Source organism: Rhinolophus hipposideros (genome assembly GCF_964194185.1).
Source record: "Rhinolophus hipposideros genome assembly, chromosome: 5".
In the NCBI taxonomy this organism is placed as follows: Eukaryota; Metazoa; Chordata; class Mammalia; order Chiroptera; family Rhinolophidae; genus Rhinolophus; species Rhinolophus hipposideros.
In genome coordinates, this window is record NC_138051.1 from 28,424,240 (window position 1) to 28,533,976 (window position 109,737).

Here is a 109,737-nt window from a genome sequence, read left to right on the forward strand (position 1 = left end):
GGCGCATTAGAGTTGATTGTCCCGCTAGGTCTCATTTTCGGGGGAACACGGTACCAGTTTGGGGACAGGAAAGGGAGTACGTTTTACAAATTAAGGAAGGGGGTTCTGTTTTACCTGACTTGCCCCTGTCACACAGTCCACTGCAGAACTTGATTTAAACCCAGTCTATGAATATTTCATTATGCCATACCTCAAATTTTCTGAATACTCTCAAATATGTCAGCTCACTCCTGCTTCTCACCCGTAGAATAAATTCGATGGTATAATTGTTCCCATCATCTGCCTTAGGAAATAAGCACTGCAAGGGCAAAATGATGGTCTTGAGTTTGTCCTGCAACTGCAGAGCGGACCTAGGACTAGAAATCAGATCTGACTTGAAGCTGCCTTTTGGAATTAAGGAATAATCCCCGTATTTCAGTAGCCAGGGAGGGGGAAATTCTGGTTTCTAAATCTTGCTAGACTCAGAAAGAGGGCAGGGGGGTATCCAGTGTCCATGCCTCTGCTTCTAATATTTATTAGCTGTTTCAGGCCCAGCATGGAAGCTCAGTGTGCTTTAACAGACTACTCAGTCATTTAACAAAAACTTTTTGTACTGTTTATCAGGATTTGTATTATGAAATGTTTCCATTTCAACATAAATTCTCATACTTGTCTAGTGAGGTTACAGATAAGTTTTTCCTTTCCTTGGAACTTGAAATTTAGTCTGTTCATATGCATTATATCAACGACAAAACAAATTGCACTGCCTTATTTATTTATTTTTCCCCTGGCCTTTGTGAGTTTTTTGACCAACAGAATGTAGCAGAAGGGATTGCTAAGATTGGGTCATAAAAATCCTTGATGCTTCCAGTAGATTTATTTTAAAACTCTTAGGGGGCTCTGAGTCTCCATGTAAGTAGTTTGAGTACCCTGAGTCTGCCAGCTATAATGGTCACGTGTAGGACCTCTAGCCAAGTGTCCGAGCTGAGTCCAGCCTTCTAGTCATCCTTGCCATTATGTCGGCCATGTGAGTGAAGCCACCTTGGACTCCTCAGATCAGCTTATTTGTCAGTTGAAAACCACAGCTTGACCTCAGTTGATGTTACATGGAATAGAAGAATTGCCCAGCTGAGTCCTGCTTGAATTTATGACCCAGGAATTCATGAGCTCCTTGGTCATCTTGCCGCCTCCTCTTCGGTGTGTGTCAAATCTCCTATTTCATTTATGATTATGAAGTATTTGTCACCCATTTTGTTACAAGAAAATCTTGCCATTAACAGTATAGCAAATCTTTGCAAAACTCTTCCAGGACTCAACCAACAATTATTGGCAAAGAACACAAGTTTATTAACTTTACTGTTTTCTATTTCTTTCAACAGTTCCATAACATCATTCATAGCATTTGCACATATATACTGAGTAAATTTTTTAACAGTTTTTTTTAGATTTATGTACTATATGCACTATACCATACCATATAAATCATACCATATAATTAATCCATTTAAAGCATACAATTCAGAGATTTTTAACATAGTCACTGAGTTGTGCAAATATCACCACAATCAACTTTAGAACAGTTTTATCACCTCCTAAAAGGATGTACCCATTAGCAGTTACTCCTTTTTTCCCCGACACCCACCCCCACATCCAGTTTTAGGCAACCATTAATCTTTGTGGTCCTATAGATTTGCCTATTCTGGGCATTTCATTAAAATGTAATCATATAACATGCGGTCTTTTGTGACTGGCACTTTCACTTACTATTGCTGAATAATATCTCATTATATGGATATACCACATTTTATTTGTCTATTCATCAGTTGATGGACATTTGGGTTGTTTCCACTTTTTGGCTATTGTGAATAGTGGTATAAACATTTGTATACAAGTTTTTGTGGAGACTAATATTTTCATTTGTCTTGGGTATATACCTAGGAGTGGAGTTGCTTGGCCATATGGTAACTCTGTTAAATCATTTGAGAAACTGCTAGACTATTTTCCAAATAGGACCCAGCATTCTACAATCCTATCAGCAATGAATGAGGGTTTTGATTTTTTCCATAGCTTTGCCAACACTTGTTATAATCTGTCTTCTTAATTATAAGCACCCTAGTGAGTATGAAGTTAGTATCTCATTGTGATATTGATTTGCATTTCCCTAACGGCTAATGATGTTGAGCTTCTTTTCATGGGCTCATGAGCAATTTGTATATCTTCTTTGAAGAAATGTCTATTTAGATCATTTGTTCATTTTTAGTTGGATTATTTGTCTTTTTATTATTGGTTGTAAAAATTATTTGTGTATTCTAGATCCAAGTCCCTTATCAGGTATAAGATTTGCAAGTATTTTTTCCCATTCTGTGGGTTGTCTCAACTTGCTTGATGTGTATCGTTTATATCATTTAAAGCACAAAAGTTTCTAATTTTGATGAAGTCCAGTTTATCTAATTTTTCTTTGGTTGTTTGTGGTTTTGGTATCATAGCTAAGAAACCATTGCTTTATACAAGATTATGAAGGGCAGGCCCGGTGGCTCAGGCAGTTGGAGCTCTGTGCTCCTAACTCCAAAGGCTGGCGGTTTGATTCCCACATGGGCCACTGGGCTCTCAACCACAAGGTCGCCAGGTTTGACTCTGGCAAGGGATGGTGGGCTGTGCCCCCTGCAACTGACAACAGCAACTGGACCTGGAGCTGAGCTGGGCCCTCCACAACCAAGACTGAAAGGACAACAATTTGACTTGGGAAAAGTCCTGGAAGTACAGACTGTTCCCCAATAAAGTCCTGTTTCCCTTCCCCAATAAAATTTTTTTAAAAAAAGATTATGAAGATTTATGCTTATGTTTTATACTAAGAATTTAGCTATGTCTTTGATCCATGTTGAGTTAATTTTTGTGGATGATGTGATATAGGGGTCCACCTTTATTCTTTTGCATTTTCATATCCAGTTGCCCCTGCACCATTCGTTGAAAAAACTTTTCTTTACCCATTGGATTGTCTTGCACCCTTTTGGAAAACCAATTGACCATAAATGTATGGGTTTATTTCTGGATGGTCAATTCTATTTCATTGATCTATATGTTTGTCCTTATACCAGTACCATACTATCTTAGTTACTGTACCTTTATAATAAATTTTGAAATCAGGAAGTGTGAGTCCTCCAAGATTGGCTATTCTGGATCCCTTGCATTTCCATATACATTGTAGGATCAGTTTGTCAGTTTCTGCAAAAAAACCTGGAATTTTCATAGGGATTGTGTTGAATCTGTAGGTCAATTTGAAGAATGCTGCCATGTTAACCATATTAAGGTTTTTAATCCATGAGCATGAGGTGTCTATTTGTTTAGGTCTTTTACATTTTTTTCAACAGTTTTTTCTAGTTTTCAGACCATAATTTTTGCACTTATTTTGTTAAATTCATTCTTAAGATTTATATTCTTTTTGATGCTGTATTAGTTTCCAATGGCTGCTTTTACAAATTACCACAAACTTGGTGGCTTAAAACAACATAAATGTATTCTCTCACTGTTCGGAAGACCAGAAGTTCAAAATCACTTTCACTGGTCTGAAATCATGGTGTTGGCAAGGCTATGCTCCCTTGGAGGTTCAAGGTGATAATCCATTCCTTGCTTTTTCAAGCTGGTAGTTTCAATCTCTGCCACCTTGGCCACACTGCTTCCTCTTCTCTGTGTGTTCAATCTTCCTCTGCCTCTGTACTATGAGAACACTTGTGATTGGGGCCTTGCATTGTGATTTTAAAGAAAGAATGGAAAAGAAGGGAGGAGGCAGAACATGTTGAAGGTGTAATCTACAGAATAATGGAAATGATATTGGGTGTCTTTCTCTTGAGCCCTTTTCCCTTTCTCATCTATAATTCCCAGCACCTCTAGGAAGTTCTCTTTACCTACTTGTCACCACAAATCTAGAATCCCCTATACAAATGAATCAGAAAACTTCGTGTCACTTTTCCCAAGAATAACTTGTTACACTACCTATTCTTAAAATCAGATAGCATCACTTCTCTCTCTTAAAACACATTAATGGCTGCCCAATGCCTATAGGTTAAAGTCTCATACTTTAACCTACAAACTCCCTTAACTTGGTTCAAAAGGTCCTTCATGACCAGCACTCACTTGCCTTCCAGGCTTTTCTCTTGTCATACTTCCCCTGATAACTTCCATTCTTTAGTCACACTGAATTCATTTCATTTTCTCTCAGACCTTAGGACATGCTGATCTCTCTACTCAGCTCCTTCTTTTTTTGACCTATTCCAGCTCACCCTTCAAGTCTCACCTTAAAAGTCATTTCCTCCAGGGAGCCTCCCTTTACCTCCAGATTAGATAGCTTTGCTTTGTGCTCCAGGACTTCTTCCATCATAGCACTTGGTATTTCTTCCATCATAGCACCTATCACACTGTACTGTCACTGCCTGTCTGCTTTGCCCCTCACAGTAATCTGGGAGTTCCTGAAGTCAGGGCTGTGCCTGCCACATAGTTGGTGTTTGATCAGTACTAGTGGAATGAGTACTCATCCCTGGGCTTTGGTGAGGCATGCTCCCATTAATATGGTTGTGCCCATGAACAGTAGCTGAACAGTCAAACTGGAAGGAGCTGGGATCTGCAATGATTAGACAGGGCCCACTGACATGGGGCAGATTCTAGAGGACGTTGTCATTGCAGCTGCTGGAAGGAAATTCAGACCAGCCTGGCAGCAGAAAAAAGGAGTTAGTCTATTAAAGCAGTCAGAATCAGGAAGATATTCTAACAAGAGGACATGGGAACAGGTTTGAAAAGCCAAGCAGGCAAGTGGCAGTAATAGTTACCACTTATTGTGCATTCACTGTGTTGGGAACTGGGTCTATAATTTCTTTGTTTTTCATCTCTATGGAGGTATATTTGATAAATAAAAATTGCATTTATTTAAGATGTACAACGTCATTTTGATATATGTGTGCATTGTGAAATAATGCTACCTATGATCAAAGTGATCAGGTAGTTACCCTTGATCTTAGCCAAAAGGCTGAGAAGCGATATAATCAAGCTAGTTAACATATCTATCACCTCATATAGTTACCCTTTCCTTTCTTCCTTCCTTCTTTCCTTTCTTCTTTCCTTCCTTCCTTCCTTCCTTCCTTCCTTCCTTCCTTCCTTCCTTCCTTCCTTCCTTCCTTCCTTTCTATCTTTTTTGGTGAGAACAATTAAGATATGCTCTCTTAGCAAATGTCTAATACCCAACATAGCCCTGCTAACCAGTCCCCATGCTGTACATTAGATCACCAGAACCTATTCATGCTTCATATCTGAAACTTTGTACCCCTTGAACAACATTTCCCTCATCTCCCAGTCACTGGGAACCACCATTCTACTCTCTGCTTCTAAGGGTTCATCTTTTTTAGATTCCACCTACAAGTGATATTATGCAGTATTTGTCTTTCTGTGACTGGCTTATTTCACTCAGCATAATGTCCTCCAGGTTCATTCATGTTGTCACAAGTGACAAGATTCCCTTCTTTTTAAAGGCTGAATAATATTTCGTTATATATGTGTGTGCGTATATATATATATTTTTTTCTTTATCCGTTTATCTGTCAGTGGACATTTAGGTTGTTTCCATGTCTTGACTATTGTAAACAATGCTGCAGTGAACATGGGGTGTGGATATCTCTTCAAAATAGTGATTTCATTTCCATTGGACGCGTACCCAGCAGTGGGATTGCTAGATCACGTGTTATTTCTATTTTTAATTTTTTGAGGAGCTTTCATACTGTTTTTCATAGCGGCTGGTGCCACTTTTTAAAATAAATAATGTCATATACACAGTCTTAAAGCCAAATATATGGGGTAGGCACTACCATCCACATTTGACAGGTAAGACTCAGGTTTAATGCTGGGATTCAAAGCAAGATCTTCCAGGTTCCAGAGCCTGTGCTCTTTCCTTTACTTTAGTGCTTCTTAAATTTTAAACCACCTGGATGGCCTTATTAAAATGCAGATTGTTTTCAATAGATCTGGGTTGGGGCCTGAGATTCTGCAGTTCTAAGGAGTTTCCACTGACGTGGATAGATCACACTTTGCGTCACAAGACTCTGCGTGATACTTCACTTTTTCTCAGAGAGGTTAAGTAACTCACCCAGGTCATACAGCTGGTCCATTCTCGAACCAGTGTTTTTGAACACAGGTCTATTTGATGTCAGAAACTACTCTCTTGGTCATTAAGATATGCTGTCTCCCTCTATCGGCAGAAAACAGGGCCCCGGGTTCCATTTGGGGATTAAAGGAAAAATCTAATCCCTGGTCAATAGACAGGAGCCAGAAAAACTAAGAGGGTTACAAAGACAGGGCGTCTGGCAGAGGGAAAAAGACCAAGTCTCAGTTACCAGACTGGGGCACAGGGTGGGGCCCAAGTCTTAGGAACAAGATAGAAGCTAAGTTTCTAGAACAAGCAAGGGCACAGCAGCAAGGATAACTTGATGCTGAGACCCCAACTGTAGACAAGAGCTCAATCTATCCTTCCTGCCTGGGGCCTGAAATGGGGCCATATTTGGGAGCAGGAATGACCCTACAGGTATGACGAGGCATGGGAGAGGAGAAAAAAGTGCAGGGTGGGAGCCAGGCCACCGTTCATACCCTCCTCCCCCTTCCTAAGGCTACCACTATCCTTTGATAGGCCCCATCCTCTGCATTCTCTTTTACTACTGTCTGTTCTCTTGATTTCAAGCCTTCCTCCCACCCCAGTCCCCCACATGCACATTCCCTGTTTGCAAGGAAAGAACGGTTCCATTTTTCAGGCCCGTATCCTACTGACTTTGCTCTGTCAGGATCTATAACAATTGCCTTAGAATTTTCTTTCCTTTTTTCCATCCTGACTTGTTGCCTTCGATTGGCCAGGGCATAGGTCTCTGGGAAGTGGCAGAAACCAGAAATGCTAGTATTGACTCAATCCGGGGGTCTGCAGTGGGGAGCGGGGGACCCATGGGAGCAGCACAGAGTAGGATAACAGTAGGGGGCAGAGTATTTCAGCTACTTCTGGGCTCATGCTCGCATCAGGAATCCAGCCCTCCACCTATGCCAGCTGCCAGCTCAAGGGATACTTCAGCGTCATCAGCTATATTAGGAGCTTGCTCAGAACTTTTGATTGACTTTTAGCTAAGGGCCACTTCAGGACTTCCACAACAAAGGACAGGTACAAATGTGACCTAAAGGATAAGTTACAGAGCCCCAAACCAAAAAAATGACCAATAATTTTCCGAGCATGAAAAATGTGACAATTCAGAACTGGCTTTGCAAAACAAATGATCAGGTATCACTATGTCAGTGTTACCGTTGTAAGAGAAAACAAACAAACAAACAAAAACCTATTTTTCACAACAGAGACAGATAATAGCCTCTGCTATCTTAGGTTAATTTCCCATGATCTGAGAGCCCACCATGTACCTACAATCACTTGTGTCCCCAGGCAGAGTGTCTCTGTCCAAGTGACCCCTACTCCTGAAAGGAGAATGTCAAGGGGCAAAGAGAAGCTGAGACAGAAAGGGAGTGTTTGCCGGCATCCTCTTACAGATTCTTCCTCAACCTCTCTGATTCATTTTTCAATTCATTTTGGTTCATTTTTGAAAGCTGATTACTATTTAGCCTCTGAAGACGCTGGTAAAGGAGGCGCCCTTGGCATCATTCATGACTTGAGAAGCCTCCCAAAACTACAAACATTTCATTTTTGTATATCCCAGTAAAAAAAAAATCCCAATATGTATTTTATACATTACATAAAAGGGTCGAGATGGTATATTCCAGCTACTGACCATGGTTACCTTTGTGGATTGGGACTACGAATAGTAAGAGGGGCTTCACTTCTTTTGCCTTTAAAACATTCATTGTTTGAATTTTTAAAGTAATGAACATTACGTTTTTAAAACTTGTTTTTAATTACAGTTAACATACTTATATTAGTTTCAGATGCGCCACATAGTGATTCAACATTTATATACCTTACAAAGTGGTCACCACAATAAGTGTAGTAACCACCTAGCAAGGTATATAATCGTTATATTATTGACTCTCTTCCCTATGCTATACATTACATCCCGTGAGCATTGCTTTATAACTTGGGGGGAAGAAAGGAGGAGGAGTAAGGGAGAGAGGAAGGAAGGAGAAAGAGATTTGAGAAAGAGAAAAAAAGACAGAAAGACAAAGCACAGAGAGGAAGGGAGGGAGGAAAGGAGGGAAAGGAGGGAAAGAGAGAGAGAGGGAGAGAGAGAGAGAGAGAGAGGGAGAGAGAGAGAGAGAGAGAGGAGCTACCTCCACCCTCTCCCTGAATGAAGTCCAGGGAATCTCATCTATGTCCCACATCCTGCAGGAACAATTGGAGCCCTCATAGGAACAGAGAACAGCAGCTGTTCACGCTCTTTGGTACATTATTCATCATGTATTTTATTTAGATTTGTCAGAGTTGAAAGAGCTCAAGATAAAAATATACGTAATAAATTTTGGCCATTTAAAATTTCAAAACAATGAACAACATTTAAGGAGACTAGAGGGAGGGCCGGGGACAGACATAAAAAGAACGTATTGGGCCAGAAAGAAACAGTAGTTTCATACCAGGCTTCTTAAAAACCCTGGGGGCTGCTACTCCTAGGTTGAGCTAGTGTGACAACCTTGCTTCCTTAGAGGCTGGGCCAGAAAGGTAGGCACAGAGCCTTTGTCTCCCTTATTTCCACCTCTTGCTTACCTTCCACAGAAATCGCCCTAATTGCCCTCTCCCCATGCTGCCCTGCCGTCAGTGCCCTGCCTCTGCATTCCTACATTTATATTTGTATTTATATCAGAAATTCATTTATTTTGTACATATTAACTGTTTCCACTCTGGACCTGTGATCCTGTTGGCCATGTGTTCATTGATCTGAAACCTCTTTAAGGACAAAGAATCCTCAGACCTGCGTCTTTACCCCTCGCAGTGTCTAGGGGCTGCCTGGTCCACAGAGGGTGCGCAGTGACCTTCTCATCCCCTCCAGTCACCTCTCTACACTCTTCTCCAGTGACATTGCCAGAAGCCAGAAAGACCATTGTTAGCAGATGACCACGCAGGCACGTCTGTCTAATTCTAGCCAAGGTCATGGGGGAAAGGACAGAGCCTGGGGAACTGTGGCCTCTTCTCTGAAAGGACGCAGGGCTAATAATAGGAGGGAAGATTAGGGAGGGATTTGAACTGCATTGTTATCTCACAGGAATGGCTTTTGAGAGCCATTTTTTCCAAGCTCTTCCAAGAGCTGCACCCCTCCCTCCTCTGCCCTATGTCTGTAGGAGTGCTCACCATCTTTCACCACTTCTCTCTCTTCTCTTTCCACCTGCTCTTCTCTGTTAAAGCCCATCCATTCCCTCTTCCTCCTCCTGTCCCCCTCCCCACCTTCCTCTCCAGTCTTGCTAATTCCTCATCCCTTTTTTCTTCCTATGCTCCTGTCTCCTGCACTTATTCTTCCTACTTCTCTGCCTTGCCCTGCTTCCTCCTACCACTTTCTACAGGTCCTTCCCACTTATCCTTCTTCCCACTTATTACATCTCCCTCCTGCCACTTTGCCCCACTCCCTCTCTTCCCAGGCTCCTCACTGTCTTCGGCTTTAGGAGCCAGATTTCGTTTTCAGGCTGGTGGCTTTTGTCTCCCTTTCCTAAGACACTTAGCCTCGTTTCTTGTCTGCTCCTCCCTCTGCCCTGTTGCTATGCCATCCCTCAAAGCTGAGCTGGACAAGCGCAAGTAGCAGAGGCTAAGGTGGGCTGACAGCCTCCTCCCCTAATAACTAGCAATCATCACCACCAGACGCCAGGCATAGGGACACCTCTGAAAACAAGACCCAGGATGTGCAGCCCATGGGAGACACCTCCCCAAGCCCAACCAGAGCTATTCTTAGGAACCTAGTACCACAAAAGGGCCTTTTGCTTTGTTTCACACCACCCCCATGTTGCTGCTCTTGACAGCCAAGGTTGTAATCTCAGAGACAAGGGGCCCAGGCACGGAGAGGCTGGGCTGGAACTTGTACCCCCTGCCCTGACTTCTCAGAGCCATGAGACTCTACCCTTGGGGCAAGGTCACCTCCCCTCACAATACACATAGACACACCGTACACAGCTCTGTCACTTTCTGCAGTCTTGGCCTATTCATTCCTCAGCTGAACCGTCACTCTGCCAGCCCCACTTTCTGCTCCTCTGCTGTACATCCTGGCGTGCCCCTCTCTCCAGTTCCCCACGGACTCTTTCCTGGCTCTCCCCCACCCCAACAAGCCAACTACCTCATCATCTTGCTTTCTTCCCACTCTTCCTGCTCAGAATGAGTTGGGCTCTTTTTATCTAGTAAATCCATAGCCCTTTGATAAAGGCCTTTCTTTCCTTGCTGCAGGTGGGGAAACTAAGACCCCAGCTCTGGTTCCTTCAGACACCAAGGAGCCTGACCAGCTCTCGGTCCCTAGTCCAGTCCATGGTTCTGAGGCCATCTGGCAGTCAGCCTGCCTGCTGCCCCTGAGAAGCTCCCATGAGAGAAAACAGCAGCCAGTTCCCCATGATCCCCCATTCCAAATCAGACCCTAGGAGGTCACTTTGCACCACCATGGCTGGAAGGCCCTGCGTAATGTATACGTCTCTGTGCATTCTTTAGTTTCTAATATTTGTGTAGAACTTTGGGGCACGTGTGGCAAACGACTAGATTTAAAGAGCTGCACGAACCCGGGTTTGCACACCCAGCATCAGGAACATCAGAGAACGGTCAGCCTTCCTGCCACCTTCTCTCCTCTTTGAACACCGGCAAGATCCCCACTCCCAGAGACAGCCGTTACCCCACAGCTGGGCCGTGGGTTGGGGCAGGTAGAGGCACCTGTACTGTCAAACCAGTAAACTTCAAAATACTGAGGCATAACAAGCAAGCAGAAGGAGCCAAGTCACTGGTGCTAACTGTGTTTCCAGATCACTCGCCAGGGCTACGCCCTGCCCTGCAGCACTGCGTTAGTTAGTCTTCAGAATGCAGGAGGCCAAGACCTTTCTCAGGCCAGCTGAGGGCCAAAGGATGAGGGTCGGGGCTGCCCTGACCTCTGCTCCGAGCTCCCTACCTGTGTGTTGCGCTCGTGTTTGTGCATTTGTATCTGGAGATGAGGAGAGAACCAGCTGAGCCTCCCATTTATAAGTGCACTTTATAGTACTGAACTCAACTCTCCAGCTTTCCCAAACCACCCCTCAGGCTTCCAGAAAGAGAGATGGGGATAAGAAAACAGCACCAGAAAATGGAAAAGAGAATGGGGAAAAAAACAAGGGCATCTTTCCTCACTCCCTCTTCATGTGTTCGGGATTGCCTGCTCTCAAAAACAAAACAAACCATGTTACTTGGCTCTCTTCCCATTCTAGTTGCCATCTAATGTTTTTTGTTCCACTGCCAAGCTCCTCACATGCACAGTGCACACCCACTGCCTCCACTTCCTGTTCACTCATCCTTGTCTTACTACCTCCCTGCAGCCCGGCTCTGCCTTCCGACTCTACAGAAGGCACTTGCTCAAAGATCATTCAAGCTCCTCGTCTCTGTCTCCCTGACACGCTGTCTTTCTTTGGCCTCTGACACTCCAGCCACCTGTCGTTCCTCTTGAAACACTTCTGGCTTCTAGGAAACTGCCCTAGTCTCATGCTCCTTGGCTGTCTTGAGTCATCTTCTCGTTCTCAGCGGGCTTCTCTTCCTACTCCCGTCTTGGTACCATGCGTATCTCCTCAAGCTTTTCCTCTTCTCTCCAATTTTATGGCATCTTCCACTGTCCCTGAGGCAGTTGATCTCGTTTGCCAGCCCTATCTGCCAGTTTCATAATTCCAACTTCCTACAGAAATGCAAAACATCTTTTGTCAGCATGCGCAAGAAGAAGCATGTCCATCCCACTGCAAGGTCTTCTGCAAAAAGGAGGCCAGCAGCCCAGGGGGAGAGGGGGGCCTAGCAGAGGAGGACATCAGGGACAGCAAGGTGGGGAAGTGCTGCCCAAGCTTCTGAGTATGTTCAAAAGCAAGCAGTGAAGCTCCTGGCCCGCCAGCCCAGGCCGGGGAGCTGCATCAGTGCCACCCGCCAGGTAGAGCACCTGGCCCTCATGCCACAGCAGTTTGGAACCTGGCTGAGCACAGCCAGAGCTCAGCTCTACTTGGGACTCAACCAGTGGACACCCTGCCTCTCGCCAACGGCCCCTAGTCCCTTGTGGCTGCAGCCGGTCAGGGCCGCATGCCTTACTCCCCCAACTCCCATCTCCATTTCTGGGCCCCCGTGTCCCCTTGTTGTGCCTCTACCTCCGCCATCTTTTTCGCTTCAGTCACCCTTCAAGACTTCAGTGAGCTCAGGGACCCATCTCTTTTTGCCTCAGTCCCCATTGTTTCGGGGCCTGTTTCTCAGGCCTTCTGTGTCTCAGGGCTCCCCTCTGCTCACAGCCTCCTGGCTACACCGCCTCTTTGCCGTCTCCTGGCAGCCCCATCCTTTCTCTCTGGGCTTCCCACCACCTCAGGGCCTGCTGTCTCCATCTTATCTCAGGTCACTGGGGGCTCGCGACCTACCCTGCCCATCTCCTGCCTCCTGACACTTTTCTGGGTGACCCATCCTTTCACTGTGGGGAGGGGCAGAGGACCCCAGAGGGACTTACTTGACCCAGAGAACTGAAGCTGACCTGGCCGCCTCTCCAGCAGGACCCCTTGTGAGGAGTAAAGGCACCAGGCTTCAGGGGTGGGAGATGTGTGGCCCCAGCCTCATGAAGGGTCCCCGCACACCCTGCCAGAAACCTTTCCAGCTGAAATGGGGCTGGATGTGGAGTGCTTGGACTTGGAATAGGTGAGGGCAGAGGACTCAGCCGCCTGGTCCGAGCGGTCCTGGTGCCCCAGGAGCGCGCATGGGCCTTACCCTGCAGGTGCCCAGCTCCATCCTGTCCTGCATTCTTTCCTCTGTCACCAATCCACAAGCTTATCTTTCTTGTATCTTTCTTACCCTCAGAGGGCAACTTTGATCTGGAATAACACATTTTGGCACCAAATACTTGGAAAGCCCCCCACCCCAGGTGCTAGAGTTGTGAAATTAGCATTTCTGCTATTTGTTCAGTTTTGTTTTGTTTTTTAAGGATAAGAAATCCCAATCACTCGGAGTGAGAAAGTGTTTAAGAAACAAGGCCACTGAGCAAAGGCAGCAGTTCCAATTCGGGGGTCACTGTCCGGTTACCAAAGCACGAGCCCAGGTAGGGGTGACCCCTGGGACTTTCGATCAGGTGAAAAAGGTCATGGGAGCCCAGGTGAACTGGAGCATTTCTTGGCCTTGATCTGCTTGCTGTGAAGTGCATTTCTGCATGGCCTGGGGCTGCTGGGAGCAGGCCAGTGCAGGCCTGGGGCTTAAGGGGAGCCCTTGCGTGAAGTGGAGAGTTCCGACCACCAGAGGCCAGTGGCTGGGGCTTCTGGAGCCCCCTGTCTGCATCCCCCATGTGCTGAACAAGACAGCTCCTCACATGTGATTCTGCGCATTTTGGTATGAACAATGCAACACAGGCATAAGATAAGAATTACAAACAAGAAAACAAGAAAATCATCTTCCGTCAGATGCCCCATTGTTATCTCCAACTGCCCCCGACCACTTAGTCCTTCCTCCTGCCTGCCTAACAGTTGGCTTCTTTTTGGCTCTGTCCCCATCCTTGCCAAACATCATGTAGTCATGAGTGTTCCTTCCTCATTTCCCATGTCCATCTGTCAGCAGGCATTTTATTCCTTCCCTAGAAATCCTTCCAGCTTTGCCCTTTTCTCCTCATGTCTGTTGGCCGTGCCTCCTTCCCACCTTGCCGGCTACTCTGTCCTCCTCTCTAGTCTCCTTGCCTCCAGCCGCTTCTCCCTCAAAGCCCCAATAATAACCTCCCGATGTCACCTTGTCTGCTGTCACAGTGTCACAGTGATTGTCCCTGGTTCAGAGCTTTAGTCATTCTTCATTGCCTCCAGAATGCTGTCCATTTTGCTGGGTGAAACATGGCAGTGTCGTACAAAGTACCGTGTGGCGAGACAGACCTGGGCGTAAATCCCAGCACCACACTTGGTGCTTGATCTTGAATAAACAGCCTCTCTGAACCCCATTGCTCAACCTTAAAATGCAACTTGTAACAGGCACATGTGGGCATGAAGGAAGATGATGCCCATCAAACACCATGCGTGGTGCCCGGTAGGCACGTCATGCATGAACAGCCCTTTCCCCTCTTCTACAATATGGCCCCACCTGAAATCTCCAGACCCCTCACGGATCCTATGGGTCCTTACTACCTCACCATACCACCCCCTGCCATGGCTTGGGGCACGCTGTGATTCTCACCACCTAGACCACACCCCCATGCCCTCCCTCCAGGCCCCAGTTTCAGGCCCCCACCTTGAAACTTTTGACTGTTCCAGCCCACAATGATCAAGAGTTTCTCTGCCTCTGGGTTGTTCTGAATGTGAATCACACTGTTTAGGCCTGAACCATCCTTCCTTGGTTTCCAGTGTGTTCCTTGTGGTTTCCGGACCTGATTGGAATGCCTGTGAGTCAGAGGCCATGTAATCCTCCTGTGGCCCCCGCAGAGCTGGGTGTATAACAGGGTCAGCAAGGCGTCTGAGTCAGTGACTGACAACCCAGCTGGGAGATGGAAGGAAGAATGAGATAGGCTGGAAGCTGGGAGGGAGACACTCCTGGCAAGTTCATCAAACACCAGTGCTCCTTACCATTGCTCCAGCAGGTAGTTCAGACCCTGGGCCATAGGCATTGGTGTAGACATGTATGCACATGCACATGCACATGTGTGTCCTCATCTGCATTTATGGTGGGGAGACAGGCGATGGTCCCAGGAGGCCTGCTTAAGGAAGTGGGACTTCGGACAAAAGGAATGAAGTACAGAATCCCCTCTCTCCCCGGAAAGGGAGCTGCTGATTACCCAGCCTCGGGCTCCTCACTGAGCAATTACCATGCTCTCGAGTAAATCCCATGGTTTCTCCATATCCTGGGCTGATCCAGGCCTAGCGTATCCAGGGTGCTTGTGAGCAGAGCAGAGGTCCTCAGGTAGAGGAGCAGGGACTTGTGCTGGGTCCCTAGCTGGGGCCCCAACATAGAGAAAGCAGTGTTTAGGGCTCCAGGTCTACACACCAGACTGCCCATCCAGGACGCCGTTTTCAGTTTCTCCAATTATTTCACATCACAAGACCCTGGCCATTCTCCTTCCTAAGCCCCACTGCATCCTAAGTCTGGCTCCAGCCCAGGGGGGCTGGGACGGCTGAAGGAACCTGGGTCACCCCCATCTCTGGGGGCCTCAGTTCCCTCTGCCTTCCCTCCACACCCCAACTTCCATCCCCTAGGGCTAGTGCAGCTCCACAGGCAGCACCACCCAGGATCCCTAAGATCTTAGGGAGGATACCCCCCACAAATCCAGTTGATGGTCGCCTCTAATGGCCACACAGCCTCTACCTCAGAGCCTCTGATCCTCGCAGGTGTCCTTGGCCAATGTCACCCCTTGGCCTGGGCCACTCTGGGTGGGCTCAGCACATTGGCCTGTCATGAGAACCAGACCATGCAGTCAGGCCTCTGGTGCCTCTTCCAGCCTCAGGGCTGGGCTCTGATCCTGGACTGAGCCTGTGTCCTGGTCATGATATGTCCAAGGGCAGCCACAACCTGGGTGGAAGAGACCACAGGATCGCTGGGTCTCTGATCCCGCCAGGCCCAGACCATTCCTGGAACCCAAATGGCTTAGTGGGGCATAAGGGAGGTGTGGAGCAGAGAAGTTATGGCGGGGTAACGGCCCTACCCACCTACAGTCGAGTCTGTGTTCCTACCGGTAAAAGCTGCCACTTAGTGAGAACCCACTGTATGTGGGGGGCTGTGCTGGACGCTTATCTGTGCATGCCAGTGGTCTTAACAGCCCTGGAAGGGAAATGTGACTATCCCCATGTTACAGACGACAAAACTGACTCAAAGAGTTTCTGTGACTGACTTCAACCACACAGCGGGAAAACGCAGTGAATCTTTGTGACTCACCCCAAAGCTCACCAGGCTGCCCCTTGCATGCCCTCTGAGGCCTTGAGCCCTGGATTCAGACTGGCCGCACTCACAAAGCCACCCTTTGGGTGACTTGTAACCCTCCAAACAATCCCTGATGGCAAGATCCACCTTCCCAAACACCTCAAATGGAACTGGGCCAGTCCCAGTCCCTGCCCCCCTCCCTTTTCCAGTTGTCCACTATTGTAAAGCAGAGATTCTGGACTAGGAAGGCGGGCGGGGTACAGAAGGGGACAAAAGCTTTTGGAGCCAGGAGGAAGACAAAAGAATGACAAGGAGGAGCAGCTGTTTGTAAAGGGAAATCTGAGACAGGCACAAAGCTCAGGCCGTAATCTCAGGCTCATGTGGAGCCCGGGTAGGGGTGCCCCAAGGTCAGGGTACCTAGGGGCTGGCGGATAGGAGCATACATCCCCACTCCAGGGTGGGTCCCTTTTCTCATGTGCGCAAACTGGGGCCTCATTCCTCTTCTTGGGCCAACCTCCCTGCCTCTTTCTGCTCTTCTCCTGTTCCCATCCCTTTGGGTTTGGGGGCTTCTTTCTGATTTCCATCTTTCTACATTGGGGTCTCCTGTAATTCACCCTAGAGCACCCCTCCTTTCCCCATTCCTCGTAGCAATTTTAGCAATTTTTTCCTCTGAACTCCCACTGGCATGTTCATAGCAAGTGGCCTCTGTTTGGGCCTGATACTTGATCAGGGTGGTGACAGAGCCCAGACAAAGCAGGCACAAGGCCGGGGAGGGGAGGGGAAAGAAGGGCCGGGGAGACAGATCACCTTCCTTCCACTCCAGGCCTTATTTGGTCTACCTTGGTGAAGCAGCCCTCCCTCCAACCCCTCTTTATTTATAGCATTTTGCTCTGCTCTCCTTTGTCTTGTCTGCTATCACTCCGTAGGGCACGCTGTGCGATCCCCACCCACCCCCACCCAGTGGGGCCCTGGGCCCCTCACTCCTCCCCACCAGGAATGTGCATGTGAGCAAAGACACTGACTATAAGCCCAGGCTTGGATTTCAATTGTGCAAACAGTTGGATAGAGCTGCCCAAAGGAGGGGTCTTTATTTTGGTCACCATTAGATCCTCATTGATTAGAGCAATGCCTGGTACTCATAGGAGCCACTCAGTAAATACTTGTTGAGTGAAGGAATCGGCACAGCTGCTCCGTTTTCAGACAATAGGGTGCAGAAGGAAGAAAATCATGATGGAACCAAGAGCAGGTGCCAAAGGGCTGGGGAACGAGTAAGGGTCTTTAAGGACATCAGGCCTCCAATCTGTTTCCAGATTAGATCTCTGAGGCAGAGAGCCTAGAGGCAGGTAGGTGAGTTCTATTCTGCAATGGGGAGTAGAGAATAGTAGCACTGTACCAGTGCCCCGCCAACCCGCCAAGAGAGAAACAAATATGATTGATTAATTTGTCAAAGGTAGAAAAGGCTTCCCAACTCCGCAGCCACAGAGGCTGGCCCATGGTGAAGACACTGACTTTGAAATGGCCCAGTCGTGTCCTAAGCATCGTTGGTGCCTCTCAATTGCCTGCTTCTGTGCCTGAGCCCTGGGAAATCAGGGAGGGGCAGCAGCTTTGAGCTTGGAAAGCTGGATAGGGTGGATGAAAAGAGATTTTGCCCTTCATTGTGAGCCCTTGGGCCTAATTCCTCAGCACCTGGCAGGGCCCAGAAGGGACACCCAAAGTTTGTTTTGTGGGACACCTTAGCAGCTGGGCCCCAGCAGCTGTATACCACAGCACTGCAGAGCTGTGGCTGGACTGGGCCCGCCATCTGCATTTGTGGTCCACACCCCACTTACCTGCACCCCCTCCGCAGCGGCTCAATGCCCTCAGGCTGTGCCTTGGTTACCAAGCAGCCCCCATGGAGGCTCTCACCTGGACTTGGCCATCCCTGCTGTGCCCACCCCACTATCAAAGTGTACCTGCTCTACCCCCACCCCTGAGGCCTGTGGCTCTCCTTCCAAGCAGACAGGACTGCTAATCAGATGGGTTAACCCACATGCACTGAAGAGCTGCGTTTGGGAAGGAGGGGGGATTTCAAACCAAACCACGCAATGGTTGCCTGGACACGGAGCCAGTGAGGCTTTCACCCCGCCCCCCCGCCCCCATTGCTGGAAGAGCATGGCAATGGCTATGGCCTGTGCTCACAGACTGAGCCCCAGCTCCTTTTCCCCACCTCCTCTGTGGTGGCTCCTGAGGTCTGCAGGAAAGGGGGAGAGCTTCCCTGTCCTTCTGCTCCACCTGCCAGAATACCAGTCGCACCAGGTCTGGACAGAGACGGCCCCACAGAACACAAGAGGGTGGGTGGCCAGCTGATGACTGTCTTGGTGACAGGTCTCTATCTACAGGAGCGGTGTTATCTGTGGTTCTGAGAATGTATGGCTCTGGGCTCGGTGTTTAGTACCTGTGGGCAGAGCTAGGAAAAGGAGTCAAAGGTTCCAACAGGTAGGACCAGCTGGCAGCCGGGCCCGCTCTCCGTACAAAGTGGGTCCTTGCCTCCTCACACTCCCAGCTCTCCTCCACAGACTGGGTTCCACCCCCAGTCTGCTGAGTTTTCTCCCCATCCTTGAATTTTGCTGCCCTGACTGACTACATGGCCTTAAAGAACGCACTTCCCTTCTCCATAAAATGAAGGGCTTCGACCCATCACCAAGGCCTGTCTGGCTCTGACGCTCAGTGACATCAACATATCACCTGGCTGGTCCAAGGAAATCACCAGTACCTGAGTCAGAGACCCCATCTCCAAGCTCCCTGGTTGTTGTTCTTGTCGTGTGGGTGGGAAACCTCCTTCCAGTTGCCCCAGTCTAGCCTTGTTGCCAGGTCCCCAACTCTGCCCTACCCCTCTGCTGCTGACACTCAGCCCCCTCCCCTCTCACAGTTGGCTGCAGGACCCAAGCCAGGGAGCAGGGAGGACACTGTGCAAGTGGGGCCAGACCAGTGCTGGGGGCAAGGGGCTAAGGGGCAGCAGTGTCAGGGGCCCGAAGAGCCCTGGGAGAGGGCCAGGGCCCTGCCTGCCTGAGGTTACGGTGGTCTGGTCAGTTGTGGTCAGTTCCCTCTTCTGCTAGCTGTGGAATGTGAGGCCTGGCCTGGGAGATATTTTGGCTGCACTTTGAGCCATCTCCGCCCCCTGGAACTCAGACCCTGCACACTCCATGCCATAACAATGACGACCACTTCCAATTGTTTCCTAGCTAGAGGGGGGAGGGGAGCACTGTTTAGGAAAGGGGGGGAGCCTGGGGGAAATGCTTCTAGTGACAACAGCCCTTTCTAAATCCGGCTGGGGACTGGGTGCAAGTGGGGGTGGGGGTGCCCTGCTGCCCCATATATACAGCCCCTGACCAGGTCAGGCTCCACAACTCTCCAGCACTTTAGCTGTCCTGGCTGCTCTCAGGTAGGAATGCAGAGCTGGAGGCCTTCTCCTAAAATAAGGGGGCCCCAGGTTTAGGAAGGGGCTCCTCTAGGAACAGCAAGCTACCTGCAGAGCTTCATGCAGAGTAGTGGATCTGGGCACTGAGCACACATGTACCGGTCTAAACATGCATGTATGTGCCCCAGGAGAAGTGGTGGGGGCGCATGTGTTACAGGGGGATATCTGTATCTAGGTATATGGTATCAGAATGCATTAGAGGGTGTGTGTGTGTGTGTGTGTGTATGTGTGTGGTGTACACAAGCATGCATGGTCTGAATGCATGGTGAGAAAGGGTATATACCTCACTGACTAGGATATGGAAATATCAAGTGAGAGAGGTGTGTTTATAATCATGCTTAAGGACAAGCAGGTCCATTTGGGGGAGGAGGAGGGGATGAAGATGGCAGAGAAGAATTAGAAAGCGTGTGTGCTTAAAAGATAATTCTGTGAGGTCTGCAATGTGCCACTACCCATGTCCACGCACATGGAGGTATTTGTGTGGGCATCCAGAAGTCGAGACTGCTGCAGTGTGTGTACAGCCCGCAAAAGGAGCTCATGGGCACGCGGTGTGGCTGTGCCAGGTCTCTGTATACTCGACAGTGTGCAGTGACGTGAGCCTGTTTCTGCTGTACACAGGTTCGACATGTGTGTCTGTTGCTGAGGTGTAATGGCACACTGGGGTGGGGGTGTGTGCCAAGTTTTAGGAAGGAAGCAGGTCTGTGTGAGGCATGAGCAGTGTACAGCTGAGGACATGTGGAATGTGTTCGCTGTGTGATGAGTGGGTTTATGAAAGAATGCCCACAGGGTGTCCTATCTGAGAATGTCCACCAAGACTGACAATCAGGTGGGGACAGGATGGACGAGAACTGGCTTTAGAGTCATGAGACTTGGGTTCAAGTGCTGGCTCCACTGCTTACTGCTATGTGTTTTGGACAAGCAAGCCCCTTAACCTTGATTTCCTCATCTGTACAATGGGGTGAGGATGGAGTAAGAGAATGTGCATAAAAGTGCTTTGAAGGCTGTAAAGCTCTGAACAAATGTGACCTTAAAGAAGGCAAGTTTCATGAGATAAGTATAGGCAAGGGTGGGACCATCTCCTAGGAGGAAACGGGATTAGGGCTCAGAAAACTGTTAGGACTAGTGCTCAGGGGGGAAAAGGGAATAGCTTGGAAAGCAAGAGAGGACAGGACCAGAGAAGCTGACTACCACATCCCACCTGTTTTCAGGCCTGGGGGAGGGTTGGGTGGGTGCTGAAGGGCAGAGCCAGGGAGCAGCAGGGAGGGGGCCCTGACATAGCCTTCCCTCTCTCCAGATCTCTTGCAGGCTTGAGACACTTTCCTCTCATAGACATATTTGAGAAGCCAAGGTAAGGAAAGCCGAAGATGGGATGTGAGGGAATTTGGGAAGATGCGGGACTCGAGTTTCTGCCTTGCCTTGGGGGAGAATGTCTTGGCAACCTGGAGTCCTTATCTGTGACTAGTGAGGGGGCCAGGGCGGGACAGGGTTGGAGATGGATACAGTCAGCTCCCTGCTTTCACAAAAGTTTAGGGCACTCTTCCCTTTTCTAGTATAGCCCCAGGCTGAACAAAAGTTTGCCTCTCCTCTGCCCAATAGATTTGCTAGGCATCTCAGGTTCAGGGATAAGCTCAAGGAACAAGGGACTTGCAGGTGATCCCTCCTGACTCCTGAGCATAGGGCTAGGCTCTGGGGTCCCACTGAAGAGGAAAGCCCAGGAAGGAGAGCAGAGGGGAAGGAAGGTAGATGGGAGGGCAGCCAACTCCTTCTTCTGCGCATGGCAGGCGCAGTCATGGGGGATGGAGAGATGGCAGCATATGGGGCCGCTGCCCCCTTCCTACGCAAGTCAGAGAAGGAGCGGCTGGAAGCCCAGACCAGGCCTTTTGACCTCAAGAAGGATGTCTTCGTGCCTGATGACAAAGAAGAGTTCGTCAAGGCTAAGATCGTGTCTCGAGAGGGTGGCAAAGTCACTGCTGAGACCCAGAATGGCAAGGTGAGTGGCAGGGCTGCCATAAGAGGCCATCCTGACACCCCTCAGCCCTTGGGTGCAGAGTGGGATGCCAGCAGGATTCACTCACACAGACCTGAGGACAGTGCAATTTTCCCTTCCTTTGGGTAGGGAGCCACACCCTCCAAAGAGCCCTTCCTGCTCCCAATATCCAGTCTATATTCTCCGTGATCCTGGCTCCTTCTCTCCTGAACACCATTATCCTGTAACTTGCCCAACTCCTCTCCCTGCTGAGGGAGGGTTGACAGGAGGGCCTGCATGTGGGCTGTTGCAGACGGTGACCGTGAAGGAGGACCAGGTGTTGCAGCAGAACCCCCCCAAGTTCGACAAGATCGAGGACATGGCCATGCTGACCTTCCTGAACGAGCCCGCAGTGCTCTACAACCTCAAGGAGCGCTATGCGGCCTGGATGATCTACGTGAGTGTGTCACCTGGGATATGCCTCTGAATCTGGTCGCTTCCTGGTCCCTGCATATCCACCACCTGGAGACAGAGATTCTGTTCTTTGTGCCCAGGTAGTATTGTACTCTGCCCTGGTCCCTACATCATTTGGTTCAGTTTTAATACCCGGAGGCAGGCATCACTCAGATTTTGCGCACTCATAGATTTTCCGTTCTCTTCTTCCTCTGCCAGGGTCTTTTCTGACTCTGAAAACTGCCATCCCCCCTCTATCACTGGCAACTCACTGCTCCTTTTCTATCCCTAGACCTACTCAGGCCTCTTCTGTGTCACCATCAACCCCTACAAGTGGCTGCCGGTGTACAATGCTGAGGTGGTGGCCGCCTACCGGGGCAAGAAGAGGAGTGAGGCGCCGCCCCACATCTTCTCCATCTCCGACAACGCCTATCAGAACATGCTGACAGGTGAGCCGAGAGCAAGGCAGCGGATGAGGGATGGGGGGCACCAAACAAGAGCATTCTGTGTGGCTCCTGACTGTTCCTCCCCGTTTGCTCTCCACAGACAGAGAAAACCAGTCCATCCTGATCACGTGAGTATGGCTCCTACCCTACTTCCTTGCAGAATCTCCCTGATTCCAGCCCCCATCAAGGCCCCCAGTCTCTATGTACACCCCACCCATTACCCTCTCCAGCTTCACGCCAGCTCCTCTTTCTTCTCTGGTCTTTCCCCTTCCCTTCTCTTTGCTCTCCCCCTTCCCTCTCTTATTTTTATCTCTCCCATCTCCTTCACTCACTCTCCCCCAACTCATCATTTATCCTTAAGCCTGGTATCAGCGTGTCTTCTTCACCTTTTCATGTTCTTTCATCTTTCCCTTCAGAAACCTTCCCCAGTCTTCCAGCCCCACCCATTCTTATTCAAAACAGTCCAGGCCCACGTCTTCTGATTGCCTTTGACCAGCTAAGAGCAGGTTCCACCTGCCCAAATCCATCACCTTCTCGTGGCATCCTTTCTGGCTGCTATCCCTGACCCTGTGTGGGTCAGAGTACAGCTGTGTGTTTGGGATGCATTATACCTGCCAGCTCCCTGCGTCAGGGCTCCCACTGTCCATAGGACCAGGCACTCTCTCCTGATTTGAGGCTTGTTGGCTTCAAGCAGTGTTTGTGCACTGCTTAATGAGCCCCTGAATGTCCTGACAGCGGAGAATCCGGGGCTGGGAAGACGGTCAACACCAAGAGAGTCATTCAGTACTTTGCTGTTATCGCCGCCATTGGGGATCGCAGCAAGAAGGACCAGAACCCAGGCAAGGTAGGCTTGCTGTCCCTCAAGGGACCAAGCTGCAAAAAGCGAGCCCTCTAACGTGGCATCTTCCTGACCTTCACAGGGCACCCTGGAGGACCAGATCATCCAGGCCAACCCTGCCCTGGAGGCCTTCGGCAATGCCAAGACCTTACGGAATGACAACTCCTCCCGCTTCGTGAGTGGTCCCTGACCTTGGACTTGGGATTTGGGCTGGTCAAGGAATGGTATCAAATATGAGCCTTCCTTCAGCTCATCACTACATTGCTCCATCTCTCCAGGGAAAATTCATTCGAATCCATTTTGGGGCAACCGGAAAGTTGGCATCTGCTGACATAGAGACCTGTGAGTGCCATGAATCTGCTAGGGCTCAGCCTGAACTCACCCTCGTTCTAACTGTCTCGATCCCAACCTCTCTCTCCTCTCTCTCTGTCTCTTTTCTCTCTAGGTCTCTGGCTCTCAGTCTCTCTCCCTCTCTTTTTGTCTCTCTCTCTCTGTGTCTCTGTGTCTCTAGGTCTGTATACCATCTCTCTCTCAGACTTCCTATGGTCTTTCTTCATCTCTGTCTCTGCAGGTCTGTGTGTCTTTCTCTGAGACTATTTCTCTCCTCCTCGGCCTCAGTCTCCAGCTCCACCTCCGTGTTTATGTAGGAGTCTCTCGCTTTCTTTCTTCTTCTTCCTCTCCCTCTGCCTTCTGCTTGCTAGCTAATTTATGATTCATTGTCCTCTATTTCCTTGTACCTAACTTTTCTTTCTCTCTTTCTTCTCCCTTACTGTTCACAGACCTTCTGGAAAAATCCAGAGTTATTTTCCAGCTGAAATCAGAGAGAGATTATCACATTTTTTACCAAATCCTGTCTAACAAAAAGCCTGAACTGCTGGGTGAGTCAGAGCTACCAACTGAGACCAACTATCTCCATGGCAACCTGGTCCCGTCGGCTTGCGGCTGATTGTTGGCATGCTCTGGGTTTATGGCACTGCTGGATTCAGTTCTGGGGAATGTGGGGCCACGTTGAGCCCTGTCCTGTGTCATGCGCTGTGGCAGGCAGCCCCAGTGACAACCAGGGTTTATGCCACATCCTAACCACATCTTCTCCCCGCCAGACATGCTGCTGATCACCAACAACCCCTATGATTATGCATTCATCTCCCAAGGAGAGACCACTGTGGCCTCGATTGATGACTCCGAGGAGCTCATAGCCACTGATGTAAGTGTCTAAGGACTTAATCGAGAGGTGAGGGGAGTGGCAGTAAGGGGCAAATGGGGCCATTCCACTGGCCCAGGAGTGGAGCTGACATTGGCTGCCTGTTGTTCACAGTGGTATGGCCCCTCCCTTAGGGCCAGCATGTCCCTCTGACCAGGCTGTACTGAGGTATGGGTGTGATGAGACAAGGCTGGCCAATATTTGGTCAAACCAGAGAGGGCTGGAAGCCATAGGATAGAGAAGTAGACAAGCCAAGAAATAAGGCATCACCAAGGGAAGAAGGGAGGGGAGGACCTTCCGTATTTGTCCATGGAGACACCCTGGCCTGGGCAGGCTAGGTAAAGAACAGATATGGACAGGTATGGAAGGTCTAGGCAGCAAAGCAAGTGTAGGGCTTGGAAAAGGGGCAATAGTAGGAAACATGAGTGGGTAACCCAGAGGACCTCCAGAGAATAGCTGTGACCACTGACACCGGGGCTGAGGCAGCCTGCACTCAACTCTTCACTCATACGTTTGTTTTGGAGTCCCCGCTGGATATGGGAGTCTCAGAACCCACAGGAATTCAGGAGATGAGCTCTCTCTACACTGAAGAGGAAGCTCATTTGCCTGCCTTATTTCCTTTCCTATGGTCCACCAATATGGGGTCTGTCTACAGAATGCCTTTGACGTTCTGGGCTTCACTCCAGAAGAGAAGAACTCCATTTACAAGCTGACGGGAGCCATCATGCATTTTGGAAATATGAAGTTCAAACAGAAGCAGCGAGAGGAGCAGGCTGAGCCGGATGGCACTGAAGGTGGGAGTCTGGGATGATGGGGACACATGTAGTGTCACTGAGGGCCGCATCTGCAGAGGAGTCATCTCTTTAACAACTTTGTTACCTGCACTTTCCTTCCAGAGGCTGACAAGTCTGCCTACCTCATGGGGCTGAACTCAGCTGACCTACTGAAGGGGCTGTGCCACCCTCGGGTGAAAGTGGGCAATGAGTATGTCACCAAGGGGCAGAATGTCCAGCAGGTGGGTTATCTTCGGAAGATAAATGGTGGCGGGGAATGGCATGGTGCAGTGGGAGCTCTAGAATTCACCCTACCCAAACACTCTGCTTACTTGGGTCTCTCCTTCGAGGTTTCATATGCCATCGGGGCACTGGCCAAGTCAGTGTACGAGAAGATGTTCAACTGGATGGTGACGCGGATCAACGCCACCCTGGAGACCAAGCAGCCACGCCAGTACTTCATCGGAGTCCTGGACATCGCCGGCTTCGAGATCTTCGACGTGAGTGGGGAGAGCCCTGGGAGTGGGGAGAACAATCACTCACTCGTTGGCACAGGCAACAACCATTTGTTGAGTGCCAGCCATAGACTAGGCGTGGGGAATCGGTGGGGTTCAGCAGGGACAGAGGCAGTCATCATCCTGACTTCAGGGGCAGCGCTCCCTTCCTGCCCTGACCGTAGAGGGGACCAGCCACGTCCCTCGCTGGGCTGGACACAGCCCTGGGCTGACCCCCCGGCCACTCGGCCGCCGGCCTAGCTCACCGGCTCCTGCCCTCACTCCCCTGCAGTTCAACAGCTTCGAGCAGCTCTGCATCAACTTCACCAACGAGAAGCTGCAGCAGTTCTTCAACCACCACATGTTCGTGCTGGAGCAGGAGGAGTACAAGAAAGAGGGCATCGAGTGGGAGTTCATTGACTTCGGCATGGACCTGCAGGCCTGCATCGACCTCATCGAGAAGGTGCTGCTTGGCCCCACCTGAGCTTTCTACTTATACCCACATAAACTCCCCAGAAAAAATGGCAGCCCCATCCCTTCTGGGGGAAATATCTGGATAACAGAAGGATCTGAAGCCTAGTTTCCAGAGCCTTGTGTTGTCCTAGCTACTCAGGACATGGTGGCACCTGGGAGACTCAAGTTCCCAGGGACTTCAAGGTGAACACGCAAGGGAGCGCACATCCAGGATGGCCTCCCACACCAGTGTGTTTATCACCCCTGGTTTAGCCTTCCAAGGAACAGAAAGTCTGAGGGCAGGGTAGGGGATTGTAAGAGGGTGCCTATTTTTCAACCCCAACATCTCAGGGACTTGGGTGATAGAGTGGTGTGTAAAGCACCTATAGCATCCACATTCCCAGACTTTCAAAAAAGTCCCTCTGACATCAAACAAAGTCTTCCACCTGGGGAAGGCTTTAACAGGTGTCACTCAATAGATAACTGTAATCAGAACAGAGCCTGTTACCTTAATATCCAAAGGAGCATTTCCAAAAGCATCTATCTCCATTTGCATGAGGTGTGCTCAGTGATGCTCTCCCCTCTACCCTCAGCCCATGGGCATCATGTCTATCCTGGAGGAAGAGTGCATGTTCCCCAAGGCCACTGACATGACCTTCAAGGCCAAGCTGTACGACAACCACCTGGGCAAGTCCAACAACTTCCAGAAGCCACGCAATGTCAAGGGGAAGCAGGAAGCCCATTTCTCTCTGGTCCACTATGCCGGCACCGTGGACTACAACATCCTGGGATGGCTGCAGAAGAACAAAGACCCGCTGAATGAGACGGTGGTGGGCTTGTACCAGAAGTCTTCTCTCAAGCTGCTCAGCAACCTGTTTGCCAACTATGCTGGGGCTGATGCACGTAAGTGGAGACTGGGACCCAGGGGATTAAGGAGCACGGTCTGGATCTGAAGCAGGTCAATTGCTACACCCCACCGTTTCCATGTTATGCTGTGTCCAAGGGTTACAGGCTCAGTGAGATAGAATTGGGTGGAGAAGCTGAGGCCACCACAACGAAGACCCTTACCTGGAGGCCAAATGCCAGCAACGATATGAAGAGAGGCTGCGACTCTTTATCCCTCCCATAGCCTCCCCACACACCCACTTGTGCTCCTTTTTTTGACTCTTTCCCACAGCTGTTGAGAAGGGCAAAAGCAAGGGCAAGAAAGGCTCATCCTTTCAGACTGTGTCAGCTCTACACAGGGTGAGTGTGTGACACCAGTCCCAGCCCAGCATGGCTCCTGCCCTGCCTTGTTCATCCTGACTCCTCCCACTACCCCCCACCCCCACACCTCATTTCATTCATGATCCTTTCCACTCTTTGTCTTCTCATTTCTTCATCTCCATTCTCTTCTCCTTCATCTGCTGGCCTCTTTCTTTATTCAGTTCCCATCTCACCTTTCTTTTCTTTCCCTCCTGCCTTCCATTCTCTATCTCTTCCTCCACGTCTTCCCCGAGCATTCCTTCATTCTCTTTAGCTCCGTGCATTCTCTCTATCTCTTTCCCTTCCTCCTTTCTTCTCTCTTTTGTTACTTCTCTTTCATTTTCTTTACTTTTCCCTTTTGTTTCTTGACCCCCAGGAAAATCTGAACAAGCTGATGACCAACTTGCGCTGCACACACCCCCACTTCGTGCGCTGCATCATCCCCAATGAGACCAAGTCTCCTGGTGAGCCCCTGAACTCACGTTCAGACCACAGCTGGATACACACGACCCTGGAAACAGGACCTTCTAAGTCATCTCCTAACCTCTCAACGCAGTGCTTTCCAAATCACATTCTTCTCCTTCCAAGCCCCATGAGGACCCACAGCCCACCCCCACCCCAGTACCTTACATTTGGAATGTGTAACTCAGGGTAATGTGTAAGGCACTTAGAAAAACATTACCTCGCAAATGCTTAACAACCCCCAATGAGACATGTAAGGGTTGTTTATCCCTTTTTGACTGATAAGGACATCGAAGCTCAGGGGCCTGGGTTCAAGGCCTGGCTCTGTTCTGATCAGCTTAGTGACCTTGGCCAGGTCCCTTACCAATCTGGGCTTAGTTTATTCTCTAGGAAATGAGATGTATCTGCTCTGGCTACCACCAATGATAATAGGCATAAACCACATAAAATAAGAAATGTGAAATCCTTTTGGTTACTCTTAAAAGTGGGCTAGAAAAAAAATTAAGGATCATTGTTAACTGACTCACTAACTTTACCAGCTAATAAGTGGCAGAGCCAGGATCAGAACCCGGGATTTTTTGGCTCTCAGTCCAGGGCTCTCTCCACATGCTCCTCTCCCCTCCTCCCGCCACAGGGGTGATGAACAACCCCCTGGTCATGCACCAGCTGCGCTGCAACGGCGTGCTGGAGGGCATCCGCATCTGCAGGAAGGGCTTCCCAAACCGCATCCTCTATGGGGACTTCCGGCAGAGGTGGGTACAAGGCACCCCAGGGCTCAGGGAGCAGGGGAGAACCCCAGTGGCCTTTGTAGTCAGGGAAGACTGCAGGGGTCCCCGAGTTCTGAGGGCAGAGCAGATGGGTGAAGAATGTGGGTGACTCCGGGCAACTCCCTCCCAGGTATCGCATCCTGAACCCAGCAGCCATCCCCGAAGGACAGTTCATTGACAGCAGAAAAGGGACAGAGAAGCTGCTGGGCTCCCTGGACATTGACCACAACCAGTACAAGTTCGGCCACACCAAGGTGAGTCTATGGCCCCATCGGGTGGAATTGCAGGCTGTGTGGCTGTCATGCAGAGTGTCATGCGGGGTATCTCGTCCCTCTCCCCACACAAGATTGCAAGATATGGTGAGGCCAAAAAGGAACGGCAGTTATAGCAATGGCTAATGGCTAACCAGTAGCAGCTGATGGCCAACCAGTTACAGCTGATGGCCATCTACTACCCGAGCCAGGACCGTTCCATGTGAGGCCAAGAGCCTGGAAACCGCTCTCTGGGGCTCTGTCCCCACAGCAGCCATGTTGAGTGGAGCAGCTGGGAGTTTGGAAGGCAGACCCCTGATTCCTGGCTTCCTGTATCAACCCAAGTGCTGGAAGCCAGGCCTTCTTTCTGTCTTGTCTTTCACATTTCACTCCCAGGTGTAGGATGAGCAGGCGTTGGGTCCCCTGGGAGCTCAGCCAGAGTCTCCCACCCTCTTCCTGCACCCTGGATACCCTTCTCTGAGCTGTGGCCCCCTTGGCTCTTCCCCTTGCCCACAGGTGTTCTTCAAGGCGGGGCTGCTGGGGCTGCTGGAAGAGATGCGAGACGAGAAGCTGAGCCGCATTATCACCCGTATCCAGGCCCAGTCCAGGGGTGTGCTCTCCAGAATGGAGTTCAAGAAGCTGCTGGAACGCAGGTGAGAGATCTCAGGGAGGTTCCTAGTCATGAGGTACAGGCTGTTTCAAGGGCAGTGTCTGCAAAAAGCTCAATGGTTCTTCAAACAACAGGACTGGCAGGAGGGGTTCATACAGACACAGGGTGGGCCTCAGGCTCAGAGAGCAGAACAGATGAAGGAAAAGGCCATTACCTACTAGTCGGCCTCAGGACAGGAAGGAGGGAGAAGGGCACTTTCACCACCCCTCTCACTGGGCCCCTGCAGAGACTCCCTGCTGATAATCCAGTGGAACATTCGGGCCTTCATGGGAGTCAAGAACTGGCCCTGGATGAAGCTCTACTTCAAGATCAAGCCACTGCTAAAGAGTGCAGAGACAGAGAAGGAGATGGCCAACATGAAGGAGGAATTTGGGCGCCTCAAAGAGGCACTAGAGAAGTCTGAGGCTCGCCGCAAGGAGCTGGAGGAGAAGATGGTGTCCCTGCTGCAGGAGAAGAACGACCTACAGCTCCAAGTGCAGGCGGTGAGGCTCTGGACCTTTGGTGGCTCTTCCACCCTGTTTTGCCTGCATCTCCCACACACCCTGCACCTCTCCACCCAGGGGCTCACAATCTTTCCCCTCACAGGCAGAGGATTCTGGGGTTAACACTTCAAAGACCTCCAAAGAGATCCTTCAAGAGAAGGAAAGGGAAGGGGGAAAAGAACTAACTTTTAAAACACAGGCTTTCCACCTGGATTCATTCTGGATCCAAAGCTCAATAATTTCATGACCTTGGGCAAACCATGCATTGTCTTTGAATCTCAATGTCCTCATCTCTAGATAGGGAATAAAGCTGCCCCTCTCCCTAGATTATAAATATGTAAAGTTCTGGGGGCATTCGGCAAATGTAGTTCCCTCCCTTCAATGTGAGGGGGGCATTGGAGGGCCAGGAGCAGAGTGGAGGAGACCAGAGCAAGAGAGCCCGATAGAGACTTCTGGTTTCCTTCTCTCTGCTCCTGGCCCTTCAACACCCCCCTCACATTGCCCTAAAATTCTTCCCCTCCCCATCCTTCTGAGGTTCTTCTCAGCAGTAGATATCCTGGAGCTCCCCTCCTATAGTGAGGGCTGAGCCTCTCCCTCCCTCCACCTGCCACGCAAGGACTCTACCCACTGGACAGCCGGTCCTCTGTGCCTCACCCTCAGGAACAAGACAACTTAGCTGATGCAGAGGAGCGCTGCGACCAGCTGATCAAGAACAAGATCCAGCTGGAGGCCAAGGTGAAGGAGATGAACGAGAGGCTGGAGGATGAGGAGGAGATGAATGCTGAGCTCACCGCCAAGAAGCGCAAGCTGGAAGACGAGTGCTCTGAGCTCAAAAGGGACATTGATGACCTGGAGCTGACATTGGCCAAGGTGGAGAAAGAGAAGCACGCAACAGAGAACAAGGTGAGGGCAGCTACCTCTGGCTCCAGCCCAGGTCTCCTTGGGATTCCCAGACCACATTGACCTTACAAGACCAGGACTCTCAGGGGATCCTGAGAGCAGTGTGGTCCTTGGCATTAGAGATCTCCTTAGATGTCTCCAGGCTGGTGATCTTTGACCGTAATGGTGGTCGGGGTTCTTGGTTGGCAGGTGAAGAACCTGACAGAGGAGATGGCTGGGCTGGATGAGATCATCGTCAAGCTGACCAAGGAGAAGAAAGCTCTGCAAGAGGCCCACCAGCAGGCCCTGGATGACCTTCAGGCTGAGGAGGACAAGGTCAACACACTGACCAAGTCTAAGGTCAAGCTAGAGCAGCAGGTGGACGATGTAAGTAGATTGTCTTAGGGCCTAGATATACCATGTCCACCTGTGTTTTGTGTGCATGCGTGTGTGTGTGTGTGTGTGTGTGTGTTTGGAGAGTGGTGTTAGAGAGTGCTCCCTTCCCTGAAACTTTTCTGTAAGGGAGTTTGGGGATAGAAAAGGGAAAGCATGATCAAATATGTATCTCATCTCACTGATATGTTCAACAGTGGAGATGGGCTTCCTTATTTCAATTTAGGTTCTAGCTTATACATCTCTATCTTTAATCACAGGATTTAGAGGGTTATCTCATAAGAACATATGTTTCTTGGAATTTTGTGAGGCTCCTCAAAGAGGATCTTTAGACTTTTAATATTTTAGGCAGGATCTGGTCCTCAGTGATCATTGCTCCCACAGATAGTTCTTTGTGCCTCTCTGTTGAGTCACGTATCACTCTGAGTTATCATTATTGAAGTATCTGTCTCGGCCAAAGACTGAGTTTCCTTTAGGTGGAAACTTGGATTTACTCAATTTTGTGTCTACAGTGCTTAGCCTGAACCCCAGTAGGTACTTAAAGGATGCAGAATGAATGAATGCTGCTTTGGGGTTTCATCCTATAGTCATTCATTCAATCATGTATCAGCTACTGAGCATCCCTACATGCTAGGCACACTAACAGCCTCCTGGTAACACTGAGCCCACTCTGGGGAAGCTTTCCCAGGTCCTGGACATCTCCTGGGGTCCCCCAACCCTGGAGGGACTGAGCTTCCAAATCACCAAGTCAGCATGCTTAGCCTCACGGGTCATGCTGGTCCTTCTCTCCATCAGCTGGAAGGGTCCCTGGAGCAAGAAAAGAAGGTACGTATGGACCTGGAGCGAGCAAAGCGGAAGCTGGAGGGAGACCTAAAATTGACTCAGGAGAGCATCATGGACCTGGAGAACGACAAGCAGCAGCTGGATGAGCGACTGAAAAAGTAGTGTATTCCCCTCACTGTCACCTTTCCTTGTCCCTAGCCCAGCAGCCTATTCTGCCAATGGCAGTCCAAGTGACCCAAGACATCCATCCTCAGGCAACAGCCTCATGCAGCCTCAAAAAGTGGGTGCATAAAAATTTTTTAAAAAGTGGGTGCAAAACTGTGGACAAAGCCTCCAGGCTAAGGACTTTCCTCCCCCAGTCACGTACATCAGGGCCCAGCAAAGAGTCTAACTTGGACCCCTCAAGTCCTTTCTTCCTGTTGGGCACTCAAAAGGGATGGAAAATAACAACTCGCCCCCTTTATACACATGTCCCTTTAGAGACCAGTTGCCTAACATGGAGGAAGGCTCCATACAAAACCTTTCAAGAAAGTTCTTTTAGGGCGTTTACAGAGTGCAGAAGGCCACAGAGAAATGTGTCAGCTGTCACACAAGCAATGCAGGGTCTGGGCCATTTCTTTGTTCTTATAAACTTGTGGTTCTAATTCTTATTGCAAGTGCTTCCAAAATGTATAGCTCCATTTTCCAGCTTGGCAAACAGTGAACCTGCAGAACATATTTGGATAATCGAAGATATTATGGTACTTTAAGGTCAGCACTTTGAAAGGCTCTGAAGATCACCATGAGTCACACTGCCATCAGGCTGTCTGCCCAGGAGTCTTCACACTTCCCCAGGCACAATGTTTATTGAAGGAATGAATAAATATATGATCCCTTTGATCCTCAAACCATCTTTTAAAGAGGATATTTTTAGCCTCAATTTACCCAAGAGGAAACAAACCTCAAAAAGGTTAACCAAATTCAAAATAACAATGACAGAATTAAAGATCATTGGAGCTTAAAGGGGCCTTTGAAACAATCTAGTTGAACCCATTCATTTTACAGACCAAAGAAGTAGAGTCCCTTAGAGCCCAGGTCTTATCACTCCACCTACAGTGTTCTTCCCATTACACTTCCTGTTGGACTTCAATCTTTCAGCAGGTGGACCGCCCGCTGAAACCCCCCACCCCATTGGCCCTGGAAGCTTTCTTTTTCTGATGAAATCCTGCTTTCCATTTGTTTAATCATCATTTCCAACAACTGGTGGGCCCTCCTGGAACCGAAACCGCCTCCCTTGCCTCACCCTCCCTCCTTCCCCACAGGAAGGACTTTGAGCTGAATGCCCTGAATGCAAGGATTGAGGATGAGCAGGCCCTGGGAATCCAGCTGCAGAAGAAGCTAAAAGAGCTTCAGGTGAGATCTGGGATGCCCAAAGTGGGTGCTGGATTCTCTGGGGGTGGTTCTCAGCTTCTCCACCTCCCTCCTCCAGGCTGTCCTCTCCCAGCATTATAGGTGCTTGCTATGTGTCCATGAAGGGAGACACTGAGCTATCATAGTTCCCCTATGGAGCTCCTTCAGGAGGGGCTGGGTGATCTAAGGAAGGCATAGGAAGAGACCTTGAAAAGCTCACAGGTCTGGGAGGGGCACAGAAATCTTGGCTTTCTGTCTCAGCTCTCGTTTAGCCAGTGACATAGGGGTGCCCACCCCAGATCTCTGGGTCTCCCCTGTTACCCAGTAACTTTTAAGGTCCCTTCAGCCCTGACGATCTGTGACTTTGGTTCTTATTTCTAGAGCAGACACTGTTAGGTCTTTAGTTGTCTGGTCAGACAAACATGGCTCTCTCATTCTGACTTTTATTATTTTTTTGCCACTAAACTTAAAATATCCCTAGAACACTTTGTCCCTCTTCAAGAGCAACCTTCAAACTCTTTCCTTCCAGTAAAGACAATGTATAATGTTTTGGCCTAAAGGAAGGCTAACTTGGCTGTCTAAACCATCACCCACAAATCCTTTTATTTCCATACCTCCATTGGTAGAACTAAACTGACTTGCTGTTCCAGTCAAGCCAGGAGTCTTCTAGAGCCCAAGGAGGGGTCTCCCATGGAGGGTGCCAGGCCCTGGGTCTGAGCCCTTTGTGTCCGGGTTCAGGCTCGCATTGAGGAGCTAGAGGAGGAGCTGGAGGCCGAGCGCACCGCCCGCGCCAAGGTGGAGAAGCTGCGCTCAGACCTGTCCCGGGAGCTGGAGGAGATCAGTGAGCGGCTGGAAGAGGCCGGCGGGGCCACGTCTGTGCAGATTGAGATGAACAAGAAGCGGGAGGCCGAGTTCCAGAAGATGAGGCGGGACCTGGAGGAGGCCACCCTGCAGCACGAGGCCACGGCCGCGGCCCTGCGCAAGAAGCATGCTGACAGTGTGGCTGAGCTGGGCGAGCAGATCGACAACCTGCAGCGTGTGAAGCAGAAGCTGGAGAAGGAGAAGAGCGAGTTCAAGCTGGAGCTGGATGATGTCACCTCCAACATGGAGCAGATCATCAAGGCCAAGGTGGTCCTGTGCTCAGTCTCTCCCTTCCTCCCATTCCCTCTACCCACTTTCAACATCTGCCCATGTCGCCTCTCTTCTTTGATGGTTCAGTTTCCCACTTTCTTTCTTCTACCCAGTTCTCTGATCCTCTCCTTCCTTCCATGCCTTCCCTCTTCCTTCTCCTTTAATAGCACCCCTTAAAACCCTTTCAGTGACCCCTACAACCATTGTATGACTCTCCTTCCTCTCTCAGGCTAACCTGGAGAAGATGTGCCGGACCCTGGAAGACCAGATGAATGAGCATCGTTGCAAAGCTGAGGAGACCCAGCGTTCTGTCAATGACCTCACCAGCCAGCGGGCCAAGCTTCAAACTGAGAATGGTGAGCCCCGGCCCAGCCTCCCCTGACTTTCTGAATCAACCCAGCCTTGGGTAGAGACACACACACATACACACACACACATACAAACACACCTCCAGACAATGGGGCCCAAGGGTTAGGAGAGGGTTTCGGGGGAGAGAGGAGTGCCTGGCCTTCAAGAGTTGAGTGTGTCTTGCTCCTGTTCAGGTGAGCTGTCCCGACAGCTGGATGAGAAGGAGGCGCTGATCTCCCAGCTGACCCGAGGCAAGCTCACTTATACCCAGCAGCTGGAGGATCTCAAGAGGCAGCTGGAGGAGGAGGTTAAGGTGAGGCCTAGACTGAGGTCCCTTAGCCCACCCCAAGGAACATAGCAGCTGGCGTTTCATCCACATCATTTCCTTGAGGCTCACTAGCCATACATTATTCTCCCAGAATTCCAAAAGGAATAATAGCCTAGACCCCCCACATGTCTCTTAAGTCTATACCACCAGGCTGAGCCCTTTCTGTTGCCATCCCTGGAGGGGACAGGGGTGGCATGAGCTAAGGGTGCCTGTGGGCCCTGGGTTAGCAATCTGAAACTAGAGAAAGAAACTCACTGGAGCCTCTTTTTAGCATTTTGAGGGGCTCATGAAAAAGAAAAGACTATGACTTTTAAAAAAGGTCAGGGCTCAAATCCTAATCTGCCTCTTAGAGCTTGGTGATGTTGGGGAAATCACCTAACCTCTGTGAGCCTCTGTCTCCTCCCCTCAAAATGGGGGTGAGGATGGTAATACCTGCTGCAGTGAGGAGCATAGGAGCGATGGGCATAAAGTGTTTCATAAATAGTGCGGTGCTATATGGGCATTCTTTCTTACTGGTACTCAGCAGACCATTCCAGGTCTACTGGGGGTTTAGAGACAGGTGAGTCTTGGCAGGGAGGTGCTGTTGAAAATAGGGTGAAAACACAGGAAAGGGCTGGGGTTGCATTATGGAGAAAGCTGAGCCCACCTCCTGGTGCCCACATCCCCAGGCGAAGAACGCCCTGGCCCACGCACTACAGTCGGCCAGGCATGACTGTGACCTGCTGCGGGAGCAGTATGAGGAGGAGACAGAGGCCAAGGCTGAGCTGCAGCGGGTCCTGTCCAAGGCCAACTCAGAGGTGGCCCAGTGGAGGACCAAGTACGAGACGGACGCCATCCAGCGGACTGAGGAGCTCGAGGAGGCCAAGTGAGTCGCCAGTGCCCTCTGGCTGAGGGCCTTTTACAGGCAGGACGCAGCCCGGTCCCCAGTCCTCGGTCCCTTGTAGATTCATGACACGAAATAGAGCTCAGCTACGCTATGACAACACAGAAGACCCTGCCCTGGCCCCACCTCCTTCTCCTCTCAGGGAAGCTTTTTGCTCGCGTTATGTTTCTTATCCAAATATAAGACGAACAAAAGGTTTGTCTGAGGGCAGAATGCTCCCCTCTGGGGCAGGGTGCTGTGGCAGGAGGAACTGGGGTGGGCTGTAGAAGCCCATGCTCCCTCCATGTCTGCAGCCTAAAGGCTGGCCCAGGCTCAGAGGCTTGCCACCCAGAAGGCCCTCCTGGGTGCTGTGGGTCTGCACACCCTGCCATCCAGACCCTCCGCCTGCCAGTTCTCGGCCACTTAGGGCCCAGGCTTCTCCCACAAGGCTTCTGAGTTTTCAAGGATTGTTTTCCAGAAGACTCATGTTGTTTCCCCTTGTCCAAATCCACACCCTTCATCCTCCCCACTCCCACCTCCCCCCGGCAGGAAGAAGCTGGCCCAGCGGCTACAGGAGGCTGAGGAGGCCGTGGAGGCCGTCAATGCCAAGTGCTCATCGCTAGAGAAGACCAAGCACAGGCTGCAGAACGAGATTGAGGACCTCATGGTGGACGTGGAGCGCTCCAATGCAGCCGCTGCGGCTCTGGACAAGAAGCAGAGGAACTTCGACAAGGTGGCCCCTGGTGGGGGACACAGCCAGGGGGCAGAGCAGGGGGACTGGCATCAGTGTGGGGCCAGGGACACCGTCCTTGGAGGCGGGGAGGGGGCTGAGCCCAGGGGAAGGGCCTGGACAGCCCTGGAGGTGGGGGTGGGGCTGCGGCTGCGCAGTGAGCCCTAACCCTGTTCCCACAGATCCTGGCCGAGTGGAAGCAGAAGTATGAGGAGTCGCAGTCAGAGCTGGAGTCCTCGCAGAAGGAGGCGCGCTCCCTCAGCACCGAGCTCTTCAAGCTCAAGAACGCCTACGAGGAGTCCCTGGAGCATCTGGAGACCTTCAAGCGGGAGAACAAGAACCTTCAGGGTGCGCGGGGGGCCTGAAGCCGGGAGGGGTGGGGAGAGTGCCCACTCGTGGTGCCACACAGGGGTTCCAAGAAGCATGCCCTCCCCTAATGGACCATGGCAGCCCCCAACTGAGTCACCCGGCCCCTCCACAGAGGAGATCACTGACCTGACTGAGCAGTTGGGTTCCAGTGGAAAGAGTATACATGAGCTGGAGAAGATCCGCAAGCAGCTGGAGGCGGAGAAGCTGGAGCTGCAGTCAGCGCTGGAGGAGGCTGAGGTGTGTGTTTTGCGGGGAGGTGGAGGGGGAAGGTGAGCTCTGGGCTGTGGTCCCTATTCTCATCTCCCTTTTGTCTGGTTTGTTCACTGATCCACTCTCTTAGCCTAGAACAGTGCCTGGCACATAGTGGGCACTCAACAAATATTGTGGAATGAATGAACAATTCGCTCAATTCCCTCCACACAAATGTTTTCCCTATTACATTTTAGACAAGATTTCCTGTTTCCACACTCTTCCCCTTTCCACCTCAGCCTTCCTCTTTAGGTTTTTTGCATTCTGTGCCTGATTGCCTGTTTCCTTGGCAACACCTTTCTCTTCATTTTCCTCTTTGTCTTCATTGCTCGCTCTCCTCTTTGAGGGCCTGAATCACCTTCTATGAGGCCTATTTCTTTTTAATTCTCTTTTGTTCTTCCTCCTTCTGATTCTTTGAGTGAACCACTTACACCACTGTCAAACTCACTTGGTGTCCACAATTCATGGACAGACCCCCTACCCCTGCCTGGTGCCCCACTCTCTGCCTCAGACCCTCTCTCCCTGCCCTCTGCCCCCACTAGGCCTCCCTGGAGCACGAGGAGGGCAAGATCCTCCGGGCCCAGCTGGAGTTCAACCAGATCAAGGCAGAGATTGAGCGGAAGCTGGCTGAGAAGGACGAGGAGATGGAGCAGGCCAAGCGCAACCATCTGCGGGTGGTGGACTCGCTGCAGACCTCCCTGGACGCAGAGACGCGCAGCCGCAACGAGGCCCTGAGGGTGAAGAAGAAGATGGAGGGTGACCTCAACGAGATGGAGATCCAGCTCAGCCATGCCAACCGCGTGGCCGCCGAGGCCCAGAAGCAAGTCAAGAGCCTCCAGAGCTTGCTCAAGGTACATGGAGCCTCTTGGATACAGGAAGGCAGCTCCCCAGACAGGGCACGTCTTCCACGTGGCCAAGTTGGCCAATGGTGTCCCATCACAGCTCCAGATCCCTCCTGCCCCGGGGCCGTTGCAGCGACAGCCCGTGGGCGCCTCCTGAGCCACTGTGGTGGGCTTCCCGCCGGCATCCTCTTCCATCCCTCATGGCCGTCCTCCTGACGCACAGGACACCCAGATCCAGCTGGACGACGCGGTGCGGGCCAACGATGATCTGAAGGAGAACATCGCCATCGTGGAGCGGCGCAACAACCTGCTGCAGGCCGAGCTGGAGGAGCTGCGGGCCGTGGTGGAGCAGACGGAGCGGTCTCGGAAGCTGGCCGAGCAGGAGCTGATTGAGACCAGCGAGCGCGTGCAGCTGCTGCACTCCCAGGTGAGCGGCTCCCCTGGCTGTTCCTGGGGGGAAGCACCAGCTGGAAGGAGCCACTGGCTGAGATTTGGGAGCCACTCATGGATGCTCTGCCCTCCCCGGTCCTCAGAACACCAGCCTCATCAACCAGAAGAAAAAGATGGACGCAGACCTGTCCCAGCTGCAGTCAGAAGTGGAGGAGGCAGTGCAGGAGTGCAGGAACGCCGAGGAGAAGGCCAAGAAGGCCATCACGGATGTGAGTTCCCCTGCTCCACCTTCCTACTCCGGGGTCTCCTTGCCAGGCAGTGAGTGTGTGAGGACTGAGCCAGACCATACGTCACCTCTCTCCTCTCCGCAGGCCGCCATGATGGCGGAGGAGCTGAAGAAGGAGCAGGACACCAGCGCCCACCTGGAGCGCATGAAGAAGAACATGGAGCAGACCATTAAGGACCTGCAGCACCGGCTGGACGAGGCTGAGCAGATCGCCCTCAAGGGTGGCAAGAAGCAGCTGCAGAAGCTGGAGGCCCGGGTGCGGGAGCTGGAGAATGAGCTGGAGGCCGAGCAGAAGCGCAACGCTGAGTCAATCAAGGGCATGAGGAAGAGTGAGCGTCGCATCAAGGAGCTCACCTACCAGGTGTGGGCCCTGCGGCTGCTCTGGGGCTGGGCCTTCTGCACCAAGGCCTGAAGCCAGGGTGACAGCCACCCAAACGGAATGAAGTGTTCTCTGTGAGCCTCTTCCAGTATAAGGGGTGGGAGTGCAACCCCTGGATGCCCATTTCCACATCGCCAAGCCCTGTCCTATCCTGATTGTCCCCTGGCTCAGAGGTCAGTCTCTGAGCCTCCTGGCTGAGAGTGTCCTCTCAGCATTTAACCTCAGCCTGTCCCCTGGTGACACACAGAGAGCTCCAGACAGAACTCACCCTGCACAGGTTATCAGAAAGCAACTACGTAGCCAAGCTTTGACCTGGTGACATCTCCACCAAAATACACCAAAAGTATATCAAAGCCATTCAAACAAATCTCATAACTTTCCAGTTTCACCAGAAGGTGTAGACGTTAGCTCTACGGTGTTTTCTAGAATCATGTTGTCAATTAGATTTTGTATGTGTTCTAATCAATAAAGTCACCGTCCCTGTATGCACACTCGTTCTTAACCTCAGTCGAGTCTGTGTCATTTCCCTGCAGCCCAGCAGATCCCATTACAACATGGGATTTGTCCTTCATGGGGCTCCAGGATCCTGAAGGGCCTGCTTTCCAGGACAGTGCACACAGAATTTTGTGCACAATTTCAGGAGACCCATCAGCTCCCTAGACCCTTTTCTGATATAAAACATTAAAAACATTCATACTTTTTTTGGAGGGGGTAAAAAATTATCAGGAGAGCACAAGTGTTTGATGAAGATCAGAAAGTATAATAGAATTGGGTCCGGTTGTTACATTCAGAATAAAGACAAGTGAGGGGAGGGGCATGCTTCCTACAACTGTGTGGTCCTCACTCCTGACCACCCTTGACCTCAGACAGAGGAAGACAGGAAGAACCTGCTGCGGCTACAGGACCTGGTGGACAAGCTGCAGCTGAAGGTCAAGGCCTACAAGCGCCAGGCCGAGGAAGCCGTGAGTGACCCTGCTGGGCACTGAGCCTGGTGCTCTAGGCTGGGAGGCTGAGCGGCCCAGGCTCCCTCTCACCTCATTCTCTCACCCCTCTGACCCCCCGCAGGAGGAGCAGGCCAACACCAACCTGTCCAAGTTCCGCAAGGTGCAGCATGAGCTGGATGAGGCAGAGGAGCGGGCGGACATCGCTGAGTCACAGGTCAACAAGCTGCGAGCCAAGAGCCGCGACATTGGCACCAAGGTGGGTTCCTCACCTCTACTCCCAGGACTCTTTAGTTGCCCCATAGCAGTGATCCCCCCGACATCAGTGCCCTTTGGACAGAGCACCCTATACGAGGGACGCCTCTTCTCCATTCATCCTCTACAACTGAACCACAGGCCCTAGAGGGTGAGCTGATTCAGTCCTCTGTGATTTCTAAGGTTCTTCCAGCTTTCACGTACAATGATTTTGTGAACCCCAGCCCTAGGGTGGTCAGCAACACTAGAAGAACCCATTTTATATACACGTAGTATGTCCCAATTTCCCGCAATCTCTAGTCTCCAGTTCTCGCCACCTAGTTTTGGCCTACAACCTTGTAACACAAACCTAAAATGGACATCCCAGAGGACCACTTGTCCTCAACCGGATAGCTGCCCTCTGACTGACCCCAGAGCCCTACACTCCAGAACTTACCCTCTACACTGATCCCTAGGACACATCTCGCACCACCATGGGGGCCCCTGTCAGGCCACACAGCAGTCCCCCACCCCACCATGTGCCCCATCTCCCCTGTTTTCTGTGCCCATCCCTGACCAACACCCAACTATCCGGAGCTACATTAGACTTTGTTTCCTTTCAAAAGGGCTTGAATGAAGAGTAGCTTTGCCACGTCTTCTTGATCTGCCTATCCCTGAGGGAGCCGAGGGAGCTCCCAGTCCTGGAGCCTATCGAGCAGCCCTTTTGGAGCAAGCAGAATAAAGCAATTTTGCTCGATGTGAGAGCCTGCCCTGGACTCTTTTTCACTGCCTGCCAGCCACAGGAACACGGGGACATGGACACAGGGGAAGGGGCACAGGGGTGAGGGGAGGTGGGACTCCAAAGGAGGAAGGGCAGCGTGCTACACTGTCTGTGCTCCCCTTCACCTCCTCCTCAGCCGCAGACACCTCTTCTCCCAGCCCTCTCCCTGGCCCAGAGACGCTCAGTGCTAAAGGAGATTTAGGGAAACTTGAAGGATTACCTAGAGCACAGAGCACATCTGTTATAGACATATACCCCAGCTCTTATCAGTGCTACTCCCACCACCACCAAACAACACTGGGACTGGACCATGGGGAGGAGGGTTAGTGTGTAGGGGTGCTCTCTGAGGTGTGATGCACTTTGGCAGTGGGGAAATGACCCCAAGCCCTGGTCCAAGGCAGGTCTTTGAGAGGGTACAAGGATTTGCAGCTGCAGCCCACTGTCCTTCCAGCCACAGCCACCACTGTCTCCAACCACCCCCAGAGGCCAGTGCCCCTCTCTCCACCAAACCAAGAGACATGTACCCTCAGCCCACCTTCATCTCCTCTCCTTTCTTCTTCCTCGGTTCTTCCCACTGTTAACTTCTGTCTGGGCTTCCTGGAAAATGGGGGATCTTTGGCTCATTGATAGCAGGCCATCTAAAAAGGAGGCAGCAGACAGAGGAGGGACTGGGGAGAGTCACATGTGAGCATGACTCTGGGGAAGTGAAGGAGGGAAAGGGTCACTGGAGGGCTGGGAAGAAGGAGCAAGCCCCGACCAGCTAAATAAGCCTAGCCCCCCTTGAGTCATGGCCAAACCTGGGCTGCTTAGCAAAGGCCTGAGACTGTGTGCCATAGAGGGCAGGGGCCTGGGAGGCAATGGGACTCCTGAAGCCCTGGTTCAGCCCTGGACTGAATCTCCTCCACCCCACCACACACAGCCACTCCTAGCCAAGTTCCCGCTCCGTCCCCCACTCTGAGCTCTGAGCTCCAAATGTAGCAGCCACACTGAGGGTCTGTCCCAGCAAGAAGGGATACCAGCATTAGAAAACAGGAGCTTAAGGGAGAAGGAAGAGAAGGAAGAAGGAAGGAAGAAGGAAACACCTGAGGAGTGTGGCAGTGGAGAGAGAGGGAGGGAGCTCAAGAAACTAGGGGACGGGGCAGGGGGGGGCAGAGAAACCAACAAAGAGAAAAGATCCACAGGCCGTTCCACCTTTCCCCTCACACCCTTCTCCATTCTCCCACACAAGGACCACACCTCTTCTTAGGAAGGACTTGGAGAATAATAAGGAGAACAGTAGAGAAAAGAGAGGGACACACTTGAAAAGGGAGGTGCAAGGGACACCAGCGAATCTAAGCTCCCAGAGCAGAAGACAGAGCAGAAGATCTGGATGGTGAGAGAATGGCAGGAGCCAGTGGGTGTGAGAGAGTAAGGGCAGCTAAGTCACAAGAGAGGAGGGTGCTGAGAGGGGATGGAAGAGGAGAAAGGGAAGGCGAGTCTTGGATAGAGGAGCTGGAAGAGTTGAGGGGAGCAATCCTGGAAAGAATACTGGGTCAGCTTCAGAGGCAAGGAAATACAGGAAAACGAAGAACAATGAGATTAGAGAGGCCCCTAGACCAAGATATGGAGGCAGACATGAGACAGGCAGAGGGAAGCAGAGGTCAGGCTTAGAGAGCCAGAGACTCATGGAAATGTTGGCATGTCAGACCCTGAGATGGGCAGAACCATGGCGCCAGGGAGAATCAGAGGCTAGGTCCTACTTTGAGAAAGGGAATCAGGCAGAGGGAAAGGGAAGGCAAACACAGAGACAGACAGAGAAATACATGGAACCAGGCAAAGAGAGCCGACCTGGTGCCAAGGAAGCTGGCTCTGCCTCCTTGTCACCTCACCTGTAGCAGGAGTCCCCATCCCGTGCCCTTGCACTCCAGGACTCCCAGCAGAATGAGGAGCTGCTTTGGAAGGCAGCTGAGAGAGGATGGAGAGCAGGTTAGGATGTGAGAGCCAGGGGAATGGAGGGGCCTAGGAAAGGAAGAGGAGGGCAAACCAGATCAGAAAGGGGGCAGAGCCCTGGAACCAAGTTAGCCCTTTTCCTCCTCCTCTTTCCATAGGGGACAGCGGGAACTGCCTGCCACCCCCCCTCACCCCCACTCCACTTACACTGAGTCTGGCCTGCTCAGAACACAGGGTTCTCTGAGGACAAAGCCTAGTCTTTGTCACCTGGACCTGACCCAGCCTGACCTGGTGTTCTCGGCCCCTTATCGTGTCCCCAAGCAATAGGAACCAAGCAGTGACGCACTGGGCCATGGGCTAACCCCCAACTTGCACACTGGGGCCTCAAGTGACCTAGAGCTGGGGACAGGTGGCCTGTATCCCATGGGGGTAACCATTTGACATTTGCACCTGCGGGAGATGGGGTGGACTCAGGTCCCCCCAAGGACACTGGGTACAGGGTATGAGTCCTCTGGAGACAGATGTATATTCTTGAGTCCAATAATGGGGCAGCGGAAGGTCCTAGGGAGTTGGAGACCTTGGGGGAGAAGCCACATATTTGATGAAAAGCTCTCTTATTCTGAGAAGCTGACCCCTGTCTGTCCTACCCACCTCCATACTCTAGAGCTATATTGAGAAGTGACAGTAGATAGGATAGGAGGGGTAACTGGGGGAATGTTCCTGGGTGTGAGGGTGTTGGGGGAAAGCCAGAGCAGGGGAGTCTGGCTTTGTTTCCTGAACACAATGTCCACTTAGTCATAACAGGCACGGCTGCTGAAGACCTGACACCTACTGCCTCTGAGAGGTGGCATCAGTGGAGGTTGGGAAGGGGGCCCTTGAGGGCCTGGGGCACTTGGGGACACCCATGAAGAAAGGCATGTGAGCATGAGCCCCAGGAAGGTTGAGTGGGGACACCAGAGTTCTACCTGGGCAGGGGGGAGCAGACTGCAGAGCCCCACCCCCACCCCATGCAATGCCAGCTGAGCCTGGGGCCCAGCTGCTGTAAATCCCCAGGCCTGCCAGGACCCAAGCAGCCTCAACAGCACCTGCATCCTCTGGCAGCCCAGAGAGGCGGGAGGGAGCAGCCCCCCACTCCCAACCCTCTTCCTTCGGGCCCTGGGAATTAATGCCTCCTGCCTCTCCCCATCCCCACGCTGTCCCCCCACCAAGAGCAGAGGGTGGCATTGGGAGGGTAAAAGCTTACGTATGCAAATGTGGGTGTGCAAATGTGTGTATCAGTGTGCATAACAGCAAGTAGGACAATCCACCAGCGTAAGTGTGTAAGTAAAAACTCTGCATGTATATAGCTAAGAATGGGCACGGAGGTGTGGTGGTCAAGCCCGTACATGAGGGCACTGGACCATGGGTCTGAGTGCAGATCTGCTGGGGGAACAGGAGAGGCTGGCTACTGTAACAGGAGCAGCAGGGGAGGGGCTGAGGGCTCCAGATGTGTCCCCAAGACAGTGCAGTCTCAAGTCCTTAGGAGGACACCTTTTGGAGACTTGGGGAATAGAAGGAAACCAGACATGGCCTTTGTGTTGAGAGAGGGTAGCACAGAAATTATTTTCCTAAGAAAGGGAAACGTAGTCATGCAGTAGACCCCCTCCCTGGTCATCTAGCTCCAGTTTCCAGGCCCTAGCACTGTGAGACTCTGGGGAGATGCTCCCAGCCTGAGGCTGTGTGAGGACAGACTGGAGTGGAAAGGAGAGGGTGGGGACGTCCATGGTTGGGGGAGCAGAGGACAAGCATCTGACCTGTGGGAGAAGGTGACCCTCACCCAGTGTGCTCAACTCACCCTTCAGGTTAAAAATAACCAAGGTAAGGGCCTAGCGGGGCAGGGGAGGTGGTGTGAGAAGGCCCTGTCTTCCCACTATCTGCCCATCAGTCCTTTGGAGGGGAGGAATGTGCCCAAGGACTAAAAAAAGGCCCTGGAGCCAGAGGGGCTAGGGCAACAGACCTTTCATGGGCAAATCTGGAGGCCCTGTTGTCCTCCTGTCACCTCCAGAGCCAAGGGATCAAGGGAGGAGGAGCTGGCAGGGGAGAGAGGTGGGAGGGAGGGTCCCTCCGGAAGGACTCCAAATTTAGGCAGGGGGTGGGGGCAGCGGGATATAAAAGGAGCAGACTGCAAGGACAGACAGATTGTCCTCTGAACCAGGTAAGAGGGGGTTTGGCTGGGGACTTTGTGGCGAGCTCCAGAGCTCTCACCTTGAGGGACTCTGCCTGCACAGGGAATGGGGTGCAGGTCTGTCGGAAGCACAAGGGTACTGCCTGAAACGCCTTTCTCCAGCCCCGGAAAGGTCCCACTGCCAGAGGGGAGGTTTTTTTTCTTCCATCTGCATTTGTTTCCTGCATCCGTCATTGCCCACTTTCTGTGTCCTCGGGGGGCTGTCCCCATCTTTCTCTCTCCTCTCATGACTTCTCTCTCTTTGTCTGGTTTTATTTTGCCTCTTGGTTTTTGTCAACACTTGTCATCTTTCCTGTCTGTCTGTCCCCCTTGCCCTTCCTTCTTGGCTGTGTTCTAATCTTTTTGCCTCTATCTGTTTCCAATTCTGATCCCAATCCCGCCCCTCACTTCTCCCCACCGGCCCGCTTCCATGGTTCTTCGTCCTCCTTGTCTGTCCCTCTGTCTGCCTGGCTGCACCTCTGTGGCTCCACCCATGGTCCAGACTCTTCAGGATTCTCTGTGAAGTAAGTGATAACCAGGTGAAAACCACCCCAGTTTTCTCCTGGGAGCCAGGTTTCTTAAGGGTCCACTGTCTCTCCTCTGAGCAGCTCATCACCTCCCCTTAGCAAACTCCAGCCAATTCCACCACCACCACCACCACCACCAGCACCCCACCCCCCGCCCCACAGACCCCTCACAGAAATGCTCCTTCAGCCTCACATCAGAGAGCAAGGAACAGAGAACCTGAGCAGGGCGGGCTGGACCTAGGCCAGGTGCTTCTCAAGGGAGGTACGGGAAGAGAATGATAGGTCCCAGGTGGTGAGGAGGTGAGGCAGGGAGTGGGGGTGCAGAGGGCAGGGCCACCCACTGAAGTCTTGGCCTTCCTGTCTTAGCCCCAAAGGAGCGACAAGATGAGCGATGCGCAGATGGCTGATTTTGGGGCTGCCGCCCAGTACCTCCGCAAGTCAGAAAAGGAGCGTCTGGAGGCCCAGACCCGGCCCTTTGACATCCGTACTGAGTGCTTTGTTCCTGACGACAAGGAAGAGTTCGTCAAGGCCAAGATCGTATCCCGGGAGGGGGGCAAGGTCACTGCTGAGACCGAGAACGGCAAGGTGCGTGAGGCACGGGGTCAGAGGAAGGGAAGGAAAGGTCTTTTGTGGGGTGCAGGGGTGAGGCAACTTGCCGTGGGAGCTGATGGGACCTGGAGCAGAGCCAAAACCAGCGGGGTTGCAAGACACGCACCCTTGAGGAGTCCAGTATCTGAGTGAGAATTCTGACAGTGTTCAGATGGACCTGAGCAGGTACCACAGGACGCCATCCCAGTGTTGCACGCCCCTCAACAGAGAGGATGCTGGTGCAGAAACCTCAGCCGCTTTATTCTTCAGAAGGGTCTTATAGATAGAGGGCCCAGTCACAGCATCAAATGAAGCTCCCTTCTTAAACTTGTGCCTCTCTTCTCTGTGCCTCAGTTTCCTCCACAGACAAACTCTCCCAAATTCCCCTCACCCAAACCAAGAGCAAACTCTTAGACCTAGATAAATACAAACAGCAGGAATACTCGAGCTGAATGCTGAGTCCTGGGGCTGGTGACTGATACTCAGAAGCCCTCGGTCCCTGGTCCCTCGCGCCATCCATGAGAATTGCCATTGGTCACCAGCAGTGGCTCAGAACCGTGCACCTTGCAGACGCTCTGACTGAATGCTACGTCCCATCAAGGTGTGGAAGGCCCTCCACTGGAGGCTTTGATTCTGATGCCAGCTCTGCCACCAGCTAGCCACCATGCCAGAAAATTGTTTAATTATTCGAGCCACAGTTCCCCCCACTGTAAAAAATGCTGGAATACCTGCCTGTAGGATCTTAGGGTATGGCAAACTGACCAGTGCCCATTAAACCAGTGACAATGACCAATGGGGAGGTCGAGTAGATGGGTAAGATGTTCCCATAGAGGCAAAGGTTTGTCTTAAGCCCTGCCCCTAGGAGTCAGGGTAAGAGCACAGAGCTGCCAGTTCCTCTGAGTTTGCCCCTAGACACTTGAAGCAGGGACTGAACCATAATACGCATGAGCGGAGGGTTGGTGTACTGACAAGACACAGAGACTCTAGGATGGTCCCTAGGGTGGGAGAGACAGTGGGTGGGAAAATTATCTGGAGAATTCTGGGGAATGATCGGGATACTGGTCAGAGAAGAGCTGGGGTTGTGAGGCCAGGTCGTGGCCTGTGTTCTGCGAGGAGGTAAGTGGGCAAAGCCAATGACCACAGACTGGGAGTGTCCACCTCCTGTGCTACTGCCCATGCTTCCTCCTCAGACGGTGACCGTGAAGGAGGACCAGGTGTTGCAGCAGAACCCCCCCAAGTTCGACAAGATCGAGGACATGGCCATGCTGACCTTCCTGCACGAGCCCGCGGTGCTCTTCAACCTCAAGGAGCGCTATGCGGCCTGGATGATCTACGTGAGTACATCCTCCAGGGAGAAGGTCAAAATTCTCCTGCCCTCTTCCTGCCCCTGATCAGCTGCAGGAAGAGAGGAGCCAGCTGGGGTGACCAGGGACCCTCCTGTCTGCCACCACCACTTGTCTGGGCTCTCCCCTCCAGCCTGCCTTGTCTCCTGCTCCAGACCTACTCAGGCCTCTTCTGTGTCACCGTCAACCCCTACAAGTGGCTGCCGGTATATAACTCTGAGGTGGTGGCCGCCTACCGGGGCAAGAAGAGGAGTGAGGCGCCGCCCCACATCTTCTCCATCTCTGACAACGCCTATCAGTACATGCTGACAGGTGAGCCTAGTGTCCCCGACCTGTGCCCCCTCAGCCCCACAGCCATGGGCCTGGACCCTCAGCCCCGACCCCATTGCCTCTCCTCTTTTCTCTTCCAGATCGGGAGAACCAGTCCGTCCTCATCACGTGAGTCAGCATCAGTCCACCACTTGGGGGAGAGGCAGGTTGATTCCTGGGAGTACAGGGGGAAGGAAAGCTTTAAGACTATGATTGCAAGGAGTGTGGGGTGCTGGACTCTGAAAGGAGTGGCAAAGTGACCCATGGTGAGGCAAATTCTGCAGGGAGCTGGGCGCTGGGGAGGAGTGCAGATGGCCGGGACCTGAGAGAGGAGAGGGTAGCGTTGAGCTCTGAATAGAGAACAGGGGGAATCCTGGGTTCTGATGGGTCCCTCTTGCCTCCAGTGGAGAATCTGGGGCAGGAAAGACTGTGAACACGAAACGTGTCATCCAGTATTTTGCCAGCATCGCAGCCATAGGTGACCGTAGCAAGAAGGACAATGCCAATGCAAACAAGGTACGGGGTGGGGCACAGGCTCAGCAGAGGGGTCTGGGGAAGACTAACTCAGGTGACCACAGCCCTGCCCTGAATGGTGGTGGCAGCACCACTGAGCCCAGTGCCCAAGACCTTCCTGGCAAAAGACATACACTGAGGTCCAAATTGGCCCTTTGGAGCTACAGACCCCGCAGCAGTCCACCCAGCCCTAGCCCTATTCCCCAGGACCAGAGCAGTGCCCTGCACTTCCCAACGCCACCTAGAGGTGGACCCTCAAGGTTCTGCTCCCTCTGCAGGGCACCCTGGAGGACCAGATCATCCAGGCCAACCCCGCCCTGGAGGCCTTTGGCAACGCCAAAACCGTGCGGAACGACAACTCCTCCCGCTTTGTGAGTGCCCTTGACTGTTGATGACGGACCTCGTTGGCCTTGACCAAAAAAAGGGGGTACTGTTTTGCCAACAGTAACCAAACCCAGTTGATTGCCCCATGTTTGGCTTTGGGATATCAACAAGTGTGCATGTACACGCGCCTGTGTACACACACACACACACACACACACACACACACACACACACACACACACACTCCAAACCCTCCCGACTCAGCCTGGCTCCATGAGTTCTGGGAACTCAAGAAAAGAAACCCAGTCACCACAGCTGTTCCGTAGCCAAGCAATGGAACGGATTTGGTCACATTTTAGATTTTCCTTATAACTGTTCTCAAAGCTCTTCCACATGAGAGTAGGAAGAGAGTATAGGCACTAGAGCCAATTCCAGGACTTTCCACTTGCCCAGCAAGTCCCCACACCTCTCTGAGCCCCAATCCCTTCATCTGTGAAACAGAGGTAATAATAGTTACCCTGTAGGTAAGGGAGAGGATTACATGAGGTCATGTCAGAGGTAGAAACAGGACACAATCTTTCCGTGTTCATTCCTGCACCATTGTTTCTGTTCCAACATCCCTGGGTGGTGTGTGGGGGTGGACAACCTTTCTGTTTTACTGATACTAAACTGGGACCCCAAGTAGGTCATTTACAATTCTAGGGCATTGTAGGTTGCGTTGAGGTCCAAGATCTCCATTCTGTCACTTCTGGCCAGTCCCCTCACTCTTTGTCCCCTCTGTCCCCAGGGGAAATTTATCAGGATCCACTTTGGGGCCACTGGAAAGCTGGCTTCTGCAGACATAGAGACCTGTGAGTACACAGGCAGCTCACCCACCCCTCCCAGTCCTCCTCCCCTGCCTTCTTTCCCAGTGGGGCGCCCCTATCTCATCATTTCCCCTCCATCTTCAGTCTGTCTACATCTGCATCTTGGCTTTAGTATTCTTTTTCCCTCAATTTGTGGTTTTCCCCCTAGCTTTCTCCATCTTGCTGTAGGAGCCCTTCTCCTCTGATCTCCACCCTTTTGCTGCACCGACTCTCTCTCCTCCCTTACTTGCCTTCCTCTCCTCTCCTTACTTCAGATCTCCTGGAGAAGTCCCGGGTGATCTTCCAGCTCAAGGCTGAGAGGAACTACCACATCTTCTACCAGATCCTGTCCAACAAGAAGCCAGAGCTGCTGGGTGAGCCAGGCCCCATGTCCCTGCTGCCCAACTGCCCTCCTCCAGAAGGGCAGATGCCCTCCTTCCCCTCGCCCTGCCTCACCACCCAGCTCCCTCCATCTGCTCAGTGACTTTCTTTTCCTGCTCCACCTTGGGCCTGCCTGCATCTCCTCTTGCCTCTCTTTCCACACTTTTCTTGTCATATTTTTCTCCTTTTCCTTGTTGGTTTTCTCTTTCTCCTCTTTACTTGCCTCCCCTTGTCCAAGGTGTCATTCCCCCAAAGTCCTCCCTCTCTGGGTACCCCCACCTACTTTTTCATTTCTTTTGGAGTCTCTCCATGGTCCTTCCTTGCTGACTCTCCTCCTCTCTCCCTGCTCTTGGGCCTCTCCCATTCTCCCAACCTCTCTCTGCCCGTCCCCTGCCTCTCCCACCCCCTTGGCCCCTGCCCTGCCCCTTACCTGGACAGACATGCTGCTGATCACCAACAACCCCTACGACTACGCCTTCGTGTCTCAGGGAGAGGTGACAGTGGCCTCCATCGATGATTCCGAGGAGCTCATGGCCACAGATGTGAGTGAAGAGGCAGTGCGAGGGCTCCTGAGGGCTCCTGGGCCACACACTCAAACCACCTATTTGCCTCGCTTGCTCTATGCAGAGCGCCTTTGACGTGCTGGGTTTCACTCCTGAGGAGAAAGCTGGCGTTTACAAGCTGACAGGAGCCATCATGCACTATGGAAACATGAAGTTCAAGCAGAAGCAGCGAGAGGAGCAGGCCGAGCCCGACGGCACCGAAGGTGTGAGGGACAGGAGGGCAGGTGCTGGGAAGGCCTGAGATGCTGGGTATTCATCTGTCATGAGGAGACAGTCCTCTGGGAGCAGGATCACCCAGGCTGTGTCCAAAAGTGGTGACTTTAACAATTCTTAAGGAGGCAGCTTGACAACAGCGTTGTTAGGATCATGATGGAGAAGATGGGAGGAAACCAGAAGTATGGGAAGCAGGTGGTCAGAGGTAGCACTTTTCCCCAGGGGCAGGCTCTGTCTCCAACCCCTCCCCATCGGGCCCTGCTTCCAGGCTTTCTCTTCTGTTACAGCTTAGCCAGGGACCTGAGGCTTTGGGGTGGTTGGGTGTGGTAAGTGTTGGGGATGTGGGCAGGGACATGGGAGAGGTGGACAGACAGACATGGAGGCCCCCCACAATCCTGCGAACTTCTCAACCCCAACTGTCTGGACCAGAAGTGAGTTGGGGATTTTTCCTCCTGTGTAAGTCTCACTGAAAATCACAGAGCCCAGGAAATCACAGAGTCTGAGCTCTGCACAGCCCCATCACTGATGCAGTGTGTATGTGGGGAAGTCCTTGGATGAGCCCCTGGTGGGCTCTATGCCATGTTGTTTGGGAGGCAGCAGGCCAGGGGTCAGGACACAGCTCAGAGCACTGGCACGTCATCTACCTCGCTAGGCCTCAGTTTCTTCCCCAAGGAAGTTGAGTGACAATCCTTCCTAGCTCCCTCCAGGACTGTTGCAAGAATCCTTGAGAAGGTGACATGAAGGTGTGAATCGTGCTATATAAACATCTGAGAACATTCCTCTTGGCCGGCCTTTGAGGACCTCTTCTCTGTATCTGTTCAGATCAAAATGCCAAGCCTGGGTGTCATGATAACCATGTCACCAGTTATCACAAAATGCTTGAAATTAAACCAAATAAATGCCCTCTAAATGGAGATGGTATGTTGGATGGCACATTGGAGAGCTGGAAGTTCGGGGAGAGGCTGTCCAACATGCTACTAGGAACTTGAATTCCCAGCTAGTCAAGTTGGTCAATGCATGGACTGAGTAGAGTGTGCCCAATCCCGGGCCAGTCCTGGCATGGGCACAAATGAGGCAGGGAGCAGAGCACATCTCCTGCCATCAGCCACAGTCCTTGCCCTGGAGAGATGAGGGTGTGCAATGAGGCAGGAGACATGCTAATAGCAGTGCTGGTGAAGGGCCTAGCCCAGAGACACCCAGCAGAAATACTCATAGGCCATCGGGGTTGCTGTGTGAAGGGAGGCTGTAGGGTGAATGCAGGAGCCTAGACTCTAGCCTGACTCAGACACGGACTGGCTGTATGACCCAGGCAAGCTTTGTGCCCTTCCAGGCCTCCACTTGCAGCTCTTTAGTGAGAGGGGATTAGACCTGATGCTTCAGAAAGGCTCTGGTCCTGGGGCAGGGAAGGAAGGTCTATTCAAAGTGCTTGCTTACTCCTTTCCTTCTCAACCAGATGCCGACAAGTCTGCCTACCTCATGGGGCTAAACTCAGCTGACCTGCTCAAGGGGCTGTGCCACCCTCGGGTGAAAGTGGGCAACGAGTACGTCACCAAGGGGCAGAGCGTGCAGCAAGTATACTACTCCATCGGGGCACTGGCCAAGTCAGTGTACGAGAAGATGTTCAACTGGATGGTGACGCGGATCAACGCCACCCTGGAGACCAAGCAGCCACGCCAGTACTTCATCGGAGTCCTGGACATCGCCGGCTTCGAGATCTTCGACGTGAGTGGGGAGAGCCCTGGGAGTGGGGAGAACAATCACTCACTCGTTGGCACAGGCAACAACCATTTGTTGAGTGCCAGCCATAGACTAGGCGTGGGGAATCAGTGGGGTTCAGCAGGGACAGAGGCAGTCATCATCCTGACTTCAGGGGCAGCGCTCCCTTCCTGCCCTGACCGTAGAGGGGACCAGCCACGTCCCTCGCTGGGCTGGACACAGCCCTGGGCTGACCCCCCGGCCACTCGGCCGCCGGCCTAGCTGACCGGCTCCTGCCCTCACTCCCCTGCAGTTCAACAGCTTCGAGCAGCTCTGCATCAACTTCACCAACGAGAAGCTGCAGCAGTTCTTCAACCACCACATGTTCGTGCTGGAGCAGGAGGAGTACAAGAAGGAGGGCATCGAGTGGGAGTTCATTGACTTCGGCATGGACCTGCAGGCCTGCATCGACCTCATCGAGAAGGTGCTGCCCCACCACCTGCATGCCCTTTCCTGGCCGTCCCAGACAATGTAATAGCCCCATCCCTTCTACACGCAAGAAACTAGAGTCCCCAGAATCCCAAACCTCTCTCGGGCCCAGCTTCCGCCCACTATGAAGTCACAGGCAAACACAGGACAAGCCCCTTCTTTCTGTCCTCAGGGCCTAAGACATTGTACTGTACATTGGCCACCTCCCACTGTCTTAAGAGGGGGCTATAGTGAAGGAGAGGACTCCTGGCCCCTCTGACACTCCACGAGATGCGTCATTCATGGAAAGATCCTAGGCTGTAACTAGAGACGTTGGCTTCCCATGCCCTTCCTGTTCACTGAGAATAAGCCCATCTTCAGCCCCTCTTGTCTATAGACTCAGGAGACAAGGACAGAGCTGGTGGGACGCTCTCGGTGCTGACTTGCTCTCAGGTCACCTTTGGGTTTTGCTGATACAGGCCAGAGTCCAGAGAAAGTGACCCTCACCCAGCCCAGCCACTGCCTTTGAGGAAATGGGAGCTTCCCATAGGCTTTGGGTGGTTATCCGGGGTGCTGCTCTTCCAGAGGCCTTAGAATCCCCTGAAACTGTATGGAAAAGTGTGTGTGTGTGTGTGTGTGTGTGTGTGTGTGTGTGTGTGTGTACACATTTTTCTGGGATGGCAGTCTTGGCTTCATCAAATTTTAATAAGATTCCTACCCCAATAAAAGTCAAGAACCGCCATGCTTATGAAGAGCAGAATGTTGTGCAAAAACTGGATCCCTCTTGCCATCCCTTGATGAATTCTCACCTGTCCTATAGACAGGGGTCTGTCTGGCCAACCCTGCAGCCTGGCATCTCTGACATGCATCTGTCCCTGCCCTCATCCCGCTCTGGGGCAGGGAGCCATCCAGGAAGGAAGGGCTGTGCTGAACGGCCTTGGGAGACTTGGGCGATGATTGGAGGTACATGGCTCTTCACTGGGTCATCTGGGCCAAAAAGAAGTTATATGGTCCAGATCTGAATGTTAATATAATTGGATTTAGTTTAATTCAAAGAACATTGGCTTCTTATATGAGTACAAGACGTGCCAGCAGGCTCCCTGTGGCCTGCCAGCTATATTGGGGTTGATGATCTGTAGGGCGTAGGACTCTGGAAGCCTGATATGTACTCAGTGATATTCTGTCCACCTCCCCACCCTGTTACTAGCCCATGGGCATCATGTCCATCCTGGAGGAGGAGTGCATGTTCCCCAAGGCCACCGACATGACCTTCAAGTCCAAGCTATACGACAACCACCTGGGCAAGTCCAACAACTTCCAGAAGCCACGCAATGTCAAGGGGAAGCAGGAAGCCCACTTCTCTCTGGTCCACTATGCCGGCACCGTGGACTACAACATCCTGGGATGGCTGGAGAAGAACAAAGACCCGCTGAATGAGACGGTGGTGGGCTTGTACCAGAAGTCCTCCCTCAAGCTCATGGCCACACTCTTCTCCTCATATGCTGCTGCTGATGCTGGTAAGAGGGCAGCCCCTGAACTGGGCCAGAGCAGTTCTGGAGGTACAAGGCACGAGGGTCCTGATTCTTCAAAACACATGACTCTGCAGGCAGGAGGGAGCCCATGTGCCACAGGATGGGGGTCAGGAGATCCTGCAGCAAGCAGTCCATCTGCACCGCTTCTGTAAAAGTGCCATGTTCCACTTTGCGTTATGGATATCGGTGTACATGTCATGTGTCTCCTCAAGACTGTGAGCACCTGGAAGTCAGTGAGGGTGGCACATGCAGCATTGTACCAGGCCCAGCATAGGTCTCAGGAAACGTTCAGATCACTAAACACATGAACCTCTAGGTCAGAAAAGGAAGAGGAAGGGTGTGGACTGAAATGAGGAGGATGAAATACAAGAAGAAAAGTAGAAAGTGGAAAGATGCAAGCATGAAGGGTGGGGTTAGAAAAGGGTTTGAGGAGAGCACTGATGCTATTTCAGCACCTGCTGGTGACCTGCTTACATGCCGATCTTATCTAATCTTCTTCATACCTTTAGAGTAGTTACTACCCTCCACCTGGAAAAACTGAGACTAGGAGAACAAGGAGTCACTGCAGCGAGTGACAGGGAGCCCTGTCTCTGCCTAAGGGCTCCTCTGTTCAAACCTCTTGCTCATTATTCCCTCTCTTGTTATTAGGGGATAGCAGTAAAGGCAAAGGAGGCAAGAAAAAGGGCTCATCCTTTCAGACAGTGTCCGCCCTGCACCGGGTAAGAATGGTCAAAGTTGCCAGGAGACCTGTGGTGGGCAGGCCCAGCCCAGAGCCTTTGGGCGGTAGCTTAACCTGATGCTCTGAGTTTGGGGAGGAAAGAACCTAGAGCTACGTTTTCATTTTGGGTGTGTAAATTCTCCACAAGCCTGAGTTCATGTCATAAATTATGTGTCAGCTCCCTGTCCCTTTGAGGGTTTTGGTGACAGACTGTCTGGGGCCCAGGACTCAGTTACCAAAAGGATGGTCCCTGTGGTTTCCGACTCCCCCCTCTCATCCACCCATAGGAGAATCTGAACAAGCTGATGACTAACCTGAAGACCACCCACCCTCACTTTGTGCGCTGCCTCATCCCGAATGAACGGAAGGCTCCGGGTGAGCAACGAGGAAAGGTCTAGTTCGGGGAGGGCACTTGGCATCACTTGCCCCAAGGCTGACCCCTCTCCCCTCCCCCGCCACAGGGGTGATGGACAACCCCCTGGTCATGCACCAGCTGCGCTGCAACGGCGTGCTGGAGGGCATCCGCATCTGCAGGAAGGGCTTCCCAAACCGCATCCTCTATGGGGACTTCCGGCAGAGGTGGGTACAAGGCACCCCAGGGCTCAGGGAGCAGGGGAGAACCCCAGTGGCCTTGGTAGGCAGGGAAGTCTTCAGGGGTCCCCGAGTTCTGAGGGCAGAGCAGATGGGTGAAGAACGTGGGTGACTCCGGGCAACTCCCTCCCAGGTATCGCATCCTGAACCCAGCAGCCATCCCCGAAGGACAGTTCATTGACAGCAGGAAAGGGGCAGAGAAGCTGCTGGGCTCCCTGGACATTGACCACAACCAGTACAAGTTCGGCCACACCAAGGTGAGTCTATGGCCCCATCGGGTGGAATTGCAGGCTGTGTGGCTGTCATGCAGAGTGTCATGTGGGGTATCTGGTCCCGCTCCCCGCACAAGATTGCAAGATATGGTGAGGCCAAAAAGGAACACCCACGGAGCCACAGATAGGGGAGTCACACCACTATACTCTCGCTGGCGGCTGGGTTGGAGACACAAGAAGCAGGAGCCACACGATCCGCAACCTTCCATCTGCTTTTTTGCCAATCAACCCCACTTGCTACCTGCAATCCGCCATGCTAACTGCAATCCACGCTTGCTAGCTTAGCCACAGCAGTTATAGCAGTGACTAATGGATAACCGGTAACAGTGATGGCCAACCAGTCACAGCTGATGGCCATCTATTACCTGAGCCAGCACTGTTCCACGTGAGGCCAAGAGCTGGAAACTGCTCTCTGGGGCTCTGTCCCCACAGCGGCCATGTTGAGTGGAGCAGCTGGGAGTTTGGAAGGCAGACCCCTGATTCCTGGCTTCCTGTATCAACCCAAGTGCTGGAAGCCAGGCCTTCTTTCTGTCTTGTCTTTCACATTTCACTCCCAGGTGTAGGATGAGCAGGCGATGGGTCCCCTGGGAGCTCAGCCAGAGTCTCCCACCCTCTTCCTGCACCCTGGATACCCTTCTTTGAGCTGTGGCCCCCTTGGCTCTTCCCCTTGCCCACAGGTGTTCTTCAAGGCGGGGCTGCTGGGGCTGCTGGAAGAGATGCGAGACGAGAGACTGAGCCGCATTATCACCCGTATCCAGGCCCAGTCCAGGGGCCAGCTCATGCGCATTGAGTTCAAAAAGATCGTGGAGCGCAGGTGAGGCACAAGGGAAAGGGAGAGGGGCTCCTGGAGATGTAAGAAACAGACAAGTAGTGTCAACTGGCATGGGCCAAGAGACCTGGGTTCAAATCCTGGCTCCACTACTTACCAGCTGGCTTGACTAAGTAAGTGATTTTACCACTGTGGGTCTCATTTTGAATTCTTTTAAGAAAGAAAATTTCCATAAGGAATTACCAGTTAAGACTCTGATGACGTAAAATTTTAAAACACCAGATTGATAAACATCAAGAAGTCTGACCTACTGCTTACAGTGTATAAATTACTGCAACCTCTTTGGGAAACAATGTGTTATCTTGTAAAAATGAAAATTTGCATAGCTTTCCATTCTACCCCGGAGTACATGCCCACAGAGAAACTCCCAAACCTGTACAGTACAACATGAGACAAAAAATGAATCTTCACAACAGCATTGGTCCAAATAGCAAAGATCTGGAAACAGTAACTCAGTGTTGCATCCACTGAGGGAATTTGTCGAGGGGAATGGGTAAATAGTATACTGATTTGGTGGACTATTACAAAGCAATGAAAAGTAGGGGACTACAATTACATGATGCAGTACGCTTGGATTTTAAAAGTGTATTCTTGAGTAAACAAAAGCAAGTCACAGAAAGATACTACAGTGTGATACAATTTTTATAAAGCTCAGAAAGAATAAAAACAGTGGCATATTTTTTAAAAGATATATATATATATAAATATATATATTTATTTATTTATTTATATATATATAAAGTATTTTTGAAACAGCTAGGAAATGAGATACACAAGATTGAGGGTAGCGGCTGTTTCTGGTGGGGAGACCAGGAAAGCGGGTGGGGAGGAATACACAGGTAGACCCACTGCTGGCAATGCTCTAATTCTTGTTTGAATGATAACTTCATGGATAGTCATTTTGTTTCATGCTTCATAACTTATATATTATAGACATTCTATGTGTAAAATATAATTTTAACATATTTGAGGTTCTTATAAGATTATAAGCACTGAACATAGTAGATACTCTATAAGTGGTAGGCATACTCTATAAGTAATGACTCCTAATGCCCCAGTAAGAAAGATGTCAACTGTGCTTTCATTTAATTGGTAAATTAATAAATGTTTATTGAGCAACTCCATGTTCAGTGTGGAATACCACACTGGGCTGGCGGTGCTTACCAAGGCTGCAAGACAGGGCTCCTGCCCACAGGTACCTACAAGCTTGCTTAGGTGGCCTGGGAGCCAAGTACAATTGGCCTCATGATTGAGAAGTGCCCTTTCATAGTTCCCCTCCTTTCCTCCATGTTTTTTACCAGGGATGCCCTGCTGGTAATTCAGTGGAACATTCGGGCCTTCATGGGAGTCAAGAACTGGCCCTGGATGAAGCTCTATTTCAAGATCAAGCCGCTGCTAAAGAGTGCAGAGACAGAGAAGGAGATGGCCAACATAAAGGAGGAATTTGGGCGCATGAAAGAGACACTGGATAAGTCCGAGGCTCGCCGCAAGGAGCTGGAGGAGAAGATGGTGTCCCTGCTGCAGGAGAAGAACGACCTACAGCTCCAAGTGCAGGCGGTGAGAACACGTGATTGTCTCTTCATCTCTCTCTTCTCCCCTAGATTATAACCCATCTCATCGTCAGGGACCAAGGCCCTGGATCTCTCCTCCTTTTAATCACCAGCTCTCCTCTCTGTCCCTCAGGAACAAGACAACCTCAATGACGCGGAGGAGCGCTGCGACCAGCTGATCAAGAACAAGATCCAGCTGGAGGCCAAGGTGAAGGAGATGAACGAGAGGCTGGAGGATGAGGAGGAGATGAACGCTGAGCTCACCGCCAAGAAGCGCAAGCTGGAAGACGAGTGCTCTGAGCTCAAGAAGGACATTGATGACCTGGAGCTGACGTTGGCCAAGGTGGAGAAAGAGAAGCACGCAACAGAGAACAAGGTGAGGGCAGCTACCTCTGGCTCCAGCCCAGGTCTCCTTGGGATTCCCAGAGTGTGGTCCTGGTCCTTCGTAATGGAGGTCTCTATAGATGACTCCAGGATGGTTACCTTTGACCTTAATGGTGGTCGGGGTTCTTGGTCGGCAGGTGAAGAACCTGACAGAGGAGATGGCTGGGCTGGATGAGATCATCGCCAAGCTGACCAAGGAGAAAAAAGCTCTGCAAGAGGCCCACCAGCAGGCCCTGGATGACCTTCAGGCTGAGGAGGACAAGGTCAACACACTGACCAAGTCTAAGGTCAAGCTGGAGCAGCAGGTGGACGATGTGAGTAGTAAGAACCATGCTCCATCTCTCTCGGGTCAGGATTTTGCAGGTGACACCAATGGCCCAGGGGTTCCTGATCCCAAGAAGTAACTTCTATGATCCCTGAGTCCTCTTTGCTCTCTGTAGTTCCTCCCTAGCCTCAGTCTCTAAATCCTTTGTGCCTACAGGGATTTCCCTGCTGGTTTGACTTCCAATCAACTGGACTTTGAGTTTAGGAGGGAGCAGACAAGCAGACACGGTGGATCTCAGGTTTTCTGTGCCCTGTTTGTTTTCTTCTCTCCACCAGCTGGAGGGGTCCCTGGAGCAGGAGAAGAAAGTTCGAATGGACCTGGAGCGAGCAAAGCGGAAGCTGGAGGGTGACCTGAAACTGACCCAGGAGAGCATCATGGACCTGGAGAATGACAAGTTGCAGCTGGAAGAAAAGCTCAAGAAGTAGGAGCCTACAGTGGCCAGGATGGGCTAATGGAGGGGTCTGGCCAAAGGGTTAGAGCACCTCTACTGGCCAGGGTCGTTCTGGGCACAGTGAGACTTCAATCAGAATCCTCCCTCCTACATCCTCTGGGCCAGTGGGGAGGGGACTGGTCCTGGCATGCCGAGGCAAGGAAGAGAATGGGCACAGAGCAAGGAAGACCACCTGTCACCCCCTCTTCTCCTCCAGGAAGGAGTTTGACATTAGTCAGCAGAACAGTAAGATTGAGGATGAGCAGGCACTGGCCCTTCAGCTGCAGAAGAAACTGAAGGAAAACCAGGTGAAGTTCTTCCCGGTGTAGCCAAAGGGGTGCTCAATGGCCCTGAGGTGGCTGAGAGTTCTAGACAGTATCTAGAACTCCAGCCACCCCAAAGATCCCACCAGTCTTGATTTACAGGTACTTAGGAGCACCGCCCTTCCCCCATTAGTGCAATAATGTTTTATTGCAGGAAGGCTATTGGGTGGGGGTGGGGACGGGATACAGGAGGGAATCATACCTACAAAAAGGACTTATCTTTCTGAGCTATGCTCTGTCTCATGGGTTTTCTGCTCTAGGACAAATGCTACGGTTCAATTCTTCTCTAGCTCTCCCTTTAGTTCTTCTACCCCTGCATGGGTGTGTGAAGAGCCTTCATGGGGCATCTTCCCATGGGCTGCTTTGTTCATACTCTTCCTGGGTACCGACCCCAGCCACTAACCCAGGCTGAATCCCCATAGAGCACCCATGATATGGGGTCAACTCTTACAACCTTGAGCAAGTCAATTCCCCTCCCTAAGCCTCAGAGTCTCTTCTCATCTGTCAAATGGGACTAAATAACCTCTGGCTTACAGAGGGCCAGAGGAGAAAATGTATATGAAAACACTCTGCCTACTAGAAGTCAATCAGCCACTAGCAAGAAGGAGTTCTTTTACTATTCCAATGGCCTTCTCATCCCTCTGCAATAGGAGATTAAATTAATAGCCACAGTCTCCCTTAGCTTTAAAAATGCACCCAGAATTTTAATGTGCTTTTAGTCCTGTGTTTGTCAGGAGAGCCCTGGAAACAAGGAAGGCAGGTACTGTCATCCTTGTTTTATTGCTGCAAAAGCTACATGGCCAGGTCTGGACATAGTGACCCCAAAGGAAACCGGCACTCAGCTACAGGGTGCTGAGAGGGCCTTATCCTCTCATTTTCTGGTCAGATGGCAGCTAGTGTACAGAGCTTATCTCCCCTCAGCATTCAGGGCCCATGGCCCAGGCTGCAAGTGACACATGAACACAATTCCACTCCTCTGGGGGCTGCTCAAGAGCTGGTCTGCCATCGTGATAATTTGTCCTCCCATCTTTTTGGATGCTTGTTCTGGGTGGTAGCCAGAAAATCAGGATGTCCTCAGGTTCTTTTACCATGAGTCTGGGCAACTTCTTTGACTCTTGGACCCAAAACAATAGTACTGTTGTCTTCATCAGTTCTTGGCAACAGGCTGTGACCCCTCCTTCTTCCTGCCCAAGCTCCTGCACATGGTCCTAGCTTTTCCATTCTGGTTGCAGAAGCATGGTGGTCCTCTCTCTCTCTTGCTCCCAGGACCCACCCACGCATGTTCCATTAACACTCTCCATAACCACACAGGAAGGGATCCCACTGATCTTCCTGGCTGCTCAGGCAACAGATCAAAATGGTGGATGGGATTTTCTCCCAATTTAGTCAAGGACAACGCTAAGGCCAGAGGCAGAGGAAGGCACACTGCTAACAGTCAACTGGTTTAGAATGGAATGATAAAGCTGGAGCCCAGCCTTGGGCATAAATAAAACCCAGGGGAGTGAGGAATATGGTTGACTGGACTATGTGGTCAACTCAGATTACAAAAATGTTTTATTGTTGTGAGGTATATTGTTGCAAATATTTGTAAAATACAAGCACCTGGCTTCCTGCCTTAGGGTTAGCAGAGCAGAGCCTAGTGTGTGCATCTGTGGAATCTTTGAGATTCAGGATCTCACAGGATCTTAAGATCCACTTCCAAATACAGATTCTCAGGATTCAGGGCTGTATATTCTCAGACTGGGTCTCAGATGCCCCTGAAAAGTATCTTGAAGCTTTGGTTTCAACCAAATTCCTACTGACGGCCTGTGCATAATAGGATCTTTAGCAGCACCCTGGCGTCTGCCATCTAGATGCCAGTAGCAACTTCACTCCCCCTGTCATAACAATCAAAAATGTCTCCGGACATTGCTGACTGACCCCTGGGGCACAAAATCTCCCCTGATTGAGAACCACTGCTCTATAGGACCTAAGTGCTTGGGCTAGGAGTCTTCTAGAGCCCCGGGAGGGGTCTCCCATGGAGGGTGCCAGGCGCTGGGTCTGAGCCCTTTGTGTCCGGGTTCAGGCTCGCATTGAGGAGCTAGAGGAGGAGCTGGAGGCCGAGCGCACCGCCCGCGCCAAGGTGGAGAAGCTGCGCTCAGACCTGTCCCGGGAGCTGGAGGAGATCAGTGAGCGGCTGGAAGAGGCCGGCGGGGCCACGTCTGTGCAGATTGAGATGAACAAGAAGCGGGAGGCCGAGTTCCAGAAGATGAGGCGGGACCTGGAGGAGGCCACCCTGCAGCACGAGGCCACGGCCGCGGCCCTGCGCAAGAAGCATGCTGACAGTGTGGCTGAGCTGGGCGAGCAGATCGACAACCTGCAGCGTGTGAAGCAGAAGCTGGAGAAGGAGAAGAGCGAGTTCAAGCTGGAGCTGGATGACGTCACCTCCAACATGGAGCAGATCATCAAGGCCAAGGTGGTCCTGTGCTCAGCCTCTCCTCACCCTCTTCTCCCGTACAGCTTGCACCTTCCTTCCACTTTTGCTATCTGCTATCTTTCTTATCATTCTCGCTCTCTCCATCACCCTTTTCTCTCTGCCTCTCTCTCTCTCTCTCTCTTTCTCTCTCTCTCTCTCTCTCTCTCGCCCTTCCCTCACCCTCTATCCACGTCTCCATCTCCTCACCACTCTTCCTTTTTAATTCATGCACCCTCTTCAGATTGCACCCCTCCAACACAGCCCCATCTCACCATCCTGCACTCTGTGCTCTCCCCACCTTGGCCTTCCCTTCCTTCTTCTAGTCCACCCAGCCTCTTCCCCTGACAACTCCAGCCCCTCCCACATTCACTCTTCCCATGTTCCTTACTCCCTGAAGGCAAACCTGGAGAAGGTGTCCAGGACGCTGGAGGACCAGGCCAACGAGTACCGTACAAAGCTGGAAGAGGCCCAACGCTCCCTTAATGACTTCACCACCCAGCGAGCGAAGCTACAGACTGAGAACGGTGGGTACCCCTAACCAGCCATACCCCTGGCCCAGGATAAGGCATCATTTGCCCTCTTCGATGGCCCACAAACCTACATTCCCACTTCCAGGCGAACTATCCAGGCAACTGGAAGAAAAGGAGGCCCTGATCTCCCAGCTGACCCGAGGGAAGCTCTCCTACACCCAGCAAATGGAGGACCTTAAGAGGCAGCTGGAGGAAGAGATTAAGGTGAGGTTTGATGGCAGCCCTGGGGCAATTAATATCAACACCAGAACTGGTGCCTGAAGAGTGGAATGAGGTCTCTGTAATGGAAAGACCTCCAGTCTAGTTTCTTCTATTCTTCACCTAAGTCATACCCAACGTCATCAAATGCCTCTTCTCTTACTTGTAAGGGGGTGGGGTGGGCAAACTGGAAAGCTACTTCAGGACATTGAGATTCCACACCAGCCCTCACCCTGAATGAGGCTGAGGCTTAGTTGAAGTTCATAGATAAAAAAGGTCTGGAGAATGGGGGGAGGGCTTTCCTCCCACCTTCTTAGGAGGTGAGCTCAACTCCAGGTGCCCACGTCCCCAGGCGAAGAACGCCCTGGCCCACGCACTACAGTCGGCCAGGCATGATTGTGACCTGCTGCGGGAGCAGTATGAGGAGGAGACAGAGGCCAAGGCTGAGCTGCAGCGGGTCCTGTCCAAGGCCAACTCAGAGGTGGCCCAGTGGAGGACCAAGTACGAGACGGACGCCATCCAGCGGACTGAGGAGCTCGAGGAGGCCAAGTGAGTCCTGGGCGGTCCCTCACCCTGAATCTAAGAGGTGAGGGCGACCGAGGATGTGGGGTAAGGCACGTAGAGTGGGAAGGAGATTTGAGGTGGGAGAGACAGGAGGCTGGGGGAAATGTGGTGGGCAGCAGAAGTGCTCGAAAGGGAGCCTGTATCCTGCACTCTGAGTGAACCTCACCTGGCCCTGACTTACTTCCTGTGACGGGCGAGCTTTTGGCCCGGGTTATACCTGACGCTCACGTATAAGACGAGCAAAAAGCTTGTTGGTCAAAGGAGCTACCATCGATCAGCCTGGCATGGGGATAGGTGTGGGCTGCCACCAAAATGCCACTGCATGTGAAGAGACTATTCTAGGCACCCGTAGCCTTGGTGCCCGTAAGGCTGGGGGCCCGGAGCCTAAAGGGGCTGCTCATCTTCCCAAGGAGCAATGGGGACAGGGTGGTTCCTCCTCAAGTGGCAGTCCAGAGGAGGGGGTGGTCCCAAGGACCTGCTGTTCTTGGATAGAGTCATACACACACCCAACCAACCTGGCAGGAAGAAGCTGGCCCAGCGGCTACAGGAGGCTGAGGAGGCCGTGGAGGCCGTCAATGCCAAGTGCTCATCGCTAGAGAAGACCAAGCACAGGCTGCAGAACGAGATTGAGGACCTCATGGTGGACGTGGAGCGCTCCAATGCAGCCGCTGCGGCTCTGGACAAGAAGCAGAGGAACTTCGACAAGGTGGCCCCTGGTGGGGGACACAGCCAGGGGGCAGAGCAGGGGGACTGGCATCAGTGTGGGGCCAGGGACACCGTCCTTGGAGGCGGGGAGGGGGCTGAGCCCAGGGGAAGGGCCTGGACAGCCCTGGAGGTGGGGGTGGGGCTGCGGCTGCGGCTGCGGCTGCGCAGTGAGCCCTAACCCTGTTCCCACAGATCCTGGCCGAGTGGAAGCAGAAGTATGAGGAGTCGCAGTCAGAGCTGGAGTCCTCGCAGAAGGAGGCGCGCTCCCTCAGCACCGAGCTCTTCAAGCTCAAGAACGCCTATGAGGAGTCCCTGGAGCATCTGGAGACCTTCAAGCGGGAGAACAAGAACCTTCAGGGTGCGCGGGGGCCTGAGGCCGGGAGGGGTGGGGGCACAGTGGGCCACTTTGGGGCGGGAGAATACAGGGTTCAAGCTTTCTGGCGCTCTGACCCCCAGAGGAAATCTCCGACTTGACTGAGCAGCTGGGAGAAGGAGGAAAGAATGTGCATGAGCTGGAGAAAGTCCGAAAGCAGCTGGAGGTGGAGAAGCTGGAGCTACAGTCAGCCCTGGAGGAGGCCGAAGTGAGGGCCTGGCTTGCCTGCACCCCTGCCTTGGACTCTTCCATGATCCTCCCAACCCTACTGTCTCTGACTCCCCAAGTCTGGCTCTCCTGGGGGTGACCCTGACTCCAAAAGAAAGCTATTAGCTCCTTATTCTTAGTCGTCTACCCACTAGCTATGACTACCTCCAAAGTCAAAGTATGCACAAAGGAAATATCACACTCTGATCATAGGCCATACGGTTTGGTTTCCCACCGGGTTTATAAAGTTGAAGCCTAGTCATCATAATAACACCTCAGACAGTGGGTGGCAGCATGAGCTGCAGAGTCAAACAGACTTGAGTTAGAAGGTTGGCTTCAGGACCTCCAGTGTTGTTGGGCACGTTCCTTAACTTCTCTGTACCTCAGTTTTCTCACCTGTAAAATGAAATTAATCGTATATACCTCGTAACATTTATGCATGATTTTTATGAAGATTAAATGAGGTAACACACTTAAGCATTTAATATATATTAGCTATTGTTACTGTTCATTTTTAAGAACCTAGGGATAGCCCTGAGTTTTTGAGCTACTAACTTTTTTCACTAAAGGGCTCGGGGCCTGGGAAACAAAGGTAAAGGTTTGAATTTGAGGTTATAAAAATTTTTTCTTTTTCTATGATATTTTAGATAAGCCAGGATCATATAGTGTTGGTGCTGGGGGGTCTTGGCAATCGTGAGGTCCAAACACCTTGTCAGAAGAAGCCCAGGGCATCCTGCACCTCCTTTCTCAGAGTACCCAGGTGGCCTGGGAGGCAGGTCCCACCGCCCTGTCTCTTCCCAGCTCTTCCTCTCTGGGCCATAGTCCTGGCTGATACCCAAATCCTCTCATCCTCCCTCCCTACCCGATGCCATACCCTCACTCTCTGCCTCAGACCCTCTCTCCCTGCCCTCTGCCCCCACTAGGCCTCCCTGGAGCACGAGGAGGGCAAGATCCTCCGGGCCCAGCTGGAGTTCAACCAGATCAAGGCAGAGATTGAGCGGAAGCTGGCTGAGAAGGACGAGGAGATGGAGCAGGCCAAGCGCAACCATCTGCGGGTGGTGGACTCGCTGCAGACCTCCCTGGACGCAGAGACGCGCAGCCGCAACGAGGCCCTGAGGGTGAAGAAGAAGATGGAGGGTGACCTCAACGAGATGGAGATCCAGCTCAGCCATGCCAACCGTATGGCCGCTGAGGCCCAGAAGCAAGTCAAGAGCCTCCAGAGCTTGCTCAAGGTACATGGAGCCTCTTGGATACAGGAAGGCAGCTCCCCAGACAGGGGACGTGGCCAAGTTGGCCGATGGTGTCCCATCACAGCTCCAGATCCCTCCTGCCCCGGGGCCGTTGCAGCGACAGCCCGTGGGCTCCTCCTGAGCCACTGTGGTGGGCTTCCCGCCGGCATCCTCTTCCGTCCCTCATGCCCATCCTCCTGACGCACAGGACACCCAGATCCAGCTGGACGACGCGGTGCGGGCCAACGATGATCTGAAGGAGAACATCGCCATCGTGGAGCGGCGCAACAACCTGCTGCAGGCCGAGCTGGAGGAGCTGCGGGCCGTGGTGGAGCAGACGGAGCGGTCTCGGAAGCTGGCCGAGCAGGAGCTGATTGAGACCAGCGAGCGCGTGCAGCTGCTGCACTCCCAGGTGAGGAGGTCAGGGGCTGCCAGGGAGGAACCTACTAAGCGGCACAGCCCAGGACACTATGGATGTTCTGAACCAGAGGCTGTAAGTGAGCATGTCCAACCAGAATCACAAATTATTTCATCTCTTGGGCCAAGTTTCATCTGTTAGTTGTGGCTGCAGAACCACGAGGACTAGAAGAGGGCTGGGCTTAAAAGCTAAGAGTGTCATGATTGATTGGTGATGCCTGCCCAGGGCACAAATCTGGGAGTAGTCGAATGCATGCTGTTATTTGATATAGAAGACACCTTGATCTAGAAGACACCTCCATCCTGTTCTGTAAAGTGGGACTTTGGACTTTAAAGGAGCATACTGCATCTACATGCAGACCAATTCTTGACAGAACATCATTTTTCTGCAATCTTATACCAACTGTTTTCAATTATACTCTTCATTTTATTGTAGTGCTCTGTGGAGCTTTGTTTTATCACCTAGTATGTGTGGGAATGACTTCGCGCACTGGCCTTGTCCTCTCTTCCTTACCCCATTACATTCTTTCTATAACTGTAATTATTTCCAAGGTATTGTCCTGGTAACAAAGTTATTTCCATTTTCCTTGGAATATTTTCATGCTTTTGCATAGACATGTTACTGAAGAGCTCAGGAGTAGAACTGCAGACCCTTTGCTGCCTGAAGTCTTTTTTCAGAGCTGGTAATTTTAGATGTAACATCTAGAACAAATCTATATTCATAGGAAAAGGGAAAGAGGTGAAAACAAGGAATATACTAACGGCAAGACATGTGTTTTTACAATGACCAGTTTTAATTCTCTCTGGATAAAGATGTTGAATCAGTATCCATTCAATAGTTTTCTCTGCCCATATCTAGAACACCAGCCTCATCAACCAGAAGAAGAAGATGGAGTCGGATCTGACCCAGCTGCAGTCAGAAGTGGAGGAGGCAGTGCAAGAGTGCAGGAATGCTGAGGAGAAGGCCAAGAAGGCCATCACCGATGTGAGTGACCCCTCACCTCCTCACCTCCCCCAAGGACATAACAAGGGCTCCGGGTCCAGGCCAGGCCTTTGTGCTATAACAACTTGACTCTGCAGTTCCATGGGTTTGAGGGCCTCAGGGAGCAAGCACCAGAAAAAAAAGAGGTGATCCTTGAGGAGTGAGAGGACTGGGCCCCAATTCTTTTTCACCTCTCTCCTCTCCGCAGGCCGCCATGATGGCGGAGGAGCTGAAGAAGGAGCAGGACACCAGCGCCCACCTGGAGCGCATGAAGAAGAACATGGAGCAGACCATTAAGGACCTGCAGCACCGGCTGGACGAGGCTGAGCAGATCGCCCTCAAGGGTGGCAAGAAGCAGCTGCAGAAGCTGGAGGCCCGGGTGCGGGAGCTGGAGAATGAGCTGGAGGCCGAGCAGAAGCGCAACGTGGAGTCTGTCAAGGGCATGAGGAAGAGTGAGCGTCGCATCAAGGAGCTCACCTACCAGGTGTGGGCCCTGCGGCTGCTCTGGGGCTGGGCCACCAGGAGTGGATGTGGAAGCACTTTCCTAGCCACACCTCCTGGCCTCTCAAGCAGAGCCACTGTCCAGGAATTCCACCTGGCCCTCCTGGCACCTACTCTTTGAGAAGCTGTCTTCAAATTACTTTTCTTTCACATTCTCCAGAGTCAGTTTAGATTAAGTCCATGAATTTTTCTAGCAAATAGAGGAAAATCTACTTCTGCTTCCTGAAAGCTCTTTTAACCAGCATTTCCCCAGGTTTTTATAAAACCTGAAGGTCTACCATGAAGGCTTCAATATAGTGCAAGGAATCTTTCCACTTTCTACTGGCCTGAGTGGGAGGGACATTGTGTGGCACTTTAGGGATAAAAGTTGGAGATGGGATAAGGCTCAGATCTTCCATGGAGCTTCTGGGACAACAGATAGAAGGCCTTAGAGAAAGAAGATCCCAGAATGTTCTAAGACCTCTGAGCTATCTGCATAGCTCAGAGCTTTTGCCCTCGACCTGGTATTTTCACAGTGTGCCTAGGAATGAAAGACAGAGAAAGGTGTATTAGTCTATTCGACAACTAGATATGAGGCACAGAATGACATACAGATGTAAAACTGCAGGTATATTGTAGACATAAGTGGACATGTCTGCCTAACACATACAAGGATGTAGCGATAGGAAGGCTCGAGTGACATTGGAGTCAGCGATCTTTATGTCCAAAATCTGGCCCAGTACATTATATTAGAATATTGGGTTATGATAGATTGGAATAATCCGGACTATGATAATACACCTTTCTTTCTGCATTCCTCATTATTCCTTTCTGATCACTCTAGAACCACTGGCCATGAGCATCTATGGTAGAACTGATAGGTTAGAGCTGAAACAGCCCCAATGTCACCACATTGTCAGATGAAGAAATTGTTTTGTTCTGAGCCCCTGCCCCCACTTCCAGCGGTAAGGGCACAGCCCTCACTGCTTTTTGGATCCTGAACTGAGGACCTTGCCTTGGCCATTTGACCTACAAGTAGCATCAAAAATGGACTCTCCCCACTACCTCTTTGACCTAGCCCATTGGAGGGAGGGGCAACTAAAGCATGGGGAGAAGAGTGGAATGGTGAGGGAGGGAAAGATGACTGCATTTGTTCCTCCCTCAAAACTGGCGTATCTTGCCCATCCACCCCCAGACGGAGGAGGACAAGAAGAACCTGCTGCGGCTGCAGGACCTGGTAGACAAACTGCAGCTGAAGGTCAAGGCCTACAAGCGCCAGGCTGAGGAAGCAGTGAGTTCATGGTTTTCTCCACTCTTTTAACACACTTCCCATGTGTGAGAACCGATGAATGTCCACCCCAGCATGGGGCCTGGACAAAGGGTTTGCTATTCACTTTAACTCTCAAACATTTGTTACGTGTCCTGTGTGCTCAGAGTTGTGTCAGGCATTCTGATTTAACAAAAGCAATGCTTATTTGACCCAGGACCTGCCCACAAGCTGCTTATAATCCATATACCAGTAAGCCCAAGAGAAGGCAGTGTAGCTTCTAATGCAGGGCGGAGGCCAGATAGTGCCGGAGGCTGGAAGTGGCAGTGGAATTGAGCATGGAAGGGGCCCTGACCCGGCATAGCACAGTGAGGAAGACATCTGGGTGGGCAGAAAAGTGTGCGTGTGAGGTGTTGAGCATGCCTGTGCAGCAAACCCCCAGTCAGGGAGCATCTACCAGAGTCACAGTTGCACAGGTGCAGTAAGGCTGGATTTGACCAGGGACGGACCAGGCAGCATGGGATTCCTCTTGGGCCAGGGGTGGCCATGAAGGGTTCTGAGTGCTGGACAACTTTGAGGAGGGTGCCAAGCCAGGAGCAGGATGCCCTTGGCAAGATTGTGGCAGAAACATGGATGAGGGGTGAGAGCACTGAACCCAGCTCAGGGACAGGCAGTCCCCCAGAGTAGGAGGCTGAGCAGCCCGGGCTCCCTCTCACCTCATTCTCTCACCCCTCTGACCCCCCGCAGGAGGAGCAGGCCAACACCAACCTGTCCAAGTTCCGCAAGGTGCAGCATGAGTTAGATGAGGCAGAGGAGCGGGCGGACATCGCTGAGTCACAGGTCAACAAGCTGCGGGCCAAGAGCCGCGACATTGGCACCAAGGTAGGTCCCTCCCCTGGACCTGGCTAGTCGCCCCCACAGCAGTGCACCCTCCCACATCAGTGATCCCTGAGTAGGCACTCCTCACCCTATGTTAGGATAGTTCTAAGGTTCCCATAGCACCTATACCTGAGAACCCCCCTCCTGCTCAGAGCACCTCTACAGATTGGAACCTCTACAGACTGGAACCTCTACAGAAAGTCCAGTTATATGCCCCTAAACCACAAGAACCCCTAAATGGGACCCCAAGATCCCTGAGGTCCAAACCCCTCTCTCTAAGGGAATCTCCCTTAGGCACCTGGAAACCTTAGAGATTCCTCCCCATACTTTTCCTCCCTCTGGCCAACTGCCCCCTCGCACCTTTTATTCTTCTCTCAGCAAAAAATGCACGACGAGGAGTGATGCTGCCTTCGGGACCTTGCTCTTGCTAACCTATAATAAATATGAGTGCCAGACTCTGCCTGAGCCCCTGTCCTTTCTATCTGAAGTTCCTGGGAGGAGGGCGGCCACATCCTGTCTGAGCTGTGGGAGCCAAGGTTTCCCATATCTATAGAGGAGGAAACTGAGGCCATGAGAAGTGAAGTGTCCTCCCCGAGGTGGCAGAGCCCTGAGTCCCAGTTCTGCTCGGTCAACCAGACAAGGGACAAGAGGGAATAATTTAAAAAAAGGGAGAAAACAAGAGTGAGCCAATTTTAGACACTAGGAGACAGAATTTTAGTGCTGAAGCTGAAGCCATCTTCCACCTACCCCACCTCTGAGGCTACGGGGGTTAAAAGTGTCCTGGGATACCCGTTTTCTCCAAAATGAATTTCCCACTGATGCCAGGAGAGACGCAGAGTTGGCTGGGGATGGAGAAGCAGATAAAGAGGTTGGGACAGGTCACATTGTGGTCAGAAGCCCCTTAGAAGTAACTCACAGGGAGTCTCTCTCCCCATCATCCCCAGGGACAGTCAGCTGGGGCCCAGGGCAGACCCCAGCCTCTATGGGTCAGGGCCTCACCATGAGGGCAGCCTGAGGCTAGGGTCAGCAGATGCTAAGTTCAAACTGATACTCGGTGTAGACCAAACCTGGGTACTGCTTGTCTCATTTTGACCTCCCACAGAGACACAGACGCAGATGAGCATGGGTACACAGGCATGTACACACTGTAGATAGCACTTCTGCTCTCTCTGAACTCCCACCAGGGATAATTTGACCCAGGTCACATAGCTGCTCAGGGGACAGGGCTGTTCCTGACCCCTTTCTGCTCCTAGCAAATCTGCTCCTTGCCGGGCTTTATGGCCAGGCTTTCCTGACCACCTTCTCATCACCTCACATTGGCACCCCATCTCCTGGACTCTCCTGGCTAAGCCCCTGCTATGCCTCCTCTGTGGCCTTTACACCCCCCCCCACCTTTGCCCCACCAAGATGGGTCACCAGTCTTGAGAATGGGCTGTGCATAAAGCCCTGAGAACTATGAGCAGAGACCAGAGAAACACAAAAATGTTGGTTCCAGCTCTGGTGAGGAGCTGGGACATGAAGCTCAAGAACAGGAAGCAGGAAGCAGGAGAAATCAGACCAAGAGAGATTCGTGGCTATCATCAAGGGAGCAGAACACCTCTACCAGAGTACCAGGGTTCAGGCAGGGCTCGGGGTCTGGGGCCTGCAACTGGAAGTAGCACCCCAGAAAGAGGAGGTATTTCAGGACTGGAGCAAACAAGCATGAGAGAGAAGGGATAGCAAGTCAGCTTGGATAAGCTGGGCTCTGTAGGGCTGGTCAGGGCAGCCTGTCATGGGCCAGACAAGGCTAATTCTGGGCTGTGGCAGTACCTGCTCCAAATTCCCCGAGCTGAGCTCTCCCAGAGCATTCATTGTGGGGAATCATGACTGTCCTTCACTAGCCTGTGAGACCTCAAGGAGCGGCCCACCTACCACCTCTGAATCCCTGGGGCCCAGCCCAGGGTCTGAACACAACAGGAGATGCTCAGGAAATGTTTAGTGAGGGCTGGCAAGCTGGAAAGGTAGACCTCCTGGTGGAGGGAGCTCGAAGTGAGGCTGGGCCTTTTTTTCTGAGCTATGAGGGGGCTCTGCACAGTACGTAGAACACCGAGGTGTTAGGAACACTGGGTTCTAGTTTCAGCTCTGTCACAAATAAGAATGTCACTTCTTCTAACTGGGCCTGTTTTCTCTTATGTGGAATGAGTGCATTGGACCAGCTGATATTTAAGGGCTCTCCCAGTGCCTGCCTTTTGGGAACCTTTGCCCTCATCTGATGCCACAGGTTGACCTTTCCCCTGCTGCCTGCAAGCCACGTCCTCGCCACACCACAAGGGGGAGCGCTACACAAGCCCCAGGCAAGCACCTCACCGCAAACCCACTAACGAAGCTGTGTGCGTAGGAGTGGCGGGTGGGTACCTGCTCACATCTGCAGGCTGAGCCTTCTCAGACACAGAACTTCAGGTGCCTAGCCATCAGGCACACCACAAAGTAGCCTTGCACCCAGAGAGCTGTGGCATGGAAGTTTTGAGTTGAAGGATGTCTAGTCCCCACTTCCTCATTGCTCAGACCTGGTCTCAGAGAAGGGACCATGACCTACCTGCTCAAGGAAACATTTCTGTGAATACTCCTTGGATTCTTCATTTCTGGGAAGAAAAAGACTGACCAGTAGGATTCGAATCTTTTAATTTGAGAACAGCCAGCTTCCTCCCACCCCTCCTTCCTCCAAAATATCCCTCCCCCGCTCAGCTTCGTCAAGAGCCAGATCTCAGAGCACCAAGCCCACAGACACGTCTCCATGATTTCTCAGGACAGGCTCCATCTCTGTAGACCAGGGTGGGAGACGGTGCGCTGGGGGACTAGTGAATCCAAGAGAGATGTGTCTCCACTGTCCCCTTTGTCTGGCTGTAGCCCTGGGGTCACTGCTGGTCCCCTACGAAGATGGAGCCAGGCAAGGAAGGGCAAGTCAGGCTGGGGCAGCTGGGGCGGCCGCCGGAAGAGTGTCTCCCCTCCCAGAGCACAGGCACTCACCCTGGGTAGCCCTGGGCACTATCTCAGTCCGGTAGATCTTGAAGGCATCGTAGGCAAAGACAGAAACCAAGATGATGCCAAAAACCTGTGGAGCAGGACTGGGGATGGCACCACAAAGGCCATCGGTGTTGGGGAAGGGGAGATAGGTGTACAGGCAAGGGGTTAGCCAGAGCTCCACACACTGACTTGGGCTTGGGCGGAGGCACAGGAAGTGGGTGGCCACCAGCCAGAGGATCTTGGGAGCTGGAAAGCTCTAGGGGTCTGGACTCACAAAAGCAGCAATGGCAGCTCCATCTCGGGAGGTCACGGCCGCAATGGAGACCACCAGGAAGATGATGATGGCGCTGACACAGCGAAGGAAGTCCTGGGGGTCAGGGTGTAGGGTCAAAGGGAAGTCAGAGGGCAGGGGCATCCCCCTAAAGTGTTCCAGGCTAGTCGGTACTTGGCCCTCCGGCCCTGAATCCCTACATGGAGATACCCCTGGACACTATTATATAAATCACTTAGAAAGAAAGAGGGAAGGAGGGAGCTCATGCTCTGTCCAGGGGAGGGATGCAGGGGAATGCAGAACGACCAGGACAGGAGGCCAGGGGCCTGGGGGTAGGGTTGACCCAGTCTCAGCAGCTGAGGCCGAGGGCCACTGCTGCGCCTGAGGCTGGGGCTGGCGCGAGGCCTTGGGTGAGGGGCAGAACAGGTCTAAAGGATGTGCGCCCCTGTTGTTGTGACCTAGCAGCTGTGAATCAGTGTGGGTCAAAGCAGTTTTTGAGTGCAGGGCACAGCTTGGGGCAAAGCCCAGCTGGGCAGACCCCAACTGACCCAGGGAAAAAGAGAGAGGCTGGGAGAGGAAAGGAATACTCTGAGTTCAGAGGAGAAGAAAGGGACCAGAAAGGGGTGGGGGCGGCAGGGTCCCTCACCAGACAGGGCCAATTCAGCCGATCGAAGCGCTGGTAGTACTGGGTGGCATAGAGGAAGAGGAAGGCGAGAGTAATGAAGAACTCGAGCAGCGCCGCAGCCATGTAGGCGGAGATGGAGGCCGTGAAGCAGATGAATATGGTGAAGGCCAGGGCCTGCAGGACCGAGCATGTGGGCTCACCAGGAAGGGGACACCGGCAGGGCCTGGCCCTGGCCTTCCCCGCCTGGGGAGCTCCCCAGGATCGGCCCCCACCACAGATCTTCGGAAATCTCCCCATTCCTGTTGGCAGCAGTCACATTCCAGGGCGTCTGCCCATGGAGGGCAGTTTCAGCCTCCCACCTCTGCCAGCCCAGGAAGGTTTGAGTCTTTTAATTTGGGGATGACCAGCTGCCCCCTGCCCCAGCATCCCAGCAGCCCGAGCAGTTTGGTGACCTGCTGTGGCACAGAGCACAGAGTGAATGCAGCCTCTGCAGCAGCCTGCACCCCAGGAGGCACCCCATACCCCACCATCCTTTCCCCCCTCCAGGATGCCGCTCATCTAACAAAGCCCAGAGCCTGCAGCTCCATGGCAAAAGACAAGGTTTAGAAGACAGATGTCCCGTAGTGGATTCTGGGGGTCCTTTCAGCTATAACACTGGAAGGTAGCATATGTGCAGAAGACTTGCCTTGCTAAGTGACTAGGGGAAGAGCCTTTCCTGAGAACAGACAACACATACAGCGGGGCTGCAGGAAGTCTGCCCTTTTTGATAGTTAGACTTCTTGGACATGCCAAGAAGTGGTCATCGTAGAGCTCGGGAAGGAAGACAGGCCGGAGTCACTCTTGTCCCATCCCTGTGCCTTGCACTCCCTCAATGCCACAGAAAGCTATCCTGTCTAACTTCAGTCCTTCCTGCCGCCACTGAAACCTGCTGTAACTGCCTCCAGATGCAGAGGCAGCAGGAAGGCAGGGAGATGAGGGAGGGGCAGCTGGGGGTAGCAGGGCTGTCCAGAAAGCCTGGGAAGGGGGGCGGGGGCGGGGCAGGGGGCCAGGGCTAGGAGACATGGAGGTGCCAGGTTGGGGTGGCTGCTGTTACCAGCTCAGTTTCCAGCAGGATGCCCTTGAGGGAGGAGAGGAAGGTCTTGTCCACAGCGAAGCCCTGGAGCCCTGCAGCTGCCCCCTCTTCAGGGGGCCGGTCCCGGCGATCCAGAGCACTGAGCATCTCCGCGGGACTCACTGGGTACAACCCCTCACTGCCACCAGCCCAGGAAGGGAAACAGGAAGACCAAAATGTGGCAGGTTGGGGAAGCAGATCGGAGAAAGAAGGTACTGCACGAAACCCGAAAGTGAAGCGGTCAGGCCTGCTGTGGGGTCCTAGGAGAAGGCGGCCACCAGGGGAGGCCTGCCCAGCTGCCTGGAGTAGCCCTGCTGGTGCCTGCACCGGCCCCCAGGAGGCACATGGGGAGGGGAGGGGCGGGGAGGGGCCGGGGAGGAGTGGCCAAACTTCCCCTTACTTGGAGAAGGGAGGAGGGGGTAAGGAGGAGGTCCATGGAGACCCGGAGGAGACTGGAGGGGAGCCAAGAAACGGGCTGGAGTAGGAGCCCCCAAAAACCTAAGCCTGGAGACGTTTGTGCCCCTTCCTCTAACCTTAACCCTCTTCCTTGGCCCATCCTTTCTCCTTTTTCCTTTTAGGGAGGGTGGGAGCTGGAGCCGGCAGGGCAGCTCCCCCAGGATCCAGCTGGAGCAGCCAAGACAGAGGACAAAGGCAGATTGTTGGGGGGACAAGGGGGCGCTGTGTGCCTTCTGCAGTGCCTCAATGGGCCTCTGTCTCTCCAGCACACCAGAAGGGTGGCCTGACCCCCACCCTGGTGTTCAGGGCTGGGCCAGGGCGCCAGAGAAGGGGAAGGCTAAGAGGCCACAGCGGAAGCTCTGGAAGGCAGAGGGAGAGGGCTGCCTGTGGGGCAGAGAAGGGACCAGGCTGGGGACCATAGGGGTGTTCAGGCACCAGGACGCCAAAGACAAATTAGGCCACTGTAGAATACAGATAATTTATTTGGATCAGTTTCTCCATGCTCAATGACAGCCTCTTCCTCAGAGTGACCCATGTCAGAAGACTCGGAACTACACCAGGATGTGTGCAAAGTACATGCTCACTGAGTGTTTGATGAATGAATGAATGAATGAATGAATGAACAAAGAAATGGAATGACGGGCTCTCTGTTGGCAAGGGGTAAAATGTCAAGAAAGCGCCTATGCTGCACCAGGTCAGCTGGGGCTGGGAGGAAAGGAAGAGGCAGAGTGGTGGCCTCCAACAATGGGCAGAGCTTTGAAGACGGTTCTGAGAGGAAGTGCCAGCACACCAGCGTCCATCGGCCACAGCAGCTGCTGCTCCGTTCACTTTACCCCGCATTTTCCGTCCACTCCAAAAAGTGCAAAGTGCAGATCCCCACAAAGGCCCCATCCTGTCCCACAGTCCTGCTGCTCCGGGTGCTGCTTTGGAGGGGCTGAGCACTCGGCGTCCTGGTTCCCTGCGGCAGGTAGTTAGTTGTACACCCAGCTCCAGTGTTCTGACAGGGGACCAGCCATGGGCAGCATGACTAGGCCATCACACGGGGCCGCACGCACACACACGCCAAGGAGACGCGGTAGAGCCTGCGTTCTAGGCAGTAGCCACCTTGGGTGCCCTGTTCTCCCGGGCACGGTCGCCGGTAGAAGACGGTCTGGTTGTGGTAGAGCAGCTCTGAATTGCCCCGGGGGTCCATGTGGGAGCCTGTGTGTAGGCTGACGCAGTGTGGACACAGGCAGCGGGCGTGGTACAGGTCCTGGGGGAGCCGGTTCAAGTCCCTGTCCAACCTGTGGGGGTGGCACATGTTAGTCAGGCCCTGGAGGGGGAGGCTGGCTGGGCAGACGGGCCGGGCCAGAAGCAGGGAGTGCCCAGGGTGGGTGGAAATGCCAGAGGAAGGAAATGGTGTGGTCAGGAGTCCTGGCTTCTTGCCCTAGCTCTGGCACCCACTTGCCGGGTGACTTTGAACAAGTCAACTGTGAGGGTCGGGATGGAAAGGTGGCTTTCCAACTGGTCCTGAAACCCTTAGGGAGGCAGGGGAAGGTGAGCAAGCTCCTGCCTCAGTCTCCGCCAGACCAGCTCCATTTCCATCTGATATACACTGGTCTCTGGTATAAGGTTTCTCTTTATAATTGTTATTACATTTTTAGGGTTTTTCTTAATTATTATTATAAATGTAAAAACTGCTCTTACATAAAAAAGTGTAAAATGAAGACTAACGTTCTGTCTCCCCACCAGTCCCACTCCCCAGAGGGCACCACTGTCACCCACTGCCTACACGTCCTCCAGACACCGTCTGTGCAGGTATTATAAGCACATCTAAGATTACGCAGTGAGACGTATTTAGTTATTCTGAAAGGATCTCATGGCCAAAAAAGGACTTGAAAAGTAGGTGTTCCAAAGGTCTGGGACTCCAGAAATCTAGCAGGAGACAACTGCTAGGTTGTAAGACCATTCTCCACGCAGACAAGCCCTTGCCAGCTGGGGCTCAGCTGGCACAGCATATCGCAAAGTGGATTCCCTAATAAGTACCCTGCACGAGAGGGGTCGGTGGCCAAATGATTTTAATGGTTTCTTTTCTGTGGATTTCTTGCAGACTTTAATGTGCTGAGCACATTAAAGGGGTCACGGCTGGAGCAGCTTTTCCCACACGTACTTAATCTTATCACTTGTTTCTGAGTAGTAGCTTGTGGGATGACTGTTACAAAGAACCCATTTTACGGAAGACCAGTCGAATGGTTATCGGGACTTCACAGCCTCCCAATGAGGGCCTGGACCCCCGCTGATTCAGCCATCTGGCACCCAGCCTCCCCAAAGAGGTTCTCACCCTTCACATTTAGCCCAGGACCTGACCAGCTCCTGAGACCACTTCAAGACATGGTGACCTGAAGTCTCCACCCTGGATCTAGTCTCAGTCAGAGCTGACCCTCTCCCTACTCACTGAACTTCTCCTTCCATCCCCAAAGCCAAGGCTAAGCCAGAACTAGACTTACAGAGAGGAGGAACAGACACTCCATGAGGACAGACAGAAGGAGAAGTATGTTTGGGACCCTAAAGTCCTAATTTTTAATATTTTGCTTCATTGTCCCTATTTCAGTGCTTCTTAATATTTTTCACATCATGGCATAAATCGAGAATTATAGTATTTGTGTGGCACACTGAGTGAGAGACTAAGATTGTTCATGATCCAAAGTAGGTAGCTTGGGGCTCCAGCCACCACCCAGCTGCTTCCTGAGTTGAGGATTTCATTATCCTGGAATATTTATAACCCAGGGCAGAACATTTGGTATTGGGATGCTTCGTGCCCGTATCATACAATGATTCCCGGATATTCTAGTTAGAAAAGCACAGCCATCGTAGGAATGAAAGAGGAGGGAGAGGAGGAGAAAAGGAGAGACATTTTATGTACTAAGAATAGATTTTGCATAAGTTATTTCATATGATCTGCACGTTACCCTATGCAATATTATCTCATTTTACAGATAAAAAATAACCTGAGCTTTGAACCCTTGGCCCAGGGTCACCCAATAAGAGTCAGAACTAGGACCCAAACTAGGCCTTGTCTAACACCCAAACCTTTATGACCTCTCTGAGATCATAGGCTGGAACTGGGGAGAACTCCCTTGACCCATTACACACACCCTGCCTGGCACACATGCAAGCATTCGGGAGGGGACAGCAGACTCACTCGTATCTCCAGGGGGAGATGGATCTGCTGTTGAGGGGTCCGTCTTCGCTGGCGCTGCAGGATTCTGGGTGATGGGTGAGGCTAGCGGTCTCTGGGGGAGATGGGGGAGGCATGAACACAGTGTTCCACTTCAGCCACTCCTCAGTGGGGTCCTGAATTTTGTTGGGGCAGCAGCTGGGCCAGTGGGTGCAGTCCTTCTGAAGCCGCAAACTGACGGTGTGGGTTCCCATGACTATTGCTAAGAAGGCAACCACCTGTAGGAAAAGGCCAGTGAGAGAAGTGCTCCTATCCAGTCTGGGTGCCTCTCCCCCAGCCATTCCCTGAGATCTGGTTTCTAGCTCCACCTAACCCTTAGCCCCAAACCTGGGAGCCCAGCCTCCCTTCACCTCCAGCCACATCTCTGCCCCTGTCCTGCTCAGCGATGGCCCAGCCAAGCCTCTGTCCACTCACCTGGTACATGCCGGATGCCAGATGCTGCTCGCCAGCCGAGGTGCTGTACAGGCTGACAGGCAGGGCCCTGTGGAAGCAGGCTGGCTGGAGCAGTTTAGGAGTCCTGGTTTTATTTTCAGCAAACCTGTTTTGTTTATTCAAATTTATTTCCACTACCTTTTGAAGGGAGTGACCTGAGATTAAAAAACAAAACAAAACAAAAGAAAACCTGACAGTGTTTCCAAAAGCTGCTTAAAATGCTGTACTCATGGAAGTTGTGATAAACATGTTTGTAAGCCTGGAAGCCTATTGGGTAAACTTTGTTCTTTGCATGTCTCTAGGCATGGGATCAAAGCAGTAGGATTCTTCTACTCTGAGCCTCTGAGAACTGGCATTATGGGAAGCTCCCTGGTTGGCTTGGTACCCAACGTTAGGGAACGTCATCTGGCCTCTCTTCAGGAGGCCTCATTTCCATTATCTCTTCTGCTCCCACCCAACAGGTCTTATCTCCACCATTCCCTTTCTTCTTGGAAATACTCCTGATCACCCCCATCTTAGTGAATATATCCGCTCTAGCTCCTGTTCTATCTCTTATTGTTCTCTGACGCCTTCCTCTTCTTTAATGACCCCAATTTCTATGACCCCCATCATCTATGACTCCTCCCCATTGTCCATTACACACTCCCTGACGTCCCCTGGCCCCCTCCAGTGGCCACTCAGACTCCTAGCCCTGCCCTTTCCCTAACTTCCTCTGGGCTCTCCCTAATTCCACAGAACTGCCAGGAAGGCCCCTACCCCATTAATTTGTTGGCTGAATGTGCAAGGTCTGATGGAAGGAGCTGTGGGTGACTGTTCCCATTGCATAAATGAGAAGGTAAAGCCAGGGCCTGGTAAGAGCCTCACCTAAGACCCAACAGGAGTTCCCAGTTCCAGGGACCAGCCTGCCCCCCACACCCACTCACAGGACAATGGGGACAAGGTCATGGCAGGGGTAGCTGAAGCTCTCAGGCCGTGATGTGAACCCACCCAGCCTCAGTGTCCCCAAATGCATGGGCCACTGTCAGCTGGGTGTGAGGGGGCGGTATGTGTGTTCCATGGTGGCTCAAGCTGGGCCTGACCCCGAAGACACAGGTCAGTCAGGGGCCACCCCGCCTGAGAGGCACCATTCTGGGAGCAGGCCAGAGCCTACTTCCCTCCAGGACTTTCTCTTCATTCTCACTGACACCCACACCACGACCCCCCACCTCCACCCCTAACACACACCATACACTAACATTGTCTCTAGAATAAGGTTTCCTGATTTGCATGTGCTTTCCCTTAGAAAATACTCCTCTGGTAACCAAGGACTCCGGAACTAAACAAAGGGAACCAGGAATAACTTTACGTGCACAGTAAGGAGGAATCCCTCAAACGCTTTAAGGCAAAGCAGTCCAAAGCAGAGGCATGACGAGGTCGGGGGACATTCTAGAAGACTGAGAGAAGGTGCTCTGGTGAGGACCCTGGATCTGGGGGTGGGGCAGGGCTTAGGGGAAACAAGTGATGGCCGGGAGAGCAGGGGCACTTAGGGAGAGCACTGAGGCAGGCGTCCACCACCCTGTTCCCGCTGCCCCACTCTCTGGCCCTGTGCGTTCAGACACTCTCACTTCCACATTCCACTGGCCTCAGCTCCTGTGCATCAGCTCATCCTAACCTTTCCATAAAACCACAAGTGGAAGCTATTATCCCTATTAGCTCATATTAAGATGAGGAAACTGAGACCCGAAGAAATTTAGTAATCTCCCCAAGGTCACATAAGTAGGAAGGGACAGCGCTGGTTTTCCACTCCAGCCCTGACCAACTCCAAATCTAAGCACCTTGCATGGAGGTGCTGACTGAGGCCTGGTTGGCAAAGGGTAGGGGTCTCACAGTAAGTGTTTTCCTGCTCACCAGGGCTTGGGCGGGGACAGGTCCCACCTGAACGTGCCTGAGGCCACAGGGCATTCCTGCCCACTCAGGCATTCATTCCTGTTGGCTGGGACCCACGGCTCCCACTTCTTATTCCCCAGCCTTTTGTCTGGCATGTGGCCCCCAGTGTGGTTCTTGGTGTTCCTGAGCAAACGCCAACCTTAGGAAAGCCTTTAAGGGACGGTGCTCTTCCAGAAGAGCTAGATTCCTATGGGTCTAGACCAAACTAATCAGAGCCTGAGCCTGACCTTGGCCCAGACAGACCTCCTGATCTCGCCCCTACCCCAGCCCCGTCCAGGAGGGCGTGCTGGAAAGATCTGAAGTGATCCTAGCTACCTGTTTCACTTGCTGGCGCTGCAAAGGACCCACAGTGACTTTCAGGAAAGGCCTCTGGAGTGATCCTTGCCTGTACCAGGACCTCCTCTGAGGAAAGCCCTGACAGGCAGCGGGAGGGCCCCTCCAAGCACAGTGCCCCCCAGTGCTACTCAGGCCTGAGGGAACCTGTGCTCTGAGCCACATGCCCCCGCTCCGCTCTGGCTTGCTCAGCCTGTGCCCTTGTCTCACTAGCATCTCGGTGGGACTCCTTAGGGTGACTGCCTGTCATGAGAAATATTTTCCAGAGGGTTCTCCTCCTGGGTGACTAGCTTTGGAATCCCTGAGTCACATCAGCTTCCAGGGAATCCTTGGAGGTGTGGGGAGATGGGGGTGGCAATGGGGAGAATGCTGGAGGTGGGACCAAAGGAAAGTTTGCCCCGCACCTAACATCAAGGGTGCCTCCCAATGTGTCCTCACCTGCCAAGGCCTGACCTGGCAGCCAGAGGGGACCTGCTGGGAGTCCCACCCCTATGCCCCTGGGAAGAGAGATCACATCTGACAGGAAAGGGAAGGGAAGAGGTGACGGCATACATCCTCACCCTTGGCCAAGAAATGCTCTTGGGGTTTGCAGAAGTCTAGACGATGGCGGTCCTGCCCTTCCTTAGAAAGACACTCAAATCCTCACCTGCTCCCTTGAAGTCCTGACCCTGCCTTTGATCAGCTCGTGACCTTGGGCCCTCTCTGGTTCTTTCTCCTTCTTTGTAGAAGTGTGCACGTGTTGGGGGTGGGGAGCAGAGGGAGGTTAACCAGGATGGCCACAAAAGCGCCAACCAGCTTAGCTGCTCTAGACCTCAGCTCCTGAAATAGTGCTGACACCACAAGATTCAGCGGAGGTCACTGAAGCTCATCTGCACTCGCCTGATGTGAGGTGGGGCCACTGGTGGTTAAAACGTTGAAACCCCTCTGCCCTTGCTGGTAAGTAGATGATATCGTAAGCCCTGGGGCACCCCTATCACAACCCCCCTGAGATCCCGCAACTAAAGGCCTACTCAGAGAGGGGCCTCCAAAGCACAGCTCCCATGTCCTGATGGCTAGCTGAGAATGATATGGTTGCTAATAATTTTCAGTGTCACCTTTAGTTACTAAAATGCTTAGGCTCCGGAGCATGTCTTCACAGACAGCCCAGTCTAGCTTGGGAGACAACACTGGGGAATCAGAGAGCACAGGACTAGAAACTCCATAACTCCCTCCTCAGCCCAGTGCTGGCGGCTCCCCACAGAGGTCCCATGGCTTACTCAGCTTTGTCCTATAGTCATGGCCGTCCCTGTTCATTCATCCATTTGCCAAATAGTTTTTGAGCACCTGTTATACGCCAGGCACTCTTCTAAATGCTAGGAATGCAGAGGACAAACCAGATAAGGTCCCTCCCTCACGAAGCTTCTGTCTTAGGAGACAGATGATAAACAAGGAAACGAGATAATTTCTGATAATAATAATAAGTGCTATGAAGAAAATGAAACAGAGTTATGAGATAGGGAGTTATGGGGGGAAGGGAGCTGCTTTAACTTGGAAAGTCAGGGAAGGCCTTTCTGAGCATTCAGAATTTGACATAATGATGGGAAGGATCTGGAGGATGAGTGGTCCAGGCAGTGGAAGACAGACATGCAAAATCCTACAGGTGGGAAAGAGCTGGGCATATTTGAAGAACAGAAGACAGATGGAACAGATGGAAAACAAAGGATGAGGGAAAGAGTGGGATGTGATGAGGTGGAAGAGGTGGGCAGAGACCAGATCACATAGGGTTCCATCCCACAGGCTGTGGTGAAGCATATGGATTTTATTTCAAGGTCTGTGGGGAGGCATTGACTGGATTCAGACAATATCTACTTGATGTGTTTCCCAACGATGAGTACCTTGTCCTTGATATTATGCTACCCCCAGAGCTGGCATCAAATAAGAGTTGCTTTTATCCGACATTTACACACCATGGGCCAGGACTGTCCTCAGGATTCTTTTAATCCTCACAACAAGCTGATACTATCAGTTCCATTATTATCTCACTGTACCGACAGTAACCCAGAGGCTCCAAGATGTCATTCGTGTAGCTTGCCAAGGTCACTAGTTAGTGTTGGAACCAGGATTAGAACCCAGGCAATCTGGATGCTGAGGGGTTCCAAAGGGAGAACTGGAAGAATCTGTGAGCACCTGAGAAGTTTTGAGTAGCAGGAGAAACAAGAATAGGTCAAGAAAGTGATGGGGAGGGGATGAGGAAGAGACCAGCTGGTTTGCCCTGCTAGGAAGGTGAGAGAAGACTGGGATCCAGAAAGCCCGATGGAGATTCCTTCCTTTTATACTCCTGAATATAGCAAAGGCAAGCCACAAAGCTGAGGGCCTGGCTGCCTGAGGCATCACCCACCCCTCATCCAGGGTCTTAGCTGCTCACCTAACCTGGGCTTCCTCCAACCTTACCTGGAGCCCACAGCTCTCCCTGAACAAGTTAGAATCACCTTAAACATCCACAAAGAAGAGGGCAGGGATGAGGCATAATAACAAGGAAAAGGCTCCTCCTGCCCTCAGCAAAAACAAACAAACAAACAAAAACCCTTTCAGTTTTCATAAAAGCACAAATTGTCGGGGGAGCCAAGGTGAAGAGGAAAAGTAGAGGGAGATCGCTGTGCTGGGCACTTTGCACATATTCACTCTTCACCAATGTCACTGTTAACAGATGAGGAACTTCAGAGATGTTATATAACCTGACCAAGGTCACACAGCTTAATAAACCAGGATTCACTCCTGAGTCTGTCTCCATTCAGTGCCCAGGCACTCCAGAAACAGTCTTCCTTTCAGGCAAGTTTGCACTCTGCTGCCCTCACCTACATTTCCCCAGGCACTGAGCCCCATGACCCACTTCCCAAACAACCTTTTTGCCTGGTCCTAGAGCTTCCTTCCTGCTTAGCCTTTTCTGGCCTTCATCTATTTCCCCTGTGCCAATCAGAGCGTTCATCTTTGGGAACTGGGTTTCCTAATCACCTCCTTCATGGGCCCGTTTGCCTTGGGAGTCCCTTGGACTGAGATCATATTGTCACTCTCCTGAGTGTCTGTGTTCTAGACCGCCAGGTCCCCCCCAGGCCTGGGGTCTGTTGGAAGTAGGACCAGGGTGGAGCGGGGATCGGGGAGCTCTTCCTTCAGATGCATCTGAAAATTTAAAAGTTCCCCTACCATCCTGTTCAGGAGTCCCAGTCCCACTCCCAGGTCTGCACTCCATCTCTGAGCCAAGACCCAGCACCAATATTGTCCATCCCCACGTTTACCCCAGAATCTCTCCCTTATCCACCTGTAGGTTCCACTGCTCCCCTCTGCAGAGGGTTCTTCATAGGTGCCCAGGCAATAGGGATGGGAAGGAGCCAAAGCAGGTATTCTCACCTCCTCACCTCCTGGGAGATGCTTGCATGCGTGGGTCTGTGGAATGTGGAGGGGGGAGCATGTATCTGTCCTAGGCCTCAAGTCCACAAAGGGCCTTAAATTAGACTTTTGATCTTATTCTCAAATGAAGTTATACATAGAGTCTATTTTTGTGTGTGGACAAAAGGGGTTATGTACAAGTTCAGTGAACGAAAATAGTCTCACATGGTGATCTGATCATAAATTCCTAACTGGGCAGATCACGGTGGGTAGTCACACCCCAGGCAGATAACTTCTTTAGTAAAAGGTTTATCTTTGCCTTAAGCAAGCCCTGTCCATTGTTCTTGTGCACCTAGGTTAACATACCTTTGAAACACCAGAAGTAATCATCTTTCCCAGACCCCTGGAAGGCGTAAGCACCCTCAAGGGAGCATATAATCTTGTTAATTATCCTATACTTTGCTCTCTTCTACCTTCCTGTAATCTGCCTTAACTTCTCTCCTTAGTTCCAAATATATAGAAGAAACTGCAAATCTGTCATTCTCTGGAGCATTGGAGATCTTGTTTCCCAACATTGTCCTCAGTTTGGCTCAAACAAACTCATAAGAATTCTCTACAGGTTTGGACGTTTCTTACAATGACAGTTTAAAGTGTTAATTTGTTAAATGTAAATATTGAAAATAGACTATAGCTTTTCAATCCTTTTTGGCACCTCACTTTTTAAATACCAGGAACCTCAAAAACGGAAGAAGGAAGGCCTCTGTCCCTCCAGCCTCTGTCAGGCCTTGATGTGTGCCCCAAAAGGAAGAACCAGGAGAGGGGGGTAACTGGAGGGAGACAGGGCACACACTAAGGAGTAGTTAGTTGTATGGCAGGAGAGGGGTGGAAACCCCAAAGGCCGGTCCTCTCAGCTGAAACTCCTGGGAGGCCAGATCGCAGCTTTTCTGAAAGCTGGCCCTTTTGTGCCTGCACTCCTCAGTCCTGCCCTTCGTGGCAGCAGGAGTGTGCCAGGGCAAGGGCCAGGGACGGGCCCAGACTGGCAGAAGAGTGTAAGAGGCGGCACACCTCGCCCTCCTGCAGCTCTGGGACCTGACGCTCAGGCTTCACGTTCTCTCGCCAGGGCCAGAATCCACGTCCAGCCCCAGACAGACCCCCGACTCCAGTCCAGCCCCGCTTCCCCGCAGGAGCCGCGGCTAGTCTTGCCACCCCTGCAGAGGCAACACCAAGAGAGAAGAGAGACTCCGCTGAGGACCCAAGCAAGGCGGAAGGAGCGCCCTCCCTCCCACGGGAAAGACAGATGTAGGGCTAATGAAAGGGAGGCAGAGAGAGACCCGGGGCCGGCGGGGGAGAGCGGGGGCGTGGCGGGGGATGGCGAGCTCGGAGGCGGGAGCCCACCAGACCACCCGGAGGGCCACCGCGACGTCGGGAAGAGGGAGCCAGGGAGAGGGGCCGGGAGGGGGCGTGCAGTATGGCCCGAGGGTCCTGAGCTGAAACTCAACACCGGCCTTTGGAGGGAGCGTCCTCCTTTCTCCTCCGCCCCTTCCCTTTCCCTCCCTTTTCCCCTCCCTCCTTTCTCTTAATCCCCAGGACCGAGCCCCGAGCCGGAGCGGAGAGGGCCTGAGGGGAGGAGAAAGGAACTGCCCTGAAAGGGGTCCGGGAGCCTGGGAAGGGGCGGGGAAGGGAGCCGCGAGCGGGGTGAGCCTGAAGGCCACGCGCGACCCCCGGAGCCTTCCCAGCCCTCTTAGTGTCCACCCCACCACCAGGCGAGTCCCGAGGTCCCTGCCCTTCCTTCTCCTTCTCTTTGCTCCTTCTGCTTTGTGGCCTTTCTCTGCGTCCCCAGAGATACCCGGGTACTGCCTCGAGCTCTGGGAGCGCAGAGGGGCCCTGCCCGGGGTGCGCGTGGGCGGGGCGGCGCGCTTGCGCCGGGTGCTGGGCACCAAGGGTGGGAGCTGGAGCGGGTGGCCCCGCGCGCTGCGGCCGCGGAGCGGGGGGGCGGGGGGGCCCCGCTGCGGCTGTGGAAGGCCATCCCGCCCCTTCGAGTCTCGCCGCGTGTTATCGCGGCGCCCCCGACCGCGGAGGGGCTGAGAGCGAGTGTGAGTGAGCGCGAACCGCCTCATCCTGAAGTTGCGAGTGTCTGGGCGGAAAGCAGCCACTCGGGCAACGCAGCCCCACGGTCACGCTCTCGCAGGCCTTTGGTGTAAGCCTGGCCGTTTTTCGCCAAGATGGGCGAGTTTGAAGGGGGACCGATGGCTCAGTTCTAGCGCTCTCCCTCCCCGGCAGCGGGGCCGCTGCAGCACCCGATCGCCCCGAACGCAGCCCTGGGATCCCCGCTCTTCGGCCCCGCGTGGGGTGGGGTTGGTCCCCAAACTCGCTTGTCCAGCCTAACCGCCCAGGCGGCTTCTCCCAGCCCTCAGGGCTGTCTTGAGCGGCCTGTCGAGTCGTCGAGCGCAGCCTTCGCTTCCGCCTCCCCGCCTGCCCCGGCCCTAGTAGGGAACTTGAGGTCCCTGCGGACCTGGGGTGCCTCGGCGGCCTAGGGCAGGCATCTCCGGGGGCCTGGCCAAGCCGGCGGCCCCCGGGAGGCTGTGGGGACAGTGCAGAGCTCGCGCCCTTGGATGAGGTCCCGCAGCGACGCCCCGGCCCGCCCTGCTCCTCCTCCTGCCCGACCAAGCTGCCTCCCATTTGGGGAGTTTTGTGGGTTTTCTTTCTCCTCCTCCAACGTCCTCGGAGGCCACGACTCAGGCGCCGCAGCCGTGGGCCGCCTCCATGGTGCGGGGCAGCCGCTGCTGAAGTCAGCGAAACCGAGCCTGGCCTGGAGCAGGCCGCACCGAAGGCCAAGCCCATGGCCGTAGCCACGTCGGTGAGTCCACCAGGGGAAGGAGGCTGTGGGGCAGAGACCTTCACAGCTGCCCTGCACTCCTGTCACTTTTATTTCTGCCTTCTCTTTGTCTCTCTCCTTGGTCCCTTTCTTCTCCAGGAGGCTGTGTCCCTTTCCTCTCACTTCTGTTTCCCTTTCTCCTCACTGCTCATCTCTAGCTCCTTGTGGGTCTAGGTTCCCCTTTTTCCCCTCCTCTCCCTATTCTCCCCTTTTTCTTTCTAGAGGCTGCCCAGGGATAGAAGGAAGGGGGCAAGTCTAGCCCGAGTTTTATCTGCTCTTTTATGGGCGGAACAGATGGCCACTGGTGGCTGGCAGGGGCTTGTGATTGGGAGGCAAGTAAAAGGTTGGGGGGGGGGGGGCTGGAAGAATGGAGGTGGCTCCAGGAAAATAGGAGAGGCTGGAGGGCCCATGGAGGCCCTTCTCTAGAGGAGGGATGGAGGAAAGGGGGGAAACGAAGCAAAAGCGGGAGATCAGACAGGGAGAAAGAGAAAATAGAGGGAGGAAGGGAGGTGATGTCAGCCAGCCTCTGGCCACTTTCTGGGTACTGGGGACAAAGGGAGGAGACAGCTGGCATGATGGGACAGTGGGAGGAGGCCTCCCGGAGTGTGCGTGGCCCGCTGCCACCCCCCATTAAGTCAGCCCCTCCCTCACTAGTCAGCCAGGTCCCTGAGGAGAGGGTAGAGGTGGCTACACCCATCATCAATCAGGTTATCAGCAGCTCTGGCCTGGGTTCCCCACAATTGCAAGGCCCAGAGGTTTGGCTCCATTGGACAGAATTCAAACCTAGCACTGGGAGGAGCTCTCCTCAGCCCCGCCTCTGCTTACTGTCTTGCACTGCGTGTCGTCCCAATCCAAGCAACTCTGTCCCCTTTTCCACCTTCCCTAGGCCCTAGGATTCCCAGGGAAAGCCAGGCTTCCACCTGCCTTCTGATCTCCTCTGAATGGGTACTCTGGGCAGGAAGATTGTGAGGCTGGAAAGAGAAGTGTGGTGCTTCACGTCCTCCCATATCCTTCTAGGATAAGTTCAAGTTTCACTGTTCAAACCAAATTTCTTTTAGTTCCTCCATCTGTATGATGGTGAGAAAAACCATCATAGTTTTTAGAGCCAGGAGAAGGGAGGGAGGCAGCTGGTCAACTATGTAGTCCCAGGAGGAAGATTTTTCTTTTTACCCAGAGGTGGGGTGGGGGGTGGGGGGGAAGGCTAGTATTTATGACCATCAAACTTACAGGATCCTGATAACAGCTATTATTTATTGAACATTTACTGGCCCTAAGCTTTGTCCTAGTTTGTCCTGGTTGTTTGACACATTATGTCATCCAACCTTCACAATATTCCCGTGAGGATAGTACTATTTTATCCAAAAATAGATATTTGGATATGGATATAGAATTCTACAAAGGAGGAAACTGAGGCTCAGAAAGGTTTGACAACCTGCCCATATCCACCCAGGTAGAAAGGGATAGACCCAAGGCTCAAACCCAGTTCTGTCTGCCTCAGAACTGTGCTCTTAACCCTTGTCTAAATCCAAAACATCAATTTAAAATTTATAATTAGAAAGAAAAGTGCCACGCTAACCAGGAATTTGTATCACTGGGTTAGCATGTTTTCTTTCTATGGGACAGCATCCTTTAGAAACCAACATAATGAGAAAATGGTTTGATAAGTTTGGAATCAGGCAAGAGGAGAAGTCAGTTTGCTGTTGAAATCACCCAGCGATGAAAGGCTGACAACCTCTCCACCTGAGGGAAACACCAGCCAAGAGAAACATGCACTCATGCTGGCTGAGCAGGGCCTCCTTCTCCTGATGGCCTGGGGGCCAAATACAACCTTCCAGAGATCTTTAGCTTGAGATTTTTTACTGAATTAGCCCCGATGGATTACCTGCTCAGTCATGCTTAAATACTTTTCTCCACCACCACGATGTGAGCCACCTTTGCCTGGGATCCTGCCTGCAGGTGCAGTCATTTAGCAAACATAACTTAAGCAGAATATATTTTGATATCGTGAGTGGTTTAAGCTTGATTCTACCAAAGGACATTGTGGAACCAGAGCCCTATGAAGGGTGACTAGCAAAGGGAAATTGGGTATAATGAAGACTTTATATGCGTTTGAGTCATGTTTGAGTCATGGACCTTCTTGACTTAACCAGTGCTCCTAACATAAGAAGGAAAAGGTAGATCCGTATGTTTGTGATTATGGAGAGGTAGTAGAGGAGTGATTGAGAGTGCAGGCTCTAGAATCAAGCAGCCAGGGGTTCATATATGCTCTCAGCTGCACCAGTTGTATGTCATTGGGCAATGTACTAGCCTCTCTGTTCCAGTTTCCTTTCCAGATGGGGATAATGATGGCTCCTCCCTCCTAAGGTTGCTGTGAGGATTAAATGAGATGAGATGATTAGAGCAAAAACTTTCAAAGTGTCTGGATACATAGTTTGCCTTAGTATCGGTGACTTATTACCTGAGTGTGTGGATCTTCAAAGAAAAAGTTTAGATGTCCCACCAGACAGGACTGGAAACAGGCTGATAAACCCTTGCTCTTGGTTGGTCCACCAGCCCCTTACACACACGCACACACATACACACACACATACACACACACACACACACACACACGAGTGTATACTTTTTCCATTTCTCCATGGTAACCTCAGCCTCTTCTGAGAACCTTATTTGCTCAGACTGAGAACAAAACAATTGCTTCGGTTTCCGTTTTCCTCTTTTTTATGCCTAGGCACTGTCTGGGCTGAGCCAATCCCAGTCCCTCTCAGAATGAGGGGTCCCTGCGGCTGCTTCATCTAACCTTTTGTTTGTAGGGGATGTTGATGGGAAATGGGAGGTAAAGGACATTCGGTGGGAGACCTTAGCAGGACTTCCTTGTGTACTCAAGGCTTTGGAGGAAATTCATTCAGCATATGTTTACTGAGGACCGATTCCAGGTCAGGCCTTATTGCAGAGGCTAAGGAATAGAGGAGTCCCTGTTCTCACAGGGCTTACAGTATAAGGGAAGAAATCGATAATAAAAATAAATAGACAAATATTATATAGTGTTATGAAGGAAACAATGAGTGGACACAGACACAGAATGGGGTAGGGAAAAAGTGAAGAAAAGACCTCTTAACAGCAAGTGCAAAGGCCCTGGGGTGGGAAAAAGCTTGTCTAGTTCAAGGAATAGAAAGGAAGAGGGAAGTCCAGGGGATGAAGGTGGAGACAAGGCAGAGCCCAGTCAGGAAGGTCTGAGTCAGGAGGTCAGATTCTTAGCTTGAAGGAAATGGGAGCTCTAAAGTATTTTGAGCAGGAAGTAACATGACCTGGTATGTGTATGAAGACCCCTCTCCCCACTCCCACCTCACCCACCAGGCCCAGCTGGCCCGGGCACTGTACGACAACACCGCCGAGTCCCCCCAGGAGCTGTCCTTCCGCCGAGGGGATGTTCTACGGGTACTACAGAGGGAGGGCGCTGGTGGGCTGAACGGCTGGTGCCTCTGCTCCCTGCACGGCCAACAGGGCATAGTGCCCGCCAACAGAGTGAAGCTCCTTCCTCCTGGCCCAGCACCCAAGCCCAGCCTCTCCCAGGTGCCCCCAGCCGAGCCTGGCTCACCATCTCCAGCCCCAGAGCACAGCAATGAGGACCAGGAGGTGAGAGCTGGAGCCCTCCCAACCCCGGGGCAGGGATTGCCCTGAGACCACACGCAAGTCTTCAGGGCTCTGCTCTAAGAAGCCTGCCAACCCTTTCTGGGTTCTATGTCCCCGAGGGACAGGGAGGAGGTTGGACAGTGTCTACACTCCTCCAAGGCACACACGTGACTTGATTTCCTGGTCCCCACGCCTGACCCACCCACCCGTCTTGATCCCCCAGGTGTATGTGGTGCCACCCCCAGCTCGTCCCTGTCTGACCTCAGGAGCTCCAGGTGGACCCTGCCCACCCTCCCCTGACCCCATCTACAAGGTTCCCAGAGGCGGTGGGACTCCACTGGCTGCCTCTGGAGATGCCTTGGAGGTGAGGGCTAGAGGTCTGTGTATGTCGGGCAGGGAATAGACCGCTGTGGAGGGAGGGAGTCAATTGCTGAGAGTAACTAGCCGCTCCCTCTCCAGGTCTATGACGTGCCCCCCGCTGCCCTCCGAGTTCTTTCCAGTGACCCTTATGACTCCCCTGCCTCCTTTTCCCGCTCTCTGGCCCGGGTCACCCCACAGCCCCCTGGAGAAGACGAAGCTCCCTATGATGTGCCTCTGGCCCCGAAGCCACCATCAGAGCTGGAGCCAGATCTGGAGTGGGAGGGGGGCCGAGAACCAGGTCCGCCCCTCTACGCTGCCCCTTCCAACCTGAAACGGGCATCAGCCCTGCTCAACCTGTACGAAGCACCTGAGGAACTGCAAGCAGATGGGGAAGGTGGGGACACTGACGAAGGCATCTACGATGTGCCCCTGCTGGGGCCAGAGACACCCCCTTCTCCGGAACCCCAGGGAGCCTTGGCCTCCAATGACCCAGACTCCCTGGCCCTGCTCCTGGCCAGAAGTCCTCCACCCTCACACAGGCCCCGGTTGCCCTCTGCGGAGAGCCTGTCCCGCCGCCCTCTGCCTGCCCTGCCTATCCCTGAGGCCCCCAGCCCTTCCCCGGCTCCCTCTCCTGCTCCAGGCCGGAAGGGCAGCATCCAGGACAGGCCTCTGCCCCCACCCCCACCCCGCCTGCCTGGCTATGGGAGCTCTAAGGTCGAGGGGGATTCAGAGGGCGGAGAGTTGGAGGACGATCCAGCAGGACAGCACAATGAGTATGAGGGCATCCCGATGTCTGAGGAGTATGATTACGTCCACCTGAAGGTGAGCTCCCCTCCACCAGCCCTTCCAAGATGCCCCCTGGAGACCTGGGGGGGAGTGAGGGGGCCTGGGCCCACACACGGACTCTCCTGCCTTCCCTTCCTCTGGCCTGGGACTCCAGTACTTAGCCACACTTGTACCAGTACCACATCCCCCCTAAACCCAGGCTGGGATCCCTGAGCCCTCCGACTTGCCACCAGAGCTCTCCCAGACCTGGAGTCCAGGAACTGCAACCTCTGATGGCAGGAGAGACCTCAGGGAGGAAGGGGGAGTGGGGAGGGCCAGGAAGGCTACCCAACTCCTGCACTGAGACTCTGACCCCTTGTTGCAGGGCATGGATAAAACTCCGGGACCTAGGCCCTTGGATAAGGCCTTCCCAGGGGGTCCTGAACTGCTGGAGAGGGGGCCACCGGAGCAGCAGGTAACCCTGTGGTGGTGGTACTAGAGAAGGGGGACCGGGGAAGGAGGAGCAGGAACGTGGAAGAGAGTATGAACTGAACCATCAAGGGAACTAGAGTAGGATGGGGTGAAAGTTCAATGAAATGGAACAGTTGGAGTAGACGGGAGTTAAAATTCAACAGGAAGGAGCTGGAATTTAGAAAAGGATATCAGGAATTCAGAAAGAGGGGAAAGAATGTGTTGGAGAGGAATCAGAAAACGGAGTATTGAGGAGCAGAAAGTTTCCGGGCTGTGGGTTAGAGCTGGGCCAGGTTACTTCTGGGGCTCCTTCCAACTGATTTCCTGGGTATTAAGAGACCTGGCTCCACCAAGAAAAATCCAGGGGCTCTGAAGTGGCCAGTTCATCTTTCTGGGCTTCAGGAAAGTGAGGTAGTCTCCTTGACTCTGGTTTTAATCACAATCGCTACCATTTATCAGGTACTTACCAAGAGCCAGACTCTGTGCTAAGCACATCGCAGTGCGACAACACTAATCCTGGCCAGTTAGTACTCGTACGGGGCTTAGTGTGCAATGCTCTGTTCTGAGCCCTTTCTATATACTGTAGAAACGCATCGTCCCTGCAGCCTTAGGAGGCAGATACTAGACGTGCGCCAGCCGATGTGGTAGCCACTATTCAGACACATGGCGATTGAGTACTTGAAACGTGGCTGGTCTGAACCGAAATGTGCTGTAATATAACATGCATACCAGAATTTCTAGACTTACTATGAAAAAAACATCTCAATAATTTTTATATTGATTACATGTTGAAATTACAACATTTTTATGTTTGGGATTTTAAAATATACCAGTTTCTTTTTACTTTTTTTGAGGTGACTACTAGAAATGTTAAAATCACACGTGTGATTTGCATTGTTAATTTTGAACAGTGCAGTACTAGATTCCCCAGTGTAGAGATCCGGAAAGAAGTTCAGAGACTTGTGTGAGGTTGTTTGAATCCAGATGTATCTGACACCAGCTCTGAGCACTTTCCTGCCACTCATTATGAGGATCTAAATTTTCTGATGGGCAAAGATAAGAGCTAAAGGGATTGAACTAGGAAGAAAGGACTGAGGAACAAAGAAGGGAGGAGAAAGAAAGTGAGAGCAGGAGTGACACTAAGAGAGCATTCCCACTGACCACTCCTTTTGCTCTCAGGACGACGCCCTGTCTCCAGGGGAGCCACTGGTTCTGCCCACCGGAGATCTACAGCTCCTGCACTTCTACGCAGGGCAGTGCCAGAGCCATTACTCAGCACTGCGAGCAGCCGTGGCAGCCCTGATGTCCAGCACCAGGGCCAACCAGCCCCCGCGCCTTTTCGTGCCCCATGGCAAGCGGGTGGTGGTGGCCGCTCACCGCCTGGTATTTGTTGGGGATACCCTGAACCGGCTGGCAGCCTCCACCCCTCTCCGAGCTCAGGTTGGGGCTGCAGGTACAGTGTTGGGCCAGGCATTACGGGCCACTGTGCTGGCTGTCAAGGCAGCTGCCCTGGGCTACCCATCCAGCCCTGCGACCGAAGAGATGGCACAGTGTGTGGCAGAGCTGGCAGAGCACGCCCTGCAATTCACCAACCTGCTCACAAGCCTTGCCCCCTGAGGGTTCCAATCTGCCCCTCCCTCCCTGCCAGAGACACCCCTCCAGACCTGGGGCAACTGGAAGGCTCTCTTTTAGGGACTAGGAGAGGTGGGGATCCCCATCCCCCCCTTCAGTCATCTCAGTCTCTCACAGAGACATTTCCAACCCCTACCCTGCAGCTTTTTGTACAAGCCATTTTGTATAAATTATTTTTATTTAATATTATTCCCTGTTTTGTCAGGGGCAAGTGCCAGGTCCTCTGGAGCAGGAGGACTCTTCTCTTTCCTCAGCCTGGGGTGGAGGGTCTTGTCACTACATTGCCACCCACCTCTGGAAGCTCGGCCCCCCAGAGAATCAGATGGCTGAAACCCGGGCCACCTGGATGTCCTGTTTCTTGGCTCTAGAACATCAGTACCTCACTGTTAGTTAGAGTGAGGGCAGGACAATGACCACTCAGAATATGAAGGTCTGGGAGAGGCCTGAAGGCTCCTCTCCACAGGATGTGGGAGAGCTGGGCCTCAAGCACTGGGCATGTACCTCAATAAACCGTACTGTCTGGCTCCATGATTCTGCTTCTTAGGAGCCTGGGGTTGGGTCTGGTGCCCCTTGGCTAAACCTATGGGACACACACTATGGACAGGAAGGATGCCTTTAGGATTGGGGGTGAAATTTTGCTGTTTCGTCAACAACTATTCATTCTGCGGGTTCTTAGCTCCCATGATGTGCCAGGCATGTACATTGTGGGGTGGAATGGACATAAACAAGTCAGTTGCTGATAATGGAAATAAACAGGGTGATACGAAGGACTAACCAGATGAGAGGAGAAGCCATGGAAGGAGACTATAGACAGGATAGTTGGAAGGTGATATCTGAGCTGAGACCCCAAAGATGAGAGAACCAGCATTCCAGGAAGACAGACACTGACTACTGACCTGTGGCCTCCAAGACCTCATTGTCAAATGATGTTATTAGAAAGGAGACATGTGGAGAGGCTGGCCACACGAGAGCCTTAAAAGGTGTTGTGCTGAAGAGGTCACCCCAACTCTCTTCAGCTTTGTGCTGCAGGATAGCTCTGGCCAGCTGGAGAGTGCTGCTGGCTGGCCTTGGTGCTTGCTTCCTTAGGTTAACCAAGGGGTCTGACCCCTTAAACTCCCCTTCCCAGGCTTCCTGCTGAGACTCCTGGACACAGCATCTTTCAGAGTTGCTGATGGGCAGATGAATGTATGTTAGAAGTCCATAGTCTTCAGGGCTTTGGTGAAATAGATGAGCCATGGCTTAGATGGGGAATCGCTCCAGCCATTTGCCACAAGGGGCAAAGTCCAAGCCACCAATCCATTTCCCAAGATGATGCCCTGGCACAGTGACTGGATTGGAGGCACCTCAAACTTCAATCACCATCCTAGGGTCTTGGCACCCCCTACGCATTTGCCTCCATTATGGGTTTCTTCTTCCTCATTTCACTCTCAAAAGAAAACTCATTTCCAGAATCTGGGGCCACCAAAATTCACCCCTATGTGTTCAAGACATAACAGGCCATCCCCCATCATCTTCCAGAAAGAATTTTAAGAGGTCAGCCTGGAATTAGAGTCAGAGGTCTCAGTGCACGTCCCAGAACCACATGTACCTTTGTGTCTGTGGGTAAATCCTGTCAGTCCCTCTGAATCCGTTTCGTCTGATAGTATGATCATAATGGTCTCACAGGGTTGTGAGGACCTAACAAGACAACTGTCATGCAGAGCGAACGACGGGGTCTCTGGTCCCGCTCCCCACATAAGAACGCAGGACATGGGGAGGCCAAAAAGGAACACCCACGGAGCCATAAGTAGGGGAGTCATATCACTATATTCTCACCGGCGGCATCCACCTCTCTGCAATCCGCTCTTGCTAGCCCCCATTTTTTTTCTAGCGTAGCCACAGCAGTTATATTAGTGGCCAATGGCTTACGGGTTACAGCTGACGGCCAACTAGCCACAGCTGCTGGCCATCTGATCACAGTTGACGGCCATTTACTACCCAAGCCAGCACCTTTCTATGTGAGGCCGAGAGCCTGGAAACTGTTTTCTGGGGCTTTGTCCCCACACTCCACCCCTACAGGGTCTCGCCTCACAATCTACGCGACAAGTGTCTTCCGCGAGGGTCCCTGTGCGAGGAGCCTGGAGGTGAATGCAATTATCCTGGACACAGCCAGGCTCTCTGAGCACAGCCAGGGTTTCTCAGGGCACTCCCAGTACTTCTGGGCACAGCCAGACTTCCTGGGCTCAGCCAGGGCTCTCAGGGCACTGCCATTCTCTCTGGGCTCAGCCAGACTTCCTGGACCCAGCCAGGGCCTCTCAGGGCACTGCCACTCTCTCTGGGCCTCTCGGGGTACTGTGCTGGAACAACAGCGGCTCACAGTCAAGGTGCTTACATATTCTCGATGGCGGCCAGTCAAGACACAAAAGCAAACATCCGCCAGTTCCACTGCATGGTGGTATGTTCCCAAACAGTCAAGCGTCCATTAAATTAGGGATGAAAGGCAATTCCCCATAGTCCATAGTCATTCTCCAGGGCTGTCCTCGGTGAGGGCCGGTGAGGGACGACCGAGACCTCACCCTTATCTCCCATGGAGGACTCAGCAAGAGTTTCCTCCTGGGACTACAAGTCCTGCATCCGGGCTGCCTCAGCAAGCACTTCCCAGCCCACAGGGCCGCAACGACCTTCGCTTTCTCCGGCCTCTGCTGGTTGGGGAACCGTCCACATCTTTCCACCCCTCCAAGGGGGTCCAGCTCTGCAGCAGCTGCTCCTCCCGGTCTTCCTGAGACAGAATGTTCATAGGCACAAACTGTTCCACTGCCCTTCGGAGAGTTTCAGCCAACACCGTACCCTGCTCGCTGCGCCATTTGTCGTGCAGGGCGTCCGGCGGGGTCTCTGGTTCCGCTCCCCACATAAGAACCCAGGACATGGGGAAGCCAAAAAGGAACACCCACGGAGCCATAAGTAGGGGAGTCATACCACTATATTCTCACCGGCGGCATCTGTCTCTCTGCGATCCGCTCTTGCTAGCCTCTATTCTTTCTGCTAGCGTAGCCACAGCCGTTATATTAGTGGCCAATGGCTTACGGGTTACAGCTGACGGCCGACTAGCCACAGCTGATGGCCATCTGATCACAGTTGATGGCCATTTACTACCCAAGCCAGCACCTTTCTATGTGAGGCCGAGAGCCTGGAAACTGTTTTTGGGGGCTTTGTCCCCACAACAACGCATATCAACAGTGCACATAAAGTCAAGGGACTACAATTTAAGGACAGACACAAAGACACAGACAAATCCCCAAGGAATGTTGGCTATGACAGCACTGAAGTAAATTCTGAACGGGCGCTGACATGGGCTGGGGGAGGGGAAATGATGGGAGGCTGCTAAATGCTTTAGAAGAGTTTCCATATTTGGAAAATTTTTCAACAGGAGACAAATTAGAAGCGTGTTTCAGTGGAGAGAAGAGGGAATAGATTCCCTGACTGGAACAACAGGACACTCCTTTCCAACCCTTACCTGAGATTAGAGAATAAAGTATCTGTTAGGTATTGAATCTCTTAGAGAAGTGGTTCTCTGACTTTAATGTACTACACATGGGGACCTGGTGAAAAGGCCTGCGATGCTACATTTCTAATAAGCTCCCAGGTGAAATGGGTGTTGCTGGTCTGTAACTCACACTTGGAGTAGCAATTCTAGGAGTTAAGGAAGGCTTCTCTGAGACAAACATGCTCGAGCTGACAGCTGAAGGATGAGAACTAAGGAGGAGGAGAAGACGTCTACGTATAAAGACCAGCTTATGCAAGGGTACCATGGCATGGAAAAAAGAAGAAAGGCCAGTGCAGCTGCAGTGCAGTTTGAGAAGTGAGATGGAGCTGCAGAGAACGTGGGGCTAGGCATGCAGGGCCATGTGTGAGGTGTCTAGAGAATATTACTCTCTCTACCTTGATGGTGAGGAGAAGCCGTTGAAGGCTGTTAGGCATGAGAGACATGAACAGATATGCATTTTGAAAAGATCACTCCACCTGCACTATACATAACAGATGGGGGAAAGGGATGGAAACAGCATACACAGAGTACCAGTTAGGAATTAGGAAGCTAAAGCAGTCTGTGCAACAAGTGGCTTGACTAATGGCAGAGATGGAGAGAAGGGGAATATCAGAGAACTGTATAGAAAGTAAAGTGGACAGGATTTTGTAAAGGATTGACGGAGGTGGGGGGAAGAAGGCACGCTAAGGGCTGTCACCTGAGCATTTGGCCACAATTGGATGATGCGGTTGCCATTCACTGGGGAAAGAAGCACTAGAAGACAACCAGGTTACAGGGGGAAGAGCATGAGTTTGATCTTGGACACACTGAATTTGAGATCCCTATGAGTCATCCAAGGTAAGAGGTCAAAAAAGAGGTGTCTGCAAGGGTCTGGTGATCAGAAGAGAGATGGCAGCTGGAGATGTAAATCTGGGAACCAGGGGTGGCCAGTTGGCTCAGTTGGTTAGAGTGCGGTGCTCATAACACCAAGCTTGCTGGTTCGATTCTCACATGGGCCCAGTGAGCTGCTCCCTCCACAACTAGAGTGAAAACAAGAACTCGACTTAGAACCGATGGGTCCTGGAAAAATACACTGTTCCCCAATATTCCCCAATAAAAAAAAAAACAATTTTTTTAAACAAAACAATAAATCTGGGAACCAGGCTTGTATTGGTTCATATTGTTTATACTGAGGGGGAAGCCTTAGGCATGGATGAGATCCCTGGGTGCAGAGAACAGTGTGAGATGAGAGGAGGACCTAGTACTAAGCCTCTGAAGTTCGCAGACACTGAGTGATGGTGAGGAAGACAAGGATTAGCCTGCAGTGGACAAAAGAGGAGCAAAAAGAAAACCAGGGGAGTGTGGGATTTAGCCAAGGAAGAAAGTATTTAGAGGAAAGGGTGGTCAACAATGCCAAGTGCTGTTGAGAAATGATGGAGACTCAACCAGAATGGGGCTGGCAAAGCCTAGAGAAGTGGTCTGGTAGAGGAGTGCAGCCAGGGCTGAGTATAGTGCGGAACCCAGCCCTCCATACTGCTTGCCCTGTACGGTAATTGCCCGGATACAGTCTGTCTCCCCAGTAAGCTACTCCCAGGTGGGTCTTGTCCATCCTGTTATTCCCAAGTACACGCTTCATAAACTTTACTGATGAATGAATGAGTGGTTGGATGGATGGGTGGGTGGATGGATGATGAGGAAGACTTGGAAGCAAAGAACGAATCGCTGGTATCGGCCTGAGCTACTAGCTGCTATCCTTCAGCTCTTTTTCCTTTTTACCGCAATGGCCCTCGGACCCAGCGAACAGGGAGAGACAGAACCCCATCTCCTCCCTCCCCTAGGGCCCTGGCCCCCCTTCCTCTCCCTGACGAGGAGTCTGGACCAAAGGATCTGCTGACGTGGGAAGGGGAGGAGAGTCCGGAGGAAGGGGAGGGGAAAGCAATGCAAAGATCGCAGAGACCTAGGAGGCGCCCGCAGCTGCATCGCTGCAGAGCGGGGTCTCTCCGGCCTCTGTGTCCCGGCACCCGGCGCGCCACTGGGCCAGAGGGCAGCGCATCCTTTCGGTGAGGCCCGGCAGGGCCCCTGCGGTCGGCAAGCTGGCTCCCCGGGTGGCCACCGGGACCTCCGAGCCCAATGGCGGGGGCAGCAGCAAAATCGACAACACTGTAGAGATCACCCCCAGCCCCGACGGAGTAAGTGCGTGCGCCCTGCAGGCTACGCCATCACCTCCCGCCCAGCCCCTGGCGTTGCCCCCCGCGCGTCCCGCGTCCCGCGTCGGACTGCCTCCCTCGCGCGCGCGCCCGCCCTCTTCCCTTGGTCTGCGTGTTTCTCCGATTCACCCTTCTCCTGCCATCACCCCACCACGACCACCAGCAGGTCGGGACCCTCGGAGATGAGGCGCCCACGGAGCAGCTGCAGGGTGAGCGCGAGCGCGAGCGGGAGGGGGAGGGCGACGCGGGTGGCGACGGTCTGGGCAGCAGCCTGTCGCTCGCCGTGCCCCCCGGCCCCCTCAGCTTCGAGGCGCTGCTCGCCCAGGTGGGGGCGCTGGGCGGGGGCCAGCAGCTGCAGCTCGGCCTCTGCTGTTTGCCGGTGCTCTTCGTGGCGCTGGGCCTGGCCTCAGACCCCATCTTCACGCTGGCGCCCCCACTGCATTGCCACTACGGCGGCTTCGCCCCCAACGCCTCTGGCTGGGAGCAGCCCCCCAACGCCAGCGGCGTGGGCGTCGCCAGCGCTGCCCTAGCAGCCAGCGCCGCCAGCCGCGTCTCCACCAGTACGGACCCCTCGTGCAGCGGTTTTGCCCCCCCGGACTTCAACCACTGCCTCAAGGACTGGGACTATAACGGCCTGCCAGTGCTCACCACCAACGCCATCGGCCAGGTGAGGCGCCCGGGTGCACCGCGCGGGTCTGGGGCGGGCGGAGAACCACCAGCGCGGAGCCTCACACCCGCTCCATCCCTCTCACATCCCCAGTGGGATCTGGTGTGTGACCTGGGCTGGCAGGTGATCCTGGAGCAGATCCTCTTCATCTTGGGCTTTGCCTCCGGCTACTTGTTCCTGGGCTACCCCGCGGACAGGTGAGGGCTGCTAGGGACAGGGCGAGCAGAGAGGAGGGGTCACCAGGGAGGCTAGCCCAGGCAGCTGGCGTTGGCAAGAGGCGGAAGAGCAGTCGCTGGACTCTGCAGCCTTCTCTGAACTTCTTCTGTTCCATGACATGCAGCCCACCCCTGTCTCAGCTGCACTCCCCATCAAGAAATGTTCCTTCCACACCTCTTCTGTGCAGGGGAAATAACTCCACCCCCAGTTCACATGCCCAAGTCCACGGATCAACGGCTTCGTCTCCAAAGATAGTAGCCCATCGCCACTGACCAAAAACCCTATATCTACAGATCAAAGGCCTAGCTCCTGCATTGTCCCAGCCACCACTAACCACCTCCCTGAGCATCTTCCTGTTAACAGGCACATCCTCACTCACAGCCCCGCCCACATGGACTGTTAGCTCTGTAGCCTCATTCCTAAAGATCATTATGTTCATTCATTCCTATTGACAGCCCCATTCCCATTGACCAATAGTTCAACTCTACAATGACTCCACCCTCGGGGGTCAATAGGCCAACCCCATGGATCCATGATCACAATAGCACCCTCCTCGTCCCAGTCCCCTCCTCCTGGATCTTCAGTGCTCTCAGATCCTCTCAGACCAAAAGCCCCATTTCTATGAATGAGTGGTCTCATCTTGAAGAGCAACAGCTCATCCCCACCAGCCAGTCGCTTTCCCCACGGATCAAAACTCCCCTCTCTGATTCTTGACACCATCACCACTACCCAGGTGCTCCATCTCCACTGACCATCCCCATTGATTATTAGACTCATCTTCACTGATTTACCGTCCCGTCCAAATGGATTAATAGCTCAGCTCCCATGGATCAAAGGCAACCCAACATTCAGTAATCTAATTCCCTAAAATCAATATCTATCCTCACTGCCCAGTAGTCACGCATCCCTGTCAGCGAATGATCCTAAAGCCACAGGTTAATAACCCATCTGCATGCATTCGTGGCCTCATTCCCACAGGCCAGCAGCATCCTTCCTATGGAATCATAGTGTCATCCCCTAGGACCAATAATTCAGTCTTCTAGATTCAGTAGCCTTAGTCTCGTTAACCAATAAGTTCATCCTCATGGAAATAAGGCCCCGTTCTATTGGGTCAATAACTTCACTCTCAGGGATCAGAGCCCCCTTCTTAATGACCAGTGATCCCAGTCTTCATCCTCATAGGTCAGTGATCTTATCCCCAACATCACTAGCCCTGTCCTCACTGACCAGTAGTCTCATTTCTCCTGGTCTGTGACCCCTTCCTTACTGATTGTCCCCATGGATTAAGAGATTCATCCCCACTGACCAATAGCCCCATCGACATGGACCAATATACCCAACCCATGAATCGATGGCTCTATCCCCAAAGAACAGTTGTCTGGTCTTCAAGATTAGGGATTATCCCCACTGAGCTTTAGTCCTATCCCACCCATGGATTAATAGCTCCATTTCCAGGGATCAGTGGCTCTGTCTTCTGGCCAGTGGCCCCAACCCATGGGACAATGGTCTCATCCCCCCAAATCAATTACTCAGGCCCCTGAAGTCAATAAGTCCATCTTCACTGACCAATACTATCCCCGTGCACAGTAGCCAATAGCCCCGCCTCCATAGATCAGTAACTCCAACCCCATATATCAATGACCCCATCTCCTCTGATCAGTCTGAGCAAGACAAGTCCATCCCCACTGACCTGTATCCCCCAAGAATCAATGGTTCCAAGTCCTCTACGCAATATTGCATCCCCTCTGATGGTTGGTCTCATTAACATGGAGAAATGCCCTCACCTCTGACACAGCCCCATTCCCAAGAGTCAGTGGTCCTATCCCCACAGAACATAGCCATGCCCCCGTGCCTACTTGCCAGATGTCACTTACCCATGGTCCCCCATCCTTTCCCACCTTCTGTAACCTCAGTCAAACTCTTGCTCCCAAGGCCTCATCCTCATACCTTCAGCTTTGAAGTGGGCAGCTGGGCCCCACCCAGCAATAACTCCCCCAGGGAGTCTGGGTGACCAGAGATCCTCCCTGCTTTCCAGATTTGGCCGTCGTGGGATTGTGCTGCTGACCTTGGGACTGGTGGGCCCCTGCGGAGTGGGAGGGGCTGCTGCAGGCTCCTCCACAGGTGTCATGGCCCTGCGATTCCTCCTGGGCTTTCTGCTGGCCGGTGTTGACCTTGGTGTATACCTAATGCGTGAGTAGTAGCTTCCATGAGGTCCTTCCCTTGGGGCTCACCCGTGCCTGTCTGCATTCCCCAGGTTGTTCTCACTCCCCCTTAGGGCCCCCCAGTCCCTTCTTCAGCCCCAAATTTCAGCTCTCTTTCTGCCCAGGCCTTTGAAGGATCCAGGGGTTTTGCTTTTCTCTATGCTCCTCTCCCTCCATTGATTTTAAAACCTTCCTTGCCCTAAACTTACTGCTGTCAGGGAATAAAGTCTTATTTAAAAAAATGAATCCCTGATTAGCTGTGTGACCTTGAACAAGGGTTGATATGAAGGTCAAAGTCAGATGTGAAAGAGCCTGTGAATTGGGAATGCTGAACACCCCCCAAGGACTCCTTGAGCCCTCCCAGGTTTGAGTAGGAGAGGAGAGAGGACTGAACAATCTCTCCACTCTTTGCCATTCAGAGGTTAATATGTGGGAGGCCACAGCCACAGCCTCCACTCAGGGTCTGACCTTGCTCTCTGTCCTCCTCCCTCCCTCTCCTCCTTTCCCACACCTCCTTCCTCCCTGACCTCTCCCTGTCCCTGCTGTATCTCCAGGCCTGGAGCTGTGTGACCCAACCCAGAGGCTCCGGGTGGCCCTGGCAGGGGAGTTGGTGGGGGTGGGGGGGCACTTCCTGTTCCTGGGCCTGGCCCTTGTCTCTAAGGACTGGCGATTTCTGCAGCGAATGATCACCGCTCCCTGCATCCTCTTCCTGTTTTATGGGTCAGTATCACCCTTCATCTGCCGTCTGGCCATTCCCGTCTCTCCCTCCAGCCTAGCTCTAGCCTGGAGACCCCCCTCTTCTCCACTGCCCCTAGTCAGGGCCTGTCCCAGCTTTAGCCCCTCGGAGGAGGTAGTTTCCCATCCCTGGGTCGGGAGATGGGAGGACTCACAATGTACCTGTGCTGCCCCCAACACCCAGCTGGCCTGGTCTGTTTCTGGAGTCTGCACGGTGGCTGATAGTGAAACGACAGATTGAGGAGGCCCAATCGGTGCTGAGGATCCTGGCTGAGAGGAACAGACCCCATGGGCAGATGCTGGGAGAGGAGGCCCAGGAGGCCCTGCAGGGTAAGAGATGGGTCCCTGCACGTGATCCCTCACATAAACATGACAGTGCCCTCTGCATGGTTGTAGCTATGCCACCTTCTTCCAGGGTTCCCACCACCCATGTGGGAGGCCCCTGGGATCTCAGCTGCTCCTTCTAACAGATGGCTCCTCCCTCTCTCTCTCCCAAAGACCTGGAGAACACCTGCCCTCTCCCTGCAACATCCTCCTTTTCCTTCGCGTCCCTCCTCAACTACCGCAACATCTGGAAAAATCTGCTTATCCTGGGCTTCACCAAGTGAGCCTGAGTGTCTGAGCTAAGGGCCAGGCCAGTCGCTGGGATAGGGGCTGGCTGGGTGGGGACGGCCTGAGAGCCCCGCACAGGGGGTTGTGGAGGGCTGCGGGTGGGGATGCAGACACCCTTCTTTGCTTTTCCACCCCTTCTCACAGCTTTATTGCCCACGCCATTCGCCACTGCTACCAGCCTGTGGGAGGAGGAGGGAGCCCATCCGACTTCTACCTGTGCTCCCTACTGGCCAGCGGCACAGCAGCCCTGGCCTGTGTCCTCCTGGGGGTCACCGTGGACCGATTTGGCCGCCGGGGAATCCTGCTTCTCTTGATGACCCTCACTGGCATGGCGTCCCTGGTCCTGCTGGGCCTGTGGGCCTGTGAGCACCCTCCCTGCCCCACCACGTGGCCTCAGCAAAGGAACTCCAGTAGGGCTTCAGACAGGCTCAGCCACTGCTTCCGGCACAGGCTTCTCAAGATCAGCCCCTGCCGAGACATCTCCATAATCCTCCTGACCCCACACCCTGTCTGTTCTCCCCATCAATTAGTGAATGCGCAGGGGCCCCCAGCTAGAGCCACGGGACCAGAGAGCAAGGGTATGAAGCCAGGGACTAGGCCAAGCGTGATCTCCCGCCTCCATTCACATCTCCCTCTTGGTCCTCCAGATCTGAACGAGGCTGCCATCACCACCTTCTCTGTCCTCGGCCTCTTCTCCTCCCAAGCTGCTGGCATCCTCAGCACCCTGCTTGCTGCTGAAGTCATCCCTACCACTGTCCGGTGAGAGCAGGGGTGCTGCCAGGGGCAGGGCCAGGCCTCCCAGCCTCCTGCCCAGGACAGGGTCTGAGGGATGAAGGAGGGAAGGCTGCTGGAGAAGGCCTGGGGTGAGGCCCGCAACTAGAGGCTAAGTGCCTCCTCCATCTGTCCCAGGGGCCGAGGCCTAGGCCTGATCATGGCGCTGGGGGCACTCGGAGGTCTGAGTGGCCCAGCCCAGCGCCTCCACATGGGCCATGGAGCCTTCCTGCAGCACGTGGTGCTGGCGGCCTGTGCCCTCCTCTGCATACTCAGCATCATGCTTCTGCCGGAGACCAAGCGCAAGCCCCTGCCTGAGGTGCTCCGGGATGGGGAGCTGTGCCGCCGGCCTTCCCTGCTGCGCCAGCCACCCCCTAACCGCTGTGACCATGTCCCACTGCTTGCCACCCCTAACCCTGCCCTCTGAGTGGCCTCTGAGCTCCTTTGCAGGAGGCTGGCCCGTACAGAAAGGTGACATTAGGCCCTGGCAGTGAGATCAGGAGGATTGAGTGAGGGAAGGCAGGGCTGCCCAGAAGGTTCAGGCACCTCGCACCAGCCATTGAAGAGAGCTCAGAGGGCTGTCCCTACCCCCATGTGCTCTCTGCTGATCTGTGTTCACGTCCTTGGCAAGAGTCGGGACAGGGAAAGAGCTCCGCACTGTAACCCTGGGTCTGGGCTCCATCCTGTGCCCAGGCATCCTCCCGGACCTCAGTCTTGCTCTGTCATTCTGTTTCAATAAAGACATTTTGAATAAATGAGCATACCATAGCCTGGACTTCCCTCCCTTCTGTTTTCCTTATGATTCTCTTGGGGGAAGGCTTCTCAGTGGAACCCAAACCAGTTAACAATCTCCCTCCCCTCCCCATGCTCTGCCCCCCCGACCCTCCCATCTCCCCGCTTCCCCTCAGTGTTAACTTACACTACCACCCATTACTGACTGCTTGCTATGCTGCTAGAACTGGGCTAGGCAATTTACAAACTTCATTTAATCATTTACTCCTTACAACACTGCGAGGTAGGTGTCTCGATCAATTCAAGTTTTTTGTTGTTGCAAGCAATGAACACTGACTGACTGACTCTAATGAACTTAAACGAAAAGGAAATTTATTAGCGGGACGCTGTGGGGCAGGTTGTGGTAGGGAGCTAAGAGAATGGAAGGAGAAGCAGAACTAGTCAAAAAAGAGCAGGAACCAGTCATTTTGTCGGGGCTTGAGCTGGATCAATGAACTCCAGTGGGATTCAGTCTTCGGGTCACCCCACTGAAAATTCATCTCCAGAGACCAAGTGTCGTGCGGGGTGTCTGGCGGGGCGACCTGCGGGGTCTCTGCTCCTGCTCCCCACATAAGAACGCAGGACATGGTGAGGCCAAAAAGGAACACCCACGGAGCCATAGGTAGGGAAGTCATACCACTATGGTCTCACTGGAGGCTGGGTTTACACAACGTGCGACCTGCTGTCCGCTTTGCTGCCAACCGACCGACTCTCCTCTACTCTCCTTACTCTCCTTCAGTCTCCTCCTTCACTCTCCTCGGCTCCCCTCCGTAGCCGGGGCAGTTATATCAGTGACCAATGGCTTAATGGCTACGGCTGACGGCCAACCAGCCACAGCTGACGGCCATCCACTACCCGAGCCAGCACCTCCCCACATGAGGCCGAGAGCCTGGAAACTGCTTTCTGGGGCTTTGTCCCCACACCAAGTGACTGGCTAGCCTAGGTAACATGCCACCCCCAGCCATCTGACAACTAGGGCGAGGGAAAGCAATACCCAAGGGCTGTTAGCAGAAGTAAGACGGGATGTTGTACCAGTAAAAACAATGGATGCCCACTACCGTTTCCCTGAAAATAAGACCCAGCCGGACAATCAGCTTTAATGCATCTTTTGGAGCAAAAATTAATATAAAATTAACATAAGACCAGAGCTGACTGTCCGGCTAGGTCTCATTTTCGGGGAAACACGGTACTCTTTTGCCAATGAGAAAACTGGAGCTCAGACTCAGTAACTTGCCTGAGGTTACAAAGGTAATGAGTGACAGCTGGGATATGATTAGATCCAAGAGCTGTAGCTCTTCACCGATGCACTGTGGCCACCTTCCCAGCTCCCAATCTTGGGCACTACCCTTGGAAATGAGGGGTGTCTCTCTAGGCACTCTGGGAGGTGGCAGGAGACTAGGACTTCCACCTCTGCGTGTGCCTCAAGCCAGCCCTGGCCTGGCTTTACCATTTTGGGCAAATCTATTAAGCTCCAGCTTCTTTCAAGGGTTGCTGTGAGGATTAAACAAGATAATGTAAATGCCTCTTAACTTACCCCACTAGAAAGCAAGATCCTTGAGGGCAAGAACTTTGTCTTACTCAACTTTGAAACACCACAAAGTCTGGGTGTTTAAAAAGTTAGTATTTGTTAATTCTTTCAGCAAATGTTCCTGTGGCTGCTTTATAGACCAGTGCCATCCTGGATATTTAGGGCACAGGCCATCCTTCAAGGAACTTAAAATCTGTCTAACACTAAGCATATTGAGGAGGAAGAGAGGCCAGTGGTTTTGAGCACCAAAAGGCTGTATCCCAGAGGAGGTGAGATTTCAGAGGCAGGAAGCCCTCAGGCAAGGAAGGGCCTGGGAGACAGCTACACTGCTCTCAACTCAAAGGATATAGGGAGAGCAAAGGCCTGGAGGCAGGAAAGGGTGAGGTGGTCCTGGAGAGAGGGATTCTTAAGGAAATCAAAATCTTGAGGCCATTATCCAGATTCCCACAGCACCAGTATTCCTATCTCCTTCCAGCCAGTCCAAGTCTGAGTCCCAAAGCTCTATGAAGTAAGCCATGCTACTGGGCTCAGTAGTCATCGTCAGTGGAGGACTAAGAACCTTTCTCTGATCTTCACAGCCCTCTGAAATAGGTATTATTCTTTCCCGTTTAACTACTGTGAAAGTGGAAATGAAAGAAACTGAGGGATCTGACATTAAGTGGCACAGACGAGGACGCAAACCTGAGCCTCTGGCTACTCTTTCTAAACCAAAGTTCCTTCACATTTCACACTCTGCATCACACATTCTGCAGAACAATGTCTGTGGGGTTTTAACTGACTCCAGTGTTAACTTTTTAACTTTGGATGGCTGGTGATCAAACAAGAGCTCATAGTCACCACTGTCTCCCATGATTCTGTTAGAATCAAACAGGATGGGAGATAAGAAAGCACTTGCACTTTTTAGAAAAGCCTATGTAAAGCCAAGGAGTTACGATAATGACACTGTCCAATACACAGTGAAGAATGGTGTTAAAGGAGCATTTCAATGAACCCATTCTTGGCACACCGCTGGAAAAAAGTCCAGGGAAAGAAAGTAAAAACACTCAGAAAGTAGAGCAGCTACTGTAGGTGGCTAGTTGGAAGACAGCAAGTTTCTCTCACTTTGACCGAAGAGGTGAAGGCAAAGAACATCAACAAAGCATGGAAATGGACTCTTGTCCCCAAGCAATTCAGTCTAAGTGGAAAGGGTCAAAGGGCGTAGCTAAGACAACTAAGATCTTGTCAATTGCTCTAAAATTCACCAACCACACGATCTCATTGGATCCTCATCAATATCCCATGAAAAAATGATGAGCACTTTTTAGGCTTTTACTGAGGTTTGGAGGGGTAACTCATTCAAGGTCATGTGACTGATAAGTAGTAATTAGACTAACCAGATCTTGAGAACTGAGAGCCTGCAGTGTCTTTATTGAATCTCAGATAGAAAATATGTCTAAGCTCCATAAGAGAAAGTATAACTTACCCTGTAATATTAAGTTTAGAAGGTACTCCAGGAACTTGGAGACTTTTCAGGCAAATAAGGACAGGACTACTCTCTTTGGAGAGGTACTGACTGAAACATGAACAGATTTTAGAAATGTTTGTTGGATGCACCACTAAGAGCCATAATGGATTATTGAGAGAAACATTAAAAGGATATACAGGGTACATTTCTAACCTTAA

General features: G+C 52.5%; 5 protein-coding genes and 1 long non-coding RNA gene across 11 annotated transcripts; 3 read left to right on the forward strand and 3 right to left on the reverse strand.

Annotated features, from left to right (window-relative positions):
* Positions 1-8,381: 8,381 nt before the first annotated feature.
* Positions 8,382-38,893, reverse strand: LOC308497395. 2 transcript variants are annotated; one of them, XR_013993319.1, is made up of 6 exons: positions 37,276-38,893; positions 34,748-37,099; positions 33,996-34,431; positions 26,569-26,854; positions 25,446-25,629; positions 8,382-11,813 (listed from the first exon to the last, which is right to left on the reverse strand). It is a non-coding gene; the product is annotated as an uncharacterized lncRNA (long non-coding RNA). The 2 variants fall into 2 exon arrangements; XR_013993320.1 differs by lacking the exon at positions 8,382-11,813 and adding an exon at positions 25,045-25,184.
* Positions 21,224-70,866, forward strand: MYH6 (myosin heavy chain 6). Of its 3 annotated transcripts, none has more exons than XM_081048040.1 (39): positions 45,052-45,374; positions 45,886-45,907; positions 46,277-46,495; positions 47,689-47,832; positions 47,997-48,153; positions 48,252-48,279; positions 48,555-48,666; positions 48,942-49,034; positions 49,775-49,838; positions 50,108-50,206; positions 50,652-50,755; positions 50,841-50,979; positions 52,443-52,711; positions 52,998-53,168; positions 54,360-54,669; positions 55,333-55,403; positions 55,690-55,777; positions 55,864-55,981; positions 56,127-56,250; positions 56,943-57,079; positions 58,396-58,651; positions 58,778-59,020; positions 59,166-59,342; positions 59,629-59,774; positions 60,001-60,091; positions 62,172-62,561; positions 62,959-63,085; positions 63,177-63,295; positions 63,642-63,838; positions 64,376-64,559; positions 64,751-64,916; positions 65,015-65,139; positions 66,062-66,370; positions 66,576-66,779; positions 67,644-67,769; positions 67,975-68,250; positions 69,442-69,537; positions 70,261-70,395; positions 70,771-70,866. In XM_081048040.1, the coding sequence occupies exons 3-39, from the start codon at positions 46,295-46,297 to the stop codon at positions 70,792-70,794; spliced, it is 5,820 nt and encodes a 1,939-aa protein (XP_080904166.1). In that variant the 5' UTR covers positions 45,052-45,374; positions 45,886-45,907; positions 46,277-46,294; the 3' UTR covers positions 70,795-70,866. The 3 variants fall into 3 exon arrangements, with proteins under 3 accessions (XP_080904168.1, XP_080904166.1, XP_080904167.1); XM_081048041.1 differs by having other exon boundaries at positions 45,362-45,374; positions 46,285-46,495; XM_081048042.1 differs by lacking the exons at positions 45,052-45,374; positions 45,886-45,907; positions 46,277-46,495; ... (34 more) ...; positions 70,261-70,395; positions 70,771-70,866 and adding exons at positions 21,224-21,426; positions 21,716-21,859; positions 22,148-22,304; ... (33 more) ...; positions 40,361-40,495; positions 41,097-41,240.
* A 2,203-nt stretch (positions 70,867-73,069) lies between these two features.
* CMTM5 (CKLF like MARVEL transmembrane domain containing 5) lies at positions 73,070-75,723 on the reverse strand. 2 transcript variants are annotated; one of them, XM_081048043.1, is made up of 5 exons: positions 75,385-75,723; positions 74,313-74,465; positions 73,670-73,762; positions 73,399-73,483; positions 73,070-73,300 (listed from the first exon to the last, which is right to left on the reverse strand). In XM_081048043.1, the coding sequence occupies exons 1-5, from the start codon at positions 75,508-75,510 to the stop codon at positions 73,287-73,289; spliced, it is 471 nt and encodes a 156-aa protein (XP_080904169.1). In that variant the 5' UTR covers positions 75,511-75,723; the 3' UTR covers positions 73,070-73,286. The 2 variants fall into 2 exon arrangements, with proteins under 2 accessions (XP_080904169.1, XP_080904170.1); XM_081048044.1 differs by having other exon boundaries at positions 73,399-73,496.
* Positions 75,724-76,885: 1,162 nt separating this feature from the next.
* On the reverse strand, positions 76,886-79,356 carry IL25 (interleukin 25; the record flags this gene model as incomplete). Its single annotated transcript, XM_081048939.1, has 2 exons — positions 76,886-77,141; positions 79,040-79,356. The coding sequence occupies 2 exons, from the start codon at positions 79,354-79,356 to the stop codon at positions 76,886-76,888; spliced, it is 573 nt and encodes a 190-aa protein (XP_080905065.1).
* A 7,770-nt stretch (positions 79,357-87,126) lies between these two features.
* Positions 87,127-95,389, forward strand: EFS (embryonal Fyn-associated substrate). The gene is given in 9 exon segments (XM_081048929.1): positions 87,127-87,786; positions 87,788-87,874; positions 87,877-87,922; positions 87,925-87,986; positions 91,362-91,640; positions 91,861-92,001; positions 92,097-92,819; positions 93,148-93,237; positions 94,413-95,389. Coding segments are annotated over 9 exon segments (1,911 nt in total). The 5' UTR covers positions 87,127-87,741; the 3' UTR covers positions 94,851-95,389.
* Positions 95,390-100,272: 4,883 nt separating this feature from the next.
* SLC22A17 (solute carrier family 22 member 17) lies at positions 100,273-106,539 on the forward strand. 2 transcript variants are annotated; one of them, XM_081048477.1, is made up of 10 exons: positions 100,273-100,556; positions 100,738-101,241; positions 101,335-101,438; positions 103,493-103,647; positions 104,213-104,378; positions 104,578-104,723; positions 104,892-104,997; positions 105,150-105,367; positions 105,653-105,764; positions 105,915-106,539. In XM_081048477.1, the coding sequence occupies exons 4-10, from the start codon at positions 103,584-103,586 to the stop codon at positions 106,201-106,203; spliced, it is 1,101 nt and encodes a 366-aa protein (XP_080904603.1). In that variant the 5' UTR covers positions 100,273-100,556; positions 100,738-101,241; positions 101,335-101,438; positions 103,493-103,583; the 3' UTR covers positions 106,204-106,539. The 2 variants fall into 2 exon arrangements, with proteins under 2 accessions (XP_080904603.1, XP_080904604.1); XM_081048478.1 differs by having other exon boundaries at positions 100,303-100,556; positions 100,741-101,241.
* Positions 106,540-109,737: the final 3,198 nt, after the last annotated feature.

What these genes read in the sequence shown, in the direction of transcription:
- SLC22A17 (XM_081048477.1), top strand. Translation starts at nt 103,584, where the DNA reads ATGGCCCTGCGATTCCTCCTGGGCTTTCTGCTGGCCGGTGTTGACCTT. An exon ending in ATCCTCTTCCTGTTTTATGG is followed by an intron (nt 104,379 to 104,577) that starts GTCAGTATCACC and finishes CCCAACACCCAG; the next exon opens with CTGGCCTGGTCTGTTTCTGG. An exon ending in GGCCCAGGAGGCCCTGCAGG is followed by an intron (nt 104,724 to 104,891) that starts GTAAGAGATGGG and finishes TCTCTCCCAAAG; the next exon opens with ACCTGGAGAACACCTGCCCT.
- MYH6 (XM_081048040.1), top strand. Translation starts at nt 46,295, where the DNA reads ATGAGCGATGCGCAGATGGCTGATTTTGGGGCTGCCGCCCAGTACCTC. An exon ending in AGGAGCTCATGGCCACAGAT is followed by an intron (nt 50,756 to 50,840) that starts GTGAGTGAAGAG and finishes TGCTCTATGCAG; the next exon opens with AGCGCCTTTGACGTGCTGGG. An exon ending in AAAAAGATCGTGGAGCGCAG is followed by an intron (nt 57,080 to 58,395) that starts GTGAGGCACAAG and finishes GTTTTTTACCAG; the next exon opens with GGATGCCCTGCTGGTAATTC.
- CMTM5 (XM_081048043.1), bottom strand. Translation starts at nt 75,510, where the DNA reads ATGCTCAGTGCTCTGGATCGCCGGGACCGGCCCCCTGAAGAGGGGGCA. An exon ending in GGCTGAATTGGCCCTGTCTG is followed by an intron (nt 73,763 to 74,312) that starts GTGAGGGACCCT and finishes CCTGACCCCCAG; the next exon opens with GACTTCCTTCGCTGTGTCAG. An exon ending in GAGCTGCCATTGCTGCTTTT is followed by an intron (nt 73,484 to 73,669) that starts GTGAGTCCAGAC and finishes CCTGCTCCACAG; the next exon opens with GTTTTTGGCATCATCTTGGT.